The sequence below is a fragment of the Corvus hawaiiensis genome, chromosome 3 (assembly GCF_020740725.1).
Source record: "Corvus hawaiiensis isolate bCorHaw1 chromosome 3, bCorHaw1.pri.cur, whole genome shotgun sequence".
NCBI classification, from domain to species: Eukaryota; Metazoa; Chordata; class Aves; order Passeriformes; family Corvidae; genus Corvus; species Corvus hawaiiensis.
In genome coordinates, this window is record NC_063215.1 from 94,852,396 (window position 1) to 94,996,574 (window position 144,179).

General features: G+C 39.5%; 2 protein-coding genes across 5 annotated transcripts; both read left to right on the plus strand.

Annotated features, from left to right (window-relative positions):
- Positions 1-1,308: 1,308 nt before the first annotated feature.
- On the plus strand, positions 1,309-90,300 carry SYT14 (synaptotagmin 14). 4 transcript variants are annotated; one of them, XM_048297177.1, is made up of 9 exons: positions 1,309-1,406; positions 13,500-13,547; positions 28,187-28,351; positions 34,768-34,986; positions 59,998-60,266; positions 62,155-62,604; positions 76,185-76,374; positions 79,433-79,489; positions 80,626-90,300. In XM_048297177.1, the coding sequence occupies exons 1-9, from the start codon at positions 1,394-1,396 to the stop codon at positions 80,937-80,939; spliced, it is 1,725 nt and encodes a 574-aa protein (XP_048153134.1). In that variant the 5' UTR covers positions 1,309-1,393; the 3' UTR covers positions 80,940-90,300. The 4 variants fall into 4 exon arrangements, with proteins under 4 accessions (XP_048153134.1, XP_048153135.1, XP_048153136.1 ...); XM_048297178.1 differs by lacking the exon at positions 79,433-79,489; XM_048297179.1 differs by lacking the exon at positions 34,768-34,986.
- A 17,093-nt stretch (positions 90,301-107,393) lies between these two features.
- Positions 107,394-118,890, plus strand: SERTAD4 (SERTA domain containing 4). The gene is made up of 4 exons (XM_048298710.1): positions 107,394-107,478; positions 107,831-108,011; positions 108,434-108,549; positions 111,490-118,890. The coding sequence occupies exons 2-4, from the start codon at positions 107,846-107,848 to the stop codon at positions 112,249-112,251; spliced, it is 1,044 nt and encodes a 347-aa protein (XP_048154667.1). The 5' UTR covers positions 107,394-107,478; positions 107,831-107,845; the 3' UTR covers positions 112,252-118,890.
- Positions 118,891-144,179: the final 25,289 nt, after the last annotated feature.

The following is a 144,179-nucleotide window of genomic DNA, read 5'->3' on the forward strand; positions in this document are numbered from 1 at the left end:
TCCTACATCCTGTAAAAGATTACAATATGAAATCCATAATACAAGCAATCTGCTTGGCTATTTTCCCTCTTAGTAGCAGGAGCCATGCATGGTTTGGCTCAGATGTCCTTCTGGATCCTTGTGGTAAATGCTGCAGGGCGTTGCAAAACCCTGTCCTCTTTGCTCACTATGATGATCCTTTTGCCACTTCTGGCAGGCAAGGAAGAGATTGTAGAAGGATGTCCTGGCTGGGACAACAACTACAGAACTCTAGGGAAAGAGAGGCTGGTACAAGTGCAAGAGAGCTGAGGAAAAGGCATGGAAGGGAGAGGAAGAACCTGTGGCAGGCGGGACAGAGGAAGGAGTAGCAACAGAGGTTCCAACACCTCTTGACCTGCTCCAACAAGTCCCCAGCCTTCTTATGCTGGTGGCCCCAGAGCTGGATGTGGTATTCTAGATGTGTTCTCATGAGAGTGGAATAGAGCGGGAAAATCCATTTCCTTTATCTCCCAAGGACAGTTTCAGCATGGTATTTTAAAAGAAAGGGAAAAGAATCCTGGAAAAGACAATCTGTAGAGGCAGTACTAGAGTTGCCACAAGCAGTTTTGTGCAGTTATGGATGTAATTAGTTAATTTAATGAACCAAGCCGGTTTTATCATAAACCTGTGAGTGGCTGAGGTCACTTGGTCTGTTCAGCCTGGAGGAGACTGAGGGAAGACCTCATTGCAGTCTACAGTTCCCTCGTGAGGGGAAGAGGAGGGGCAGGCAGTGGTGTCTTCCTTGTGGTGCCCAGTGACAGGACCCGAGGGAGTAGCCTGAAGCTGTGTCAGGGGAGGTTTAGGTTGGTTATCAGGAAAAGGCTCTTCACCCGGAGGCTGGTTGGGCACTGGCACGGGTTCCCCAGAGCAGTGGTCACAGCACGAAGCCTGGCAGAGCTCAGAAAGCTTTTGGACAATGCTCTCAAGGCACATGGTTTGACTCTTGGTGTGTCTTGTGCAGGGCCAGGACTCGGACTCGATGATCCTTTTGGGTTCCTTCCAGCTCAGGGTATTTTGTGAAGCACGGCTTTGCTGACACTTCGTGCCCTCAGAGCTTTGGGTTTTATTTCAGCCACTCGCTTTGGGAAGGAAACGCAGGGAAGAGACCCGTGGAAAGCGGCGGAGCTTCCCTCGGCGAGCACCCTTCGCCCCCGGCCGTAGGACGCTGAGGGCTGCCGGCTGAGGGCTGCCCGCGGCGGGCGGGGCCGGGCGGGGCCGGGCGGCGGCGGCGGCGGGGGAGTGACGCGCCCCGGCCCCGCCCCGCTCCCCTCCCGCCCCGCCCCTCCCGCCGCTCCCGCCTGGCAGCCGCGGCGCCCGGCAGCGCCTCTCCTGCGTGCGCTCCCTCCGCTTGGTACGGCCCACCCCGCCGGGGATCATGGCGATTGATGGTAAGTAGGCCAATAACGGGCTCCTCTCTGTCGCCCCGAACCGCTCCCCTCCCCCAGCCCCCTCCTCTCCCTCTCCTCCCCCGGGCGCGGGGAGAGGGGCGGCTCCGGGGGGAGGGAGGGCTCCCACCGCGGCGGGAGGTGGGGGCGCACCGAAGCCGAGCGGGACCCCAGCCGAGGAGGGCGGCGGGGGAGCGCCTCCTCTGCTCCCCGTCCCCCTCGGCCCGGCTGCGGGGGCTACGGTGCAAGGGCTCTTTGATGACGGGGGAGAGGTGAGTGTGGTGCTCCCTCCTCCCGTCTCCGTGCCCAGGAGCCGGGCGGGGTAAATAAATCCCTGGCACGGTGGCCGGCATCCTTCCTCCTCCTCCTCCTCCTCCGCCGCCGCTTGCCCCGGGGATGCCGGGCGTGCGCCCGTGGGCGCCGCGGAGGGGACCCGAGGAGGACGGAGCCATCCATCCTCCCGTGCCGTGAGCCGCCCTTGCTCGGGACGGCGGGGAGGCGGAGGCGGGCGGCGCAGCCCCCCGGGCCGGGCTCTGCCGCCCCTGCCCGCCGCCGGGTCCCGGACCGCCGGGGCCCCCCGCACCCGGGCCGGGAGTGTCGGTGCCGGAGGTGCGCAGCCGTGCCCACCCTCGCCGCAGGGACTTTGCCAACTGCTCTAAAACTCGTTGTCACTCTCCTGGCCCCGGAGTCTCTGAAAACTGAGTCCCCAGGCGAGGGATGCTCCCTGCTCTCCGCCGGTTCCTGGGAGCTAACAGGCGGCACCGGAGCTGCTGTCCGCTGATCTTTCTAGTCATCACTTAGAAACAACAACAACAAAGGAGCGAGATGTACTAGACACTTGTTGGGTTTGTTTGGAGATGCTCATCTTCAAAGGCAGGGCTTCTGAGCTTTGCTTTGAAACCTCTCCTCTCGACTCTGCGAGTAATTTTACACCTCGTTAGAAAGCCTTTAAAAAAAAAAAACCAAACCAAACAGAACTTTATTTCTAGGCAGACAAGGACCTAAGGTATGCAGCTTGCTCGGCCGAGGTGTTTCTTTCTGAAAGCATCTGTTGTTATAACTTAAAGGATTTAGGAAAACAGTGTGTGTGTGTGTGGGAAACAAACTGTTCTGGTTTGCTTCGCATGTGGGATGCTTCTCTGCTGTCAGTTTCCCTGGATTAGTAATTCAGGCCTCTGTAAGGAGAAGTTGCACTGCTCAAGCAAAGCTGCGTGTTCACCCTGTCTTGGAAGCTGTGCACACCAGGAGTCTGGGCTGGCCAGCTTTGTGTTGGCTGGGTTCTTTTCTGCTGAAAAGTCCTCTTAATATTATCAAGAAGATAGCAAAAAATTCTGCTGGGGCTGGACATTTTACATAACTCAAGCTCAGAAAAAAAAATTATCCTTCAAAATCTGTCTCTGTTTTCATTTTAAGCAGCATTATCCCAGAAATCTGTGAGGATCTGTTAGATCTGAAAATATTCACAATATGCAAAATTCATGTGTAATATTTTCAGAGGATTTAGGGTATTACTTCTTAAAAGTTAAAGCAAATAGTCATGAATGAATAAAGCAATCTAGCCTTTGAAAAGAATGCAACACTTCTCATTATGGCCAGACTTCAGAAATAGCTCAACTGTCTGGTAGATGCTTATGTGAAATATCCAAAATCGGACTTCAGCTCTTGAGAAAATTGGGTGCACAGTTTACATTTAAATGTGAGGTGGGATTAAAAAAAATTCCAATCATTAAAGTGGTCTGCTAGGTTTTGATTTAGGGCTCTTCCTGAAGACAGCAAATGCAATGCATTTTTCTGCTGTAGCCTGTAGCAGACATGCCTCCTCTTTGTTTTCAACTGACTAGCTGATTGCTGTAGAGTTGTTGGTAGGTGTTACAATTTTTATTCCTTATCTTGATGATCTCTCCCTCCTGTTTGTGCAACAGTACCTTGCCTTGACTGTGCTTTTTAGCAGTATCGTGTTCTGGCCAGCAGTGTTTAAAGATATGAGTTTGATTGGATTGAATATAAGCTCTTGAAGGCAGCATCAAACCATGGATTTCTAGTCTAAACGGTCAAAATACAGAATTTTCATTGTGTCAAAGTAAATTTGTAAATGTATTTAAGTAAACAGAGAAAATACTTTGTTCAGTTTTAAGGACACTGCATTTGGCCAGATTTTTTTTTTTTTTTTTTTTTTTTTTTTAATTTTTTTTTTTGGGGTAGAGGCAGAGAAAATAAGCAAGATTGAGAACTTCCCTTTGAAGAATAAATATAAAATAGTTCAAAACTCCTTCAGGCAGGACATAGATGTGAAGAGTGCCTAAAACGAAAAAGAGCTCAAATTAATATAGAATCTGTTAGCTGCTTTTGGCTGTTTTTAAAAATCTGGAATGGAAAAGTACCATTTCCAGTGTCACTTTGTCAGCATACCAGCTTCCAGTGGTTCTAACACTAAAGCCCAAAGTTTTTGTAAAAGTGAGGCTTTTTGTATCAAGTGTTACAGAGAACCAGGGTGCCACTGGCCATGGCCAGTGACCCTTTTGGTCAATGTCAATGCTTTGTTATGCTCACTGACAGACGTTTAAAACACAAGTATTCTTCATGTGACCAGGTTCAAAGCTCTAATCCAGTGATTGCAGGAACTGTTACATCTTTTTTCTTTAGAAAGTTCATGTCATGTTAAAGCATGTTCTCTTTGTATTTCTTTATAAAGACACCAAGTTACGGTTTGCATAGGTCAGGCAATCTCAGATTTGTGAGGAAACAACAGAGAACAACTCTATTGGAAAAGTTCTGGCTTCAGTGCGTTTAAATAACTGTATTTGCAGTTCTTATTTCTGTGTAGTTATCTTCCAAAACACAATTAGTATTTACTAGGAGCTCTGTTTTATGATGCAAGGTTATTTATTGCTTAATATTTCCACTTTTTCATAGGGGAGGATTAATACGGAGAGTATCAGAATGGGGAGCTGTCAGATATGGTAGAGAGTAGGGGCCAAACTGAAAGCAGTCATAAAACCAGACTTGTGGGCAGTCTGAGATTAAAATCTTCCCATCTACTGGTGCCCAAGCCTGGGGTCTTGTTGCAGTTTGCTGGGAGGGGGGAAGAAAGTTGAGGAGTGACTTCTGAGAATCCATCAGCACCACTGTTCCTCATGGTGATGCCTTTTCCTGGTCTTAAAATCAAGAGGCATACACGGTTAGAAGGGGAAAAGGGATTTTACCTTGGTATTTATTCTTAAGGATCCTTAGGTGTACACGTCCAGGTCATATGCATCGAGATGTACCCCACCGAGTCTTTCCCTGTATCTCTGTGTCTCTCTTCTCCCGTGGGTCCCCCCCAACATTGGGTATAACATTATAGGCTTTACTAATTAGCATATCTATCAAAGATTCCCCAAGGAGAGGTTCAAGTGAGCCCCCCCTCCCCAAGGAGCCTTCCCCTGGATGGTTCTATCTTGGTTTACAGAATATGTTCTGGAGAGGACCTTGGGGTCTGGGGCACACTGATCCCTAGCTATGAAGCTTCTAAAATGTTTAGTCTCTTAGCTTAACAAACAAGTCTAAGAATGTAGGCAAAAAGCACTAGGAATACAGAAGCTGTAAAAAGGTATAACGGGTATAAAAGAAAAGGCAAAAATCTTCGTGGCATCAATGGCAGCATTAATTTCATTTCTCTATGCTACCTCTCCTCCTTTGAGCAATAGCAAAGTTTTAGTGCCTGCCTTAAGAGAGGAGAGGTCTGGGTGAGGAGCTAGCAATGGAAAACATGTTGCATTGCAGGGAGGGGGGCAAAGAAATGATAGAGGTCACAGATGGAATATTCTATAAACAAAGGCAGAACTATGTGTCTTGTATATCCTCATGAATCTACTTTTATCAGATTTTTGGGCCACACTTGAACATGCTGTAATCTAGCACAGGCTATACAAGTTTACATTTCTCAAGGATGGGAATACATCTGGAGATGAACCTTTTCAGACTGAGCTAAATCGTTGTGATTTTAAACTCTTTCATATGGTTTCCATTGTGAGGAGTTTAGTGCTAAGAAATGAGAATTAGTATTAAAGAGAGTAATGAGCTATACAGATAAAAGGAATCCAGTAGAGATGAAAGAATTACAGTGAGGTGTTGTCATCTAGTAAGTTACTGCTAGAGTAATGAGACTAATGAGTATGGCTTCCCCTGTTTTCCCCTTGTGTTCCTATCAGTTTAACACTTTGATGTCGAGGTCAAGGTCTTTGCCAAGTACGTACCTTTTTGATCATTTTGTTCCTGAGTGTCTGTGAAGTGTCCTGATCTCTCTGAGGTTTCTCAGAAGATTGTCCCCTTCTTTTTCCCCATCTTCCAGCTGTTTGGTTTGGAGCAGGCAGCTGCACCTATGTGTGCTGTGCAGGGGTTTATTGGCTGGTGGGCTGTCCTAGTGTTTGGTGGGGCCTGTGTTTGTGTTGTATTTGACTGCTGATTTTTATGAAACATTAAATTAGGTTCTTAAAACTTTCTGACAATTTTGTCTTAAATTAGCCAGAGTATTTGTAAACAATACAAGGATGAGGCAGGAAATGAACTGTTTAATTATATAACCCTCATTTCCTCGTGAAACAAAGACAAGAATTATGGAATGAACCTGCTTTTTGTTTATGGATACAAAAAGGGAGAGTATTTAGAACACTGCTTCATACAGGTCACATGAAAACTATGCCTAGTTGCACATTTCCAGAATCTAGAAAAGGAAACAACAGAGCAATGAGCTGCTTACAGAGCTTAAGTAGGAGTATCATGTGTAGTCTGTAGGTTGAATCTGGCCTGGGGAACAGTTTTATCTTGACTTCCCAGTTACCTGGGCTATTCAGGTGTCACTGCAGTGTGTACTAGAAGGGTGTAAGGTGACATGGAGATCCTCAAGTTAGTGCTGACTTGAAATGACATTAGTGCTTCTGAATCCAAGTTGGTGCAGCCAGGGCAGGGGTTGAGCAGCAGCATCAGTATTTAATGAAGCCTAAATATAAGAAGACATATTTTGTACTTAGGCCCACTTTTAAACACATTTGTCAAATGTGTGGTGGATCACATGTCACGGTATCATATTGGATCAGCCACACACGCAATTGGTTTAATGCTGTCTTATGCTTATTCAGTGTTTGTTGTGGAAACTGTTCAGTGAGTGTTGCATGGTATTGTCATTGTGAGGATGATTTCCTGCATTATTTGCTGATGACAGTGAAACCCTATGCCATAGGCAAAATCACCAATTTCTGGGTTGGATTTGTCTTACACCATCATGTCTGTAGTGTTGAATCTATTGAAATGAAGAAAGCTGGTAGGTCTCTTGTCTTTTAGATAACAAAGGGGGCTACCTCTTTTTAAAAACCCCACCTAACCTCTCATGTTTTACAGACTTCTTTTTGACAAGTTCTCCGTGGGCTGAGATGAAGCTATCATACTTAATATAAGAACAGTTGATGTGTTCAGAGTGAAATTTTTCTCAAGTTCTCTTAATTTTTATTGCTTAGCACTTTTGCAAATTGGAATTCTTGGTGTTCAAGATGAGCATGCAGGAAAGTAAACACACAGTCACTACCTGATTAAAAATGTTCGCTCATATTGCCATCAAAATACAGGGAACCTCTAAGAAAACAGAGTTTTGCTGTCTTCCAGGAACTTTCAACTGTTTTAACCATTAGGCCTTATTTTCTCTTTGACCTAATTCAGTTATACCTCTTCCAGCTTTTGTAGTGAATGATGCAAGGGTTTCACAGCTGATACTCTCAAATGTTTTCCTGAATATTGTCAGGTTTTGAACTGCGTAAGTCCGAGGGCCCATGTTGCATGTAAAAGTTGAAGTGGATTTCAAGTCAGCAATTAATCACTGAACCTCCTAATTTTTGTGCATTTCACTCTTGGAGATGGGAGGTGTTTCCTGATTACTGTGTAAATCTGTTTGTAGAGTAAGAAGGAGAAATTCTGGGAGAATTTTGAAAGTTAATTCAAAGACAGCAAATTAGTGTTGAGTTTGTGGACTAATAGGTCCCATTCTGCAGAGGAGAATAATCTTTGATGTGAAAAGGGGTAAATTCAGTATGACTGACACATCTTACAGGTACTTCTGTAGGCTGAAAGAAGCAGTTTTCCTACTAAGTGGAATCTTTTGCAATACAAATTCTTTGTAGTAATTTCCCTTTGTATCACAAACTTACTGCATTATCTGAAATATTTGATACTATTTCTATACTATAGATACTATAGATACTATTCTCCATAGATCATAGAGTCATTTTAAAAGAAGAAATGTTTTCCAGCTTACTTTCTCTTGTGAAACTTTGCTCTAGAGTAGTGATTAGTGGTGTTAATTAAAAACTGTAGGAATTTGCTAAGTCATACTAATTTTTTGTCCTTTTTTTGTTGTCAGCTTTTGTTGTTGACATTTCTGTTATTTCCTGAACATTTGATAGCATTGTACATTGCTTGGCAATGTGTGTTTAATCTTTTTGTCATTTTCAGTGAAGTTATTTTGTAGCTGCTGGTTTTCTTTCTATTTTTAGTAAAAAAAAAAAAAAAAAAATTATAGGTTTTAGGTCAGATTCAAACCGTTTATACTGGATGTTTCCATTGCTAGTTATATTTACTATATTTCTTCGTTTCCACTAGTAAGACTTATCTGAGGAAGTACTTGACTGAGAGCAAGGTGAAATAAAGAACTTAATAATATTTTTTTTAGTGCTAATTATATTTCAGTTGTCAGAAGTGTAGGGAAAGGGAAGTTTCTGGTCATTCTGGAAGCAGAGTTAGTATTATTTTCATGATGAGGGGAGAAGGTCCTAAATAACCTCTCTACTTTATGGCTTAGCTTAGAAAATCCATCTCTTTTTGGCTGCTTTCTGTCCACATAGATGCTTCCATTTATTCCAGTGTGGGTAGGATTGAGTGCAAAATTTGTTTGAGAAACAGAAATGGCTATGCTGTTCTTGATCAACTGTCACTGCTACTTCATTGATCAGTGTCATTGGTTCTGTCGATTACAAATATAATTAAAAAGAAAGTATTTCCCCTGAAAAAACGTACTAATGTTTGTCACTACTTTTATGGTTGGATAACAAAACCCAGAATATTCTTAGGACAGGTAGATGATGTATCCTTAGGGTAATAAATTACTAGATAGGGGTCTTTTTAAATGGTGCTAGTAAGGAATACAGTCTTTACAGTAGGAGTTTGTATTATAAAATCAGAACATAAATTTCTTACTTTTACTCTTGAAAACTTCTGGTCTTGGACATGTCTGCTGATAATTTAGTCTGATAGTTATTTCTCTTATTAGTGTGTTAGACAGTGAATAATTGTTCTATATTCACCTGTTTACATCCACCATCTGTTGGGTTTTTTTCAGGTCCAAGTGTCTTAGTCTATTAAGTCACCCCTCATAGAGAAACCTTTTGTGTTTTAACCACTTTCATTGGCTTTTTTTTTCTTTCTCTGTGTCTTCTGTGATTCTATTTTATTCTTGGAGGTTGTGGGATCAAGAGGAGACCAAAACGGCACAAAACGTAAAAGATGTAGACATATAAATAAGTATATAAAATAGCAAATATATCTTTTTAGCTTGCCTCTTTCCTTATAAATTCAGATGTTCTTTGCTTTTTAGTTTGCTTTTTGACTAGTTCTAAGCATTCAACTTTAAACATTTCCATTTCTACATATGCACTATTATCTGTAGACTAAACTTGTAAAAAAGGATGCTAAAGGAATGCAGAGGTGATTTTACACCATGGGCTAGGATGGGCTAATGATTGTATGTAACCTCTTCAGGGAAAAACACTGATGGCAGCTGTAGAGTTGCTGTTGCACGAAAGTCTTCAGCTTTGTTTATTTTCCATTACAGTTAGCTGTCTGATCATCTAAACCCACATTCTTCCTTGTATTCAGTTCATGGTGTGAGGCAGTTTTTACCCAGAAGTCTTTCATCATAGTTGTCTTTTAAAATAAATTTGTAGCATGTCGTATGAAACGCTTAGCATAAGAATGGGTTTCCTGAGTCTCTTGCATTCCTAGCAGAAGCAGTAGTGTTTCCTCATGCTTACACGTGGTAACATTAGCATTGTGTTAGGCTTTATCACTTGTATCCTATTTTATGTTTCTACATTGTAGCACCCTGTTCCTGCTACTCAACCTGCTCAGTGTTGTCGTTCTGCATTGGAATGTCGTGGGTTTGCCAAGGGAAAAAATAGTTGTCTATTGTTGAATAAAATGTTAAGAAAACGTTGGTTGAATGTGGTCCAAACTTATGAAAATGCTAATTAAAAAACAATTCTCAGCAGGAAAGTAATTTATCATGTAAAAAGTGCATCTGAAAAATTATACCCGCTGACAAAAGGCTTTTGTGATACAGTATAATGTTCTCCTGCAGCTACGAACATGGATTTGTTGATGAACTGAAGAATAATGGATTTTATACGCACCAGCCTAAGTTGCATCACATTTTTGCTGCTGGAACTGGGACTGTGTGCCATGTTTGTTGGTGGCTGAGTTTATGGATGATGCCAGGGAGGGAGTAGTTAATAAGCTGGAGGGAAGGGCTGCTACCTGCGTGCTCAGCAAGCTCAGAGTGGGCTGAAGGAACCTCAGAAACTTCCACAAGGACAGATGAAGTCCAAGCCCTGTGCTACCAACTGCAGGCAGGCTGGCCAGGAGTACCTCTGAACAAAAGCCCCTGAGGATCCTGGTGAACAGCAAGCTGAACACAGACCAGCCACGTGTCTGTGGCCTGTATCCAGCTGTGTGAATCCAGTATGAGAGGCTGACAAGCTGGGGAGACCTCAGAAGAGTGCCACTAAGCTGGGAGGGAACTTAGAGTACCTGGCACATTAGGAGAGGCTTAGGAAATACATTTGTGTAGTCTGGGGAGACCTGACCGGCACTTACAGCAGCTTTTCACTGTACAAGGGGGTCTGAGAGGTGGAGATGGGTTCTTAAGCTGCCCAGTGAAAGCATGTGTGGCAGTGGGTGGGAGCTACATCAAGGGGAGTCCTGGCTGGCTCTAAGGTTCTAGAAGTGCTCGCAGTGACAGGGGTGACACCTTCCCCTTGAGGACCACTGGTGCCCGGAGAGGTCTCGGAGTTGTGGTCGTTGCAGGATGTGGTTGGTTGAGGCTCGGAGGAACTTTCTGTAATGCTGGTCCTGTTCCTGCTCTGAAGTCTTTGAGAGCACCAGATGTCATTGATTCCCAACCTAAATCACTCTATGGTAATGCCTGTGCTATGTTTCCTAGACAATTGTTATCGGCATCTGGTGGTGAAGTTCCAGCTAAACTCCTACTACAGTAGAACTTTGAATTTTGAGTTGTACTAGTTTAGAAAGACACAAAATTTTCAGTTAATACAAAATTCAGCATTCATCTTCTTTGATGTACATGTTTTCATCTTTTTGCTGCCTTAGTCATCTTGGCAAATAGAGACTTCAGTTTTCTCAGTTTAGGACAAAACCTTTGTCCTAAACTGAGAAAATTAAACTTCGTCAGATGTTTCAGCTGCCTCTGGAAAACATCTGGCCATTCTGTTTGTGTTAAATGTTTGAGTGACTTAGATTTTTAGGACCACTAGGTGGTTCTTGCTCAAGAAAATGAAAATGGTTTGTTGAATGTGCAGTTCTAAAATTACTTGATCTTTCATTATTTTTCATTTTACTTCCATTGTCTGATATTATGAAAAGCTCTTTGTACCCAAGTGGGTTTGTTTCTGTTCTTAGATTACATTTTGGACAGAGTATGATGTAGTTTTGTATGCAAACTCACTTAAAACCTTAAAATCTTAAGTAGAAGATCATGTTCATAGTCAAGATGAAATGGAACTAATAATAATTTGTGTCTAAATCGAGCTTAAATTTTAATTAACCATAACATTGTGGTGAACTAACACTATACTATGATAAATTACCTAAAAATAGTATTTAAAGAATAACATTTAAATGTGTCATGCCTCTGAACCGTTGGGATTTATGGGCTAACCAACACAAACCCACTATTTTCAGATTGAAATGCCAAATTAATGGTTGGCATCTTGCTGTCATGCAAAATGTTTCCATATTTTCAATTTGGTTTCTTTCAGTAACTAGTTTATTAAAAGCTGAGAGAATTCTTGGGAGTTGGAAACATGGAAAAACTTGGGTTTATCTGTTAATCCATGAATAAAAGCAAGGTGTGAATAATGTATTAGTTCCACAGTTTTGAGGACCACAGGGGAAAAGAAGAATCTGTCCAGGTCAATTGAGGATAAAATTTCATGTCTTTCCAATAGAGTTGCTCTCTGTTGTTTCCTCACAAATATGAGATCTTTATTTTTAACTGTCTGGCATCTGTAATTTTTATTTTTTCTTCACTGCTGAATTTAAAACTAACAGGGGAAAAATTCTAGGGATGAGGCTTTCAGCCGCTCTTCTGGTTTGTCTTTTATACCCTGAAGATGATTGCAATGACTTTAAAGAAGATTGCAATCTTCCCCCTCTGTCTGGTTTTGGGGTTTGTTTGTTTGTTTTTAATGCCCTGTTATTTTAAAAGCGGATTATATTTTTAATTTAGTTTTCTTATGTTTTCCTTCCAAAATGCTTTCTGAATGAAAATGATTTTGCCCAGCTTCTAAAATGCACTGAAAAGAGGGAATTATATTGCTATTACAACTGGATTTTTTAAGGGTGATGACTCCACAAAACTCCTGGGATCCTCAGACTCACTGGTACTTGATTTCCCATTCAAGAGTATATTTGAAGCTTGTATTTCATATTTCTGAGTATGTTGACATAAAATGAAGATTCTTTTTACTTTCACAGACATTTAATTTTTTTTTAGAAGAGTTATGTTTTATTCCATTTATTTGATCCCTTTTATCCTTTCTCCCTCCAATATATGGATTTCCTACAGTTATTTCTTTAAAGTGTAAATTTAAGTAGAAATACAGATATTTTCTTAAAGCTTTACAGTACCATCTGGTAGTGTTACCAGTTAAGAGTTTTAAGTATTGTTTGATATCATTACATGCTGTATTGTATGTCATAATTAATTTATTATGGAATGCAGGAGAGTAATAAGTGCTATATAATGTATTTCCATATTTTTGAGATGGGAAGAATTTTGTTACCTAAAGCTTGTTTTAGTACGTTTTGAAGTGTTTGGAGCCCAGGAGTGAGTAATACATGCAAAATAGGTGTTTTGTGAGGCTTTGGAACCCTGTTTTGTATTTTCATGAGATTGCAGAGAACTGGGTATGAAAACCCAGGCAGCTCCCCTCAATTCTGTATTCACATCCATGCACTCCTTTGTTGTCAGTGGAAAAAGGCTGAGTGGGTTAGGGTGTACTTAAGAGAAGCCATAGCATGATGTAATTTGGAATTTTAAGGTTTGATCACGGGGCATATAATTCCAGAATATTTTTTAGTTTAGATATTATGTGTTAGTATTTTGTTTACGAGCAGTAATCCCAACATTAAAATGTAAACAAAAATGTAGTATTTCTAGCAACAATTTTATTATTCTCGAATAAATATCTATCTAATCATAATAAATAATAAATATCTAAAGTTCTATACAGCTGATTTTTTAAATTTAAAAAATATCTAAAGGAGAAATTCTAGGCAAACCAAGCCTTTGTTAATAGGGTTTTTTTTGTTGTGTTTGTTTGTTTGTTTTTGTTTTTGTTTTGTTTTTTTTTACCATGGTGGGTAATCATAATATTATTTTGGCATTCTTCATATTGCAAATATTTTTGATATTTTGACAATTCTTCTGTAGATAGCATTCTATAGGGTAGTTCCCTCCAAACAGGAAATTTTGTTTTATACGTGGGAAACATTGCTGTGGCTTCAGTTAAGGTGCTTGCTTTTGTAATTTTATCTGTATAAATTCAGTATAAAGCTCTTCAAACTGTACCACCATTAGCAATATTAAGCCAAAGGTACATTTATTGTTTTCTCCAAAGGATTTAATGTATAATTTGAAAATCTGTTGAGTCAATCTTCTGCATTTTTATTAAATGAAGGAATTTTGGAACTTTCTTTTACACTGTTTATAAACCTTATTAAGAAACAAAATCCATTTTATTTGTTACTGTTTTCTAATGATGTATTTCCTCACAGGTGGAGAACGAACTTGTGGTGTACATGAACTGATCTGCATTAGAAAAGGTAAGCAATGATTTGTGAAAGTGAACTCCTCAGCTTGTGAATAGTCCTGGTGAGAAATCTCCTGCCCAGTGTTATGATCTGACCTTTTGTGGATCTTAGTGTTGCATCTTTGTGTTGCAGAATCCTTTGATGCTGACAATGTCAATAGGAAAAAATAGTGAAATTATAAAATAAAACTTGATTTTTCACAAGAGGGAAAAACGTGTTCCTCCAATATTCACGAAGTTACATGGAATTTGTTAATGTTGTTCAGCTGTGATGGGTAACCACAAAACCTTTGATCTTTGCTTTATCCAATGAGACATTTTCTAGGATTATATAATTTTTAGTAGCAATAGAAAGTTGTGAGGATGTTTAAAAAAACTGATGTAATGAACAGGCAATCTCTGCCTCTGATTCCAGGTGAGATCCTAATGACTCAAACTTCTTTGAAAACAGCTGTAACAATAGTGAGACGAGCAACTGACAGAGCACAGAGCAGAACTGTGCTCCGGAGAGGGCTGGTACAGCTTAAAGCTGAGCTACAGTGGCTGAAGTTGGAGCTCGACAGAACAGCTCAGCTGTTTTAAAGACTGGATACAGTTCTGTTTTCTGTTCCTTTTGGCAGCCCTATGCTGCTTCCTCCAGCATTGCTGTTGAACCTCTGTCTTCTCATCTGAAAGTTAATAAAAACAAAATAGTTTCTTCAAGGATTAGTCCCTTGAATTGAGTCTTGGTTAGGTCAGAAGAGTCTCAGTGCTTTCAAAGGGAAGGAGTAGGAAAGTGCGGTGGGAGAGGAGTAAGGCTGCAAGACAGTTTTGACAACAACTTAGTGTTAGACTGGCTTAATAGTATTGTCAAACCACATCATACTCTGTGGGACGAAATTTTGTTTGTCTTCTTAGTTTCCATTGCATTCACTGAGACATTTTGGTAAAATCATTTGTGTTTATTGAAACATTTATTTAATATTGCCTAACCTCAGAATTAAGTCTACCAGTTAAGGTCGAAATAGCTTTATGATCACAAGTTATCTTTTTCAAATAGCTATTTAAAGAATTATTGAGTGTTGTATGTGGTTTGACAGTACCGTAATTAAGATTTTTTTCCACTTTTCTAAACTCTGAATCATTTAGATCTTCCTTTTTTTAAAATTCTTTCTCATTTTGGAGGGGAGGTGAATTTTTTCTTTTTATTTCTGTCTCTGTTTTTCCATTGATGGATAAGTTGGCACATACAGTGCTCTGTATTCCTTCTGTAATAGGTCCTGTTTATCTTTCTGAATTGTGAAACTCGTTGGAATTTCAGAAAGCCTTCTGATAAAGTTTCAAAAGCTGTTAATCTTGCTAATCCTTATTTATTTTAGGATGCTGTACTGATTTTAGGAAAAACAATTTTTCTGCATTCTTGGAGACAGTGCTGTATGGTTTTAATGTTAATTGCTGGGAAGTTAAATTGAAAATATGTTTTTGTTGTTTTGCTTTTAAGATTCTGTGTTATATTTGAGCATTGAATTCTGAACTCTGTTAGCCATTGATACAGTAAATTAAATAACAGTAGCGTGGAACCTGTGTTTTAGCTTTGGTGGTTATAAATTAGCCTAAGGGTAAGTGTGATTAAAAGAGAAATATCCTCTTAGTGCCGTTTATACTTGCATTATGTTGGGTTCCTTTTTAGTTCACGTAAGTTTCCATGTATAGTCTGACCTTGTGTGTCCCTATGTTACCGATAAATTTCTCCTTGTAGCGCATGGGTTTGGTTCATTCTTGTCTGTCTTCGCTCCCTACTCGATGTGTACCTTTAAAGCAGAAGATGCCTGCCATTGTACTGCAAATCTTCCAGTCATGTAGAGTTTTAGTTACTTTATCTAAGACTTTACATCATCTGATGCACATTCAAGATGCTTTTATTGTCTGACCAAGGCCAGGCTCCTAAGGATTATTTTATTTGCCAGTTGTCCAGCCCTGCTTGCTTGCCAGGATGAGAGTGCAGACTCGAGATCTCTACTGACATCCTCAGAATAGGAAGGCATTTCCAAGCTGAGAATTCCTGGCTGCCAGCAGTCTCGAGCTGGTCAAATCAGACCTTCCAGCTTTGTCCTTAATATCACTGAGTGCTCATGTCAAGCTTATACAGGATGGAGTGTCCCATCTCTTGGCTGTGCCCTGAAAGCCAAGCTGTTTTCTCATCTGTGAGCTCACTGCAGAAGTTGAAGGGACAGATTAAATGTTCACATTGACACATGGGTAATTCCCTGCAGTCTTGTCTGGTGCTGGGTAAGGTTGCAGAGTGCCCTTCTCCTTTTACTCTGGTGTCTGTGTGACTGTGGCACCAGGAGAGTACACTCCAGCACTCCTGGCATTCATCCACTCCCTCATTTACATCAAATATTGTCTGTGAAGCTTTGAGAACATGTGGTGTTTGACAAAATGGTTCTCTATTTGCTATTTGCCTGAAAGCCTCTCGTGCTTTCTGCCAGGGGTGGTGGGTAACTGTGACTGCCCTGTGACTGGAGTTGGAGTGCCCATGTGGAACCCCTGAAAGAAACATTAGTAGTAAAGAGCCTGCATTAAGTAAGTGGAGTTCTTCCAGTGTACACTTGTGCTTTGCTTGTCTGTCCAGCTTTCTTACAGTCCTTCCAAATACATGGTTGTTGAGAAGCAACTAACAGGATAAACAGCAATGTTCCATCTTGTTTTTCCTGTACTGAATAGGGAAAAGGGAAAAGTAAGCATGCAAGCAAGCATGTGTTTTCTATGAATAATACATGGGAAAACTTTCCGGTTTCAAGTGATGGAATGTAATTACAATTTATATGGGGATAATATGACTTGAAGGACAACTGTTGCTGGTGGTTAATTTTTCTTTCTAGTTAGCAAAGTAACACATTCTTAAATTGTCTTTTTGTTGCCTGTCCTTTCATTTTTTTGCTAGGAAAATAGGAACCTTGGAGCGTGAGATGATGACATGTGTAAAGGGACCAGAAAGGTCTTCAAAGCTATGTGTGACTACATCATTTAGCTCAAATAACATAATGAAAACTTCTTAGCTGTAGTTGAAGGCATAGCTGTAAAAGCAAAACTGAAGCCTTAAAAAGCAATTGTCTGCTCTAAGATTATTCAGCTGTAAAAATGAAAATAACTTGAAACCTCACTTTCCATGTTTTTTTAGGTTTTGTATTTCTCAGATTAGTTAAAACCATAGACTCAAAGGTTTGCAAGTACCGGTTATAATGTTCATTGAATAACTGAGATTATATCAGTTCTACTGGGAATGTGATCCCAATATGGTATCGATACAGGACTCAGATTTGCTACCCAAAGATGTAGCATTGTCTGGCACAGGCCTCCTCCCGTGTGACATTAATGTTGTTTCAGTTTTGTAGTTGCCCAAGAGAGATGGTGGTGGGTCCCCTCCTAGGCTGCACAAGAAGGATTGTGTTACTTTTATAGGGTTTTGTTATTTGATTTCCTTTTAACAGATTCATACATTTTTGAGAAGAATCTGCAAAGAGCTGATCAGGAGTTAGGAGACTGATAGGCTTTTCTGGAAAAGCTTTAAAACTAATTCTTACGTATTTTTAAAGAGGCTTCTTCTAAATGCATAAATATAGGGAGTGTGTGTCCTGAAAATGTGAGTATTTTGTGGCTGTTATATAACATCTAATAGCTAAAAAATACTGAACAAGTCACTTCCCAGCTATCAAAAAGAACTTTAAATATGTATGATCAGCTATTAGGGAAGCACTGAAATTTTTGTCTGCTATGTTTAACATAGTTAAGTAGTTGAACTGTTTGTGCAGTTTTATATTTACACATTGTTGAAATCTGGAAAAAAGGAAAAATAGATTCTTGCTTTTATTATAAATTAACTTCTTGTTTAGTTCTATTATTTAATGCAAGTTTGTGTACACACACTTATTCAGTGTCTGACAGTACAAATTGAAGGCCTGGCTAGGGAAAAAAGAGTCCTGCTTTGTTTTTGACAGCAGAAGGTGACAGGAGTTTTTCTGGAACTACTCAGCTAGCAGTTCGTGTTTTTGCTGGGTATCTTCCTAGTATCCAGCTGTTTTTGAGGGGGTCCAGAGATTTGTGTTAAGTTGTTCCTTTGGTTATTTGCTATGGACATAAAAGAACTCAGGGAACTTGAGGTCAGACTTGAAAAAAACGTATCTTTTTTAGCTGTGTAGTGCAGCTGCAAGTCTAACTTGGAATTAGCTGTTGTTAGATTTGGTAATGTTTTAATTAAGGCTGTTTCAGGTTCTGTTTGTACAAACAAGACAGATTTCTGATGAGTGTTTACGATATTGAGCTATAACTGAAGAAACTCCTCTTTAATATATTCTGCTGTGTATTCACTGTTTGACATGTAAGTGACATTAAAGGAGAAAATATATGGCCGTATTATTTTTAGGTCTCTTTCACCCAGCATTTTTCACTTGTTTATTTTTGAAGTAGTGCAAAGTGATACTTCCAACTCAGCAGTGTGTTTTGTGTTTAATTCATGGAAATGTAGATTGAGTATCCAAGTAAGGGCTGAGTTGCACTGATGTTTAAAAATTATTTTTAAGCCCTTTTTTTCTTTTGCAAGATGTTCCTTTCTTTCTATTGTTGTGGCAGTCTTGCAAACAAAGGAAATTATTCAGCAAACCGACTTTGTGACTAATAATGGAACAGAAGTGCTCTCTTTAATATGTAAAAGAGAATTTGCAAAAAGACAATGTCTTCATCTTACAATGAAAAATGTCATTGGTAATAATAATTTTGAAAAGATAAGAAGGTGTGAATTTTTGCTTTGTCAGAAGTATGTTTTAAGTAGAACTACTCCTCTTTAATGTTCTGGTCAGCTATCCTTATCCATTTGCATGTGTCTGAATGTTAAGCTGCCAACTACATTTAATCCAAATGGAAGAAAGTAACATTTATTTATTAGTTTCATTTTACAGTAGAAACATTATTATGTTGAAAGTCAACTGCATCTGATACTCAAGTTATCTTACACTATTTGTGATAGTCTACACTAAGTAACTGCCTCCGAAAAAGAAATAAAATAATTTTCCCCTTTCTCCCTGCTGTCATCCAGTTGGTAGAACTACTTGTTCTTCATCAGGATGCCACAGATGGTAGCAAACTTCTTTAAATTAGATAACCTGAAATGAATGTAAAATGCAAGTATATGTTGTTTCTATACTCATTTAGGGGTTCAGATTTGGGCAGTACAAAGTAAAGTGCACTTTCTCTTATTACAAAGAGGAATAAAAACTCCTCATTAGGAAAGTATAAACAATTAAAGCTATTTTTATAAAATATGAAGAACATAGTAATTAATACTTTTTTTTCAAGGCTTGACAAAATGTTGTATCCCGTGAATACTAAACTTCATAGACTTGGGAGATACTTAGAAGTATTTCTGCATGTTAAAAAAAGAAAAAAAAGTAATAATGTTAAGATTAACACCACCAGAATACATACTGAATTTTGCACTCTGTTGGAAAAGTAATCTGTATGTACACATTTTGGATTAGAGAAAATTTAATACAAAGTAAATACAAAGCTTACTGATGCCCACACAGAAATCAGAATATTATTTTTGTGTGTTCTCCTATGTTTGGAGTCTTCTGGAAAGCAGCAGCTACTGGGGAAAGTGCTCTTCTGGAAAGCAGCACTTAATTCCAACTATGGCAGTATCTTTTCTTTTGTGGCAAGTTTTGTGTAAGAACTTTGCTATATCCAAACCCTGGCCTTCACTCAAGTTCTCATGTTCATTTAATCATTTTTACCACGCAGTACTTTGCTGTATATCCTGGTTAATTGCTGTTGGATTACATGGATTGTCTCATGCTTTGTTGTTAATTGTAGTGTCTGATAGGGAAAAACGAGGTTTTAAAGTATTTTTTTTAACATAGATTATTTTTCTTTCTCTGTAGTGGAGAGCTACTTTGTAATGGGTATGAACTTTTAAACTGCAAGCCTCTAGACCCCTGTGGGTCTTTAATACCTTTGCTTTGGGAGGATTATTTGAGAATACCATTAAAAAAATTATAATCACTGCTGTTCTCTTACCCACTGTGTGGATAATAGTCATGTAATATGCTATGTAATTGCAACAGATTATTGGGATTTGGAGGTAATCAAGATGATTCCATGATCAGTGTCTATTCCAAGTGGCAAATGTGATGCTTCCTTTGCTGTTTCTTTTCAGAGATTTCTGTTGTGAGATACTACTTAATCAGAGATGAATTCCGTGTAAGAGAGAAAAGGCATTGAGGGACTGGTAAATCAGCAGGGATGGCAGGCTGACAACTTTTTCAGCACATAAGGATTTAGGAATTAAAAGATTTCTGTCAAAAGTTTAAATCTCCATCTCAGACTATGGCTTCAGTTATTCCTAAATTCTTTCTTAGATCAGTGGTTTTTTGGAACGAAGGGTCCTCTTTTTTCTGTAATTAAATTTATCACCAAAAGACAGTTTCAGCATCGTATTTTAAAAGAAAGGGAAGAGAATCCTGGAAAAGACAATCTGTAGAGGCAGTACGAGAGCTGCCACAAGTATTTTTCTTCAGTTATGTGTGTGGTTAGTTCACTTAATGAACCAAGCTGGTTTTATCATAAATTGTGAGTTTGAAGTGGCTGAGGTCACTTGGTCTGTCCAGCCTGGAGAAGAGGAGACTGAGGGGAGACCTCATTGCAGTCTGCAACTTCCTTGTGAGGGGAAGAGGAGGGGCAGGAACTGATCTCTTTTCTGTGGTGCCCAGTGACAGGACTCGAGGGAGTAGCCTGAAGCTGTGTCAGGGGAGGTTTAGGTTGGTTATCAGGAAAAGGCTCTTCACCCGGAGGCTGGTTGGGCACTGGCACGGATTCCCCAGAGCAGAGGTCACAGCACCAAGCCTGGCAGAGCTCAAGGAGCATTTGCACTTCCTTGGGATGGCGCTATGTGGGGCTAAGAACTGAACTTTGTTCCTTTTGGGTCCCTTCCAACTCAGGATATTCTATGGTTCTAGAATTCATTTTATGAAGTAAATGAACTCTATTTGATGTAAATATTTAGTCAAGTAATTTAATTGATCGTAATAAAATAAACTGAATTTTTAGATCAAAACACATTCTAGAATATCTTCCTGTGTGTAAGGATTGCTGGAATCTAGATGTTAAAATGTATTTTTCTTATTAGCCCCTGTAATTAGATATTAAGTAAACAAAGGGAAAAAGAAGTCCTGCTCTGTCTCTGTAGCAGGGCATATTATCCCTCAGCCAGGGGGAAGTGACATAAACTGAATGTTAAAAGAAATTGCTATTATTTCTGATAAATTTCCACTGGAATGGGAGTGACATTTGAGTTAGACCAGTGTAGCTTTCATGATAAACTAGTTTCAGTAAACTTTCCATGTAAACAAACGCATTTATTTTTTGCCTAAGATGACACTTTTTAGAAATTAATCCAGAAGTGGCATCATGTATCACTTCGGGTAATTTAAGTTTTGTGTTTTCCTCAGTATTTCTTTGAAAGGTCTATTTAAAGGGCATTGTTATTCCAAATAGAAAGTTAAATAAGCACTTTCATCCTTGTTTCATTCTATCAGTCTTAAAAAATTTCTGAGAGGTTCATGTTGCTGAAATTGTTAATAATTTTCTTATTTAGGAAATGCGATGCTCTTTTCAGTTTTGCATAGAAATTGAATTGAGTCGTCATTTCAAGTTCACGCTCATTTGAAATTGTGTCACTCAGGGTTATATCCTGGATGTGAATACTTAAAATGTTGAAGTACAGGTAGCTCATGTTGCAGGGGCTTGTAATTTGTACTGGAGATTGTGTAAACTTGCTGTAGAACAAAGTGCAAGATGCAGTGTCATTATTTTGTTGGTGCCTTACTAGCCAAGAGATGGGATGATCATGATTATCACGATTTATGACTTGAAAATCAACAAGGCATCAGTCTCAAAGGCCGTGAGTTAGTAACAAGTCGCCATAATGGAGAAAGTCACGAGTTTCAGAGTTACATCCTCATTTAAATCTTTCTGGTCCCATAAGCAATTAACATGAAACTTTGTTTTGACTCTGTAACCTATCACCTTTGATCCTTGTTACTGCATTGTGTCTGTTTCACAACCAATGGCTTTCTAGCTCACGTACACACATACACTTCTATTAGAACATCTAAATTCTTAACTTAAACTATAAAATCACATTACTATACTTAAAACCCTTCACCATATCACCTAATACATTTTCTTACTTACAACTATAGAAACCTAGGTTTATAATTCTTCTGCTTAAAGTATGTATAGCTTTGTCATTACATTAATCCAAGTTCTTTCCAGGGCTGTAAATTAAACTCATTAATGCCTGTGGAAGTTTCTGTTTTTCTGTTTCCCACAATGCAGGAGCAACAAATCCAGAGGAAGGAGCATCATAAAGCTGGCAGAGTAAAATGTATTTAGCATAGTATGCTGCCAGATGTAGCCATGAGTAGTGGGCCAAGGGAAGAAGTCTGTGCTGCATAAGGAAAGGCAAAATGCAAGTTCGAATTGGAGGGGGCAGCATCTTTGTACAGAAAAGTTTCAGTTTTAATGTAACATAAATGTAACTAAAAAATTAAAACCATTGATACATGAGATGTAATTGTATGTTTTAAGTTGAGCTGAAAGACTTCCTGGTGTCTGTTTTGGCAAAACATGGAAAAATAGGTAAATTTGTAGAAGGGAATTACGTAGTTCCAGTGTTTTATATGGCAGATAGAAGAAAGAATGAAACAGGAATCATAGGATAGATATTTGGAATTTTGTCTTTTGACGCGTTCAATAAAATGTTTAGGGTTGATTGTCTCTGATTTTTAGCAGCAACATCAGCTAGTCAATTTTTGTGGTACAGTTGCTTCTGTTTTTTATATGGGAAAGCATTCTAATAGTGATGCTGCCATATATAGTGTTTTGGGAAGCAGTGCAGGTAGTCAAGAACTTAATGTTTTAAGTCTTCTAAGGCACCAGTGGATTAACTATTACGCCCTGTAGGTGTAGCATTTTGTTTAGGTAAAAAAAGTTGCATTCACTTGTTGCTTCTTCAACTACTCCAGCAAATAGAAAGATACTAATTATGTACAAATTCACAGATTGCTGTGAAACGTTGTGTACTGAGTTTCCATTGTCAAAGAAAAGCTTTTTAGAAAGAGCACAAAATCTTAGGTAGCCTTCAAGTTCAGTTACTCACTTCTGGAGAAGAGACAATCCTATGTAATTAGTAAAAAAAAATTACATGTAAATTGACGCATATGAAAGTACAGTCCCTACTCCTGTTGAGTAATCAGTCAGACCAAAGTATTCACTTGTGAGCAGACGGAGGTGTGGAGGGATTCATTTGGTTTTTTCTGTTATGACATGAGTTGTCTGTGAGAAATAAATACATCCTGTTTGGAGAGAAATAATTCAAGCATGGAAAAAGGCAGTCAAGGCACAAATCTTGTTGTTTCGTTCAGTAACCTGCTCAGCTTTCTAAAAATATGCTAATTTCTTGTGCAAGTGGCAAAGTTGGAAAGAAGTGACAAGCAGCATTTGGCACTCAGATGAAAATGCTTTGAGCTGGACAGCTCAGATTATTTCCATAGAATATCAAGATGTACTGGTGTAAAAAATGAATAGCAGTAAATCATTCTTCTTCAGGACTAAATACAAACCAACAGTCCTGTATATTTAAAAGAATTTAAAGGGCTAAAATATCTTAGATCAAGTTGTAAAAAAACCCCAAAACCCCAAGTTATAAATAAAAATAAGCTTACATATTTAATTTCAAATGTTTTTTTGTGCTAGGATCCTAAAAATAATTGGCATTTTTCGGATCATGCCCCCTAGTTACTTAATTTGTGTACAGACAGCTAGTATTGCATTTGTAAATGAATAATTGAAACATCACTAAGATAACAGTGTGGCTTTGTACATTGCTAGCTAAGTGAGTAGTATGATGTAGAGTGTGAAAACTCAAAAAATAATCGACTGGGTATTAAATACAGCTGGGGCTAGATATATACTAAGATATTAAATGCCTTTCAATTGAAAGTAAAAAATGTTTCCTATTTTTAAAAGTTCTGAGGATTTTCTTTGTTTTGGTGATATTTATTTGAAGATGCCATTATTTTTTGGAGAGTTTGAAACATTTTTTGGAAATAAAAAATTATTTCATAACAGCGAAGTTATTATTTGAGAAAGAGGTGCTAATTTGATATTTAAGATGAAGAGATGGTAAGTTTTTGTGTTCTAATACTTTTGATTCTAGTGTTGATAACAACAAAATGGAATTAAAGTGATGTTAATGTAATATTTCTGTAATGACTTTGACTTTCTATGCCACTTCCATAGCCAGCAATTCAATTAGTCTTGGAAACTTTGTAGAAAGACATTTGGTTTTTTAGTATTTCTAAACCTGCCTTATATTATAATGAATTTCAAACATAAATTCAAAATTTTATTGTTGTTTTTCTTAAGAACCAAGAGTAATTATGAAGCTTATACAAGTAGGACATTTGAACCTAAAGTATGACTTTGAGAAAATACTGCTTTTTTTCTGGTTTCCGATAGTAGAAGAAACCACTGAGAACCTCTGGGAGTTTTTAAAATGCTTTCCATGGTACAGTTAATGCCCAGACAAATCAGAATTTGACAGTATGCTTTGAATCAAAATAATTTTGGTGGTGAAGGTGGCATAGATGCATTTTTTTATGCAAAAAAAGACCTTTTTTTTTTTTTCTGTCTGTGAAGTATACCTGCTTGACACTTCAGCTGTGAGAAACTAACTGAAGGATTAATGTGATGTATAAAACCTGTATTCATGGATGGGAATCTGTACACATTTCATGTGGAAAATTGAAGTGCATTTTTTTTCCCTGGCTTTATAATGGTAATACATTACAGGATTTCAGCTCGATAATTTACCTAATCTGTGAACAAGTATTCCAAGACTCTTTACATGAGTGCAAATTGATACAGAATTATAATTTTCAAGTCCTGTGTTCACACTGAATTACATAAATAATTAATTAGTCCTGCTGCGGCTAAAGTTTCATTCTTTTTGTAAGGTATCAGCCAATGTTTCTTTTTTCACTCCAGAAAAATGTCATCAGATACTGTGTTTCCATAGAGAACTATAAGGCTTTCAGACAGTGCCTTTTTTTAACTACTTAGTATCCGGGAAGTAGTGGAGAAAAAAACCCCAAAGTATTGTTTTCAAGTTCCTTTTAGGTTGTGGTTAACTTCCTTAAGCACATATTTTGACAGATCAAAGCAGTTTGGTGAACAATATAAGCATAAATAAAAACTTAAGAGTTGCAGTTTAAACCTACATCAAATGTGACATATGGGAAAGTGGTTTTCCCTGAAGATGTTGTACAATTAATCTATCCTGTTAAAAGGAGACTGTTACTGCCCTTTATTGAGATCATTCCATGACTGGAATTCAGTTAAATCTCCTGCTTAAAGCAGTCTGGACACTGAATTCAGGCAAAGTTGCTTAGGACAGCCTGCTCCAATAATAAAGCAATCATTCTCATAGTTCATTCGATGGTCCCATGAGCATTTATCTGCCTTCTGATCTGTCTTCTTTTTTGCCTTCTCATCACTTTCTGACTTGTTCTGTGGACCCCATATTGGTGTCACACCTTCTTCATATTTCACACTGGTTTCCTCCCTGATCATCATTAACCTGTGCCACCTTCTATGGCGCTCTCACTTCTGCTGGTCCCTGTGTTCTGGTGAATCACAGTTCCCTCTTGCTGCCTTTTCTGCCACTGCCTCTCTGTTTGATAGGTGTTACTGCTGGAAGTTATTGAAGAATGAAGATTTTCTGCTCTGGGCCCAGTCTCTAGTCTCATTTGGGTCAGGATAAATAATTCAGAGAAAATTTGGTGTTGTTCCAATAGCCCCAGACATTCTCAGTTATCCATATGCAGTGTTGGAAGGGGTGGGAGCATGACTCCTGCCAGCAGAACTTTGGGAGATTTCATCTGTTAAGCTTTGAGGTCAAAAATTAATATATATGAACTGAGGCTTTTGTCAAATCTCAGAGTATTCCTGTGTGTGGGAAGATTCCATGAAAATGGTAAATAGACACCTGGCAAACAACAAATGAATGCTTGACACATGCCGAAGTTCATGATAATTAAAATATTAATTTAAAAAAATTTAGCTGCTTTTCCTCTCTGTTCCAGAATAGAAATCCACTTTTCTCACCTTGTTACCCCTCTTGATGCGGCAGGATGTCTCATTTGAAGTTGTTGGCAAGTTGAAGTTGTTGGCAAGTTCCTTTTCATGGGAAAATTTTCAGGGGTGGTATAGGCAAAATGTTACATGATCTCTTCTGCTCAGAGGTAAGAAGGGAAGCAAAAATAATTGTCAGTTTTAGATAGGTCTGGATGTCCAGCTCAAAACAGAAGTGCAAATCTGTCCAATTTGTTTTTCATGGTGGAAGGCATGTTTCTTTGGATCTTTCTTTCTTTGTCAGATTTAAAAGACACCTGTGTAATAATTTAAGAACAGCACCACAGACACAAATGTTCCCTGCCATCCTGCAAAACGAACTGAGGAGGTTGTGGAACTACATGTGTTTCTCAGTCAGTACTTTTACATAGATGTATGTGCCCAGATTTACAAAGGGCATATGTCGAATAAGAGAATGATATCATTTGGAAGGCTCCTGGGAAAGTAATTTGCAGTTCAGTCCCTTGCTCAAAGCAGGGATAACATTGAAGTTGGATTCTATAACTGATCTAGGCAATCTGTTCCAGTGATAAACTCCTCTCATTCTGGATTTTTCCCGCCTCATCTCTACATTTTCTTGTAGTTATTTCGGACTCGTGCATCTTGTCCTTTTGTATTGCATCTCTGAGAATGCAGAGTCTGTTGCCAACTTTTCTTTAATCCCATTCCTTTTTACATAGTTAAAGATGTTACCATGCAGCATTATAGTCCTAAAGGGAAGTGCCAAGATCATGGCAATCAGAATTTGTAAATCTGATAAAACTTCATAAATCTTTATTAAATAGAAAAAAAATCAACCCCCAAAAATGGGATTTATGGTGTTGTGTATAGAGTCTTGCAAAGTCAGCAGGAAGAAAAGGATATGTGAAATCCCAGCTTTCATCCAGATGAATGCAGTCATGTTCAGCTTGGAAAGATGTGTTGTCTGTGTGCTGTGGCCACAAAATCTGCTCTTAGGTGCTACTCTGCCTGTTTAGAATGCAGGTTTGAGACATAACTGAACCTATAATGTTTCTTAATTATCAGTACACTAGTAATAAACTGGTTGACAGATTAATCTGTTACATATCACTAGGGATCACTTACAGTTCTGTAATGCTTTACATGGTTGCTAATTACATGTAGTTATTGAATTCTGTCACATTTTTGCCTATAAATTGCACCCAAATATTATTGAATTGCAGTTTTATAACCCTTCACTTTAACCTCCCACCCTACTTCACAACAAATTTGCAATTCGGTTGCAACTTTAACTTCTCACTTCAAGTTTTTTGGATGTAAACCGCATGGAGAGTCCACTGGGTTTCTTAAGGGGCTTCCCTCTGACATCCTGGCAGCCTTTATTAATGAAGCAGTTCAGCTTCATTATGGTCTGTGGTTGTCTCCACTCCTTTCAAAAGATCTGCCCTCTCTTGGTCTTTAACTGCCTTTGTAAGTTGTTACTTATTTCTCACATTTCTCGACTGTTGTTTTTGCTGCTCTTCTATATCCCTTTCTCTACCCAGTCTCCTTTCAAATAAACAAATAGACCCTTTAAATACTCTTTCCTCATTGCTTCAATTTGCTACATCCATTTGCAGATTTCATATATTTCTAAAACCTGCTCCTTCATAATCTTGGTCGTAAATGGTACAATTGATATTAGGTACTGAAGCACTTCAAAGATTCTACACCTGCCAAAGATCCCCAACACTGCCTTTCAGTTATCTGCTTAATAGCAATTACATATTTTTTATTTTACATACTCTCTAAGACATATCAGTCTACTTTGGCCTTTTTTCCCCTCTACCTGGTTTTAAGTGTGCTTTATCTCTATTCCACTTACCTCTTTCTTGGTTCATATGCAGGTGAACTTACATGCTGTTTCTCACTCTCTTTTTTGCTCTTCAAGTATCCTCTTGTCAGGGAGCAGCATGGGCCAGCTGGTCCCTGAGAGAAGAGGAGCCAGGTGCTGAACATAACAAGGTGGACAGGGCAAGGGCTCCGTCCCTCCTCAGCAGCATTGTCTCAGAGCTGGCCCTGAGCACAATTAGCCAAACCTCCAGAAGATGGGGTGCTCTTAGCTCCTTTCCAGTGCTCTGTCTCTCAGGTGTTCCATCTGAAATCATTGGTCTTGGCAGCTTCTGATAATTTCCCCATTTTTCTGCACAGACTGTCCAGTCCTCCGTCAGAGCCTCTTGCTCGCAGTCAGTCCCTCTCAGATTAGGACCAGATGCTTTTCTGTTCTTTGAAAAGATGATTAAGTGTTAACTCAGATTTAAATGGTGGGGTTTTAGTTATTTAAATGGTGGGGTTTTCATTATATTTTGCACATGTATTTGCATCTTTTGAGGTATTTATTAATGATCAATTCTGATAATATTACAACTTTCCAAACTTTTACAAGGTTCTTAAAAATGTGTTTCTTTCTGTTTCTTTTAGTATCTCCTGAAGCAATTGGATTCCTGTCTGCGGTTGGGGTGTTCATTATTCTCATGTTACTACTTTTCCTATATATTAATAAGAAGATGTGTTTTGAAAATGTTAGTGGTTTCCCAGATCTCGATTCAGGATACACTACAAGAAAGAATTCACAAGATAAACTTTGTAAGTATCTGACATACAGTGCACTAAACTTGATTATAAGAATGCAGATTTTTACGAGGATGTAGCAACACATCAAACGTTGGGTTTTCCTGTGACTGCAGTACTCAGAAAGGAGCAAATGTTTGTATCCACAAGCCACAGAAATTCAACAGCTATATAACCAAAGAGTTTGCATGGGGAGATACTTCTCTTGCCCTCTGAGAATACTCTTGACCTTATTTTAAACATTCCATAATTTTGTATAATTAAATCTTTTCGAGTAAATTTGTGGATGGGATTGTTACTCAGCCTGTTAAAATCCTTCACCATACTTTTGGAGAAGGTCTTGCTTTTATTCACCTGGAAAATAATTTTAAAGAGTAATTTTAGTGACATCTTGTATCTGACTAACACATTATTGAATATTTTTTAATACAACGAGGTCTTTAAGGATCATATGTAATGAAAGAACTTAGACCTTGAAAAAGATATTGAGGGTTGGTAAAACAACCTCTTCCTACTTTTGTGCTGTGAAAATTAAACAGGCTTTGTTATCTGACTTGAGAGAAAGAGACAGGCACCAGAGAACAGAATGTGAAATTGAAGAGTCCTTCTTCCCCTCTACCTCTTTAAAAGATGTAGCTAAATTTTTATTTTCAATTTTCTAGGAAGAAAAAAAACTTTTTCTCCCCAAAAATTGTCTGTTCTTAGCTTTCTTTTTTTGCTACAAAGCAAGTCTTGATGTTCTAAAATGTCTTCATGTAAAAGACAACAAATATTTTGGGGTGAAGAAGTCTCCATGATGTGTGTTGTGTTACGTTAAAAGCTTGTTTTCGCGTGACATGGATGAAAGGATATAATTTAAATGTCTCACAACTTCTTCTTTGCAGGTTAGAATAAAAAAAAAAATTCCACCTCACACAGTTGTCTTGTTTTTGAAAATAATGAATTTTATTATGGCTAGTTGATGCTGCATTTGATGAAAGACTATGATTTTGCTGGTTGATTGTGGCTTCACTTCAAGATATTTATTTAGCTGTTTTTTTATTATTTTCAATGCATATTGAATGAAAAGATGAAAGCTGCAACTTCCCCTTGTAAATGTATTGATTTTTGAGATAGCAAAGGCAAATAGCTCTGAAATTGAAGCTGGAGAATCAGAGATGATCAGTTTGTGAAACAGAGGACCACTCACTATTAAAAGCTGTTGCTGAATAGGCTGGACAAATGGCATTTTTTAGAAACCTTCACCAAAATCTGAACCTTCCCTCTGTGTCTTCCCTGGTGGACACGCTCAGCAGCGCTGTGGATGACCTGGCCAGTGTTGTTGGCGAGGTCGGCTACTCTGTAGCTGACTCAGTGACAGAGCAAGTAACAAGCATGATCAGTGGCCTGCGGGCAGAAGATGAGAGCTCCAAAACACAGAGTGATAAACCTGTAGAAGGCAGAGAGGAACACACACCGTCATTAAATCATTCTCAGGAAAGTAATATGAAAACAAAGAGAAGTGCTGCAGAACACAAAGAGACTCATAATTCTGATTTGTTAGATTTTGTAAGAAAAGGTACAAGTCAAGTTGGACTATCTGACCATGTCTCAAACAAAAACCAGTGCCAGTTAAGAGGCACAGATAATAATAATCCTGTCAGTGATACAGAAGTACCTCAGGATTTGAAGACTGTAGGAGGACCTTTTAAAAGGGAAGCAGTAGGGGGAAATGAGTGTTTTATAAATGGTAAGGATAGTAACCTGAAAAGTAACAAATTTACTGTGGAGCAATCTATTGAGGAGCAAGAGAATTGTCTATATGCAGTATCAGATAATTCTAAGAATCATGTGCATAAAAAAATCAAACCACAGTCACCTGGAGTTGATTTTAAAGATTCTGGTAAAGTGCACAGTATGAATGTTCCCCAAGATTTAGAAGCAAAACTTGTTGAAGTACAGAAGGAGAAATTATCAGGCTCCAGCTTGAAGAAGATGCACAATGACCGTCTTAATTGCCTTAATGAAATCAAAGAAAAGAAATCTGAAGCCTTCTTTGACAGAAAAGGAAAACCCACCTCGAAAGATGAAGGCAATGTGTCAACTACAATTGCGAATAAGGGTAAAAGGGAAAGCTCAAAGAAATTAGAAAGAGAGCTATATAGTAAGAAGACAGCAGGAAAAGGTGAGGAGTCTGTCAGCAAACTGCATTCTTCAGCCTTTCCTGAAACTTATGATATTTCCTACTTTTTTCAGCTAATTCGCACATTTAGTAACAGCGTTTCCTGTGAGTGAAAGTAGGCTTGTTTGTTTCAGTGCTTCATTTTCTAATTATGTTGATATTTCTTGGAAGTTAGTTACTTGCCAAAATATTACGTAAAGGAACTGATTAATAAATGCCTTTTCTAAGTTTACTCTTTCTCTATATGGTTTTTCTTGCCTTCTCTGCTTTGTGGTGTTTTTTTGCCTTTCAGTTTCTGCTGAAAACTATGAATTAATTAATTCTGGAAATTAATACTTGTTCTGTGAAAGTGATTTTTATTTTGTTTCTTTTAAAAGCATTGCATAAGATGTACTATGATGATAAAAGAAATAACTTCTTTTGCATTTACATTACAGTAGGTCTTCAGAATATTTCTGGGATATGTAAGATAATGATTTCAACACACAATGAGAAATGAGACACTCAAGGAGAAATGGCAATTAAGCGATTTTAAGTATAGAAAGAAGTGAAGGAGGCTTATCTTAAAGTTGTAGTCTTAAAAGAAAACCTGTGTGTTGTTGTTATGGATACTTTGTGTGCCGTCTTCGACATCTAATCTTAGTGTGATAAGGGAATTGCAATAACAGTTTGTGAGTAAGAAGTAAAACCTTGCAATTTTACATACTTTTGCAGGCTGCATAGTAAACTTCTAAAAAGCAACACGTGCTTTTCCAGAGGTGCTGATTCTGTAAAGAAATGAATGATTTCCTAATAGAAACACATTTTTTTCTTCAGTTGTGTGTGTTTTCCTTATCTGAAAATTTCAGTTATCTGCTTTGTTGAGTTTTGGTTTGGTTTTGTTTGGTTGTTTTTTTTTAATTGGAATTAGGAGTGTTTTCCATGTTTGTATGATAAACTATGATCTCATCTATTTCTTTCCATAATACTGTATTTGTAAGGTATATTCTCTCAAAAATGGCATTTAGGTCCCATAATAAGCAAATTAATAGCTTTCAATAGGTTAATAATTGCTCATGACCCATGTCAGCCAAATAAGGGAAAGGTTTTACTAAGAACATAAATTCTCTTTGGCAAGTTTCCAAATAAGGTACAAAATTCAAATGAGAAGTATCAAGCAAAAGACATAAAACCCTGAGATTTTTTTTTTTCCCTAATGTACAGGAAGCTATTTTTTCCCAAGAAGCTGAAACCAAGCATTGTAATTAAAAAAAAATATTTGCATGGATAGCTTATGTTTTAACTTCAAGGAGGTTTTTAAGTCCTCTGAAGAGGTCTTGCTTCATGACTTATAATAATGTGTAATGGTATACATGCTCTTTCTTTTATGATGGGAACTGGAAAAAAAATAAAAACTGCTATCACTGAGAACTTCTGAGTGCTTACAAAAGTCAGTGTATTATTAGAGACATAACTTTCAACTCTTCTTTCAAACATGTTGCTACATGTTTTATACTATTCCATTCTTTATGCAGGCTGATTAATGAACCTGAATTCATATTTGTGAATACATTTCTTGTAATGTTAAAGGGTGCACCTAATACTGATGTCTGGCACTGTATTTTAGGCCTGGTACGCTCTGCTTTAATTACAGCTGTGGAAATCTGTAGAAGTTTCCTATGTGGCAGGTTTCAACCTCTGGAGGGCCATATGAGATACAGAATTTTACTCTGTGTTCCAGCAAAGGAGACTCCTTTTTCTGGGCAGCCTCTTGCAGTGAATGTGTTAGCCAGAATATATCCTAGTTGGTGTGATATTTTCAATAAGTGATCAATGAAATTGAACTTGCTTTATAGCCATCCATAAATGGGAAGAACCATATCTGCTAGACTTGAATTAATAGCCTAGAGTTGAAAGATCTAGTTGCTCCTTAGCAGTCTTTTAAGGCACCATTTAACCTATAAATAATAAGTTGATGTACACATTGTGTGTAGAGCTGGTAGCCCCACATCCAGGTAAGGTTTTCTGACATTTTCCATTTCAAGACCTTATTATGAGTTTCCTAAATTGTGTGCCAAATTTGAAAGAATTGTGAGGAAATGAGGCATACTTTCTGTCTGAAATCCTATTGTTTGATTTTTTTTCCCCTAAGTTATAGTTTAAAATCTTTATCTGTTTCCAAAAATAGATTATGGGAAAAGCATGCTGGCTATTTGTGCAAAAAAATTAAGTAGACTTCACATCAGCTTTACAAAGATGCTGTGGCACCTTTGTGTATTGAAATATGTGCTCAAAATGTGGGAGAGCACTTCTCCCATATCAGAGATGCCCATGTTCTTCTATGAAAAAACACCTAAGTTTGACAAAGTTGGAAATTTCTGGAAAGTTTGCTTTTTGAAAAGACATGGTAAACACTTCTTATACTTTGCTTGTTAAATTCACTGACCATCCCATTTGCACTCATATGCTTCATTGTAGGGATTGAAGAACAGAGCAGGACTTCCTACCCTGCCTTTGATACTTATGGTTACTGAAGGACACTGGGAGTTTGAAGAGAAGAATTCAGAATAAACATATTCTATGTGACAGCAGAAATTTCCTGAGCAAATAGGACATGATGTACATGGTGGATTGGGATTTGAATTAGGATGGGTAACAGCTGTGGAGAGAACTGATAACCTCATGTGAAGGCGGAGAGACTAAGGGTCAAAGACCAAGGTTACATGAGTAGTTGGTTAAGTGCAAGTAAAGAGAATTTGGGGTAGAGAAAGAGAATAGAGGAAATCATCATAAGAGACCAAAATTGGGTGCTTGGAGCAAGAACTTGGAATATGGGGCTGGGAGGCAGGAACTTGGGATGGGATTCTACTTGTATAAATGTAACTTTCCAAAAGATTTCTTACCTAAACTTGCAGCAGAGGTTTTTCTGTATGAGTACCAGGGAGAAAAAGACCTCTATGGGGAGCAGTTCCTAAAAGTAGGAAGGCTGGACCTCTGTAGTACTAAGAGGCAAACACTTGACTGTAAAATAGCCTAGATGGCTGGCATACATTGAGTTAATTTAATTTTAACTGGCTGAATTTTGGGTAAGCTGAATCTGTCCTCTAGCAGGAATACCCAGCCAGAGGAGTGAGACTGACTGGGCATGAAGGCAGACACTAATGGGAGTGGAAATGCAGACCTAGAGCTGAGGGCATAAAAGCAGGGAGGGGAGAAGCAGTTGAGCGTGGCTGGATAGTGTGTTAGACAACATTCCCTCAGATTCAGGAGCTGAAAAAACAGCATTATGGGCATCTCAGAGCTCTGCTGGTAATGGAAATCAAGTGGCAAATCATACACCGTAGGCTTGCTCTTACAGTAGAGGTAATGCTGACTTCTTTTGAGTTTCCATGAACTCTTAATGCCTATTGAAGTCTGAGATCTACAGAACCTCTGCAAGGCATGGTAAATTTGGGCAGAATCCATTTGAACTTTGGAAAAAGGGAGGAGGAAATTTTCCCTTTACAGAAATAAAAATGCAGCTAGTCTTTGATTTGTGGGAGGAAGTCATGCTTGAGATGTAGTTGGAAAATGTTGGCCACAGGAGTGGGCACTACAGAACTGCTGCAAAAGAATTAACTAGGTAGACTTTTTTTCCTGTGTAATTTTTGCTGTTGCCAGATGTCTGCAGTAAAAATCTGCATTAATTCCAGTTATTGAACAAGGAGCTGTTTATTGTAAGTTAAATAAAATTGTGCATGCAAACATCTTTCACTAGCATTTTCTCATTTGTTATTGTGAGTTTAAGCACTACTGGCATAAATATCCTAAAGATGATTTTGTTGTAGGCTTCTTTTTGTAAATCAGTTTCATTTCTGTGCTATGCTACATGCTCACAGCAAAAATCAGCTGGGAATGTAGGATCAGGAGCTGCTTGCTTGATATGTTAGGTATCCAAATGTAGTATTGCAGCAGTGTTGGATTTACTTTACATAAATTATTTTAAGCATTTTCCTACTTAATGAAGGGTTTCAAGAATGTCTATGTGCCGCCTTACGTGTTGATCTGTTTTCTGTTGAAAAGTGTAAGAATGGTTTTTTGGGGCTTAATGATCTTTCAGGTCTTCCAGAAAATGAAAACAGCTCTCAGCAATTACAAAATCATAATGCTTGTAATTACAACAAGATATTTTAAAAACATTACAGAAATTTTAATTGAAATCGCTTAAATATCTTCAATGATAACCTCTTATGGTTATTTTCTTGTATTCTATTTTGAGCTGTAGTCGATTTGCTTTATTTTATTCAAACAGACAATTCTTATATGAGTAAAGACCAGCATGGTTCATCATCTGAGAGTGAAGATGAAGCACTGGGTAAATATCATGAGGCCTTGTCTAGAACCCAGAGTTCCAGGCTGCCAGTGGTGGATGGCAGACAGCAAAAAAACTATATATGGGAAACCAGACAAAAATATAGTCCCCTGTCTGCAGAATATGATGGATACAGTAGTGAAGCCTCAATAGATGAAGGTAAGAGTGATTTAAAAGCCTTCCTTTTATTCCAAATTTCAGAATTGTGTTCTGGATAAGTAAGTCCTAGACAAGAGCAGCTTGACTAGCAAATAGTCAATGTCTGCAAGAAATATCCAGACACCTCTTATATTAGTGCATGCTCAAAAACAAAACAAAACAAAACCCACACAATTGTATACAGTCTTCCAGAAATACTACAAATGATACAATATCTTGTTATATTAAGTTTAATTTAATTTTACCATTATTCATTTCATTTTTGGGGCAATTTAAACTGTTTTGATTTAGGAAGGAGACATGGCAACTCTTGTTGAATTTGTGGTATTATAAATAAAAAGAAGCCATGTTATTCCTTTATTGATAAGCTATTCTAACAGCAAAGTAAATGGAGTGGGTTATTGGCTACAGTGCATATGGTCATTGCAGTGTGCATTGCTGGAATGTTCTGTATCTTTTTTTCTCATGAAATGACAGAAAGAACTTATTACAAAGGTTAGATTAATGTGTTTTTCCATGGTGCTAAAAGTTGAATTTAAACAATGGATGTTTTCTTACATGCTATATATTTCTTGATTTTAAGTTGGGGTGACAGCTTGATGTAGAGGCTGAGAATTCTGCCGTCAATATTTTGTCAATATGCTTTTTGTATTTGAAAATAGCTGTGTCTATAGCCACGTTCAAGCATGAAAAGTGAGCTTCTGTGGAAGTTAGGTAAAAGTCAGATTTTGATACAGGTGCTGTGTTATAGTAAGGTATTTTTGGTCTCCTTTAGTATGTTAAAATGCAAAAGATTTTTAATGTTTGATGTTTTCTAATAAAAAGTGGATACATGTAATTTAAAAATGCTTCACCTTAAGTGTTCTATGCAGTCCAGACAGGCTTGTAAAAATTTACATTTTCTACAATTCGATATAATTAAATGATATAAAAGTCTGTCTGCTGTTGAAATTTGAAATTAGTACATGGTCACTCTTGATTCCAAGCTAAGACTTGAAGGACATGAAAGCCACAGTTAAAGTAAGTTGCAGAGTAAAAGGATTCTTTTTTGATGATCAGAAAATTCATTTCCTTTGCTGTTAAACTGTAGGGAGGCAGGGAGTCTGAGTTCCAGCAAATAGTGAAGGAGGTGCAGAGGTGAGGTCAGGTGGTAAGAACAGATCTTTGAACACTGTGATGGAGAAGGAATAGGAATAGTAAAAGTATGTTTGGTTTTAATATCTACTAAGATCTCTCAACAGAATTGGTGGGGGGAATATGAAAGATAAGATACTCAGGGTTTTTTATGGCTTGTGTTACTGTTGGGAAAGAATGATGATGTATATTAACAGGAGATGGAAAAATTATTAGGAAATAATACCAGATATAAATTACACAAGAACTATACTGGAAGATTCCTTTTAGGTATCTAGAATAATGTATTTCTCTCTCTTCAGACTACTGAGGCTAGTTGTTGAAATAGCCATAGTCATGTGACATTCCTCTTTATATTTTGTAATTGTTCAGAATTTTTAATCCAATCGAATTCATCTTCTCAGTGAAAAGTCCTGAGTTCATCTGAGCTTTTTACTTTGGCTCTATAAGATTTAAGCTTCAGAGGCATTGTGCTAGTCTGTACTCATTTTTTAAAAATTTTTGTTACTCTGTTCCTTATCATCGTCTTAAGTCATCAGAGTTTGTAGTCACCAGTTTTTATCCTGGGGAGTGATAGTTTCCAGTCTGGAAATCTATATCAGGATTCCAGTCTAAGACAAAAGAACCTTTTTGGCAAGTCCAAATACTGCATCTAAAAAGTTACAGTGGTTACCCCCTCCTTGTTTTATTTTATTCTTCTATTGCTAATGTCTGTCACCAGGTGCTATTCTTTTTCAATGCTCTCTCCATTCAGGAAGCAGGCTGGATATAAACCCCATTCTAAAATTTATTGTAATGAAGGAACATTCAGGGTTTGGAAGCAAAAAAACTTCTTAAACAAAAGCTATCAAAACATTCTAATTTAAAAACTTAAAATTTTTAACCACATACTTCTACTTGCACAAAAACTTTAATAATGTCAGTATTTTGCTTTTGCTACTGCTTATGAGAGTATTCTCTTCCCACATTTTACAAGGAATGGAGAATCAGCAGTGTTTTTTTTTTTTTTGACAGCCTGCAATCATTCTACAGCGTATGTTTGGTAAAATGCTTGCAGATTAGAGTGATGAGTTTGTCTCATTTTATTAATCCAATATTCTCAACAAAATTATGTTCACTACTATTAAAAAAAGTTTTGGACATGGCAACAGATTAACAACCTAACATTTCTCACTTCTCAGTGACCTGAAGGTGGCACACTGGAATAATTAGTGTTAGTAATTTTAAGTTCTTCCAAAATTACTTCAAAGAATCTTTGCACAATGGTAAAAATGTTTTAGGACAGAGGAAGAGACAGCACATGCCTTACCTGATGATCATTACAGAGGGAAAGCTGCCCAACATAGAACTTCAATGAAAAGAGGTGAAAACCTCATGAGGAAGGCCCACAGTCAGAAATAAATAAGACATTATTACTACCAAGCAGTTCATATTGATGCCTTAAGAGGCCTCCTAGACACAGAAACTAGACAGGAATAAAAGAATAAAATAGGTATTTATTTGAAAAGCCTTCAAAGGTACACCCTGGGAGCCAGAGGCTACTGCCAAAATGGACCCCAAGATGGATGGCAGGTCATGAGTTCTTCACACCTTTATAGGTTTGGTTCATTTGTATCGCAGGGTTAATTCTCCAATTAAAGCTTCAGTTTAATGATGTAATTCCCCTCAGCTTACCCTCCCTTAGAGGCTCTTTGGTTCATACTTTTGGGCCTAAGACAGTCTAGATGTCCTTGGAGAGCAGGCCTGGAGAGGCTTTGTCATGTCTACCTAGCATGAGAGAGCAGAAGTTAACAGGCTACAAGACACCTCAGAGTCACACACTAGACAGTACAGGATTTGAAAAATATAAAAGTTAAAACCTAAGGCATCAATATGTGTTCAGAGAAACGCTTCACTTAACAGATGACATTAAGAATCTCAGATTCCAAGGGGGAAGCATCAGCATTCCAGATGTTTCAGTGTGATTTTTAAAAATGGTAAGCTTTACTGTTCCTTAAACTTGGAAAAAGATCTGTGGAAGACTTGATGCCCTGAGAACACGGAAATTATTTGTTAAATACTTGGCTTTTATGGCTATTGAATTATTTTTATAAAATGCATAAAGACAGATGATAGAACTGTTTCTTGCCTCTTCTGTGGAACAAGCAGTGTGTATTTAAGTACATTGTTTAATATGAGAAAAAATTGTCAGTGCATTTGACTTTGTGTGCTTCTGTTTTCTCATATGTGCTTTATCATGTCTATTTCTAAGTGTAACATTTTGGCTGTACTTTCATTGTAAGGCACTGATCACTCCATATGTTGAGCATGTAACACTTGATAGTGTTAAAGTGAAGTGATGAGAGGACAGAATTAATTTTTGTCTCACCACTGATTTACTCCTGCTCGTTGCTGGTATAGCAGCCCCTGATCATCAAGAATAAGGACAAGGGGGGATGGTTTTAAAGAGATCTGAAAGATCTACTGAAAGTGAGTGGGTTTAGACTAGATATTAGGAAAAAATTCTTTTCTGTGAGGGTAGCAAGGCACTAGAACAGGTTCCCCAGAGAAGCTGTGGATGCCCCATCTCCGGCAGCGTTCCAGGCCAGGTTGGATGGAGCTCTGAGCAACCTGGTCTAGAGGAAGGTATCCCTCTCCAGGGCGGGGAGGTTGGAATGAGATAGTCTGTAAGATCCCTTCCAACACAAACCATTCCATGATTCCATGACTCTATGAATTCCATCAAAGATAGAGTAATACGAGTAACGGAAATGATATTTAATTTTCAGAAAATTTTGGATTTCTCTGCTGAATTTTCTCTTCAGCAGTTAATCTCTATCACATGTTCTATTTTGCAATAGTGAGCTGTGTGTTTTCAAAGGAGTCAATAAACAGTTTTACTGATAATGGTTTACTCTGAGCTTCCGTCTTCACTTTAAAATTCGTTTATTTAGATGTGTATGTACTTAACTCTGCACACACAAAATTTAACAAAGACAAAAATATAATCTTGTCTTTATTAACACACCCTGTATGTTTTGCTTGCCTTGCTAAAAACATGTATAATATTAATATGTTTGCATCATTCAGACCATCAAAATGTCTGAACATAGTATTTTAAGGTTTGTTTATTATCAATTCCATAATTAGTTTATTACATCCATTTTCTGGCTGCATGCCTCTAAAAGCATCATATTCTGAAGCCTGAAAAATTGTGTTGTATGTTTTCATATCATTCTTTTCTCCTCTAGATGGCCATATTAATCTTTCTTTTCAGCATATTTCTACAGAACTCGCATGGCATTTTGTATGTTTTTAATACTGAAATGAAGAAAGCTATATGCTCTGCAGGCTTTGTTGGTGTATTTTCATGATGGAATGTTCTAGTAGCACTTTAGGTAATGCTGTGCGATTTAGAGGTTTAAATTTTCATTCACATATACCTGCTTATGGCCAGTGTCTGACCTACTTCATATATTTGTATTGCACACTTGATACATTTAGATTTCTGTATGTTTTATGTGTGTGTATATATATATATATATGAAAATTAAATTACTACTGTGCTTGAATGCAAGTATTTCTACAGACTGTAAGCCATTGTAAATATATAACTTTTGCAGTGAGCTCCTCATGGACAGGCTTAATTCCAGAGTATCACTAAAGGAAAACCTAACTCAATAGAAAATCAAGTTGATGACAAATGTGATCATTAAAAGTAAAATGGTACAGAGGTTTACACCTGAAATTGTACACTCTTGCATAAGAGACCAAAAGTTTTCTATCAAAGAAAAGAGAAACCTGTGTAGCTACGGGATGTGTGGCTCAATCTCTGTGCTTAGGCCCAGAGTTTCGGGGCCAGCTCAAAGTTTGAAATCTTAATTTTGCCAAGAATATTATTTTTGTACTTTCTAATATTATCCAGTAAAGTATGGATACTTACTGAAGTGACCTCTTTTCCCTGTTTTCCTGACAAAACTTCCTTTTAGGTTTTTATAGTGTGTATCCTACTTCTTATATTATTTCCTACCATTTCAATATGTTGAATATGTAGTATTGACTTTATATGCTCCAACTATTTGTAGTATTTTGGAAGAGGGGATTAATATAGACTGTAATATTACACATCTATTTCAGAAAATAAAGAACAAAAAATAAGGGGAAAAAAAAGGCAAGCAAAAATAGCGCCATAAGATATTTCTGCTAACAAAGAGTTTATGAATTGAAATAGGGATCTAAATAAGGAAGTGTAAAAATGTTATGTTTAAAATTGAAATTAAAATTAAAATTTTATTTCATAATTGGAAATATTTTCTTTGTATTTCATAATTGGAAATAATTTTTAGTATCTGTATTGGGATCTTAAATGGACCATGCTTTCTTAATAATTTGAATTTCAAAAACCCACACAATATTATATTGAATTGGCCTCTTTGTTTCCTTTAGTGGCTGCTTCCTCAACTTTGAAAAGTCAAGCATTATACAGGCAAGTTGTTGTGTTTTTACTATCTCCATAAGCTCCACAGGCAATGTATTTTCTTTAAGGAAGCAGTCCCCTAAATTCCTAAAAATTGAAGTTTTTAAACTTAGAAATGTTGGAGTAAATATATTAAAATTACAGTTTTCCAGGCAGATGTCAAAAACTATGGATGGTTTTTTGCTTCTGAAATCAAGATCCTCTGAATACCCTGAGATGAGAAAGGTAGAAGAGGGGAAGAAAACAGTTTGGGATTTTTCATAGTTAATTTGTGATATGCTTAAAGCATGTCTTGCCCAAATTACTTCTTTAACAGCTGTGCTAAATTCCTGACTGGGAGCAAGCAAGGGGGATTGATCCCATTTTGAGGCAGTGTAAGTTGCATCATGAAGGGAAAAGGAGTAAGCTCACTTGCTTATTTAGCATACTTAGATGTACTTTATTTAGCTATAGTTTGCCAGTTCACTACAACCACAGGTTCCATCTCCAGCCTGTTTTAAAATCTTTTTCTAACTTCTCAGTTGGTAAAGCCCCCTGGCTGAAGACATGTTATTTCTGAGATTGGCCCAAGTGCCTTACATTTCACAAGGTTTTTTTGAAACATATGGAAGCACTAAAAGACTGCAGCGAGAAAACATAAGTTCTCTTAAATGAGAATCTGCTGCTCTAGCAGGCATATGCTACTGGATTTTATCCATCTTTTCCATATTGTGAAGGTAGAATATGGTTATTTTTGTAGTTTATCTTCTCCACTTCTATTCTTCTCTAGGCTTTCGGCACTTTATGTTGATGTGTCTGTGGACATATGTTTGCCTTGTTCCTCAGTGTCAATCTTTGCACGTGAAGGCGACTGTTCTTCTGGAATCTCTTGGATCTAATTCTTTATGCAGCTTTTTGCCTTTTCTTTCTCTCTTGTTAGTTTTCATGTCTCAGGAAAAGTCTCCTCACTGAATTACTTAACGTGTATATATAGAGATTTCCTCTCAGTATCTTTCCAACGTAAACACTAAAAGCTCTTTCACAAGCATCTCAGAACTGGTGTAGAGGTGAATCTCCCCAGTCTGTTTAAGCAACCTGACGAGTTTTCATTGGTAAATACATTCTGTGAAGCAGGATCCTACTTCTTCAGACTTACCAAGCTGAGGTGAAAGCCATTGGACAGGCTGAGAGAGGAAGAACGGAGCACTCAGTGAATTCCATGATAACCATATGTTTTGCAGTTTAGTTTCTATATTATTCCTTGCATGTAAGTAGATCTATTTTCAAGCCAAGTGTGAATGAAAACTTACTGGTTTGGAATTACAGAGTGAGGGCCTCTGTATGGCTGTATTGTGTTCAGCAAAATAAGGCTACAAAGTTCTCTCAAAATTGGTCTCTCTGTACATTTCAGATGCTAAGCATTACAGGCAAAAACGATGTCTGACATGGAAAAGAACTGTGTACTGGTATTCACACTGGAGGACTGAAAGCTCAGTTGAATATTCAATCATAACTAGTTATTTTTCTTCTTTTTCCTCTAATGTGTCTTAAAGAAATGAATAAATTCAATGAAAAGAGTATTTAGGAAGAAGGTGGCCACCTACTTTTTCCTGATGTGTCTTTATCAGATTACCTGTGAGATTCCTCTGGTATAACACCTATTGGAAGTAAATACTCTTTTTGTCCTGCAACTTTGGATAGGCTTAGGACTGCAAATAGTACATTCAAGGTACTTTGAAAGGGTCTTCACTGAAGTGATTTAAGACAAGTCTTAAGACACCTTCAGAGCAGTGTTCCTAAATGCTTCGGAGTGTATTTTGAAGGCTGAGTCATGTTGCAGCTGTGAATACTCCAATTCTCATACTCGTGTATCTTATCTGATAGTACTTGTGTACCATCAGTTGATGTTATTGATGTACTTTTTGGAGGTTTTGGGAGATTTTTTAGTTACAATATTTCTTTAATTGATCCATCTTCCTTATTCTTATTTTTCTATTATGTGGGCATCTATCCCTGACATTTTTTATTCTAGGAGTAATTAAAAATCTTCCTGTAGTACGGGAGAGAGCATTGATGCAATAGTAATGATACAAAGTTCTGATTCCTCATCATATGTGACTGCCTCCTCTGGTTAATTGAAATGAGTCTTCATTGGCTCCAAGCCCTTAAAAATCGGAGAATGACAGTGTCTTGTGATTTTGAAGCTTCTGGGGAGTGTGGCTGTTGAATCCATTGCTATATCAAGGGAATATTTAAGGATAGTTTAGTAAAAAAGATACTTTTGTAATTCAAGGACCTGAAGAACAGTGTCCAGAACTAACTTGATTTGCCATGCTTTCTACTTAGTGTCTGTATGCTGTAGGTTTGGGTTTTCTTGTGATTTTTCTTTAGTGAGGGTTTTGCTTGGGTTTTAGTGGGATTTTTTTGAGTTCCAAAGTAGCTTCCTAGTGCATTATGACAGACTTCTATTGTTCTTCTGTAATAGTGGAAGACAGTTCTGTTAAGTGCTTGAAATTATGATGTATGTTTCCACAAAATATACTCAGCTGAGCATTGCAGAGACAAAGGTGATTTAAAGATTAACTCTTGCTTTTTTATTCAGTTTTGCAGAATTCATATCTTTTTTTCCTTCCCAAGAAAGTGTAGCCCTTTGTCTTGTGAGAAGCTCCTGATAGAAAGGAACTTTTCATGTAAGTAATTGGGCTATGATCATGTTGAGGTTAGCTTCTTTACATGTATGAATAGCAGACATATATAGCAGTGCATAATGTTTACTAATTCTAGAGTCCTGGAATAGGCTGAATTTACAGATGGGGGTAGAAAGTACATGTGCAATTCAATATTACTCATGTAATTTTCTTAAGGAATATTGTGGAAGGGCCAAGACATAAACAGGGAATTTAAACGCAAAGGAGATCCATGTGTGAGTTGAAGCACAGTTTGGAGGCGAATGGATTTGCATTGAGGACTTGTGAGTTTAAAAGCCAGATAGATGATATCAAAGTTGTGCACAGACTTTTCAACCAAAGGAAACACATGAAAGTGCTTGATGGAATGAATTTGGGTAATTCTGAAATCATGGGTTTACCCTGTGATGAGCAGCAGAGATGCTGGAAAAAAAAAGTGCTGTTAAAGTATGCCTACCATCTACTGCTGAGAGAATAAATGTAGTAACAAAACTTGGAGTTAGGGATGATGACAGGATTTTCCACAGAAAAATTCTTTTTCCAGCTAGACCAACTCCAAAAAGGAGGAAAAACTGTCTTCCAGTGGGAAAGGGCTTTTTTTCCTGATCTGCACAAGTGAGCAAAGTAATCTCTCAAATTAGGTTTCTCCTGCCAGTATTTTGAAGTCTTTGAAGAAATACCCTTTCCATTGATGTGAAGACTTTGAAGAAAGTCACCCTTAGCAATGTGATATCTCTGAAGCGATGTAAATCATACATTAATGATAACAGGAAAGTTTTCATTTTATTGTAAACTTACTCTTTTCATAGCTCTCTCATCTATTTGAATCTGGAATTTACGAGAAGATCATTAACTTGGAAAAGTTCACAGACATATTTGTGACTGAAATAGTTCGTATTTAAAATAGATGCTCTACATTCACAAAATGTAGAACTGTTTTGTGATATAAACACAAGAGATAGTACTACATCAGCAGAAAAGATCATTTCCTTGATATAGCAACTGCTTTTGCTGATTCTGAGAGTTCATGGCTCTATCATGGAAGGAGTGACTAAGAAACAGGATTGAACAGTAGACTGGAATTCTCTGTGTAGACATTTTTAGGTACATTGGAGAAAAGAATTTTACCCAGTACTCTACTTACCTCCTAAGAGTAGTCATGCTACTTGATTCGTGCAGTGGAGCAGTTTAGGTAAATATGAGGACTAAAAACTGGAACAGCTTTCAGAGAATGGAACCATAGAATGTTTTGGGTTGGAAGGGACCTTAAAGATCATCTGGCTCCAAACCCCCACCACGGGCAAGGATTCCACCCACTAGATCAGGTTGCCTTAGGCCCCATCCAATCTGATCTTGAACTTTACCTAAGAACATTACAAAAGAATGGCTTATCAGTTCTTCCTCCATAACAGCTGTAGATAAATGGAGCATTCTTCTTACATTTAAAGGTTAAAATCAAAAGATTTTTAACTCTAGTCTGAGACTAAAGTTTGCCTCCCAGTTGTGCCTTTTCCCTGTAGGTCAAGGACAGGTTACCATTAGGACTGTTATTATTTTATTATGGAAATTCGGATTCTGGTCTTTTGAGAGAAGCTAGCAGACGTGCTTAACTGGGTATAAGATTTTCTGTGTGGTCACCTATGCCCAATTCAATTAAAGCTTCATCTTTATAAATAGGAAATCCTGCTGCATTCACCTTCTCACCACTTAATAGTTCAGCAGCATGTGTTTTATTGTATATATCTGTACAATTTCTTGAAAAAAAAAATACAAATGACCCAGCTCTCTGTTTTGACCTTTGGTTTCAGTCTTGTTGAACCATTCTAAATTTTGTCCTTAAAAGTATTTTGTGAAAGATTTTCAATTATGATGATTCCCTAATTGTTTTAATTTTTAAGGAAGTTTTATTACATTCCTTTGCAAATATATCAATTTGTCAGATAAAGGTTAAAAATTAGATACATTTTATTCATGTTAAAGTCACACCCAGCTTATTTAAAGGCAGCTTTGACTTAGAGTTGCAAGCCTGAGGATATTGATTTGAATTATGCATGACTGTCTGGTATGCAGTTCCATTAGCCTGCTAGATGGATAATGTAAACATGTTCAGAATTTTAAGTATCCTATATGAGCGGCAGGTTAAAAATAGAGCTGATAAGAGCATGTGTATCTGAAAAATCCAAATCTTGAAGAAGGAAACTACAAAAGGTTCATGTCTTCAAGAGGCTGACTTCAGGTGTGATTTTCTTTCCTTTGAAGCTGCTCAGCCCGAACAAATACAGCTGATGTGTGACTTGAACAGGTGACACGAGTGGTGTTGGCTGCTGCAAAGCATTGACATCTGTACCACAAAACACACTCGGAACCAAAGGGCCAGGACCAGCTCTGTGACTTTTGGCAAAAAAAGTGGGGTTGTATCTGTTCTGGTTTAAATTGGTCAAGGCTTAGACTAGGGATCAGGCTAATTTCTTCATATCTTCCTTGAAGATACGATTTGGGATGTTATTTGATTTTTCTCAAACTTTCTGTGGCTTTCTGTTCAAGGTTATATCTGATCAGTTGTTTGGTTATCCCTGTGTTTTAGCAGTCAGTAGTTTGGTAGTATAAATAATGACTTCTGAAACATTGTTTTTAAATCCTCAGCTCTGTGCTAGTAAGATTTAAAAACAGATAGTATCTTTTTAGAATTTTGTCCAAGTTCCTGTGAATTTTAATAGAAAAAAACCCTTACTACTATGGAATGAAAAGTACAATGTCATCTATGTTACATTTTTTATTATATCTGTATTATATATTATAAGAGTTATTATATTTCCAAGTGTTTCTGTTGCATCGGTAGCATTTGTGGCAATTTGATGAGTTGAATGAAAATCAGAAAAATACTATTGCAGCTATTTTCAACATCTGATGGATCCAAACCAGAATTTTGCATTAATGTCTAACTTTGCATTAATTTGTACCCACCTTCTCAAAATTATTTTGCTTGGAATCCTTAGTATTTGGCTTTGTTAAATGCTTTACATAATGCCAGAATGGAACTATTTTTAGATTATAAGAATGAGAGAGAATAATGATGTCTTTTCCTGGACTTTACAATGTTTGTTTACTTACATCTTACTATTAGCAATAATCCCATGAAAATCTGCAAGTAAATGTATGACTTAAAAGCTGTTCTTGATGATGAAGTTGATTATACTGCTCGGATATATTTTTTTCTTTTCCCCTCAACTCTTGGTTCACAAATTGTATATCCACACAAAATTTGGCCAGCAGATCATTTTTGGGTAGTACTGGTAAAATTTGAAAAGGTGCTTTGAGTTGATGGTCATTTTCCCTCAACTGAGGAACAGTTAATCTGTTAAGAGACGAGCATCTAATGCTCTCCTTCAGAGAAACTCATCACCCTGCTATTTGATAGTAGCTGTTATCTTGACTGTTTTCAGAGTGAAATTCCTTTTAGTGGCAATGAGAACCATTGCTCTCAATCATCTGCTTGTCCTGGTGCCATTTCTTTCCTATCAAGAGAAGGCACTTTAGAAGAAGAAAATCTTTTGAAATAGCAACAGTAGCTGTCATTAGTGTTAAAGGCAATCTGTTGGCCACAGAGGTCTAGGGAGCTACAGTGGCAATTTCCAGAGAACTTCAATATTTTGAAAAGGAAGAACTTTAGAGGGATGATAACAATGGTAGTTATTTCTTTAAAAAAGGACTACTTTGTGCTTTGATTCTCCTCAGAGAGGACTGGGGGAATCTCTTGTGTGTTTTTCTGCACAGTGAAGATAATCCAGGAGAACATGATACAGAGGAGAAATAATAGCATGTGTAACAGTGAATGTAATGGCCTGAGTACAGAGCCATTCTGTAAATATCTCTGCTGTTCCAGATGATCCTTTTTTTTGTAAGTGGTTCTGACATAAAACTTCAGAACTGTAGTATTTTGGTAGCACAGATAAGTTAGCATAAATGCCACAATGTAGCAGTCAATTTTGAGTTCCTTTTCCTTGTTCTCTAGCTTTCAATTACTTTAAAAGAAATTTTCAGAGGACAAAAAAAGAAGTGAGATTTAATTCTAGTTGAAAGTTCACAGTAAAAACATTATGTGGATTTTTTTTGTCCCCAAGAGGAAGTTTGAGAGAGTTAGAAGTTAAATTTAAAGGTTAGAAGAAATCCGGGTAAATATAAGTCTAGCCTACATTGAAACTGTTAGAAAAATGAAAATATTTAATATTTCTTTATTTCATATATATTTGTGGAAAACTTGCAGAATGATACTGTTATTTCGTAACACAAGCAAGGGTAAGAGTCTGGGATTCATGCATCAGTGTCTCTGGCTCAGATATTATACTTCAAAATCTCTGTATTTTAAAGCAGGGTTGAGCCTGTGGATATGAAGAAGTCAAGTATGTTTTTTTGTTGAGTGTTTTGTTGAAATACTTAGAGAAGTTTAGATAAATGAGGAAAAGAGGCAAGAGCAGCATTTGTCTACTCATTCTTCACTGTCTTTCTTGCTCTTAGTTGCTATCACGAGACTCATGTATGCAGTTGATGTCTTTCCAATGATTTAATGCATTGAAAGTTGGGAGACAGTTCTGAGTCTCTAACAAGTTCATACTACAATAATTTATTTTTCCTTCTGGTATTCCCCTTTACTTTTCACACATAAATTCAGATTATGCTATCAGCACTTGGTTTTTGAATACTGTGTAAATTTTGCTGTCTCAGTGAGAGTCTTTTGTTTTTAAGAAGAGGTCAGAATACAAAAACATAATGGGAAAAATCAGTTTAACTGCCCTCTTCTACGCTGAATTAGTACAAATTATTGCCAGCTTGTTGGAAAGCAATCTGCATTTGAAAATGTCCATAAGAAATTGGTATAAAGAGAGAGTTTAGGGGAGTTCTATTTACTCTAGTTTATGCATAATCTCAGAGTTGCATGCAATGTTTCTGCAACTCCTTTCAGAAATGCTCGTCGAGATTTGCCGTGTTTTACATCTTCTGTGGATATATTGATGTAGAAACACTTAAACTCTATTGACTCACAATAAACAGCAAACTCAGAATGATTCTGTGTACTCCCATTTCCATTTTAACACTGTTTCAGTGTTGATCAGATTTAATTAATTTATGTCTGTACCTTTTTTTGTTTTCCTTGAGCAAAAGTACTGGATTTCAGATAGAAAAGAACCCGCTTTTTTATTTCATTACAAATGGCAGTATATGGCATACTTTAATTTATTTTTTTTGAAGGGGGGAGAGGAAGACAAACTCTTGAAGGGGTTGGATATTCATCCTGTATAGATAGCTCAGATTCCTACTGTGCCAGTTTTCTGGTGTTCGATAAGGCACACAAAGCAGTTGTGGGAGAATGCATATCACTTGTATCCATGGTAACTCGAAAGATACTTTGGAACTCAAAAGGATGGAATAAGCCAGAGTAATAGGTCTCATTATAAGGGCAAAATACATAAAAGGTTCAGGCATATGCTTTTAATTAGTTGCCAAAAATAGCTGGAATCAGGGATGATGCAATGAAACAATAATTCTTGGTATTAGAAATGAGCAACACTTGAAATCTAAAGATGTGCTCAGATGAAAGGCTTTTATCTTACCATCTTATGGGTACTCAGTCCATGAATACTAATAGGTTTGCAATGGTTTCTTAATCATGCTTAGGACATGAGAGTGCACACTGATAAAAGCTCCTGCAAGTCTCATATGACTGTAAGTTTCTGAAGTTCCATAGTGATGTTAATTCTCATGGCTGTGATGCAGCTTCTTATGAATAGCATGTGCAAAGCATTCTCTCCTGTCTCACAAGGGCACTGCTGGAAAATAAATGTAATGTGTGCTTCTATGTAGGGATAACAAACAAATCGTTGAAAATGCAGATTAATTTGAGGTTAAAGATCCAGTATTTTTCAGAATAAATCACTTTAATTAATTTTAAATAGGAAGGTAAGCAATGGGGAAAAGTGTGAAAACTTGAATGGATGGACTAGAATTGAATACCAGAGAACAAAAATAGAGCAATGTTTGAAGGACAAGATATAGGATATTTGAATAACCATTTTAATAAAAATATTTTAATACAGTGAATAATTTTAAAGTTTTCTATTTGAACATCAGTGTTTGTAAGGAATCCATCTTGTATTGCAGTGCAATTCTCCACATTATTTCCTCTGTTGCTATAGAAACTAATTCTAGTGCAGCTGTGATCGCTTATCAAAATTCTAATGTTTCAATAACCATTTCTTATTTTGAGTTATTTAAATAGCCTTGTCTTACTTTGAATCAAACTGCACATTTCATCACTGCTGAATTGTTGACTGGTCAAAATGTTAATGTGAAGTGATGGCAAATGCTGTAGGGTTGTGGTTGGGGTTTTTTTTTTCTTTTTGCTATCTAAGCTATCATACTTATTGTTAAAGTTTGAATAACAGGCAAATTAAGGCTCTTTTCATTTGTTAAATTTTAAAGGTCAATATTTGCTGTCTAACATCGGCATTTTGTAATGCACATTACTTCTTCACTGTAATCTTAATTATATTTAATATTTCATAAACCTTAAATGGTTTCTGTTACTGGTACATGGCCATGGGGGTGTGTGTGTATGTATATATGTGTGTTTACATATATATCTGTGTGTGTGTAAACTATTTTTAGGATGCCTTTAACCTAAAAATATATGTCTTGACATGTTCATTTTGTTGAAATAAAAATTTCAATGACGCTACAGTAGGCTGTCACCAGTTAGCAAAGTATTCTGGATCTCTTTTGCTCTTGTATTATATGTTTCTTTGGGATTGGGTTCAGGGTTGTTTTTTTAGTGATGGTAGTGGTGGGGTTTTGGGGGTTTTTTTGTGTTTTTTTGGCTGGTTGGTGGTTTAGTTTGTTTGTTTCTAACAATGGAAGTGCTATGCTGGTAGGTGATATGTATTTAATGCAGGATGCAGCAACGTTCTGATTGTGAACTGTGTTAAACATCATTCTGCTGAATATGTTTTCAACTGTATTGCTAAGATCTAAAAACTTCACTCACCCCAAATTACTAGGAAGGGTGTGATGGTTATTGGCCTGAAGACATGTGTTGTACCCTTTCTGCTGCTGTAGCACAGCTACCGAAATGTTCCTGTAGTACTTTCAGGATAATCGCTGACTTTCTAATGAGTGTACACTAATTTCATGTAGAGTGAAATAAATAATTTTCAATTTTGAAATTATCATACAAACATTTTGCAGCTGTAGCTGTCAGACTTTGATTACTAATTAACTGCTGTGCACCACCTTTAAGTCTCTTATTCGGCAAGCAGCATCAAACAGTAATTTCAAATTAGGTATATAAATTTTTACTAGTATAAGAAAGGTCTATGAGAAAAAAATTTTGATGGATAGGCATATTTTCACTCTGTCCCAATGGCTAGTAGGTTTATTATTGTGAGTGTAAGACCATGACAACACAATTTTCCAGATAGTGTTTTGGGAAGTTCACTGTGTTGAGAATGACTGATCCCTGATTGTTCAGCTGTTGTTTGTTTGGGTGGATGACATGGAGGACCAGTTCCTCTCCTGCTCTTTACTGTGGGCTGAAGCATCAGGCTGTAGGTCTTAGGAGCCCTTTTGCAGCTTGGCCACAGGTTTCTCATCCTCATAAGCTCTTGCTTAGCTCTTATGGCTGGCGCTGTGGCTGAATGAAAATATCTTTACCAGCCAGACTCATACTCATTTAGTCTTGTCAAAATGCAGAAAATTACCTATTTTGTGAATTGTATGACAACTATGGAAACATAGCAACACCTACATCATACATTACTTGTAAGCCTAGTAAAGCAGCTCATCTGTGACAGTGGGAGGTCTCAGAAGCTCCTCAAAGAAGTGCAAGAAATTTACTTTTGAATAATTGTGTTTCTTTATGCCTGGAGAAACTTGTTTGAGGCCTTGCTGGAGTGAGCAGAACAGACTGACATGCTCCCTGCTGCTTAATCTGTGCCTTTTCTGTGAATTCTTAGCCCTCTTACTGGGTGTGTGAAGGAAAGATACCTTGGTTTCGAAGCATATCCATTTCCGGTGATTTCACAGTGTCTATTTTGCCTTTCTTTTTCTGGAGAGTTGGCTCTGTAAATGATACCAGAACCATTCCTAAGCGTACTTTCTACAGACACTAATATCTAAAAGGTTTTAAAGGAGTTCTTGACCATACATAGACAATTGTCTTCTGTTACTGACCTGTTAGGTGATCCTGCAAACTGAGATCATAGTAGATTTTTTTCTGGGTTCTTACCTGCTTTTTATTTGGTAAAGTTATGAGAGCTGTTTCAAAACAAAGCAAAACAAATCTGATTTTTCTAGAATGCTTTTTACAGAAATACTTTAATTACTGCAGGAAAGACAGTCCATTTCATTAGAGCAAGTCACGGAGCCAGTGTGTCAAGTAGAGAAGGAGAGAAAGTGCGTGAATAGATAAGAGAAATCAAGGTCCTTTGGAATTCTAGGATCTGAATAAATAATTACCACTGTCTTCCCACCTAAAGGAAAAATAACAATCTAAAATATAAATGTAAAAATAAATGCTTATTGTGGGAAGTGTCTTGCCTCTCCTGGAATGTAACTAGCTGTATTCTCTAGGTTGTGCAGATTTTCACCTACAAATATGGATATTCCCACCCATCAGACATCACTGATTTCTCTTTTATCTCTTTGCTCTGTTGACATTGCTTTTTTCTCAGATCTGAACTACTTTTTCGCATGTCATATTTTTTTTTTTTATTTTCCCGTTCCTCCACCTTTCTTCCTCTGTAATTTTTGCTTTATTTTACCTGTTTGTATTTTTTCATTCCTGCTTGCATCTTGTCTGTTCTTTCTCTCTTTGCCCTTTTTCTCATTTTCTGTACAGATCTACTAAACTTCTCTCCCTTTATTTCTTTTCTTTGTTCATTTGACAACAAACCTCTTTTTTTTTCTGAATCATTGCACTACTTTCTCCTTTTGCCTTTTTTCCTTATTCCCTGTACTTTTTTTCCTACCTGCATATTTTATTTTTTATTTTCTGTTCCTTCTCTTCCACTGCAAAGCTGATGGTATTGGAAAATTCTGTGGGGGCATATATATGGGAGTTTTTCATGTTGGTGGTGGTATTAATTTAAAGTGAATTTTAGATTAATAATAATGTAAAAGCTTGAAGTCTAAATAAATAAAAATTTAAAAACAAACAAAACCAAACCCCCAAAAACCAACAGAAGAGATGGCTAGAGTACTAGTCGTAAAATACTTGGTTTCTGTTTTTCTGTTCCACACTTCTCTGAAAGCTTTCTGTGATGAGGAGCACTTCTGAGGTAGATTCACAGCAATCTTTATTATCTCTTTTTTACCCTGTACTTCAGTTCTCTGTCTGTAAAATGCCAAATGTTAACTTCTACTATTATAATACTACTATTATCCACCATAATATATATTTCGCTTATATATATATTAACAGCTGTGAGATAGCCAAATTATGATCATATAGCTAGCTGAAGTAGATGGGCAGAAAATTTAACTTATGCCCTACTGAAATGTTTCATGCATAATCCTTGTAGTGCTGCTTTGTTAGTGGCTCACTCCAACAGAGCATCCTTTGCACTCAAAATTGCTGGGAAAATGAGGCAAAGGAATCAAGCTTTATGTTCCTATTCTGGAAGCAGTTCTTGATGAGAGTATCTTTCATGGTTTATTTTCACCAGTTAGGGTTAAGTAATAAATAGAAAGCTAAAATGGTTGGGAACTTGACACTTTTTTTTTTTTTTAATTGCAAAACACAGCTACCAGGGTAAAGGTGTTTTTAAGAAACCATGGAAATTACTGCATTTTAAGTTGCAGAAGGAATTCTCAATAAGGGAAGTATTTTTATTTTATTTAAAATAAAAGTATGGAGAAAAGAATGATGGAATTCTGATAGTTAAGTACTGTAAGTACTGTATATACTGCTGAATGGGTCTTGTTTATATCAGTAAATTAATTAAGATCTTAAAAGGGGTGTTTTGTATAGCTTAGAAAACTCTGGGTTTTTTTATTTTTGTCAAATGTAAAACCAAATGTGCCTGAAATGACCTGCAAAAACATTAAAATGCTCAAGAAAATGATCCACACAACACATCAATCTTGCTTTCTAATCATGCTTTGTTTCCTCATTTGAGACTGAACAGACTGAGAACAGGAGCATTACAGGGATATTAGCTGTGTGTTACCATACTTCACCGGGAATTGATTCTAGACCTCTATGGGATCTTTTTCACCTTTTCAGCACTTTGTTGCTGCTCAACTCCTGTGCTTAATACCACAGCTGTAGTAGAATTAAACTGGACTGGAATTTGAGCTTTAATTTAAGGTGGTAATTGTACTCAAAAGAAGTATAACCATGACAGGAAAATATTTCCTAAGCCCACATCCTGCTGCTGCTGTCTAGAGGTACAAGGGGGATGCTACTGTGCACACATTGGTGAAAAATGGGGGGGTCTCAGGGGCCTGGAATGGTTTACAGTGGGGGGGGAGTTTTCAAAGCTTTTAGCTGTTAAGCTCTGAATTTCCCTTAAGCATCCATAAACGCTGGTGAGAGAGCCGAATTTGGGAGAATTTTCGCAGAGATGATAAAAGGCATTTCCTTGTCACCAAGATACTCCTAAGATTTCAAAGCTGGTTGTCAATCACTCTCAGCAGGCAGGACTTCTAGCATATTTTAAAAGAGGGAAGGATAAGTAAAAGGAAGATCCTGTGAATGCATTTAACTTGTTACCTTTTTGGAAGTGATATTTTTCTAACAATTTTGGTAACTTGGAAAAAACAAACAGTGAGCAGAGGTGCATAGGGATACCTGTTTATTTATGAAGTTAGCCGACATAGTGATCTGAAAAGTAGTGTAAAGAAAGTTGGCTGCTTACAAAAACAGTAAAAGTGTAGCCAGCATCTAAATGGAACAGAAAATATAATTTTCTACCTGAATGGACATACTTAGAACATATGCTTTACCTAAGGAAATATAATTATGGAAGGGAAAACAAACAATTTCACTTCTTAAAGATCACAGCTTTCAAAAAGCTTTAGAGCTAGACAGAGTCTCAGAAAATAAGAGGTTTTAAATGTAAAAACAAAGTGTTCTGGAGCTTGATGCATTGATATTCACATCAATAAAAAATTAAAATATTGAACCATTAGGTTTAAGCATTATTTAGAGGTATTTTGGACTACTGAAAAGCAGAAATACAGAACCAGGTAGCAGAACTCCTTCTTATTCAAATTAATATCAATGCTGTATAAGGAACCAGAGAATGATACTTAAATTGAAAACAAATTAATTCAATAGATGGTAATGTATAATTTTCATTGAAAGACGACCAAAATATTTGGGAAGGAAACAAAAGAATGTCTTTGACAGCTAGTTCACGATAATGCTTTTAATAATGTATTTGTAGTTAAAATGTTATAAATGGGGCTAATTTTGGAAAGTGATTTTTTTTCACCAGTGCTGGGCTTTTCTGTATTGCTCTGTAAAACAGACCATAAATTCTTACAAATAAGAAGTGCTCTAGTAAGTGCAGAGAGCAAAGAGCAAATTTATTTTTTAGGGAAAAACACACACGCTGTAGTTCTACAGGCTCAAGATGTAAACAGATTCAGTAAAAAAAAAAAAATACTACGTGTGTTTCAGTTACTTCAGTTGGTCTTAGACCTTTTCCTGTGGAAGAAAAGTGAAGTTTTAAGGACTGGACATAAAGCTAATTCTATCATTTTGAATTACTATTATTTAAAACCAAAAGAGAACCTTTTCACTACATGAATGGCCAGTAGCATTAGCTTGAGAGGGTGAGGAAAATGCAGTGCTAAGAGCTTCATGTGAGCTCAGGTGTAAATGACAGCAACGCTGTTTTGATTTCCACAGGGCTGGGATTAAGCTCATACTGTATGGAATTTTCTAAATCTTAGGGAACAGAGTTGTCTTTTATTGGAAAGAAAAAACCCAATCAAACAGCTACAGTATTTTTTCTTGTTTACTGGTGAATTGCCTAATGTAGAAGGTAGTTCAACTGTGAATAGAAGTCTAAAATGTGGCAAATGCAAAAAGAAAGAATTTTTTTCTGTTGTCCATAATGACCCCTTACCACTCCTATATTTCTCTTTTTTCATTAGGCATGACTCATGCCATAATTCTTTTGGAAAAGAAATAGAGTAATGCCAAGATAATTTGTTGTTCTGTGAAATAATTTGGGTTTTGTCCTCACAAAAATGCATGTAAGCTTTTAATTTTAAAGGAAGGAGAGGCCTGAGGTTTCATTCAATATTTAATGTTTATATTTTATACTCCCTGTAATGTGGGGTAATTCAGTCAACATAATATTTTTGGATGGTAGAAAAGTTCAAACATGAAAATTCCATTTGGACTGTCTGTGCTGCCTATCAGAAATCTCTAAAGGTATTTAATCATTCAGAATAAAAAAGGTTTCTTTAATTTTTAAACATGTATTTCATTTTATGTTTTATTTAAATTGTCTTAACATTTACATAGAACCCCTTGAAGGCTTGAAAACTTGAAATTTACGTTTGATTAAAAAATAAATAATTATGTAGCAGTGTGAGCAGAGATATATTAGAGAAAGGTATTTCATTTGAGTATGAAGATACTCTTACAATTACAAAATGTGACTTGCAAAAATTACTGATTTATGTAGTGATTATTTATTTTAAAGTAACTGGAAGCCAGATTCCAATAGGGGTGTTGTGGTACTCTTGCCTCCCACAACAGTGTGAATTTTTGAAGAAGGTCTGTACATGAGAAACTCGAAGCTGCAGAAGTGTAGTTAATGATGGCTTATGAGACAGGGGAATGAAAGGCACAAGGGTAGTTTCTTTTTCCATGTTAAGAGATGGGTGTTCTTGGAATCACTCAGGAAATATGGGCTAAGGGAGGCTGGGTTGGTGCTGCTGCTGTGAACCTTTGGGAAAAATAATTACAATAGGAAAGTCTAAACACTGTAAACATGGAAGAGGACATCACCAGCTGCATGGTGCTATGTGCAGCCTAGCATGGTCCATGAGAGACCAGCACAGAGAGGAGAAATGAGCAGCATTGGAAGCAGCAAGTTCAAGTAGTAACTGAAAACCTTGAGCATTTCTTGTTATAAACTTCTGCATCTTTAAACTTTGATTCCACACAGCCAAATTACTGAAAATTTTCTGTATTTTCTCATAGTTATCAATTGTATGTTCCAGAAATGCTCAGTTTGGCCTAGTCTGCTATGTCACATTTAACTTGAGAGTCTCGTGAAGTTGATGGCAAGGCATGTATCATCCCCCTTTAACTTGCAATGTGTCCTACAAGGGCTTATGAAAACAGGTGAACCTTCATTGTTTAACAAACAGTACTAAAAAGAAGATATAAATATGCTTCTGACTTAAATGTGCTAGTGACAGTTCATATGCTGTAATTTCTGAGTGTACCAGCAAAATGCTAAGCTACTCATGTTTGTCAGGTATTTCACTTACGGTTTGGGTTTCTTTAGCTCTTAAGCAAGGTCCTTACTATCACCACTAAGTGAGTGTTTTCCCAGTTGGCTAAGGGAGGATGAAAACTTTCATTAAAGCAGTTAACGCTTTAAAAAGAGTTTATTCAAATCTTCCTATTGACACCAATACACTGTATTCTCAATTTATAATTTACCAAATACTTGTTACTAAACAAATTTAGTTTCACTCATATCATGAGAATGCCAAGTATTTTCGCATACTTTGGTGGAGAACTGAATGTGAGGCCTTTCTTTCTATTTGTCTTTCCTGTGTTATGACATTTTCTGGCTGGTAGGAACCTCAGACTAAACAGGATTTGATTTCTCTGTGATTGTAGCTTGCTTCCACTTTTGGGACATATGCTGGCTTGTTTTTCACCCTGTCTACTAGTCCGAGGTGATGTGGTCATTTAGTATGATTAATTTCATTTACAAATTAATTTACAGAAATTATTTTCTATGTGATTTGAAACTTGCATAGAAGCAATGCAATGATTTTAGTTTTTCATTGTAACCATTTGCTTGTAACTCTTTAGCAGATGTTTTTAGCCACATTCCGTGGTCTTTGGCAGGTGTTCTTTGGCTTTGTCACAGTACAGAAGTACGCATAGCTGTGGCTGAAATTTACACCTTAAATAAAAGGTACAAGGTATGTTACACACAGAGGTTTCATGTGTAAATTTGCACACACTTCAGATCATGCTTTCCTTTCAGCTCTGAATGTTTTTCTCCAATACAATCATATTGATAAGCCAGCAAGCAGTAACAGTGGCTTTGTATTTTAAGCTTTGATACATATGCAAAATTTTGTTGACAGATTGTCAAAGTTAGTTGCTACTTCTGAGTAATTTTTAAGGCAAATACCCAGGATCAGATATTTGATATTGCTGTATTCACTTCTGTCTGTGATATCATTTGGCTTTGATACCATTAGTCATTAGAATGTCTCAATGTAATTCAAATCTTCATGGTTTTCAAAGAGCCGTAACAAAAAAAAAAAAACCCCAAACATTTTATTGCATCATTTACTGTGGGGAGGGAGAAATGAAAATGAGATATTTTCACCTTGAGAATTAATTTGAAAACTTTGACATTTTTTTTATGTAGAGAAAGCTGTTCAAAACCAGTTTATATCTCTCTGGACAGAGATATCCCTAGATTTTTAATCCCAGATATTTGTTTTAAGAATTTACATGCAATTTCAGTTTGTTAAACTGAAATTTGAAAAATATGTAGTTAAAACCTGCCCCGGTGTTTTAGCTTTTTCTGAGATTTTTGAATCACAGCTGGTTAATAAGAATTTTGTCTTCACTTCTTCCACGCCTACATTAAAAGCACTTTTTCTGTCACACGGCTTGTACAGTTTTCTCATAGGGATATATAATGGGGTTCATCAAAGTGAAAAAAGTGAGTCACACCATCATTTATTTACTCATGTAAGACAATAATGGTGTTGACAGTTACCTGGACAGGCTTTCATTTCATTAGACTATGGAAAATCTGGGTGTTAAAAATTCGTAGCAGACTTGATGACAAGTGAACAGAAAGAAATTCAGTCAGGGCTGCATGGTGGTTACTGTCTCATTTAATGCTGTTTGTTGCCTTTTGGCAATAACGAGCAGAAATGGTGTTGCTCTGAATTTTCTAGAATATTTAATTACATAAATTATGACAAGGAAGTCCAGTTTTCATGGTATAGAGAGTCAAATTATATATATTTTTATTTTATTATTATTAAAATATCAGTTTAGATTCTAAAATCATGTCTATCTAGTTTCATGAGCACAAGTTATCTAATAGTCATAGGTAAGATTTTATGTTTATCTGCTAGACACATGACTACAATTCAAGTATAGGATTCCCTGCTGTCTGTTTTGCTTTCCAGCCCTGTGGGAGTGGAGTTTCAAGAATTAGTAGCGCTGGCTGACTAACAGCAGAAGACCTTTTCCAGGAGTGCTGGAACAGTATTTTGGAATCACTCTGAATGTTAGGCTGGCTCTCATCAGAGACAAGAAGGTTCCTGACAGTGGTTTCATCTTGTAGGAGTGTTTTAATTACTTGTTTGCTACAGTTCTTTCAGGAACTGTTGAAATAGAGAAGAGCCCTGCATTCCCCAGTTAATATTTTCTTTGACTAGCTTGTTTGGTAGATTTTTCTGTGAGTGAAATGGTATGTTTGACACCAGGAAATATTTTTGCTTTGAAATTTTTATGTGTAAGGTAATTCTTTATGTCAGGGGCATTGAAATCTTCATTAAAACCTCTACAGAAAATGTAAACAAAATATGAGACAGTTCTTTACCTGTCCTTTATATTCCTTTCATTTCAGCTGCTGCACACCTTGCTGTCTTTTCCCAATTCTGTTCAACTGTGTAATGCTGCATAGTAAAATATGAGATAAAGAATTGAAATGTAATTATTTTGAATTAACTTACTATGTCTTTAGCCATGCATCAGGTTTATTTTCTGAGGCGACGTATAACCACATTTGTATCTATCTATCTAGTGTGAAAAGCAAAGATGGTCAGCATCAAGTGTTCATCACAAGCACAAATTAGTCATGATCCTTTTTCCACTGTCTTTAGTGACTAGATGTAGTATGTAACTTCCAAACACTGCATACATACCCTTTAGCTGTCCATAACGAGTAATAAAGAATCTGAGACACTGCTTGACTTTTAAAATTCACTGGTGAGCAGAGTTCACTTGTGTGAAAGGCTGCCTTTATTAGTACCTTACTTGTCTTCTGAGTTTAATTTAGTATCTCCCTGGTGGGCAACTGCATGGGAGGTAATCAGCTTGATATAGTGGCTTTAGGGAGTGCATTTTGTTTCCATAATTGGCCTACATTCCATCTGCACAGAATCTGACTTAAGATATCCAAAGGTTTTTGCAAGGTAAGCATCACTGAAATTCAAGCCTAGAATTTTTGTCATATCATATCCGTGCTATATTTATTTACATGTGGTTTGCACAATCCATTCTGACTATACACTTAAAACTTTGCTTTTATCTGAATTTCTTTCATCTGAGAGATCACTCATTTCTGTTTTTTAACAATTTTTTTTTCAGTAGCATTTGTCATCTGATTTGAAATGTAAATTTAAAAAAAAGACATGCATAGATTTTTAAATTCTCTGTCCAGTCATTTAGATTTACATTTTCCACCGAACTGTTTGAACAGTAAATTATCAGAAAGTAAGTAAAGCATTTTTACTTATTCTCAGCAAACTGCATTCAGAGGATGAGAAGAACACCTCCGCTGGATGAACTGCAGCCGCCTCCGTACCAGGATGACAGTGGTTCTCCTCATCTTTCCTGTACGCCTTCTGAAGTTGGAGACAGCAAATGCGAATATTCCCAGTGTAGCAACAGTCCAAGATGTTCATATAAATGCCCAAGTGAGGGAAGCACAGGACATGAAATAGAAAGCTTTCATAACAAAGGATACGAGGAGGATGTTCCGAGTGATAGCACAGCGGTTCTTAGTCCAGAGGTAAATGAAAATAGTTGAGTGTGGTGAAGCACTTTTTTAATCTAAAGATCAGTGCACAGTTATATGGGCACTAATATTGCAGCTCGTTTCATTAAAAAAAAAAGAGTTTGTCAGAAAATACGACCATAGGATTTCAGATTGTTCAGATTGCTGTAGCTATCTTTATGGCACCTTAACTTTCCAACCAGCTCGCAGTGAGAGCGAATTATTATTTAAACCATTTTAAACCAGTCAGAAAATTTCATCACCCTATAAGGACTGCAGCCAAAATTCTTCCCCATGATTTTTCAGATAACCCAAATAAAAGAAAAGTTCTGTTAATGCTTTTTCAAACTGAACACTCCATAATGTAAAACAAGTTGTATGAAAAAAAGAAAAAGGAAAAAAAAAATTACAAAGATTTTTTTTTTCAGTTATTAATGTGGTATAGTGATTTGGGCCACTTAATTTTCCTATTTTCTTCTATAAACTCTAATGATATATATATATATATATATATTCTTTTTTTCTGTGAAGAAATCATCTTTTCTGACACATATTTCATTGAAATGTCTTTAACAACCAGTTACTGCACTGACATCTATGGGTAAGTCTAATTAGTGATGCCATGTGCAGAAGAGCCTCCTTTTGGTACAAATCTGTCTTTTGTTGCTACCTGAAGTTTTGAAGTGCGTGTTAGAGTTCAGTCCTGATGTTTCTGTCTTAGTAGACCTGCTGGTAAGTTGATGCTGTGTACCTGGGGTGTTGGTGCAAGATTTGGAAGGCCCAGCTGCGGGGTCTTCCCATTTTGTGTCACTCCAGTCATTAACGTAAGAATACTCAGTAAGAGCTGAGAATGCTGCCAACTTTTTTTATAGCCACTCGAAACTTCAGGAGTGAAGCCTTTAGAGGAATGCATTCCCACAGCTATGTGGCAGCCAGGTTAAAATAAGAATGTTTCTTAGCCCAAAAGGCTTTGTTTTGGCATCAGTTTGTTCACATGAACATTATCTTTGATAGTGTGAAGATAAACTTGAAATACCTTTATTTTACATACTTGGAATAATTTATTGTATGACCAGCAGGTTGACTGGTACTTATTAATGTTTTCTGTTTCAGTATCCCTATCAAACCAGCTGTTGTAACGTTATAGGTGATCAGTATTTTATCCAAAATTTGAAGTGACAGTAAAAAATCTGAATTTTAAGATTAAAACACAATATTAGTGGTTTACATAGAGTTCAGAAGATGAGTTCAAAACAGATGCATCTTCTACAGTTCCAGTAAAATTACATGAATAAAGCCATGATAGTGACGTCCTTGGCCGTAGCAAGGGGGTTGGAACTGAAAGATCTTTAAGGTCCCTTCCAAGCCAAACTGTTCTGTGATTCTATGCTTCTATGATAATTTTTGGCATATTCATATAACTCCTGTGGACTGCAACAGGAGCTGCATGTGCAAGTAAGTTTGTAATTTGTGTATTCTTTGCTGGCATCTCACTGTGCTCTCAATTGTTAGCTGTCTCTTCAAGCAATGTGATAGGTTAGCTTTAAAATATGTGTATGCTCACACTAAAATAAGGTGGTTTTATCTTGTAACAAATGTATATACTTTTTAACATGTGAGGCACAGAAGAAGAGATCATTACAGTTTAATTCAATCTGAGTTCAGACTGATTGGCTCCTGGATTTTGGTGGTATTGGCCAGGTAAAATCTTGATTTCATCTTGACTGCCAGTTAGCCATCTCCTTGGGCATTCAGTGCTTAATAACCTTGTTTATGAAATGAACAAAAAGATCATAGTGCCTTCATATTGTCTAGAGTAAGCCTTATATTTCCATGGTAGATTTAATAATAGAATACAATAAATAAATAAATAATTGCCTTTTTTTTTCTTCTTCTTCTTCAGGATATGTCAGCTCGAGGATCATCTTCACAGCTTCCTAAACCTTTTGATCCTGAGCCAGTAGCTAAATATGGCACACTGGATGTGACTTTTGACTATGACTCACAGGAACAGAAGCTTTTGGTGACAGTGACAGCTGTCACAGACATTCCAACATACAGCAGGACAGGTGGAAGCTCGTGGCAAGTACACCTAGTTCTTCTCCCTATAAAGAAGCAGAGAGCAAAAACCAGCATCCAGCGGGGACCGTGCCCTGTGTTCACAGAGACATTCAAATTTAATCACGTCGAGTCTGAGATGATTGGGAATTATGCAGTTCGCTTTCGACTGTACAGTGTACGGCGCATGAAAAAAGAGAGGATTGTGGGAGAAAAGATTTTTTACTTAACAAAATTGAATCTTCAAGGGAAGATGTCAGTGCCAGTGATACTGGAACCTTCTTACAGTCTGCCTGTGAGTATTAAATGAGGCAGAATAAGAATGCAGTGAGATACAGTGTCCTGAATTCTGTAAGAATAGTGTGTATATTTATAGAGTCATCACATCCACTCAGTTTTTTGAACAGTCATAGCACTGCGTTAGCACAATGATAATTTTCTTAGAGCTTCTGTAAGTGCATTCACTTTCCACCTGCAAAAGCTGCCCATATTTTTCCTTTTAATTGCTTAGAAATTTCCACTCCATAGATAGGGATATAGTGGTGAATGCACATATACATGCGTATAGATATGTATATGTATGTAATAGTATATTCTTTTCTTTACCACCTGCAGCACTTCAATTTAAAAACACACCAGAGTGAAAAACAAAAAGGAGCTATATTAGCAAATGCCCTCCATCTGTTGCAATTAAGTCTTGGTTGCAAATAGGTATTTTCCTTTAAAGAAAGAAAAAAAGATAGGAAAGAGGAATTTTGAGAGTATAAAACCATTTTTAATAACTTCACATTAGAACCTTAGAAATAATTGACTTCTGGTTCAGTCTGAAAGGAAAAGCAGTTGAAACTGAAAAGAATTTTTTCTGAAAAAGAACGACCTATCTGATGGACAAGATTTTATGTTCCCCCAAAATAATATTTTAAATAAAGCAAAGCAGCAGTAATTAGGGATAAACATAGGTACCATTATCTATAAGCACAGAAGATCACTAAACTGGCAGTGATCACCATCTTCTTTTTTGCTTTTATGAGAATTTAACTGTGCCTTTGTCCAGAAAGAGAATGTTTGTCATGCTGTGATCTGGGCATCCTAGACTAGGAGTATTGAGTGTTCCTTGCTTAAGAGTTGCGTGTGCAACTTTTGGGGGAAAAAATTTATGATTATCAAGGACATCCATATTTGGACATTGTATGTGTTTTATGGGCGTTTTTTTAAACAATCAATAAAAGAAAGAGGAGGAGAAGGGAAAGAAGGGAAAATATTTTTTTAGGTGAATCAAAGCAATTAATTTGTTCTGCGTTTTGGAAAAAGGTTTGGATCAATTTAAATGGCATTTCTGTTGAACATGAGTATTGCCAAAGACTCAAAATAAAAGTCTGTAGTATTATTTAATGACTAAAAATATATTTATTAGTAAAAGCTGAGGTTAAATCATGGATCTGATGGAGAATCAGCTCACAATAGACCAGATTTTTCACAGTTCCTTAAGAAGCACAAATCAGTCTAGTCTAAGGATGAAATGGTTCACCTCTCTAGAGCAAACTTTCTTAGCAAAGAGTTTGCTAGTTTCACAGTTTGGAAAAAAGCACCCCATGACAAAAAACATTGAATATTCTAAAGGTATGTGCTTAACTAATGTGTTTTCAGTAGGTTCATGTAAAATTTACCCAAGTCAGTGAAACAGGGCAGTGAAGGGGCCAGGCTTGTGATTAATTGGTGTATCTCATATGTGCACTGGTTATTTTTCAGTATTATTTTCTTGAGTTTTTGGGATAGGCAGAGTGAAAACAAGTTCCATGAGGCATCAAAGATGATAAGGTTGTTACTTATTTTCTGTTATGGTTGTGTCAGCATTTTTCACTCCTCAGTTTTTAGGGGTTGGAACAAGAATAAGGAGTATTGGTAGAAAGTGAAGGGATCTTCCAGAGTTTGTTGTTGTAACAGAATTGCCAGAAAGGATCCTTCTGACTCTTGATAGCTTGAATGAGGATCCATGGTCTTCTGGAACTACGCAAATCAGTTTTTAAACCTTTGGAAATTCATTCACTTCCGAGTTTATAGGTATTTTTATCTTATCATTTATAGCCAATATAATGTTTTTCAGTGAGCAGATTTATTACAGGATTTAACATGTATTTGTTTTGCAGGAGTGTTAAAATTAATTGTGTTTTTAGGATATATGACTGAAAGTGGGGGGCATCCTTGCGTTCTTGAGCTCAAGCCCTGGTTACTCAAAACAGCCAGCTCATCTTGATCACAAAATTGTGAATTTTCATCTGAAAACATCAGGTCGTTTTGTTTGCAACCTGAATTTCTTCATGGCCAAGTTGTTACCATTTGTTCTTGTGCCAGCATCGGCCTTGAGCTTAATTAGTTCCTACCCTTCTCAGGTGTTTGCCTCTGGGTATATTTATACACATTGATCGGATTCCTTTTCAACTGTCCTTTTGCTAGAATAAACCAACAATCTTTATGTACAACTAATCATAAATGTCAGGCAGGAGTTATTTAACAGGAGAAGGTAAGTGCTGTTTGAATTTGGAGATATCCAGTTGCTCAAGGATATTGGCAGTTATAAGATCCATGATGAGGCACATTGTACATTTGGAATTAAATTTGCCTTGTTCAGTTGCAGAGGGTTTTGTTGCTGAGAAGTATTTATATGTGACAGCTTTTTATGAAGAAATTTCTTGGACACATGACAGTTGTCCTATTTTTTCAACTGCTTCTCATTATATGGATTTTGTATATTAAATATACCTTCTGTCATTGAAACTTCCTAATCCATTGAAATATCTGTGCTAATCTCTTCTGCAGAAATGTATTTTATTTCCTTCTGTCTATGCCTGATATTATATTAATGTATTTTATTAATCATGTGCCTTCTGACTGTATAAGAACAGTTTGTATCCTGTGAACTTCAGTATTTTTTCAGTGATACCTTAAAGCTGTACACAAGGGAATCTGGCTAAAGGTAGATCAGCAAATTCAGTGCCTTTCAAACACAGTGACATGCTTACATGAGTGGGGCCTGCAAGTCTCTGGTTATTGTTAAAAAATGAACAAGTGCATGTTGTGGTGAGGACATGACACTAGTATGTTCCTTAAATAGGTTTCAAAGCTACACATGGCTTCAAATTTACAAATATATTCACAAAATACCATTTTCACCTAAGATTTCACCCTGTTTCTCTCTTTCCCACATTGTGTGTAATGTCTTGCATTAGTAGCTATTATCCCCACTCCCGTTGCCATTTGTCTTTAACAGTCCTGTGTTGCTGCAGTTCTCCCACGTAACAGGGAATTCCTCCCCAGCCCCCTTATTTATCACACGTTTCCTCCCAAGTTCAGTGTATGTTTGAATGAGGAGGAAGCAGTGAAACCAATATGAGTTGGGCAGAATGCAGTTGTCACTGTTATCTGAGACTGTGTCCCTTTCAGATTTAACAGAAATTGTCCATTGCATCAAATGTTTAATAGCAGAGGTGTGGTTTTAGCAAGTACATTGTGGTTTTGTGAGAGTATAGTTTGTGTAGGAAGATATTTGTTGATGCTTTCAGAGAAATTTTCACTTTAGTACAGCGGAAGACAAATTTTTCTTCTCCCATCTTGAAGTTTAGAAAAGCTGTTTATTTCTCTTCAGGAAATCCCTGTGGACCTGTTTTTAGTTACTCTTCTTTCTTCTCACCCACAGAAGTTTTCCTGACAGTGAAAAACAGCCTCCAGTATGCTGTGATTATAAAAACATATAAGCAGTTTATTGAGTGAAATCTGTTTGGAAAAGATCAAAGAAACACGCATAATCCACTTTACCATCCCATAGGTTGCTCTTTGGTGTAGAATAACAGCAATCAATCATGGTTTGTATTTTGTGATTGATTTGGGAAGCACCGTTTGAGTGACCAAAACATACCTCTTGCTGCTAAGCAAACCTAGTAATCATTCATTATGTATCATCAAATTGCAAGGTGTTTAGTGGGAAGAATTCCATTTATTTTTCTGTCTTTCTCTAGCATTCTCCATTTCTAGCACTTTGAACACCCAGTGTGATCCCCATAACAAAGAACAGATCATGTAGGCAATCATAGGTGTTTTAAAGATTATTTTGTACATCTTTACTATAAATATCCAGAGTGTCTGGATAATTATTTTAATTAGTTTTTTTGAGTGAAGGCATTTATGTATGCAGTGTATAAAGATGCTCACTCTTGCACACACACTTGCACTCTCTCCACTATAAGGACAATGGTTAATCATCTAGTGTGCACTGCTTTATGCACTGTGCTTAAGGCATTTATTTCATGTTGCCCTTTATGTGTGGCATATCTTCAGTATTCCTTGTAATGTTTAGCAGCTCATAAACTCCGCAGGAATAAAGGCTTTCAGAGTGGCATTTCTTTTTTGGGAATTCTTGCCCATTATAGAGTCAAGCTGTCAGGTTTTGTGCTAATTCTTAAAGTATAAGAGCCACTACTAGTGACTTTACTACTGTATTTTTATGGCATGATCTATCCAGGACTGTATTTGGAAGGCTAAATACTAAAACTCATATGTATAAACAGAGCTTTATTAAATACCAGTAGGATACTTTCAGCTGCTAATGAAAGAAATGACTAAGACTTGTCTAGGGAAGAAACAAAAAGACAAAATATTTTGTTCTTGGTATTTTAACTGGAATTCTACCTAAAATGAACAGTTCCTATGTGATGATGTATAAATGCTTTTGGTTAGCTTGTGTAAATTATGTCCATCAAAGTAAGGGGAAATTGTGTTTAAACCCTGAGCACATTTTATCTCAGGAATAACTTACTCAATTCATCTGAGTTAGTGGTAGTAATACACAGAAAATCAGAATTGATCCTTTGACACAGTAAGAAAGATGGTTCCTGCAGTTTCTTTGAAGAAAGTTATTAGGTGATTGTAAAATGGTGATAATGTTGGTGAGGCTACAGGAGAACTTGACAGTACCTGGCAAACAAAGCATTCTCTCTGTGTTTGGCTGCTCACATAACATTTCATGGCAGTATTGGCAAGCAGCAGCCCATTTCCTCTCGGTGCTGTGGCTAGGAGTGAAAAAATTGACTTTCAACTCCCTTGCTGATAAACAAATGGGAAGCAAGTTCCTACATGGGTAACCAGATCTGATACCGTAACCCTGAATGTAGGATATCGAGAGAATTTTTTGAAGTCAGCAATGTAAAGAATTTAATCTAGTTTTCAAAATCATCACGTGGTCACACACAGTAAAATAACAATTTAAAAACAGGTATGCTTTGCCTTTAATCAATGAGTTGCTTCAAAAAGTTACTTACTCACTTTGGTCCCTACAGTCTTTGATATTTGAAATAATGGAAGCTATGTTTCAGACATGATATTACTATTTTGAGTGTACAGTGATGCTTTTCAGTCTCTGAAGTGCCTCCAGTCAAATGACAGGCTGTGAATGACTGTTCTAGATTAACTCAAAGTAATCCTCTTGAGCACTACTCTTAGTCAGAAAAGCCAGTCCATCAGTGGCAAACATCTAGAATTCTATGTCTAGTTTTGAGCATCTTTAAAAAAATAAAATAGAGAAACTTTATCAATATGTAAAGCTAAAAAAGTGAGGTAACTGTGAGATTCTGAGACTATCATTCTCTGTAGTAAAAGTATGGTCTCCTCAACCTGGATTGTGATTTCTAAGAGCAGTAAGGAAAATAATCATACTGTAAATTTCCCAGAAGTGACTTTTTAGAAGTTAAAAGTAAAGATTATCAAGGTGTCCCTTGTATGAAATTTCCACTTTCAAAGACTATGAGCTGCTGCTTAAACCTTCCTCAAGCAACTCTTTCAGTGGAGGTACATTCTTTAACTTATCAATCCAAGTGAAATTTCTGTTTCCCTTAGAGATGCTGAATTTCCCAAATATTTTGTTTTCTTATAATTTTGACTCTTCTTGTTGCATGTATATGTACACACAAGTATCTTCTCACATTTGTTACTGTTCTTTCAAGAAAACTAGAAAAGGTAAAAACACAGAATCAGTTCTGTTTGCAGGTTTGAGCACCCTTCATCAAAAGCATGTGCACCATTTTCCTTCCATTTATTTCCGTTGAGGGAAGTCCTAATCAGAGATTTTGCACAAACAGATGAAGTCACCTAGTCTGCAAATTCATAACATACATGGTTGTGGAACTTTTGAATTAGTTTTTGATTTATTTACTGGATGATTCTTCTTATTGTTCTGGTGGGCTTTGCAGTATAACATAAATCTTCTTCACTAGCGTTCTTCATTTCTCAGACTTGAGGATCTTCAGGTAATCACTTCTTTTGTATATTCAAGCAGCCTGTATTTGGTATCAGATAAGCATTTCTGTTCATAAGGTGCCTTTAGCAAGGGATCCTTTTAGTAACAGTGTGTCAGCCTCTTGTCAGGTTTGCCCTTTGTATCATTTGACCTTGAGCTGAATCTTTCACAGCTCCCGTCTTTCTTTTGGGCTTAATCAGCTGTCAGATGGCCCCGGGAGAATCCAGCTTATCTGTTCCCTTTCTTTTTGGTGTGTAGGATAGCTCTAAGAACTGAAGCAGATCCCTTCGACTGGAAACACCTGGTGGTCCTCTGATCATGAGATTAAATGTGACCTGAGCAAATCAAAAGGGCACCACTAGCAATTGTTAATCACAAAGAGTTTACCTGACAAATACATTTTAAATGTACAGTTAATGGTATGGGTTTGTTCATTGTGAAAAATAATTGCATGTATGTTTATGCAATCAAATACTATTCCATAGATTGACTACTCATAAATTCTGCTTACTGTTTGATGGCTGAATCGTTCTCTTTTCCCAGATTGAAAGGGTATAATCAAGAGAAAAATGAAATTATTTACCATTGATCTCCCCAATGAGCATAGACCAAATCCAGCTGGACAGAGCATTGTCATTTAAAGAAGCCTGGTCTTGGAAGCTGTCCCACAGTAACATCTCCATGCTGTTACATATTTGACAGGGAGTAAAGAGAGGGGGAGGTGTGAGTGGATCCGGGTGGGAGCTGTTAGTGTAGCTTCATCAGGAATGCAGGTAAAATGTCTGCATTTTGTGTCAGATGTTCTTACCTAAATTGCTAACACAAATATCTAACAGCTTTTAGTGCTTGGATGTTTCTTTATGCTACCTGTCTTATCTCAGAAAACAGAATTCGATAGTAAAAAGCCTCTTGCCTCTTTTCCTCCCCTGGCCCATGGCTCTATAAAAAGCTGCTGGACTTCTGCAGTGTAAAAACACTACTTTTGCAAATGCTATAAATTCCTTTCTAGGTACTTTTCCAAATGCCTTCACTGCTGCTTGGGTTTGCTCTGCAAATTTCAAGCCTGTTACATCTGTGGAACCACGAGATGACCTTTTGTCATCTGCCAAAGGTGTAATTTCAATACAGACTAATAGAAGTTATAGAAAACTTAAAATGTTTCCCTTTCAGTAGAAAAGTAATGTTTTGTTCTGCAGAGCTGATAATTTAAAAAAATTTTAGGCACAAAGTACTAATAGCAAATTCTCATGGAACTGGAAACACAACACAGAAATCTCTCTGTGAACTTATTCAAAATCTTTCAGAAAAGTTGAGTTTTGATTTGCCATTATGAAGAATATGTAGATTTTATTTTGCTATTTTTATATTACTGTTAAACTATTGTGTCTTAAAATTTGAAGCCAAACCTTTCTTTATCAATACAGTATTCTTAATAGAAAGCCCACAAAGATTTGAATTTTTATTTAAACTAATTAATTTTACATTATTTTGAAATGGAAATTTGTGTACTGTCATAATGTATCTTAGGAGGTTTGTTAAATTAAAGCTGTGTATAGAACTTTTAAGGTTTTAGTCCTTTGAATCTAGTGAATCAAAGGATTTTTATTTGAGCTCAATTTTTCAGTGTTCCATCTGTGTGAAAACAATGTGGTTTTTAGGATTTTGTATCCAGAAGTTTTTTCTCTTGAGAGTAAAAAAATAGGGTAGAGCAGAAGCTTTTGATAAAAATGGGAATATTATCATTTCAGATAATCTGATTTTCAACTACATTAATAGTATTTTAATAATCAAAACAATCAATTTGATGTGAATACCATTCATGTTGAGTGGAATTATTTGCTAAAATCGGAATTTTTGACTAGGAAGGCCTGGTAATTTTTAAAGCTTGCCATTCTACCCAAAATAAATGTTTTCTTCCTAAGATCAAGTCGCATAATGGAAAGATTATTAGACTACTTAGTTTCATGTTTGTGATTTAAGTTGACTAAGTAATGCTGTAAAGTGTTAAGTACATGAATAAAAATGCGCATTATACTTAATTGGAACATGCTTCAAGGAAGCTATTAAGCAAAAAACCCCAAATAATTACCTGTCATAGATAATTGTGCTTTCCTAAACTTGAATCTTTGTGAGATGCTTAAAGCTATATGTTTCAATGTTGGCAAGTTCAGGTTATAAGCTTAAGGCAAAATACTGATAACTATGCGTTCTCTTAATTTCACCGTACAGGACAGCTGGCTTTAAATTTTGACATTCCTTATTATTTTACATCCCTCTGTTTTCAGGGCTGTGTTTGTCAGGTGGTTTAAGTTCTCTTTCCCAGGAATGATCTGGATATTTTTTAAACAGTGTTTTAGCTTTGAAACGTGTTTTTATAAAATAACTGGCGCTGAAGCCAGAATGAAGCACTAGTGAAGGACGTGGAGGCCCTAGGTTTGGTTTTCTCTCTTGAGCGCTGGTCTGGAGCCCTTGTGGGGCTTGGGTGCTCTCCTCACCTCAGCAAGCTCAGAGGGGAACAGGAGCTTAAGGGTTCAACACTGGGGTGGTGACTGAGAGAGATGAATGCTTTTATCTAAAAGCTGTTGGACACCTGGGTTGAGGGCCTTCCTTTGCCTACCAGGATTCGAATTTTTTTCCCTAACCTCTCAGTTGTATTGATCCAGAAGTAGAAAAAATAATGTGCAAAAAAGTTCTTTAAGGGATTAGTGGTATAACATTAACATTTAAAATTAGAGAGAGACATTTTGACAAGTAACATGCTGTGAATCAGATTTTTGTTGCTGAAGGATTGTCAGCAAGGTTTCATCTTTTCTGTGTGTATTTTGAAAAGCCAAAAGAATCAGATGCTCTTGTTTCGTAAGCCTACAGAGACATGATTTTAACCTGTGCATTGAGGAAAATGAACTTTTCACTGCCTTCAGAGCATGGCCACATTATTCCCTGTCATTAACTCCAGTTGGCTTAAGAGCAGAATTTATAAGCAGAACTTCAGGGTATAGAAAAAGAACAGTAGGAGATGAATATGTAAGTAGCAAATACCATGTTTCCATGGAATTGTGGGGAAGGAAGACAAATAAATACATTTTACATACATTACCATGGATGCAAGTAGATGATTATGTTGTAAGAGGTGAGGGAAAAACACTATTGAAAATGCCTCTCAAGTTTCCCATGATGCATTCTATGTGTATATGTCCATTGGCATGAGGGGAAAAAAAGAGTGTTCTTTTTTTGATTGCCAACTTTTGTACAATGGGAACATACAAAATACAAAGCCTGCTTAATGGGAATGTTTTTATTCTATATTTATTAAGAAGTAATGTTTCTTCACCAGATAATATATGCAAAAAAGTCATCAAGGACAATAGTTTGGAGAATTAGTAATTAAATTTTTGTAGGATATGACAGGTATTACTTTTACAATCCAGTGGAAAGCAGCAATTCTTGTGAGTGTTGATAAAATAAAATCAGACTAACTTTATTACAAAGTAGTATCCTGTGGTATATATGGGAAAGGTTTAGGTCCTTTGCACACAACTCTGTGTTAGAAAATTGAGAAGCTGAACATTTTTTATTTACTGCAATAAGACAGATATTTGAACCAAATATTTGGAATAGACTTCACCATTTCTTTTGCCGTGCTTACTGTTAATAATGTATTTATGGCTAAATTGACAAAAAAGGTTCAGGATTTAGTATTAATATTCTGGAGACAACCTCAAGAGATAGTTTCTTGCACTGTGGGCAGATCAGTACACTTTGACAGTTCATCTAAGTTCTTAAAAATCCACATACAAGGTTTTGTGACAATTCTTCCTGGGCTCTTCTGCTGCTTTACTGACCTTGAAAAGCCTTTGCTCTTATGGAACCTTAGTCCTTCTTTTCCTTGCTTGTTAAATTACACACAGTGTTTATAGAGGGTGAGCGGGAAGAGTTATGAAAATAAACTTACTTAGACATTATTTCAAACAAATAGTGACTTTTGCTCTGAATCTTAAGTTTCCCACAGGGAAGCAACAGTATCAAAGTGGGCTGCGAATAGCTTTACAGACAGATTGAATGCAGACTTGCATGGAGATGAAAAGCATCTGGTCACACTGTAATGTTGTCATTGGAGTTCCATCTATATTCATGTTGTAAAAATGAGCAATTTCAGTGTTAATCTTTTACAATTTGCCACTTGATTGTGGAGCTTATATTTTGAGCAGGTAAAAGTGTAACTTCTTGTCTGGCTTTTTTCATGATGAGTTTGTTAGTGCCCTTCTAGAATTCTGACTTGTGTAAACAGAAAAAAGCCCTCTAAACAGAAACTTTAACAAAGCTGTTATTTCCAGTTCTAGTGCAGCATATGACTTAGCACAAAGTCAGGTTATTTGCCCACAGATGTCATTATCATGGAATATCTTCCTTAAAACAATTAATGGATTTCCACAATGTGAACAATAAACTCTGTGCTGGAGAAAATACTTTAAGAAGATACCTAACAATAATCAGTATCTCTGCTTTTAACTTTGTCCTGCAATGGAAAGTCTTTCTTCAGTTGTTGATCTGAGCCCAGTTCATCTCAGCTGTCTCTTACCATCCCTGATTCTGCTTTCTTCTTCTCTTCCTCATAAAACTTTTCTGTTTTCTTTCAAAAGAAAATTGACAAAATGTAACCTTGCCCTCCCCTTTTCCTCTGGTCTTTTACATACTTGTCCCCAAATCCTCTGTTTTCTCCCTTATTATATCCACAGAAAGTACACTTTGGTTTATGTTGTTTAATCTTTTTTTACCCAGGAATATCATTCTGTCTTGTAATCTACTTCATTTTTCTTCTTAACATTTCACTTTCTTTTATATTAGGATTTTCCAGTTCATAACTGAAAAGCAGAGTATTTTTTTTTAATACATTTGGGTCAGCATGAAACAAAATGAATTGAAGTTGGGGATTTTTTAGAGTGAAAGGGAAAACAAAACACTACTTAGACTTTTCCTTCAGTGCATTTGAGTGCTTTATTTTAATGTCTTGTCTATGTCCCCACAGCATTTTGTAGGAAAGAGATTCATAAATTTATGATACAATAAAGATTAAACAACATTCTTTTTCCTCAAACCTGCAAAAATATTTTGGTTTAGAAAATATGTAGCAGAACATTTAAGCTAGACTCTCTCCCCGGGTTTTTATCTAGCTTACATCTACCAGTCCTTTCTGTGCACCACTTCTAAGGTACAGTCATTTACTTGCATTTCCATCCACTTAGAGTTCTGAAGCATCATCTTGGTCTTCTCAACCCACCATTCAGCTGGTGAGATACTTTTGCCTGGTCTTGACAAAGGCAGTCTTGTCCTTCTCCTATCCACTCAGGATTCTTCTGTGAAGGGATGGTATTTCTAGCCCATTTTGTAATACCACACATTGATTTTTCAGTTGTTTTCCTCCTCTATGATTCCACACAGAAGCTACTTGTCTTCCCTTTCCTGCTACTTCAGGACCCATTCCCGCTCAGTCGTCATTCATTTACTACTCGCTATTTCTAACAGGCTAAACCTTCTCTGATACCCATTGTAGTGAGTTTAACTCTGCCATAAACTGATTTCTAAGTCCCTTTTAGGACATCAGTAAACTGTACAAATAAATCCCAATTAGGAGAAGGTGCTATCATCACCTTCTCTCAGCATATCAAAGCCCTTTGAGGATTTGGGGCCACTGTTACTCAGCTGCCTGCTTTGTGTTACATCTTTTTTTGTGGGCTTGCAGCATGATCTCAGCCAAATTTGAGACCTAAGCTTTGAACAGTGTCAGGTGGACTGTGCTAAAATTTCTGGCTCAAGAAAATAATAAGGGGAATAAGGACCACAGGGATAATGTGTTACAATTTCAAAAGACCAGAAAACTTAAGTAATAGCTGCAGTTGTGACAGGCTGAGGCTTTCAAGTGTGCAGTGTATGCTGTGACTGCTGAATCAGATAATCTTTCTTTTAAACTTTCCATTTTGTTTCTTCTGTTGAAGTTAGGAATCAAAAGTTTCCTGTTCTATGAATGACAAGAATCAGAGAATGAATGTATACTTGTAATTAATTTTCAGCAATTAACAATTTGCAAGCAGTTTGAAATTTATTCTTGGCGTGGAATAAAGAGCTTTTGGAGAAATAACCAAAGATTTAAAATTCTGAATTTGCAGCTTGGGAGAGGGAAGTCAGAGAAATTTGTTGAGGTCCTTCTTCAGTATTAAGAATACATTTTCTAACAACAGTGAATGTTTATTAATGAGGAACTGGATTGCTACTTTAAACTGCAGCTAGACTTTTGGAAATGTTCTGTTGGAAAGAGCTAGTTAAATTGTCAATAAGAGGGATATTATTGTAGGTATCATGTCTTCTGTAATTTGAGATTCTGTAATGCATGTGGGCTTTATATGTCAGCTAAAGTTACTTGCTTATAATGTTAACATTTATCTTGAGGAGGATTTGTGCTATTTAGGTTTTAGGTCTGATCTTATGCCCATGTCAGCTGTTGCTGGAAATGATAGAGACATTTGGAATCTGGAAGAATCAGCTTCACAAAATCATCATGACTCCTTGAAAGAGTGATGTCAGGTTCCCAAATGAGTCAAGCCATATTGGAAAAATCTGTGGACCCAATTTACATTTTTTCTGAGAGAATCATAAAGAGATGTGCTGATAATTCAAAAGTCCCTTCTTGGCAACCAAACACATTGCCATTCCATTGGCTACATTCCATACAGTTTTTTGTTTTCTGTGGTACCATTCTTATGTGCCAGTGCAAGTGAAAATAGGAACAACCATGGTGTGATTAGCATGGCAGCATAAAGAAAGTATATTTTTTTTTCCTTTTTTTTATGGCCAATAATGAGGAGTTAAAATGATAAAAATTAGTATTAGAATCTCCCTTTAAAGATGTGATGTGGTGAGAATGCATGAGAGATCTGAATTTTTTGGAAGCTTTCAGGGTGGAAATTAAAGCATTGCTTCCTGAGCTTTGGATGACATTCTTCCTTTCCCACCCAAGACAAAGGGAGTATTGCAGTTCTGTATCCCTGGATCAATTAAATTCCTTGTAAGCTAATTTATTCTAGACAGAGCGCATTTTTCTAATTGCATGTGTTCTGTTATTTCGCTACTCATAAATTCAGTCTAGAGAATAACCTTTACAAAGGATGAATAAGAATTTTCTGCATTTTATTATCTTCAAGGTTCCACTGGTGTTTTCCATTTTTTGGAAAGTAAAAGATCCAAGGTTTAATGTTTTCCAGGATGCGGACAACTTATGTTACAGGTCTTACCTTAGCAATTGAAGTAAATGGGGACCATAAAGGCTGTTCTTCATCTTTTGCCATTATTTCTCCTTAATCAAGAAGCAGTAGAAGCACCTAAGAGTTGTTTGAATTTCAGACCGCTTTATTGTTACCTCTAACATGTGCAAATTAAGTATATATTAAGAATGTACATTTCTTACTGGGTGATTGAATGGAACTTCTGTCATTGTCACTAAGTTGCTTTCAGAATTTTCTATGCATTATTCTAAAAATTGATTTCCCAGTAACATCATTCCATAAGACACAGAGAACTTTTTATCTGTTTTATAGGGTTGTGACTCTCAAATGAGCATGTCAGAAGTGTCCTGCAGTGAAAGTACCTCCTCTTGTCAGTCTCTGGTACATGGCTCAGCTCCAGAAATCCTCATTGGCCTCCTTTATAATGCTACAACTGGAAGATTATCAGCAGAAGTGATAAAAGGCAGCCACTTCAAAAACTTGGCAGCGAACAGACCACCCAGTGAGTGAAAATCTTTTTTCATCCTAATGCTTCTCTACTGGTGGGGCTCTCGGTAGCAAGGACTTCAATCCTATCACTTAGTCTTACCCAGTCAAAATGAAATAGAGCAATCATCAACTAATCTGTTTCATGTTTTATATTTCTAGTCAGTTGGGAAATAGCAAAAATCTAAAATTCAAAATATTAATTGTAAGTTGACAAGCCTGTTTTAATTTTTCATGATGACTGACTAATAAATTACCTTTATCATAATGATTAATTGCTAAATTACTAATGCCTCACATCACAGGCCAAGAATAAAAAGTCAGTGTTTAAGGAGAAAGTACATGCCAGTTAATATTAATATAAACATTCTGAACAGTTATTGCTGTTCCTAGAGGGGTTGATACTGCAGTCTTTAATTGCTTATGTGCCTGTATATATGTGGTAATATATGTAACTTGGGAATGTCAGTGAAGACAAGGAGCAACCACTTGAGACCTTTGGCATATTTACTGTACAGGAGGAGTGTTCACCATCAGAAAGGACTTGAATTGTGTCTTCAAGCATTTGTTCAAAAATACATTTGTCTGAAATATTTGTGAACTTCATATACTTCTTATCTGGAGCCAGATGGAATGGAGAGAAAGTTATTGCTGTCTCTAGCTCTTTGACATAGCTAGAGAATGTTCAGTAACGAACTTCTTAAGAAAATTTTTTTATTGTTTTTTAAGATGGTGTGTCTGATTTACATAAGTGTTAATAAGAAATACCTACCTGTTCCTTTTGATTTTGTCTGGAGGCTCAGGTTTTAGCTACTCTATGTTTTTTAAGCCCCAGATTAGTATGGCACTAGCAGATTATCTGCTACTGGATTATGTATTAGGCTGCCAACATTTTGTAAGTGGTTTGCACATCTCACTTTGTCTTCAGAGTTTAGGAAGTAAGCCAGACTTGACACTGATGCTCTCTCCTCTTTCTCACTTCCTTGACCCACGTTTATTCTATTCATTACTTGGCTCACCTTACTCTGCTTTGCTTTCTCTGTAGTTTTCACACTGATGGAGCCAGACTTTGTTAACATGGCCAGAGAAGGAAGGTGATAAACAAATCTCTAATACTTTTATATGATTAGGCAGCTGCCCCAGAGTCACCTATTTGGAGACAAGGTGTAGAAAGAGATGGGGAAAGCCAAAGAGTTCCAAGGACACTGGGGTGTGGGAAGAAATGAAAGGGAGAGAAGAGACTATGTGTTCCCTTAAAGCAAAACCAGATGCTTATCTTTCTGAAATCTCAGAGAAACTCCGTTTTTATTTAATATTTAGAATATGCAAGTTAGGAGGGGTTCAGTACTTGTTTTGAAAACAGAGAGATTCATTCCCTAGTATGTTAATTGCCAAAATGTGCTCAGTGGGCCCCTGCTGCGTAGGGAACAGTTGTGTGTCTCTCTGGGGTCAAAAATCTGTTTCAGATTGCAAGAAAGGAGCCTAGAATATGGCATGTAGCTCTGTAATACCATGTTCTGTCTAACCTTTTTGGAGGGAAGGTCTTCCATGCTACCGTTTTTCCTCCCCTGTGAGGGATGGGGGAAGATTTGATATTCATAATAACAATAGTCCAGTTCTGTTTAGGCAAATGTGGGTTCAGAGTTCTGTTGTTTCTAGAAAGCTGGGAACTAATGGAGTTTCTGGGTCTGGTAAGACCATGCACAGAATATTATGGGATCCAGATTTCCCTTTTGGGCTGTTTTGTGCCATCCCCCTCCCCTCCCCCCAGCAGTGGTGGCACCTTCTTTTAAACTCCTGTCACTGCCATATCCTATCTCCCTGCTAAATACATCGTGGACATCTGCCAGCCTCAATCTGTGCCATCATTTGCACAAAATGAAAACTAAGGCTCATAGGGATGATGATGATGATGATGATGATGATGATGATGATGAAGAAGAAATGTCCTGGTCACATTTGTTGTTTGGACTATCAGCGGTCCAAAATCCTGAGAAGTGCTGCAAAGTACATGAGCAGTTCAGTTTTCATTCATGTATTGAGGAACTGTGATAGAAATGGAAGCAATTACTCTTTCCCACGTTTCTGTAGTCTAGGACTTGTGAACCTGTGAATTTTTGTGAAGTGCTTCTGCAGCAAATATGAACTGAATACTAAATTTCTACTTCTTGCCCTACATGCTCCTCTGCTGCATAGTTGTGTGTTACATAGTAACTAATTTAGCAATTGAGTACAGGCAAATAAGCCAAATCCTGCAGGCAGTGACAATGGATGTGTCTTCTTTGCTTCTCTGTGCGACAGTTAATATTTTGTCTGAGAAAAAGATGCTTCTCAATTTTCCTTAAAGTTTAGTTGAAACAAGGTGTCAGCTTTTGCCTATTAAATCAATGTGTGTGTATGCATGCACGCACACATTAAATCCATACAAATGTGGATTTTAACAAGCGAGATCTTTACATTCTGGAGACCCATCATTGAATTTCAGATATAAGTGTCCCTCAGCTGTTTTTAGAAATTGCATCAGAGTTATTCTCTTGCCGAAGTTCATAACTACTCAAGAACTGAAGTATTAAAGTCGAATATCAGTAACTATAAAAGCTAAGGGCAAAACCAGCTTGGTTTTCAGTTCAATGATTTTTCATTTTATTGCTTTTAATATATGAAGTTTAATTACTATGTGCAGTTTTTCTAAATATGCTGGAGTTAGCATGAAAAAGCATAAGGTTTGATAAGGATTTTTACCCAATCTGCTATAACTTAATCATTTGCATGATTCTTGCTATGGTGAGTGTAGTTTAAAACCCAGTGTCTGTTAGTCCTAAGATAACCTGTTATATAAGCAATGTAATTTTTGTTAAAGATTATACAAAAACTGCACGAAGTTTTCATTTCATTGAATTTTACCTAATGATCCTTTTGTTCAGTCCTTTTTCTGATCTGTGCTGCTAAGGTTTCATGTTCTTACACTCCAGTGAATAGTGTTTCCTCTTAAACTTTAACCTTTGATCCTCTCTCACCTAACTATTGACATCTGGTCATTATTTCTTTTACTGCTTTCCACCCCCTGTTGTCAGATGGACTGTTCTGTTGTCTAAAACACTTGATAGGTGGACAGGTTTATATAATCCGAGGTGAGTTCCTGTAGAAACTAATTGGATGTTGTCTTTTTCATGCAAAAGAAAACTTGCCAGCAGTAAAACATCCACGGCTGCCTACCATACCTGTTTATAAAAGTATATGTTTATTTTTTGTGGCACTCTAATGCAAAAGTTGCATTTATCTCTGATTATGGATGTTGGGGTTTCAGTGTACCTGCAAAATGAAAATACTTGATGTGTTTCTTTTAACAAGTTCCAATCTTTAATGTTGTCCATTAACATGAGTAAGACAGGAATAAAAATGAAATGTGAGATTGTTTTGTACAATTTTAAATTTCCTATAATTAGTTAACTTCATGAAATGCACATCCTTCTGCCGGAGCATGGTTTGGTGCTTTTGGTCCAATAAAAATAGAGCTTTAAAAATAAGGGTTTATACCCAAATGCTAACTTATAATGTGAGCTAACTACATTACTTGGATCAGCTTCTTAAGTGTATGCTTAAGAGCACCATACAAGCTACTTTTTGAACAATCATCTTGAATTATGCAAAAACTTGCTTTTCTTTAAACGTGCAGTAAGTGTATTCCTTCATGAATCTAGGAATTAAAAGGTTTTTTTTGTATTGCGTTAACTTCCATCTTTGAATGCACTTTGCTACGTTTTGGTTTTCAAAATAAATAAAACTGAAAAGCCCAAAATGAGAACCACATCCATGCAGAGATTATTCTTAAGCATTTTATCCTGGCTGTTTTGATATCATCGCTGCATATTGACATTGTATTTTTTTTCCTCTTCATTAATTGCCTTTATTCCACTTCAGTTACCCATATTCTTTGAAATTTCAGTGGTGTGCTTTACAGTGTTGTGGCTAGTTGGAGCTTGCTAAGTGTTAATGCAATGTAAGTCTGTTTAGACTAAACAAGGGGGTCAATGGAAGAGGATTATGAGGTATACCTTTAACTTAACCCATGTACATAGTCCTGGAGCTAGTTCATTTGCTAGTGTGTTTATAATATTTTGTTTACTTGTCATCTTTCCATGTGTCTAAACTCACCTGTGTTCAGCCAGCCTGGTATACACCATATCCTTGTTCCTTGTAAATACCTCGTTCTGCACATCTTTTGTTCCAAGGTATCTGACATTCCACAATGTGACTTCTTTTGTAGATACCTATGTTAAGCTAACACTGCTGAACTCGATGGGGCAGGAGATGTCCAAATGCAAAACTTCAATCCGCCGAGGGCAGCCGAACCCCGTGTACAAGGAAACCTTCGTTTTCCAGGTGGCACTGTTCCAGCTCTCGGACGTGACGCTCATCCTGTCTGTGTACAATAAGCGCAGCATGAAACGAAAAGAGATGATAGGGTGGATTTCCTTAGGTCTCAACAGCTCAGGAGAAGATGAACTCAATCACTGGACTGAAATGAAGGAATCTAAAGGACAGCAAGTCTGTAGATGGCATACTTTACTGGAATCGTAATGGATGGTGGAAAGTGCAGTCTAAGTGGTTCTAAGGGAGTTTGTTCTCCCGGGAAGATGATCATCCCTGGTCGCAATCAGCAGATGTGTTGTGGGAGTAAAAACTGGAAATTGAGGTCAACATTCCATCATAAAGGATGCACAACATGCAAAATGGTGGGATTTAATATAGAATCTTCACTTAGTGTCATGAACTTCCTTGGTGTCAGAGAAGCCTTGCTGTGCACAGATATGATAGCAGTATTCCCTTCCCCATCCACCTGATGCTGTATTTGTTTGGATTTGTTTTGTGGTTTTCAATTCAGAAACATTTTGTGCAAGGTTCTCCAAATTAATGTAAGCTCCTCCTTGTGTACCTTTTGTATTGCTTTAATACTGTAGCTTCTGACCTGCCTGCATTCAGATTAAAGGTCAATAGTTTGCACTTTGAGAAAAAGTTAATGGTCTGTAAAGCAAAAGCAAAAAAAAAAAACAACAAAACCACTGGTGAAAGAACACTTAATAATATAGCAAATAGAAATATACTGTTGTTTTGCACTGAGTTTCTTCCCAGGAGCTTAGTAAAGTAAGTTTTCATTTTTTGATATGCAGTTGGTTTGAAAAATACTAGCATTTGGGCATCAGGTGAACTTTGACATCAAACTAAAGTTTCTTCAATCTGTGACAGGAACGAGCTCTATATATGGCAAAAATTGGGTTTTTCCCTCTTGCCTGTACTTCTGCCTAATCCAAAGAGACCAGATCATCAGTTTGGTCCCTTCCAAAACTCCTTAGACAGGTTGTACTGTAAAACTATGTAACTTTCTGTTGAAAGCACTTCCTGTATTCATGTATTCCAATGTAGGAAGCTCTTAGAGCACGACTTTACTAAAATATATTTTCATTAAACAAATTGATACAGGTTTCTTTAAAATGTCAGCATTTGGAAATTAGGTTGAACGACAGTGAAGGAAGTGGCAGCAGTTGAACTACTCTGAATGAATGCAAAATACTATGGCTTTGCTTGAAACAGCTATCCATTCAGGCCTCTTGTGAGCTGTTTTAGGAATTACCGTATGCTGTCTGTTGGAAGTAGAGAGCAAACCAGGAGTTTTTACCTTTCTTCTTGGAGAACATCAGTAAGTTATTTTTCTAGTGATTTGCCAGCAATTGAATGAATGTTCACACACAAAATAGAAGTTTGCTTTGGTTATGTTCAGGCTGGGAAACACAGCTTTCTAAGGACACAGTTGAGAAGCTGCAGTATCACAAGAAGGTTTGCCATCAGATAAACACCACTAAAACTGGGGAAATATCAGTGCTTCTGAGATTCTTATTTGTCCCAAAGCCTTTAGCTGGACTCACACTAATTTATTGACTGCTGAATCTAATTCATATTACTGAAATTGTGCGTTACTGAGTAAACATATTTTTTTAAAAGCTTCCCAATTCAAATATTCTTTTCACCTGTAATTACAAGCTTTGTTTCTTTTTAATTGTTGCTGTATAGAAAGCAAGCAATTTCTTTTTTCTTATAAATGATGGTGATGTCTTACTAATATGAGACCTCACTGACTTTTAGCACTTGGTGGGTAGAAGAGTAAAGTGTTGGATTTTGTTTAGACAATTGGTGTTAGTCTAAAGCGTTCTCATTAGAACAGATTTGTTCCTCTTGAATTTCTTTATAATACCTTTGAACAATCCTGGCTTTGGGGTATACAGACAGTCAAGTACAGTGAGACTGGTGATGGTGAGTATGCTGTAATAAAGATATTTCACATGGTTCTCGAATTCTCACACTATTTAATTTCTTTAAGTCCTTTTTAAAGGATTTTGTAATTCTACATCTTGGTTTATTTGGTGTCTTTTGAGGGATTTATTTGCAGAGCCAGGTTTTCAGTTTTTGTTGATTTAAAGATTTAAACATTATTAGAGGCCTTTGGTTTGGTTTTTTTTTTCTCCTGATATTACGCTGCTGCTTCATTTACAGAAGCTTTGTTTACTAAATACAAACGATGCAAAAACTTTCTTTAAACATGAGCAGTCTTGCAGTAATACAATGCAGGTTGTCTCTCTCAGTCATTTTTGTTAGTCCAGTTTGTGAAATGTAATGTTGAGTGTAGAATTTAATCAACATTAATTTTATATGCGTAAGGAAAATGCTCAGATTTTCCCAATCCTTTATGCTTTCCATATAATAGAAGCAATGATGTAGAAGCTGTTGAAAAGCAGTTTTTCAGTGGATATGGAAGTGGTTTTATCTATTCTGTTTGTGGATACTTAGACGCTCTTTCCTAAAACTGAAAATTGTCTCTTGATGGTTGTCTCTTTGTACAGGTTTTGCTATTTAAAATAATGTACAATATTGAACAGCAAGAACTGAGTCAGGTAATTCCAGTGGAGAACGTACTTAACATCATCATTGAACAAGTGAAGAAGTCAGTTTGGAAGGTGCAGCAAATAACCTCTTACAGAACCAAACTAAACTAAACTGTCATGACTTGGATTCCTGTTTGTAGTTTGCATTGCTTCAGCTTTGCGTTTCAGCCTTTAGATTTCTAAGGCACTGAAATCTTAATTTAGACAGTAGAGATTTGTGGTACTCTGTGTTGGGCTCATTTGGGAAGAGGAATCTCTCTCTAGGACTTTTCCTGAAGTATCCAGGACCACTCTGTGCTTCACAGAAGGAGGATTGGTTTACTTGGATTTATACTGTACAAAGGCTAGGAACGGAATGTATAAAGAATGGAAATGAACATTTAATTTTGGGGCAGTAGAATATGGATTTGTCGTGCAAAACCAGTCACACCAATAATTGGATTTGCCTTGGGATTTTTGTGAGTTAATTATTGTACCAATAGCTGTCATGTTGGTTTTTTCTTCCTAGAACCCATTCTTATTATTTGATTTGTTTGTAAGTTTGTTTTTCTTATTGCTTATGCAAACCTATACTTTTGTATTTGAAATCTGCCTTCAGCTATTGTGGGTTTTTTAAACCCTACATAAGGGCTTGCACACGCAGTGTGGTTTTGTACATTCAGGTAGGTCTTAAGCACGGAACAGAATTGCTGAAGAACAAAGTATCAGTAACAAATTAGATGCACTTGTATTTTCCCCAGAGTTGGCTGTGGCTTTTTCATAGCTTTTTGTTGTTTGCCTTTGTTCAAAAGTACAGTAAGTACTTGAAAAAATGTATCAAATTAATTACTTTTCTGTGTGCCAGCAAACCATGTAGAGATTGCAGATCTTGAATTGAATCTGTTTCCTGTCAGTGTAGCCTTAAATAATTGTAGAACAGTGACTTTCTTACAGATTCTATTCTTGAAAGTATTGCATCCTTTCTGTAAGTGATCTGTTTGGTTTAGTGCTTAGAACATTTCATGTACGTCCTAATGTATTGTAAATGTGAAAAAGCTGGTCAGTTCCTTTCTGTTAAGGGCAAGGTTGTGAAGGGCGGGACAGCCAAGCACGAGGTCACTGCGCTGAAGGAGGAGAGGTTGTGCAGCGCCTGCAGGACATCGCTGTCTCCCACATCCGAGGAGGCAGGAAGGCAGCAGAGCCATCCTGCTGCTCCTGTTCAGCCAGGGGGCACGGGGAACGAGGGGAGCACTGGAAAGATGCAAAGCTCGGTCCTTGTGCTGCTGCCTCATGCTCAGGATGTGAGACATCCACGTTGTAGCTGCACTGTGAGGTCTGACTGCAAAGGCAGAAGCAAGGCAAGGTGTAAGCTTTGCTATGGAAGAAATACGACACGATTTCTAAACTAAATTGAAGTCCTCTAAGCTCATTAATAATTATATTGGGAAATTTTGGGAGTGAATGTATGTGCTTTTGTGGGAGCTGAACATTGTTATCAATTTAGAAAATACTTGAGCTGCAAACAGATTTTATGGCATTTACTGTGGGAAATATTTTTACCTGTAAATTTTTGCAATGACTTTTGATGGCAGATGCAGTGTCAGCATCAGTACCTTCCCATTTTCACACCTTTGGAGGAATTCTTTTGTTGTCTACAATCTGTGTTTGTGTTCTTAATTTATTCTCTTTTCTCCCCAATGACTCACTCCTGCAAGCTCCCCAGGGCCCTGAGAAGCTGCCTGTGGCAGTCACTGGACCTTAGAGATCAGGAACACTCTGCACTTTAAAGTACTGGTGCAAAGTTTCTGTGACCTGTCCAGCTCCCAAAGATTTCTGAAATGCAAACCAGAAGAAGAAAACTTTGAGGGAGACATTTTCATGCAGGAATTGAGTACAGATCATTCTTACACATCCCAGTTCTAACAACAAGTCTGGGGTAAGGTCAGGGAGTGAGGTGTGAGGGGAGGCCTTTTGGCCTGAGCTGTTCCAACCTGAAATTAACAACAGAGCACCTTTCACTGAACTCAGAGTTGTATTGAGCCCTCTACTTATCATACTTTTCTGGAGGAAAAAAAGCTGTCCTGTTTATAGCAGTCTTTAGAATGGTGGCTTGTCACTTGTAAGGCAGACTGACTTCCTCCTGAAGCTGAATTCTCAATAACTGAACATCCTTTTAATCTTTCCACTGATGTGCATGCCTGCCTGCCATTAATGTTAGTGAGAGGAGCCCATGGGCTTCAAGTGGAGAGCAGACCTCACCTTGGAAGAGTGAAGAGCAATGGGATTGGTACGTTAGAGAGGTGGTACAGCCTGGCACCTGCAACACAGTCAAATATGATTTCAATTATAAATGAAAGCAGAAAACCAAACATCTGGACACTGTCACAAACTTGTTATTTAATCATTATATCTTATTTTTGTTTCTTCTTTTCCTCAGCTTTTGAAATATTTTTAAAACATTTTTAAAACTTATTGTTAGAAATGTTCAAGTGGTCCCTAAACATCTTGATCATTTTAACTGGAACATTTAGCAGTGCTTATTGTTAGAAGGAGCCATCAAGAATGTTCTGTTTTTTGGTCTCTAACTCAACTGCTAGATTTTGTAGTACATCACAGCTGGATTTCACAGGATTTCAGACTACTTTGTTCTGATGGTAGTTCTTGAGGGAAAAGTCACAGGAGCATTTCCTTGTCAGCAAATCACCAACACCCATTGAAGAGATGTCATCTGAGAGCAAGGGCATTAAAATAAGGGATGACTTTGTACAGTAGCAGCAACAGTGACTCATATTCCACTCTTGGAACCTTGTGGCCCTTGGAGGGCCCTGCTCAGAGAAACTGTGACATGTGAGTTGTGGGAGTTCATGGATTCAGAGCAGCACTGCTCTCTGTGGACATTGTGTGGCTTCTAAACCAGTGTAATATACAGAGGGTAGATGGTTTTTTATTTGCCTTGGGTGAGTAGGGCAAGTGCCAACTGGCCTACAGTGACATGGATTAGTTTAGCCTTAAGAACTTATCACTGCCCCTCCTTAAATTCAAGCAGGGTTTCTTCCTTTCTGCAGCCTATGCAGGAATCTTATGCACCAGTATCTGCTTATATTATGTCTACCTGAATATGGCACAATTATTAGTGCTGGCAAGCTTAGTTCTTGTGTGGTGTGACTGTAGTAGTGGATGGGCCTGGTACATGCTGGATCAGGTTTTGCTGGATCAGGTTTTGCTGTTCAGGCTTATGCTGATCAATATAGAAACATGGTCCTTATGCAGAGGAATGTGCCGGGAGTTAGGGAAGTTGGTGGTACTGCTCCTGTAGGAATGAAGATCAGGAGACAGCCCTGCCCAGAAAAAGGGCAAGGCTGTCCTATAGCAAGAAGGATTAATTCATTTCCTTGGAAGCATCTGCTGGTTGAGCTGGCATAAAGGCCCTACTCAGGGGAGCAGAAGCAGTAATACCATACCACTGAAGGAATACCTCATGGACATTCAGGGATGTAATTAATGTCATCCTTTTCTCTCTTGTATCTGAGGACAAGAGTCTTGCCCATTGTATCAATATAATTTTTTTGCTGTGTTTTGCAAACCCCATGGACACTGATTGCATGCTGAGGGTCTAAAGTGGATTGCTTTTTAACTTTTGGTTCATTTCCAGGGTGTGAGTTTGAATGAATTTGCAGAATTAACTAGAAGAATTATCATAGCTTTGAGATGTGATCTAGGCCATAGTACAAGCAAGGAGCAGGGCTTTGAACCAGTTTTGATAGTCAATTTTGCAAATGGCTTATTATGACATTTTAAGAAAATTTCTAAGCAGTTGAATGTATTAGGGAATATTTACAAAAAGAGGAGATAGAGCAATGATCTTTTTTTACTATACAGCTAGGTTGCTGTCCTTTCCAGTAAACCACAAGGTTCATTAGTGCTCAGTACTGTTTCGTTTACGATAAATGTTTTTAATGTGATTTTCAGGACAAAGTGTAATTAGTGAAACCTTTTATTCAATTTTTCCCTTTATTTGCTTTTTTTAAGGAGAGATTTCTCCTTATATAGTATATATACTTTCTTACAGAGCTTTCTTACCTATTTTTGTATAAGATGATTTAACAATGTGAAATTAAATGCTCTATGAGCAAGCTATATCACTGTTAACGCAATCAAAAGTGCTAATATAATGACTAAGGGCCTGAACCTTCTGCCTTTTACTCAGGTCCTGGTTTAACCAGATGTTGTTCATGTTGTGTAGGACCTTTCCCTGTAAGCACTTCCATCTATTCCTGGGGATGTCTCAGGGAAAGGCACTATTAACGTGAATAACAGTGGTAAAACTGAGCCTCCTCTCCATTCTTAGTGGGACATCTGTCATGAGTAAAGGCTGCTGGCTCTGTCCCAAAGTATAGTTTTAGATTATAGTTCCCTTGATCTTCAGTGATTTTGAACTTGTTTTTCTGGTGACTATAAGCTAATAACTGATCTTAGTGAATACAAATATTGAACTGTGCTGTTACCAGCAAGATTATTAAAATGTGTTTCACATTTTAATTCATTCTTTCATTGGGATATCAGGAGTTGGATTTGTGAAGCATTCTATTGCGTAGAGATAGCACACATTCACCACATTTCTAGAAGGTATAAAATATACAGTATGTAGCATTTTCTTGCATACTTTTATACTGCCTGTACGCCACCGATGCATTCGGTGCCTTCCTTCTTTTGTATGAAACTTAATATGTAGAGAAACTGAAGTTATGGTGTGTAAGCAATGTCACTGCAACCGAAGAGATGTCTTAAACTGATTATTCCTAGTCCGGGAGGTTTCAAAGGGCAGTTCAGTTTAACACAATGCATTTCTTTGAATCTGAAGCTTTCCCCTTTCCTTCCTTGCCCCCACCCCACCCCCTGTCCAAGAAACTTCCTCATATGGCTGTTTATTCTTAATTGACTCCTGTGTCTGATGTAAGTCACATGGTGTTAACCAAAGAACCAAGTCTGTTTCTAATTATTTGGACAAATAATGTTTGGACTTGCAATTACTTAAAGACAAAAATGGTATGATGGATCTCTGTTAACAAATATAAAATAGGCTTCTGTAAATGTGACTCCCAGCTGAGAATTCCAAATACCTCTTTTCTGACTGGATGTGCATTGTTGTATCAGTAGCAAAGTGTTTGGATTGTGTTTCTTGGTGCATTTTGATCAAAATCCTATCACAAACAGAAATATCAGTCAGTCAGTGCTGTCAGATTAGCTTGGTTTACCATGTTATACCTATATCTGAAGTGTGCTACTTTGAGAACAGATTTCGCTTTCCTGTGTCTGAAGTCCTGATATAGTCCAATAAGTACCTGGTGTATGCTGGTCTCACAGGAACAAACAGACTGATGCTGCATTGTATGTACATTTCCTACCAGATTTCCTGCCAGTGTCCCTTCATGGTACAACTTCTGTAATATAACACAGTTTTCAACTACTGTTTCGACCTAAAATTCCTTAAATTTCAATGCATGTATAGCCTTAAACATCTAAGACACCAAGCACAGTTTTAATGGGAATAGGTTATATTTGCAAGTCCTGTTTGTCTCAAAAGTCATAGAATTATTTTTATATATCAGTCAAAGATTGTAGAAAATGGGTACATTGCAGTCATGTTATCAACCATGCTCCTAATTATATGCATTAAAAAAAAAAGGCGTTTTTGCTAAATGTTTTAGAAGTGAAGTATCAGTGCTCATTTCCTTTCTTGAATTTGTTTTTGTTTTCATATTTTCATTTCTGTACAGAACCTTGATGCCCTTAACTAATACCTGTGACTGAATTCACACTGATTTTCAGTATTCCTTGAGCTGCTTTTCTTTTCTGTTCCTTTTTTAAACTGAATAAGCAGTAATTAAAATTCCCCTAAAAATTTCCTTTTTTTTTTTTTTTTACATTTTGACAGTAACATAATTAGAGCAAATGACTGTTTGCAGCTGTTTATGCAGCTTATTAAAGCCTGAGAACTTTGTTTGAAACTGTCATTATAATCCAGATGAAGACATACATTTCATGGCATTTCAGTCCACATCAGGTGAACGCAGGAGCTCTGGCGATGAATGTGCAGATCTGCACATGGCGTGTCAGACTCTGAATCCCCAGAGGGATTTGTAATTAAATGTCGCATTGTATCTACAGTATCTCCAGTTATGTGTTGGCAGATACTTGTTGTTTTGTTTTCTTTCTTATTACCTAGCAAAAAACTACTTTTATCATTTTTGTGCTATTGTATATTAACCTTGAGGGTTTCCAGCGTGCAAGATCAGTGTAATGTTGTCAGTTCTCTTTCTGTAAAAAAGCCCTGGACTTCCAGCATACACATCCCATTCCTATTCTGGGGAGAGCCAGAATGCCACCAGCTGGTTTTAGTTATATTTACCTGTACAGCCCAGGTAACTTCAATCCCATGTTAGTTTGATTGAAACATGCTATAGTGTATCTTCAAACCACGGATCTGTCACAACATTAAAATAGTCATTTCGCATATCTGAAACTTTGCAGCTGTGAATTTGTATTTTGTTTACTCTATCTCTGTGAAATGTATTTTTGTCAGTTTGAGGACTTTGGATATTTCAAAGTATTTTCTGTATGTGAAATCAGCTTTTTGCATGTGAATTGAATTGCTGGAAATTATTTAAAAAAAAAAGGAAAAATCACTTTTAAAACCTGTTGTTGTCACTTTCCTTTGGAATTCATTACATCGTAAACAAAACCAGACTTCACTGTTCAGAAGATAGTAACGCTTGGTCAACCATTGGAACTGCTGTCTGCATTAAAGAAAAAATATTTTTTAATTTTGGCAAGGTAATCCTAGCCCTTACACACATTTTGGCTCTGTTTACAAATTTCCTAAGTTTCCCCAATTCCCTTTCTGTCTCCCAGTCTTTGTTGATGTCATGAACCTTCTGCTTAGAGAACTTAAAATTAACCAGTGTGACAATGTTCTAACAAATATGATGTGTATACTGGCAAATAAAGGCACACTCAGGTGATCATTCTGTTTGACTTTATACAGTTTTCTTCTGGGGTCCTCTGTGGTTCTCTTTGCTTCTTTGTCCCACATACATTTCTCAGAAAAGATCTCATCTAACATATTAATGCTTAACTTCTGCTTTCTAAGGAATAAGTAGGATGAAATAATTGAGGTTTGGTTTAAACATGAAGGAACACTTGCCATAAGTAACAATTATAATTTTACTGTAATCCAGCTTAGATCTTCTGTACTGTCCTCTGATGATTTCTGTGGTACCTGTTACAGAAAAGGCTTTCTGGACTTTCATGGGAGCTCAGCTTTAGGAGGTGTCTGAATATATGTGTGTTTTAATACCTACTAGTATGCATTAAAAATGAATTGTTGGAACAATTAAAGCATTTTTTCCTATCCTAAACGTGGGAACACTTAGTATAAAAAGCTTTTATTGTTTCTTCCCATTTCTGCAGATGAAAGGAGCATAGGCCAGTGACTTTTACCAGATGGAAGTGGAGAGAGGGGTGCATTTCTTTGCTGTATGATCCTGATCCTCTGGACCATCATCATCTGTGCAAATCCTAGGACTCCTGCAAATAAGATAGAATGGTAGTTGCTGCTGTTAAGGCTAGCATTTTCCAAAGGCTGTACACCTAAAAATAATGTGGCATTCCGTATGCAGACAGCTACATATTTGGTGTTTGAGAAACTTTGAACAGAGCACTTGTGACCATTTTGTTTAGAAGATGTCACAAGACATTTGGTATCCTTGTCTGTTAGAAAAAAGCAACCCAGGAATGTCTTTCTCCAGATTATGTTAGATTGTTGAAAGGTGATAATATGAAAAATACTTGATTTAAAAGAGGATTTGAGAAGCTGTGAAAACATGGCTTAAAAGAATTAGTGAAATAGAATCTGTAGACTGATGGTCACCAATTACAAACAGCCATTTTCTACACAAAGATCACAGAAAAAAAGAGTTACTACACAGCTTCAGCTGCATGTGTGGTACCTTGCACTCACCCATGTTTCATACAAGTATCTGAGCAGAATTATGTGTAATGCTCATAGTTGGTAGTTAGTTTATTGTGAAACAATAATTGCTTCAGACAGGTAGAGCCAAGTTACATCGCTTTTAGACAGATACTACTTTACCTGTCAGAGGCTGTCTCTGAGTAATTGTCTTCATGTGGCAAATTTCACATTAGATAGTATATAAAATCCTTTGGAAGCCGGTACTTACTTGGTTCTGAAGGTTCCTGTGGTCAAGGGCTATTTAGCATTTTTCCTGATGAAATTTGTGGGTTTTTTTCCTCTAGTATTTTTGTTTTTACAGTCCAACAGTGCAGTTCTGATTTAGTGTTCTATTCATATTAGACATTTAATTTTACTTGTAAATTAGCCCCCCCCCCAAATGAATGAGACCCTTGCTAAGGCATTTTGTTACCTGATAATCATTTTGAGTAGCTACACTTCAGCACAGGGACTCAAAAAACCAAATTTAGTGTTGTTTTGGCATAAGAATAGTAAGGATAGAAGGAAGAAAAAAATGCAGAAATGAAATAAACCCTTATCAAGCAACATCATGCAACAAATCAGCTGGGCTTTAGATAAATGATTTATTATTAAATTTAAAACCTAATAGGTTTGTATGTTCTGAGTGTAGTTTACACTGGTTTGTTTTCCACTTAATTAGAAGCCTTACATTTCATCTTATTAATAATGAAAATCCTCTTGTCAAATTGTGTAAGATCATGTTGAACTAATATGTATATTTTAGAGGCGGAATAAAATCTCCCCTTGTAGCCTTTCATATTATTTCATTGCATTATGCAAAAATTCTATTCTGCTTTTAATTTTGCTAGTGTGAAGTAAGAAAACTTCATCTTCCATTCCTGCCTGGGAAAGTCCTGATTTCAAGAACTATGATGAAAAGAGTTCAATCACCATGGCCCACTGTTTGCAATTAAAGGTTAACTGCAAACGGAAATTCAGAGTACCAGGCCAACTGAGCTTTACAAATGTAATGAATGTGGGTGTAAGAGATAACAGTGATCAAATCTAAAGTTGTATTCTGTGATATCAGTTCTTGTTGCAGTGGTTGAACAGTTCAGAAAAGGAGCAGGCTTAAACATGCCAAAGGAGACCAGATTTGTACTCCACTTGCTGTTAGAGTTAAGTACACATTTCCCATGATACCACAGCATTTTCATCTGCAGAGACCTGAAGTACCAATAGACTACAACGTCAGTCACACAAGCCTTTGCTAATTAATGCCTTCACTGGAAAATGTCTGGCATTCTTAGGAGATACAGAATGCAGAATTCATTCATATTTATATTTAAAAAAAAAATAGGCAGGAAAAGAAAAAGCCACATAATCAGCTGTTTGATAAAGCTCCAAATCAGTCAGCTAGGCTAAAGGTCATGAATATGTAGCTAGATCTTAGTAAGCCTCAGTGGCAAATCATCACACAGGCTTGCTGCAGTTTCCTGAGACTGTGTAAGACACTTGGGAGCACAAGCCAGGCCAGTAGGCTGAGAAATGGCATTAACCATTCAGCCTTCACCATCTGTCACTGTGCAGCCAAGCAGACGCTTCTGATGGAGCTGTTCTGCGTCTCCTCATTTCGGTTTTTAACTGAACTTCACACGGGGCTTGCCAGCGAATGCAAAGTACTGTCACCCACAGCACTGCCATCCTTCTTCTCTTTGCTAAAGTTCCCTTTTTCTTCCGCGTCATTGATATATCCAGGCAGTAAATGACCTGTCATACTCTTAAATTTATCAGTGAAACTGGTGCACATCTTTGAAAGATATTGTGAAATACTTTGTAAAGCATTACTATATAGAAATTACTTCCCATGGTATTATATCCAGAAGAACGCTTTTCTGCTTATGCTTAAACATGCCAAAGAGGTTTGCTGAATACCTTGGTCTTTCAGTAATGCTCACTATCAGCAAGAGTCACTGAAGGATCAGGATAAAACCTAAAAAGACTTTTTAAAAGTTTTCAGTGAGATCTGTTCCCCAATGTGACTGATCGGAACCTAAATGAGTGCCAGTGCAGGGAGGGGGGTGGAAGTGCACAGCTGGAGCTGAGCTGGCCTTCCCCAGCAATCCGTGCTTACCTCAGCTAAAATGACATGGAAATCACTACCTGAGGAAGCTGTTCTGAGCATGGAGGCATTTTACACTGCTGACTGTTGCCTGTTGGAATATAACCAAACACTTCTCATCTTATTTTGAAAAAAATCTTGTAAAAGTTATTGGAAGTGAAATCCATAGGTGCAGGCAGAACAGAAATGGATCTAAATACTTTTAGAACACCAGGGAGTTATTTTGATGGGACAGAAATCTCTACTTGTTTCTAGTACAATAATGCATCCTTTAAAAAAAATCAATTAGAAAATATATAGCAATGTCATATTTTAAAATTCTCTCCTTTTCATACAGTTGATGTTATTTTAGGGGTTCTCCTAAACCTCCAGCAGCATTCCCTTTTTTTCTTTTTTCCCCATCTTCCACCCACAGAATACTTGTCCCACAACAGGACCCCCTTCAAGGTCATAGGTTGCCCTGTTATCTGACACAAGAGCAGTAGGATTGCTGCTGCTGGTGCTTGGACCCTGGGGAGCCTTTTGGGAGGAAGGGTGGTTGTGTGTGACCATGTGGGAGCATCAGCACCACTAGGGAGCTGGGAGAGAGCAATTACTGAAGGTAATTCAGAAGCAGGTGTTTTCAGACAACCTGGAAGATCCAAGGATGCTGGTACCCAAACCACTGCGCATCTCACAGACCTGCTGCTCTGCTCCCTCCTTGGGTTTTCCATGGAAGAGGGTGATCCATCATTAGGCAAACCTTTCACTGCCAGAAATATTTCAAGGAATTGCTCTCTGAGTGCATATCCCACCCTCTCTAATTATGCAGAACATTTCACTGAAAGCTTTCTCAGAAGGCAGACTGTAAGATTGACTGCGTCAAGAGCCTGAAATACAGAATGCACTTAAACTGTTCGTTGTCATTCTGGACAAAGCAAATTAAGCATCCCCAGCAAATGCTGCCATCAAAAGAACAAAAGCTGTGAAGTGATCCAGTTAATTCATAGTCCATGTAACCACCGGATGACAAACAGTTCTGCCTTGTACCAAAAGTAGGAATGTTGTTGTTTATGCTGGGATGGATCTGAAAAACTGTTAACGCCTCGTGGTGGTCTGCAGTTAGGCCTTCAGCCTTCACTTGTGCCCACCAACTCCCTTTGGCAGTGGGTTTCTCAGCAAGTCTACTGCATGTGATCTTTTCTGGTTTGTTTTTATCGGTACAATGTGGAGTTGTGCTTTTCACTTTAATTAATTAACTAATTAATGTCCTTGTGCAACATTAACAAATACTAATTTTGGTATATAGTCCTGGGTCAGGTGAGTGTATTTATGTTCCTAACCTAACCCTGAAATCAGCCAGTCTGAAGATGAAGCCTAGAAAGCTCTTCGGAGTTCAAGCCACTGCTGCTCACCAGTTTAAGGGAGGAGACAAATCCATCAACCCTAATTTAATGGGAGAATTTTCAGGTAGACAGTAATTGAGTTGGAATTCGGCCAAAGCCTTGGGGTTAAAGAACCTACTGTTATGAAATGTGTTCGAGGATCTTTAATGAATACAAGCAATTGAGATCACGGTTTCTTCTCTTCTGCAAGGGGCAGCAGAAAATGCTGCTTTGCCTCCAGAAATAATTTGGTGCCTGTAATCAGGCTGGGGCATTGAAAAAAATATGCCACCTTCTGAAACACCAGAACCATTTTCTTAGCAAGGACGATCTCAGTGTGTTGACCTGTAGGAGGAGTAGCTGGACAACATATTTCAGTAATAACCCTCACATCAGTACTGGGAAATAACCACTAAGCAAGTAAAGGAATCCTTAACTAACTTGAATTGACTTACATTAGATTCAACTAAGTTGGGGGTTTCTTCCCTCTTTTTTTAGTCTCAAAAATCCTGCTGGTTTGCAGAATAATTTCAAACAAATTTATTAATCCCTTCAGCTAGGCTGGACGAGAAGAAGGTCTCCAGACTTGCTGCTTTCCATAAATAGATATTTCCATATCCGTAAGTTCTTCTGGATTTCTTACACATATTTATTTCTAAATATAGCTAATGGTTGGAAAAAGGAGCATGACTGGAAGAGTCCTTGGCAGCCTAAGCATGAGGGAAAATTGATGCCTTACAGATACTAGAATTGTTTGCCTTTGAAGCTCTTGGTGAAAAAAATTGTGGCAGCTAGCTGAAGCCCAAATGTAAGTTAATGTGTGCACAGAGGGGGTTGCATTTTTTTGTTTTAAACCACCTTTAGTGTGGGATACTTTATCGGCTGAATCATCGATCTCCCTTTAAAATCAACAGCCTTTAAAATGCATATGAAGGTATTTATTTCAGAGATTAAAAAATATGCAAGTCAAACTTTACATGGGTGCTTAAATCCTTCAATATGGGACTTGAAATGCAGTTGCATTATGCTGCCTTGCACCAGGACAGCCCCCCAGAGCAGCAGTGATTTTGTAATGCTACCTGTTAGAGCTAAATTCTTGCTAAACAAGCAAAATAATGGTTTATTTGTACCTTCTTTAAAAGTATGCATTTACTTTTGGTTTTAAGCTCATAGTGGGTGAGTAGCTCATAGCACACTGACAGAGAAGGACCTGATGTACCAAGTATCTCCAGGAACTCTGGAATTATTACAAGCTGCAACATTTACACCTGTGTGTGTGGAATGGCTCAGGTGGTACTGGGTGAATCATACTTAGGGCAACCAGTGCCCTGCTGCACAGTATAGTGGGCCTGAGAGTGAACCTCAATGCCAAAATCTGCGTTAAAATTAAATATATTTAACTTTGGACTTCTATTAAGGTAGTACTTCCTTTGTACAAGCATACTTTGAAACACAGTAGGTGTTCTGTATTAGCAGGATTAGATTTTGGAAGGTAAAATCAACTTTATTTAAAAACATACGCAGTATGTAAACTGAGTAAGTAACTCAGATTTAGTGCCCTGCCTGAGATTCCCTGCATTCCCCTAATGCTTTCCTCTCCAGTCTCTGTCCTTAGAAACAGATAGACATCAAAACCTGGGCAAGTGGTTAATTCCTTCAAGATGACATGGACTTGGAATCCAATGAGATTCTTCCTTTTATATTTGATTTTTGGTTTGGATTATTCCAGGATATTTATTCTTCTCTCTTGGAATAATTTTGCTTTTGGAATAATTTCAGACAACAAACATAGTACACAGTTTAACTTACTGTGACCCACTGGCTCCCAGAATAACTTTTACTGATTTATTTCTCAACTGTTGGCTATGCTCTGCTGTTTTTTAACTCCTTTTGTGCCCCTCAGATCTGGAATTGCTGCCGAGATATTTTTCTTGAGGCCTTTTATTTCTGATTTACTGTGTGCTTGTCTAAATAAAGGAATTGCTCTCATGGCTGTAAAGTAGTAGGAAGCTGCTGACGCTTTTTGAGAGCAGAACCACACACAGGAGACCCATATAATTTGCTTTGTAATTGAATGGTACATTTCTCAGCATCCAAATTTTTAGCTGTTGGGATTTCTCTTTTAAGATGATAAATCCTTCAGAAGTTGTGGTGCATTCCTATTAAAGACAACTAGGATGTATTTCCCAAGCTCATAACAATAAACTGCCCGAGCACAGAATTGCCAGAGAATCTCCCTTGGAGCTCTGCGTAATCCTCTGGTAACCTTGTGCAAACTTCTCCCGGGATGTAACAGAAACTTGGCACCTTCTTCTGGCTGTCCCCAAGTCGGAGCTGTGCCCTGCACTGTCGCTGTTAGCTTGTTTTTGTCTTTGGACTGATTGGATCTTTCCTCTGGAAGCCAGGTTGTGCCAGCTTTGTTCGAGCTGAGCGGCCCCACTGCGCTCAGTGGAACTATTCATGGAGCGAGGTGAGCTTGAGGAACTGCTCAATGGGAGCTGGGCTGGCACCGTCTGGCCCTTGGAAGCAGAGAGAGAGGGAAGTCTTTTCCTCCTTTTGTGAAAAGCAGAGAGCATGTAACTGAGAGGGATGGTGAGCAGGAATGTGTCAAGAAGAAGTAGACATGGGAAGGAAATGAATCTTTGATTCATTATCATGGAACAGCAGCTAAGCTGGAGCCAAAAAGTCCTTCAGAGATTTAACATGAGATCTAAATTTTATTTTAGAGTTCATATTGCAATTTCACTGCAATGACAAAAATGATTCAACTGAATAACTGAACTGAAGCTGATCATTATTCAGTTTTTCTTGTTGGTTTGATGGATGAACTGATATTGAAGTTTAAAAATCTCTCTCCTTTTAGCAAAAAAAGAGTCACTGTTCTGCTCCAGAGTGCACGCTTGAGAAGGACTGGATATACAGTGCCTTGACTGCTGCTTGCTGTAGATGTAGGTGAACATGGATATGGACACTGGAGTGAGTATCAATATACTGTACAAACCTTGAAAATATAAAGGAAAACACAACTGCTTCCCCATATCTTCTTTTTCTTTTTCCTGTTTTTTGTTTTGTTTTGTTTTAAACTTGGGGAGTATTGCATTTCATTGAAACCATGAGTATTGCTGCGCAGGTTTGTTTAAACCAAAGCAATTGCCTGTCCCTAGCCATTACTCATAGCAGTGAGAAAACTTCGCAGGACTTAGCTTAGGCAGCTCCCAGTCCCTGGAGCTCAGATATAGTCCAGGACACGCCATGTGGATAAACAAGAGGGTTGACACAGCTGTGCAGGAGCTGTGAGGAGGTTTTGGAGCAGGCAAGCAGGAACAGCCTTGGGTAATTGCCATTGCACCAGATCCTGCTCTGAAAATGCTGCCCCTCCCACACATAACACTGTCTTCCTTTCTGGACTTTGGAGACTGCTCAGCTCTGGGACAGAGGAAAGTAAATTCTCTTCAACAGTGCAGGGTCCAGCACTTGGTTTCCTGTGCTCCTTTCACCCGTGTAGAGCAGGGGGAATTTCCTGCAGGGAGCTGGGTTGCTCCAGCTGGAGCATACCCATGTGTTCCCCTTCTCCACACACACCTGGATCTGCACTTCCTGCCCAGAGCATGCACTGGAGACTCTGCCAGGACACCTGGTCCTTCCTGGTCCCTGGGAGTGTCATCCACATTGGACTGCATTGTCCTTATAAACAGTCCCTGCTCATGGCAGTAAAAGGACTCCTGAAAAATGAAGTGTTAACAAAGACCAACTGCGAGTGCTGGAGGAAGAACCTCCGGTGCGGATCAGAGGGCTGCAATTCCCAGCCTCCATGAGGACACACTCCTCAAAACAGTTCTCTAATTGAAAATTAATTCTCAGAACAACTTAAAGTTTTTTTAAGCTACTGCTCAAGTAAAAGGAATAATCACTTTCTGTAGCACCAGCTAAATAATTGAATGCAGATCTTAGTAGAATATTTTCCGTCCAAGGACAGTGGTTGCATAATTATTTCATATGATATAAATATTTAGAGATTACTTTTCCCTCAGCAATTAAATCAATAGATTGGACTTAAAATGAAAACTAATTTGAAAATGCTTGATTTTTTTTAAAAAAAGAAACTTAGTATTTTTGGTCTGCATTGTAAATTGAAACATAAACAAAGCCTGTTAAATTTTGATTAAATTGATCTTTTTTTTTTGCTTGTTCTTATAGGTCATAAAAGTGAAGTCTGAAAACAGGGACAGTGGCAAGGAGACTGAGAAATGAATGGGCAAAGTCATGTAAGTAAGTAAGAATTGACCCAAATGCTGAAATTCTAAAAAAAAAAAAAAAAAAAAAAAAAAAAAAATAAATAAATAAATAAATTCAGTCAAATATGAAGTTCTGCATCAAAATTTTATATGTTCTCTTAACACTGTAACTTGTGAGGCTACCCCAGAAAACCTTTCTCTGAGGAGATGTCACCAGAGCACAGGGGTGAATGACTAATCCATCCCTGCCAAAAGTGTCTCCTGCTGATTACAGGTCATGTGTGCTGCCTGGTTGCCTCATGAGCTACATTGTGCATAAAAAATGGATACTCAACTGCACTGGTATCATAATTTTATAATCTTTTCATTATTTAGACATTTCTCTTTTTCTAAGGCATTTTATGGGCATTGCAAGTATTTACTCTGGAATAAAAACATTTTAAAATATGCTTTTAAATCAACCCTCCCATGTCCCATAGCAAGGTGGGCTCTCTCCATTCTCTTTCCTTTCCAACTCCTCACTGCAGCCGTGCCACATTGTTGTGGCTGGGAGATTTTTATCCTGTAACTAAACTTATTGTGCCTAATCTTTACAAAATGGGTGAGAGTCATTCTTGGGAGGTGCTCCCTGCAGATGCCTCAACCCAGGCAGACAATCAGGGCTATTTTCCCTTGTCCAGGGAAAAACAGAACACAGAGGGGTAGAAGCAGTGGTGCCTGAGAAGGATTGGATCCTGGCCTGTCTCTTGTGGCTGTGGCTGCTCTGGCTGCTTCAGGAGGGTTCCGGAAAGCAGAAAAAGCTGAGCACAACAAAAGGCTGAGAAAGGGGTAGCCAAAGTGATTACAGTGTTTTTTGACTTGTGGATCTCTAAACGTTTTCTATCATGCGCTTGGCTTTATCCCTCTGCATTGCCTTCCCTGCAGCAGCTGCCACTTCCCAGCTGATCCCTCCTTTCTGTCACTAAAATGAGCAGCCTTGCAATGATGAATATTAAAATTCACCCACTAGCACTGCAGTGAGGTGGGGTCCGAGCAGCTCCTACCTCCCAGCCTGCTGTGCCACCCTGCCAGCAGATTCGGGAAGGCGACACCACACTGGTTTATCCTGGTTTCCTTCCCAACCCTGACAGCTGGTCATAACTGGTTGAGCAATGGCTGGAGTTCAGAACAATTCAAATGTCTCAGACAGTCTATATAAACATCGTTCCTTACTTAGAGGTCCTGTTGGAAGCTGTGTCTGTTGGACACTTAGTGAATTACAGGCTTTAGAAACTACCTGGCAATGCCTTGAACCAGACGCAAAACTTCCACTAATGCAACCTTTAGAGTCTTAAGTAGGTACTTGGCTGCCAGTTGCTTTCAGGCAGGCTGTAAAGGGACTTTCTGGAAAAAAAAAATCTGACTCTGGACCAGCATCACCATTTGTTTCATCTCGATTTGGAGTGGTTAAATAGGAATTTGCAAAGGAAATGAATGAGAGGACCAGCTTCTTTCATTTAATAGGCTTGTCTAAGTAGAACCAAGCAACAAAGGAATTCTGTGTAAGGTTTGCAATTTCTGTCGCTCTTGTCTAACCAGATTGAAATCATCAAAAACAAAACAAACAAACAAACCCCCCAAACCAACATGAGCGAGTGCAAGCGATTTAGAGTGTATGCATTACAAGTGATACAGAATATGCATTTATGATTCAAAATTTTAAACAGCTGAGAAATAAATATGCAAAGTAGATTGTTCTGTTTGCAGATGGTAATCCTGCCGCACTGATTTTGTTCAGCTGTCTGATTTTTCAATGTCTGCATTCCTGGTTCCTGGGATTCCTGATTAAGAAATAAAATATGAGTCACGGTGCATGGTTACCTTCTGCGCATCTGAAAGGCTAACTCAGTGACTGAAAACAGATTATTAGAGGCTGATCTTGCCGTGCTGAATTCGATGCAATGTCAGGGGATTGGGAAAAAAAAAATATCTTCTCTGCTCTGCCCTTCATTTTAGAGCTGTAGGATAAAGGCTCCTGCCAGTTCTTGTAGATCGGCTTGTAGGAGATCGTCTGCCCGGCCCTCTCTGCCGGGGGTCTCTGGGTGGGGACGGCCGGCGGGCAGCCTGCTGCTCGGCAAGGTGAGGCACATCCCTCTCCCTCCCTCTCCCGAGGATGACTCAGTCGGTTATTAAAGATTTCCAGCTTCCAGCTAAAATGGCATCAGCAGCGGTGCCCCAGAGGGAAGAAGGGGAGATGTGAGAAATGGGTTCTGTTCTTGTCTCCGAGTGCTAACACACACACACACACTCACACACACTCACACACACTCGCACACTCGCAGAGCTGATGTGGAGCTCATCTGGGAAAAGTTTATTTTGCAATAAGAGGGTTTAGTATTCTGCTAAAGGCTTTTGCGAGGACTGGATCCAATTTTCAGAGCCTGTTGCCAATATTTGTGAGTCATTTCCTTGGAATCCTACCTTTGGTGTTTATTTCCCTTAGAAGGAAACTTGTAAAAGAATAATAATAGCTCTCATTCTTCATGGAAAGTAGCACACAGCAAAGTGGGAGACAACTCGCTCTTTGTTCCAAAACACTTTTGTGTTTGTTTTGTTTACTTTCTTCAGCAGACAAAAAGTGAAGAGTGCAATATAATTAACTCCATAAACCATCTCATTTACGGTGCCAGTGACATGCATGTGCTGTGCACCGGAGTGAAAGTGAAGTGGGGAAGCGGTTTTAATTGGTACCTCTCTTCCAGAACGAGTGATGAGAACTGCCTGGTGATTTGGGAAGTCTCCTTATGTAACAGCAGGGCTTTGCTTTTTCTCAGCCCCGCCTGACTACCAGGACTCCTTTTTCTCTCTGACTTAAGTCCCAATAATAACACTGAGCACCTATTCAGCGCTAAAGCCCTCTCAAAGGTTAACTAATCAGAAATGCTGTCGGTTACAGTTTACAGCAAGAGCAGCACCTTTTGCCCTCAGGATACTGAAGCGTTTTGCAAACTAAACCCCCACTGAGCTAAGTGGATCCTGGACAGAGATTTTTATGTCGAGCAAGGCCACGCAGCCACCAGAGGGGTGGAGGCAGAGAGTGTATGAGACATTTTGGCTAAGTACACTGGAAAAAATATTTATGCTTACTGAAATGAATACCACGGGGCTTTATTGTTCTCCCAGACCAGGCAGGCAAAGCAGCCTTAGGGAGATGGCTGCAGTAAATAGGATGGCACCTTTTCTCATATCTGCCAGAGCCCTGTGGCAAAATAAATTGCAATTTTTCTTGCATTTTCATATATTTGCATAAATTCTGGGGCAAACTTTAACTGTTAGAGCCAGCATTCAAGAGCTCATTGCATATTGGCTGCCAGGAGTTCTGATAGGTGACATATACCTGCAAAGAAATAAGAGAGGAAACATCTTTTCTGTCAGAACAGAAGTTTTCTCTAGTTCTGCCTCATAGGAACCAGAAGCAGGAGAAAGCACAAGTGTTAAGAATCCAAAAGGAGATTTTCTTTTAAATCTTTTTTTTTCACTGAAACCCAGGGGACTCTGACATACTGGTCCAGAGTAACTCCATAAACTCTTTCTGGGAACAATTCAACTGAAAAGTATGTAAAGAAAAAAGTTAGCATGTGGGAATTAGAAGTTAAAGAAATATTTGCTCTGAATGCTGTTTTGAGAAAGAGACACTTAAACATCTGGAGTGGTATAATCTAAATTAGGGTGGAAGTTGAGTGAAGATACCTTTGAAAAACTTCCATGGAAGGGCTGTGTCTTGACACAGAAATCAATTCCTGACTTCAAGTTAATTCCTTTTCCACCAAACAGTAACTCCAGCTCTAGAAAAAGAGGAGGGGGAGAAAAAAAACAAAGCAAAAAAACCCCAAAACAACCCAGTGGATTCCTTGAAATTTCCTGAAGGAAGGGCCAAGAAATACAGAGAAAAACACTAGACTTGGCAGGTCTATAGTTTATCTATACCTCTGAAGGATGAAAAGCTGAATTGACCCTGTTGGCACACAGACCTGTTGTTCTACCAGTCTAGTTATTCCAGCCAGCTTTAACTGTTTCATTTCACCCTTGGATCCTGCTTCTCTTAGATGGTGTTATATACATCTCTGGCAGAGGTACAGCTGAAGAAACAGAAAATCATCGTTGCCTGGGGCCCACACCATCTTGCTGCACCTGTCCTCATTTTCCTCTTCCCCCTGCTGCCTCCCTGATGACTCTGGCTTGTGGTCACCATGTCCCTCACCACAGACCAGGCACTGCTCTGCACTGGCACAATGCAGTTCTCCTCAGCTATCTTATATCAATAAGAGAAGGAAGAATTCTCCCTGTCTGCTCCCAACCAGGAGCTGTCTCTTGGAAGTCCAATTTTCAATTTAAATCCATCACAGCCAATTCTAGAAACTTTTCCACTTCTTGCAGCCTTGCTGCTCAGCTTGCCTCCAGAGCCCTGAGTGCAGGGATTGTCTTTGATCCTTTGCTTTCATTTCCTGTGACTGGGCTGCCCCAGTGTGCTGCAATTAGGTGTCCCCAGTGTTTCCACTGCTTCATTCATAACATTACTCCAACTCCATGCATATCTATCCAAACAATGAACATTTTAATCAAAGCCCTCATTATCTCCCATCTCTGTTTGTGACTTCCTCCTCCTTGAACCTGTGACATAGCAGCCAGTTTGATCTATTTAAGCACAAGCTCCCAACATCCTCTTCCCTGTCCGCTGCTGTGGTCAGAGCCAAGCCACCTCCTGCCTGTCCTCCCTATTTGCCTCCATCTAGTCTTTTATTTTCCCATGTGAGGTTGTCACAGTTCTGCCATAGCTGTCATCACTCCACCATTGTCTCTACAGCATGGCTCTGCTCTCTTTGCCAGCAATGCTGGCTTCCTCATGCCTTTATCTGCTGCTCCCAGGGGAGCCTTTATGCCCTTTTCCATGATGCTCTTGTCCACAGGATGTCCTCCCTCCCTCAGCTAGGTTGGTGACACCAAACTTTGTTGCATCAACCATAAAGAGCAGATAGCCTACAATGAGGTTAGCCTGGAATAGTTTATAGGTGATACAGTCAGGGGGGCTGTTTTCAAGGGAGGTACATCAGTCTGGGTATGTGTTTGTGCCTTTCCCCTTCCTCTCGCCAGCTGTCATTGCTTCCTCAGACAGTGGGTCTGCACAGTGTGCAGTGGGATTCCTGATTGCTTCTGCATTGTAAATTTTCTAAAACGCCAGAAAGATAACAGCTACCAAAACGACAGCAATTTTGTTTTCTAAGCACTGCAACCCAGATGTTAACAATGGCATGGCACAGCTAAGAAACGCTCTTCTCTCCTCAAGTCATGTTGTTATGCAATGGAAAACGCTTCGTGCTATATGGTAAAGACTGAACCTGCTGCAGTACTTGGGTACAAACCCAGGGGTTAAATAAGGAATAGCCATCTTAAGTCTGTTCCCTTGTTTTTATTGGTCTTGGTGAGATTTGCAGGTTGATAATCATGGGCATTTTATATTTAAGTTTGAGTTTTTAGAGGCATTCTGGAACTGTATAAAAAGCCCCTTTCTCTGACATCACATCAGGCTTGTTATAATGTGAATGGCATCATTACAGTTCTCTCATTAACATCATAATGGCTCTGGAGGAATAGGGAGTGAAAACCCCAGCAAATGGAATAGCGTGGCAATGTATAGTAGTCTTACTGTGTGAAACTGCATACGGAAAAAGTTTGACATTTTAACCTTCAGGCTGCTGTAGATGCCTCAGGGTGTCCTCACACTGAATGCATTTGGCTGACAAAATGGAAAAATTGTGGTAGCCTAAGGATGGAGGGCTGGGTTCAATAAAAAACTGTGCCTGGCTTCCATGGCATTGAAGCCCACACAAGGCTCCCAAATGGATTTTTCAAAATTGAATCCAGCCCTAAGTGTCAACCTTTTCCTGTAATTTTGTATAGTAAATGTATTGTATGCTCAAATGTACATCTTTCATCCTTTATTTCCAGAGGTGCTAATGGAAATGTAACAATGTGTGTGCTGTTCTGCAAAGTCTCATTGAAACCAACGGGATTTTGGATGAAATCCCTCCATTGCATAAGATAATGTAATATAAATGGGTTGGGCTTACGGCTGGAGGACTATGAGATCTGGTTCTATTTCTGGTGCTGACACTGATTTGCTGTGGGACTTCTGGCAAGATACTCAGGAATGGATTTTGCCACCCTTACCGGGGAAAAACAGTAGGCTGGCTCTTCAGGCCAGAGGTCCTGTTTGTGGAGCTGGATCTGGCAGTGCTTCCTCAGTAAACACTGGCTTACAGTTCTGCCGTGTCCAACTCTACCTTCAAGGAGGCTGACTTTTCCCACGTGCTGGGTGCTTGCAGCTCTCTTCCCACTCACTTGCAGCAGCTGGAAATCAGTGCTTCTGAATATCCACGGGGAACAAATAGCACGCCCAGAGTCACGAGCCCTTTTAAAAGCCTGGTTCTCAGCTTCTGTATGCTGAAGCAATTCCTCTGCTACAAAATGGGATTTACTCTGTAGCTGAGAGCCACCTCTAAATCTTTGTAACACATGCTGAGACAGACAAGCTTTGTTTGGGGCTTTGGTTTTCTGGTGTTTGGGGTTTGTTTTCTCCCAGGGAAGATATATTATTTATGCCTTGTTTTTATACAGTTTGGAAACATGGAGGATGTGCATGGACAGTAGCTGTTTATGGAAGTGAACTGGCCTGTCTCTATTAATTTGGCATGTTGTAAATAGCAGAAGCAGTTCATTTACTTTCGTGGCTGTCCAGAGAACTCAGTTTTTCAAGATAAATTAGCAGCACTGTGCAGAAGGCATCCCAACACTTCCTTCCTTCCTTCCTGCATCTTTCTGCTTGAGCTTAGAAAGACCTATTTGTGATGAAATATGGTAAGAAAAAGATGCAGACTTGAAATCTCCGATTCTCATTAAAAAAAAAAATAAATTCACAAAGAGATGCTGAATTCATTATGAGCAAAGAAAGCCTGACTTCCAGAAGCAGCAGTGAGTTTCTTCCAACCTTTATTCTCTCAGGACAAACACTGAGTGTTGACATCTTGCCAGTGTGAGAAGATTGATGTGCCCCTGTGAATGATTCCTCCGTGTGGATTAATGAGAAGAGTCCATTGCTGCTTTCTAATGATGGTGTAAGCTTTTCAAACACAAAATATATTACTTTTTAGCTGGTTCTTGGGCCACTTCTTGGCCCTGCTGTTAGGTCAGCAGACTGACTCACTTGTTTTGACCACTCCTTCCACGTGTTGGTACTCAGCTGGTAAGAAAAGGTGTGGGGAATAAATAATATATACTGTCCATGTCAGGGATAACTTTCAACTGGCTTGTCCAGTGGCTTGCCATTCTCTGTGTCATTTCTTGGTCCAAGAAATGACAAGCAAGCAAGATGGCATTAAGGAGCTACTGCAAGAATATGACTGAGGGCTGTATGCAGTGCATTAGCAGCAAACTGGCTCTGAGGAAGGGATTTAGGCACCTGTCAGTCCGACTGCAGTGAGGCTGGTGGCCTTTACTGAGGCAAAGTGCTTGGGGATCTCAGCTGCCTGTCCCTTCAGCTCCCGTTTTTGCCCCGGTGAGGAGGCAGGGCAGATCCATGCACGCAGGCATCCAAGAAACAGACAGTGCACGCTGGAAGCCGTTTCTTAATAAAGTATCAGCCTTGTGCTAGGATTTAAGAAAACAACTGGCAGATGTGAACGATTTATTTTTCCTCCCTCTTCTGCTGCGGTTTATTTTTTCCTCTTGTTCGAGAGCGCTCAGCTGCTAACACAAACAATTGCTGAAATTCCACCTGCCCACCTGCAGCCCCTCCTTCCCGCCGCCTGCTCGGGCCGTCGTCTTCCTCCGGGAGGGCTGCGCCGAGGGGAAACTACATGCCGCTTTCTTAGAGAGAGGAGGAGGAAGGAGAGGGAGGGGCCGGGCCGTGTCTGGGCGCATTGTTCCGCGCTCCTCTGCCAAGAAGTAGGTGACTATGAACTCATCCCTCGCCCCTCGCAGAAAGTTTGCCGCCTTCCCCCCCTGCTCCCCTCTCCTCCCGCCCGCTGGCGTGGCAGGAGGTAGCTTGCAGCCCGGCGCTGGCCCCGGAGTCCCCGCTCCTGCTTAATATTCCGCCCGCTCCGCCGATGTTGTGCTTGGCTCCGATGGGACCGCAACTCACGGCGTGAAACCGGAGCCAATTTTCTGTCTTAGTCTCGCAGTGTTTTGACTGGAGGCAGATCCAGTTAAGTCCGATCGCGGCTAGTGGAAACAACTACCTAAGTCTCCGCTGTCTGTGTCGTTTGGGAGGGAAGAAAGAAGAAAGGAACGCGATCCCGGACTGCTGGGCGCGCTCTCTCTCTCTGTCTCTCACACACACACACGCACCGCAGACTCACGCACCCAGACAGGCAGACTCGCACCCCGCCGGTGCCGAGCGCGCCGTGCCACCGCCGCCGGGAGGAAATGGGAAGCCAGTGAGCAGATCCGTGCCGGTGTGTGAGCGCCGCCGGGGCCGGGAAGGGGCGGCGGGGGGAGCGGGAGCGCGGCCGGGGGGCGGCGGGAGCGGTCCGGGGGCGGCCTGGGGGCAGGGCGCACCAACTCCCGGTGCCGGGGACCTCGCGCCCTTTGTGGGAGAAGGCTCCCCTCTTTTCTCTGCCATAAGAAGCGGGGGGGGGGGGGGGGGGGAGGGAAACCCAAACGTGTGTCTATGTGAGATCGATAAGCGTATGTTTTTAATATACGTGTGCGCAGAGGTCTGGCTGCTGGGGGCCGCTGGGGGCGGAACGCGGCGGGGCGGGGGGCAGGTGAGTGCGGCAGGCGCTCACCGCGCTGCTTCGCTTCCAGGTGCCGGCGTCCGCGATGACCCTGGTGCTGCCCATGCAGCGGCTGGGCCGCCCCATCGCCGCCGAGGGAGCCGCCGACCTCGCCGCCTACCGCGCCCTCTGGGAGCCGCCCTGCTGCGGTCGCCCCGGCCCCGGCGGCCCGCCGGCCCCGGCCCCGGCGGCCCCCGGGCCCCCCGCCGCAGGTAGGCACCGCACCGCGCCGCGCCGCGCCGCTCCGCCGCGGGGGGACCGGGCGGCCTCCGCGGGGACCAGGGTCTGTCCGCGGAGCGGGGCGGGCGGAGGGCGGGGGTCTCCCGCGGGCGAGCGGGGCCGCAGGTGCGCGGGGGCCGCCGGGCGCCGTCGCGCTCGGCAGCGGCGGAGCGGCGCGGGGGGAAAGTTGTCCGGCAGCCGAGCACCCTGCGGCGGCCCCGGCTCCCCGCGCCGCCGCTCGCACCGGCCCCCGGGCCGTGCGCTAGTCAGGAGAAGGTTTATTTCTTCGCCGCGAATAGATGCGAAAATATGCGGCGGAGTTCTCCTGTAGCGCGAAGGGAAATGAAAAGTATTTTGTTTGGAGAACCTCCGGCAAACCGCATGTCATTTGTCATATCTGATTTATTACCCACAGGATCACATTACAGGGGAATTTCAAATCCTGTAACAACATCCAAGATCACATACTTTAAAAGGAAATATGTGGAAGAAGAGGATTTTCATCCACCACTCAGCAGCTGTGCACATAAAGTATGTTTTCTAATAGTCATTATTTTTACTCTGAGTTTCAGATGCTTAGTAACACTCGATTGACCCATTTCCAGAAGGCTCAAATACTCTGCTGAAATTAGGAGAATGATCCAGCTGTTTGCTCAGAAACAAACAGTTGTCACTTCTTCACATTTATTGTTGTATTGTCATCAATTGCAAAAGAAGCAAAGGCATTTCTGCATTTATAACAACTGTAAATGGAAATGCTGAGAATAACTTTTTTTTCAGATTATTTTGTTCTTAGCTAGTTCATGTCACGCTTACAGAAACAGCTCCATAGCAGCATTTGAACAGCAGAAAGGAAGAACATAAGTAAAAGATTTCCCACTCATATAAAACTTTTTTTCCAGGGGAGAAAATACTAAGAGGTTCCATATACCCCACACGGGTTACAGATGTTCTAAAAAACCAGAATGACTTGGAAAGCGAGTACAAGTTCCTTCAGTATTTAATCATGTTTATTAAAAAGCTAGTGCTCCCAAAGAACAGATTACTAAATGAAAGAATTTTTTTTTCAGTGAAAGTTGTCAGGGGAGAGATTAGAGCAAATGTTTCCCAGGCCAGTGAATACATAAATTGAAATCTGACTTTTTTTGTGACATTTTATGCTCCTCTTCATTAAGGGCTCAGTTCTGTAAGGAATTGAATGCCTGGGGTGAAGTGCTTAAGGGTAGCTCATGCCTTGAGATGCCATCCTTACCTCGTTGAATCCTACCTGGCCCATGGAGGTCCAGTGCTACCCATGTTCTCTTGGCAGTAGGGGAGGAATTTCTGTGGAGGGGAAGCAAGCAGTAATGCCAAGCTCAGTTCCCAAGGACCTTAGAGTAGCTGAAGGAATTTTCAGCTACAAATAGAGCTGTCTGGAAATAAGTACCGGGACGAGGAAGGTGAAAAACTGTCCCGCTGTTAATTTCAGAAGGTATCCAGTCTGCTGCCAGAGCAGTGAATAAACAGCATCAAGGGTGTTGAAAAATGTGCTCTGGTTTGTGAGCATGTCTCACACATGTCACATCACTCTCCCGATTTTCAGCCAGGTTTTTTTTTATTTTTACAAGATCGTTGGATTTTTTGTATCAGTGATTAATTTCCTTACAAAGAGGGGGAGGAGGAATAGTTATTTAGTCTTTTCTAACAGCAGTAAAAAGCAGTTGTAGAGGTATTGGTAAGCGAGACCCAGCCACCGTTTGGTGCTGTTGTTTGTAGAGGTGTATCATGTCAGAAATCCTGGGTCACCAATTTCTTCTGTTCAGCCCAAATACATTTTCTACTTTGCAGCACTGAGCTCTGGCGGAGAGAGGATGCCCACCAGGTTTCCTTGAATTTCTTACATGTTTATACCTCTGCCGCTCAGTAAAGAGTTATGTTCTGAGATTACTTGTCCCATGGAGGGTATGATGGTAGGGCCAGGAGCCTCTCTCCAGAGGGCTGCTGGCAAATGTGTAGAAGGAAGCCTTTGACAACTTGTTCCTACTGGTGTCCCTCCAGGACATATCTCCAGGAGAATCCCAGTTCAAGGTTTACTGGTTTGCTCCAGGCTTTTATGGCTTCACTGACTGTTGCTGCAGCAGGTATAAAGGACGCAAATGAACCTATATAATTTAAAATGAGTCATTTATTATAGAAAATTACTCTCTCTAACAAAGAGCTTCGGCTGTGAACTCATTGAAATTATGGCCAATTTTTGTTTTTATGAGGCACTGTGCTGCTTCTAAGCCTCGCAGACATGACCAGGCTGTGGAAAGAGCTAGAGGGCTGAGGAGAGCTGAATGGATGTGAAAAGCAGCTGTGCTTTAAGCTCTTTCAGTCCTCATAGCTACGACTTCCACTCTGCAAAAATGCTGTAACCATGTGGGAAAGGGAAGAATGATCAAGCCCCAGATGGGGGGATTTAGAGCAGTCTCTCTTTGTGCTGTGCTGCTCTCCTCCTACGCAAACCAAATTCTTGCTAAAAATGAAAATTAGTTAATAGTGCTTACAGTAGCGTGCGTTGCCCCCTCTCTTATTTTGGTTCCCAGGGTAGCGATTACAGTGCAGGATCTGGGGCCTCCCAGGGGCAGTAACCTGCTCGTGATGCCAGTGCTGAGAAAGGGAGTCCTGGAAGGACCATGGAAGGGAGAACAAATCTGTGGGCGTTGAGCCAGGATTTCTGCAAATCCCTGTCCTCTCTTCGTTTCCTGACCTTGTCCCTGCCTATCCGCGTTCCCACCGGTCCTGTAGAGCACAGGGCGTAGTATGCAGGCCAACAGCTGCTCTCCAGATGCTGGGATGCTTTGAGATGGGTTTCTCCCTGCCTCCCTCCCTGCATGCACTTCTGTGCACAAGGGCAGTGTAAGAGCCTGGCAAATGGAGACCTCCTCGCTGGAGGGCCTCTTCCAGTGGCAGCAGATGAAATGCTCCAACACTTGCTGTGTGAGGCGATGGCTGCTGGCTGCCTCTTGCAAACCTTGACACTGCAGGAAAGACCCTTGCTCGGCTTCAGAGATTTGTAGAAGCCCCACAGGGGATGATGGGATTGGGTCCATTTGCAACAAAAAGCCCCCCTAGCCATCACTGGAGCAAAACTGCACAACAATTTTATGTTCTAATCCCAAATGTAATTAAAGAGGCAGATGTGTGCATCTGGATTTCTCTCTCCCACCTTGGATTTATGCCCTGCAATTGCCTCTGTGGTGTAATGCTCAGCTACTTACCTCCTAAGCTCAGCTGCTTACCCCCTAAACATGGGGGAATGCTGTGAGCAAGAAAAAGCAGGTTCCCAGCTACATGGATGTGCAAAATGAAAAGCCAGTTTTAGATGCCTCAGAAAAAGAACAGAAAAGTAGTGACACAGAGGGAATACTTTGCTTCATTTCCTTCCTCCTTGTTTGGAACAAAACTGATTGCCTTCAGTTCCATATCTTGTGTTTTTTGCATTTTCAGACAATCTCCGTGTTTGAGGAGCGGGCCCATATTCTTTACATGTCTTTGGAAAAGCTGAAATTCATTGATGATCCCGAAGTCTACCTGCGAAGATCCGTCCTCATCAACAATCTCATGAAGAGAATCCATGGAGAGATCATCATGCAGAACAACTGGTGCTTCTCTGCCTGCTCCTTCAGTGGCACCTCCCCGCAAGAGTGGTTTGTGCCTCAGGACTGTCCATATAGAAAACGCCTTCGGATGGCAAAGGAGGAGTATGAGAAGCTCCACATGTGCTGCTTCTATCAAGAATGTGGCAGTCACTATTTAAATCTACCCTACTCTGTTAATGCTAGCACAGAAAGTAATTCCTCTTCTTCCTCCTCCTCCTCCTTTTCCTCCTCCTCCTCCCCTCCCATTTCTTTGCCAAGCTGTTCCCAGCAGGTGGATTATGAAGTTGGCAGTGCACCTTCTTACAGAAGTGATGACCAGATACCTGCTAATGAAATATTCATCACTAATGGCAGGTCTCACAGTAATCAGGAAAAGGCAAAATTTAATGACGAGAAAGGAGGTAATGAACCTGAGCGAGAGAGCATCGCCCTAAACTGTGAACCTGTAAGAGGCACCCATGCTCTTGAATGTAAAGGCAAATTTTATGACTATTTTGAGACTGGATGTAATGACAAGAGCAACATAAGTGAATCTTGGAAAAAATCCTTAAGGAAAAAGGAATCTTTACCAAGTAATAAAATCTGCTGCAACAAAGGAAGTAAAATATGAGGCATCTTTCTTGCTCTATTGAAGCATGCACAGCATGTTCTTTCTCTATCAAATTTTTATTTTGAATGGATTTTTTATAGTTTTCTACGAATGGTACAATCATGCCACAAACATGACGTGTAGACCTAAAAGACTGGAGAGCAGATTGCGTAAAGTGTTTCTGCCATCCGCATCAGCGGCTATTTATAAATGTGGAGACTTCAGAAAGAACATGGTTGCATTTCTGCTGAGCACTGTAGTCTGTGCAGCCATGGTGGAGCTTTCGTTGCTGAAAATGCCAATCAGCCAGATGGGGAAAACATATCGTTTTACATATCCCCGCCCCCAAGAAGTCTGCCATTAATTAAGAAGAACCTCCATTATGTTTACCAAGGAATTAGAAGTCTGGTAAACAAATTGATGCTACCAGCAAGGATGATAGGCTCCTTGTAACTCAGTATTCGTTCTGACAAAGGACTGTCTTCATGGATTGGGAATAAACCATCCTTACGTTTTGTACTGATACTCTTGAATTCCTGTATTCAGTGTCTTGTTCAACTGACAAAATAGGACATAGCATAAAGAAATAACCTGTTTATGGAATCTTAATCAGAATCAAACAAGCAGCTCAAGTACTTGCATGTTTTCACCTCGGCTGTAATAACTAATGAGGCTTGTTGTTACACAGGGCAGGTTTTTTTTTGGTGCCTTACTTTTTGTCTTAATTTTTGCCAGCGTGAAAATTAAGTATGAATCTGATACAGCAGGGATTTAACCTAAACAGAGATTAAAAAAGAAACCCACAGGGTGGATCAATATTATTAGAAACCTTTAACCTTTGAAGTACTGAGTTCCACTTCCTATTCAAACATCTCTGTTCTTCCTTTTTGATGCTCAATTGCTTTTTGATTTGCCATCCTTAGGAAGGGATTTAAGAAACAATAGAGAGATGTCTCTTGTAAACAAGCATTCGATGCTTGAGTGTTTCTATGGCAACTGTCTGTTGCTGGGGCTCTTTTTTTTCTTCTTCGTATAATGAAGTTCATGAACCAGTGGCATGTTTTATACTTTATTCTGTTTCACATAATTTCTCTCTTTTAGATCGCAAAAGCATGCGGGAGTTTTTTATGACTTTTGCTGTTGATTTAGAAAAAGACAAGAAGGCAAAAAGCACAATGTTAATTAATAATGTGGCGATAAACACAGTTTTATCTGAATGAATGTAAGGGGTTTAATTTTAAAAAAGAACATTTTGGAGAAATGAGCTGAGATTTCAGTGGCTGAGGACAACATTTCATCATCCCTAGGTAGATCAATTGCAAAAGTGTGCTGTGTAAAATGCCCAGAAGACACTAGCTGGGGTTGGACCAAGAGTGAGTCTTTGATCCACCAAATTAATTAGTTCCCACAGTCCCCATAACAACTGGCAGGATGTGCTCAGGAAAATAGCCACATCCAGCCCACAGCTGACTCATAAATAGCTGCCTGTTCCCACAGCACCTTGCACTCAAGTGACATCTCTGCTTGCTTCTTGCCCAAAGGGTGAAAGTCACCTGTGTGCTGGGGGAGCAGCCAGCTCGGTGCAAGGCAGGAGTGTCCCCAGGGGGACACAGCCCCAGGCTTGGCACTGACAGGTGCCAAAGGTCTGACACCTTTTGCTTTGGGTTTCATGGGTTCAGCTGGAGACCTCTAGGGCCATGGTTATTTTGGGTAGAAAAATACATTTGTAAACTGTACGGTCTTTCACAGAAAGCCCCGTGGTCACAGGAGAAAGCCTCCCCTGAGCCCAGGTGACCACAAACACAGCAGGATTTAAATCAGTGATAACCTTTATGAAGTCAGGTGAGTGTAAGCTGGTATGTTTGTAAGGGTTATCATTGTGAAGAATGACAAATAAAGAAAGTACAAGTCCCACCTGATTTCTCCAAGACAGAAGCTTTTTTATTATTAATAATAATAATAATATTAAATATAGATCTCATTCATACAGTGTATGAGTAGGATCATCATTTAGACATTTGTCCACAAGGACCAATTTTTTAAAAAACCTGATTTTTCTTGTGTTATATTCAGATAGTCTAGTAATGTCTGCTCTTTTCCAATATTTGATAAACGCTTGATGTTTTAAGCTTAAATATTAGATGCTTGTATACTAATGTGTTGTTGTAGTAAAGTGAAATTTCCTTGATATATATTTATTAAAAATGACCAAAATTCATTTTAATTTTATATCTCCAATGGCTACTGGGTCCTTTCCCCTATGTTCTCCTCCCTCACCCAAGAAAACACCATTTAATCAAACTGCTCCCTGCTCAAAAGGTTACACAGCTGTTGACTGTGCACCTCAGGCTGGGTCTGTGAGGGAGCTCAGCCTTGCCAGGGTTTTGGGAGCATTTAGGACAGTTTGAAGGTGCACTGAGAAGCAACAGATTCTCTGTAGACTTGCATGTACAGCAGGAAAACACCTGGCCAAATGCTGCCCAAACCACAAATCAGCTAACACTTTTGGGGGGGCTGAAAGCTTTTTGACCCTAAAGGGCTCCTTGGTGCTCCAGAACAAGCCTGCACACATAACCTGTTGCAGAGGCTTCTCAGTTGAATTTGCACAGGCTGAAGTGATGGATCAGCAGATCTTTGTCTACTCTAATGGTTTCTTTAGTTCCAGGGACATCTGGAAATTAACCTGTTACAGCTCTGGACAGTCTTATTGTCATCAGGGTCTGTAAGGGAGGAAATGCCATCTAATGAAAGTTGGCCTATGGATAAGTGGGGTTTTATGCCTTTCTCTGGACCTTGCCTCACAAAATAATAGCAATTACTGAAAGCAGATGTATTGGACTCAGGAGTCCACCGAGTTATCCTGTTAGCCTCAGAAGAGACAGAGGTATTCCACATTTAGAAAGGGAGGTGGAAACGCCCTTGTCCCATTGTCAGAAATGCAATAGACATTGATAGGATTTCCAGCCTGGGCTAGACTGAATGGACTTCCTGGTTTAAATTGGATTTGATTTATTGCATGTGAAGACTGTGAGTCTGATAGGCCTTTTCCTCACTGCACACTCCAGTGCTAAGGATATTTTGCTAGTATCAAAAATTTTCAAGAAATAGTTCTTTTACAAGATTATACTTATGCCTTTCATCCATACATCCCACACATAACTGCTAAATGAATGCTCCTGAACTTGATCCTGGCTTACCTGCCAGGAAGAACGGGACAGAAGAGCTTCTCTAGGAAGATTGTTTTTCTCTCTATCGTAAGACACTTTGCTCCTAGAGTGTAAGACTATAAAGTACTGTGCCTTTCAGCACATGCCAAACAGCAACAGAAAAGATGTTTCTGTTGTCACATCAATTTTGCTGTCACTAGGAACAGAAGTGTCATTTTATCTTCGGGATCCAGGTAATACATTTCCTTTGGAAATGCACAGTTCATTTGAGTTTAAAAAAACGTGTTTCTTTTTCAAAGCCCACGGCATAATATCATTGTGCTTCATATATACTCACTACTTTTGGTAAAATTTTGCTCTTTTTACTGTATTAGCTAATCTGTTGAAACAGCTTAACATGGTTACTTAAGCATCCTCAGCACTCAGACAGCCTCAGCTGGCAGTGATGTGCAGTGCCAGCAGAGCAGCTGGTTCCGCAGGGAAAACAGACACAGCCTGAGCTGAAGAAATGAAGTGCTTCTTTCAGTCCTGAAGGTGTTACGCCCCTAAGCAAAGCTATGGTAGAGACTTTTTTCATATTTCATCTTTCTGCATGCCCTCCATCCTCTTTTTACACCCCTCATCTACCATCTGTCCTTTTGTGTCCTACCATCGTGATGACCGTGACACGCTGCCAGGGTGCTGCAGTGGGTGCCACCACCCTTCAGGCTTGTGCAGGGGAAGCAGGGAGCTGGTTCAGAGCCACAGCATGAGCTAAAGGGGAACTTAAACAAAGTAACCAGGGTGCAGTGTATCTTGGCTGCTCTGTGGTCCCTCTGGAGGCTTGTGCCAGTTGTGACCCCCCACACCTAAATGACTTTTCCAGCTGCTGGTAGCTCACATTGCCACTACGGAGTGATCTGGTGATTAGAGAGCTATGACTGAAGCAGAGATGTGAAGGTGATTTCTAGCCTGCATTTGGCTTATGTCCTTACATTGCCTTCTTGAGCTAAAGACGTAGCCAGAGGTTGTAGCAAATGCAATGGCTGCTTATTCATGCCAGGATCCTTGACAAAAGAAGTATCTTAAGTTTTATCGCAAAAAAAACCCCAAAACCCAAACCAGTCAGTCACATCAGGGAAAGGTTTAGACCACTCTGAGGTAAAGGATTTCATCTTGTGTTGTATTCAGCAAATGTAACTCTAACATGGAGGCCTCCCAAAGGGACCTGACCTTTTACATGGTCCATCCCTTGCTTTGCAACCTCTAAGACAGGGGCTGCCCTCACTTTCTGGAGGTCACCATTTGGGCTCCTCAGTACTGGTATGAGCTTTTCCACAGCTGCACAAAGCACCCCAGAGGCTTTTCCTGGCAGGGTGTGCAGAGCCTGCTAAAATATAGTAGCCAGGGAAGCATTGCAAAGGATCCTGCTGGAAATGTTAGGAGATGCAAATCTTCCACAAGGCATCCCATATAACAGCCAAGCCGCTCAGTCACGACTACTTGGAATACACAGTAATTTCCTGTGTTTTTTCAGTCTCACTTAAACTTCTCTGACAGATGGGGAAAGATGACTAAACCAAGGGAGTTTACAAAAGTTCGTCTTGTGGTGTTTGCAAACTGTCTCTGTGAGGTCCATTTTCTCTAATGTAAACACAGCCGTGGCTGGGTGCCGAGTGCCTTTGCAGCAGCTAATCCTGCTCAGCTTAAGGCTGCTAAGACGAGGAGTACCCGGCCAGCTGGTCCGCTCAGGGGGTTGAACATGAACCAGCCCTGGGCCTGAGGGGTGTTAGGAGGAGACCTTCACTTTCTGGGCTTTACACAGCATGAAGCAAAGCACCTGTGGCTCTAAGACCAGACCAAATTTACTATGCCGGGTGAGAGGCTTTTCAAGGGGCCTTGGGGTCAGGTGTGGAAGGTTAGATAAAACTCCAGGGCAGTAATCATGTGAAAGCAATTGCTTTTGGGGCTGTAGTTGGCCTGTTGCTCTCTAGTCTTGAATTCACTGCCAGGATAGGATTACATCCCAGGGAAAGTGGATTTCAGTTCTTTGGGTTTGCAGAAGTGGTGCAGAGTATGCAAAGCTTTTTCACCAGCTACAGCTGAAAGGCCAGGTAGGCAAATGTTTTAACTTTTATTGCTTAAGTTCCCCTTGCTGAGGAATGCAGGGAGTGTGAGCAGGAGCCACAGATGGGTGGTCTGTATACATTCAGAAGTATGCATGAGCAGAAAGCCCCAAACTCCAACAAAAACCCAAAGCAGAGAGATACTGAATTTGAAAAGTAACTCATTTTCTGTGGCTAGTAATTCTTCTCAATTAATCCAGCATCATTCTCCAGTTTACTGTGGAGAGCATTTATTCTGTCATACTGGGACTGCAGCAGGACAATAAATAGTCTGTCTGCTCAAGGTCAGTCCATTTACTACTACCTCCTGCAGTGGTGCTTTCCCTGTGGAATAGCCCACCAGGCTCATCTTTCTGTATGGTGGTCTGTGTCTGCCTCCTGAAACAACTGGAGGCTCAGGTCCTTGCAGAAGAGGATGAGGGACTGTCAGTAGCTGGTGGTCTTGTCTCCTCCATGATACTGGCCTGTAGCTGTCACAGTTGCACTCAGCAAGCTCAGAGGGACACCACAACATCCCTTCTAGCACCGCCTCACTGCCTTACGTTTCTAATACAGTATTTTCCCTTGAGAGCTATGACTGGTGTCTCTAGCAGTTTGCTGGCTGATATTTCAGAGATTTTTGCAGCTGGGTGATGGGCAATGAGACCCTTAGCTGGCGTGAGATGATCACGTGCCATTGATTTTTGGGGAAATTGTGCCTAGTCCTATAAAACCTGACGACCCACACCTTTGGTTATTGCTGGTTTTGTCTTTTCCCTTTGCCTCATTTTCTTAATCAGAATAAGTTTTGAAAGACAATCCCTCTCTTCCACCCCACATTGTGTGGGACTGGCTAGTCTGTATTTACCTCTTTTAGTCAGGAAAAAGCTCTGCCAGTGGGAGTTGAAGTTGAGCAGTAGATTGTTTTCAAATCCAGTTTTATTATCCAACTCCAAAATGGTTTGTGTCTCTCGGTCTATGTGTAAAATCTGTGCTCTATTCCTTCGCAAATGCTAAAAGCCCTTGTAATTATTTTCCCCCCTCCATCCATTGCTTTTTCAGGGCAAAATCCTCTGTACTTTGATCTGTGAATAGGTCCCACTGACAAGACTCATCATCCTCTTAGTGATATGGCTGCCATGGGGCCATTTATTCCTTTGAGTGCAGTAGTGTGGGTTTGGCTTAAAATGCAGTTGTCCTTTATCTTTCTTAAAAAACATCAGACAGGGAACATAAATCTAAGTGTTGCTACATTCTAAGTGTAATGTACTTTCAACATTGTTTTCTTCAAACTTGTCTTCGTGAGTCTCAACAAGTATGGCCAAAGCCACCTGCATTTCCCAATTTCTGTTAATATTGTAATTATAATTACCGTGAAAATAAAATTTGACTAATTTTTGAATCTTGAACTGCCTACATTTTACCTGTGGAGGCTTAATATTCATTATTCTTTCTTTGACCCCTTCCTCGGTGTAACAGATTGGTTTCTCGTTTACTGGCAGACTAACTGGCATGATGACAAATCTCATTTTGTCTTTGCTGTGAAAAGTAAGGCACATAGTGTTACTGCAATCCTGTACCTCCACTGAAAGATTGCTCCAATACTGAAACTTTAAAATAACCTGTATAGGCATCACAGGCACGAAGAAAATTTTAAAGTACGAGTAGGGCATAAGATACTGTCAGATCATTTTCTGCATGCAGGCTGAGACAAGGATTTTCATTGTATGAATTTATCCACCCATTGGAAGCGCCTGTTTGCTAATACTGAGACTTAAAGATGATAGTGTAATGCCAGCTTTTGAGGCATTTCACTAGTGACCATTATAAATAAGGCATTCAGCTAATAAGCTTGCCCTCCATTCCCAGTGATCCTGTGAACTTCTCAAGCTGCTGGTGGACCCCAGTAGTACCCTTCCAGCTGCCAAAGCTCCTTTTCCCCTTTGAATATTTCCATGTGCTATCAGTGAGATATATTTCTAGGCTCTAGAAACACAGGGACACGACAAGCTGTCTTTTAACTGAATATCATCATAAATAATGGAAAGGCAACCAGGCTGATGACTTTATTCTTTTAATTGTGAATATAGGAAACCTTTTTCTTAAAAACTACAGTTATTTGGGATCTTAATTTCAATTTAAATAATGTAACCCCAGAATTTTCTGGCTTTCATGAATCTGACACTCATGCACTAAAAATCCTTCATGATCACACAGCCCTACCCTGGTGGGTGCCAAAATCAGAACCTCGGCGGAGCCTCTGAGGTTTCACTGGATATTTTCCCACACTGCCTTATTTTTCCCCTTTGCACAGAAGTGCTGAGAAGATGCATGTGGAGGGGGATGGTACCTGAGAGAAAAATGTAAATCATAGCAACCTGACTGTCAAGAGGGTATCACTTTTTATTTCCTAGCTCATGTTCCCAGCAACAGCAGAGCTGCAATATTAAATTGTTTTGTTTTACCTCTTGGTTTACTGGTGCCAGAATAGTTGCAGCCCCTCGAGCACAGAGGTAAGGGGACCTTGCAGCTGAAAGCTTGCCCGGAGGTTTTGTTCCCCTTTGATAGGTCGGGCTGGCTCTCATTGCAGGAGCAGCTGGGAAGAAATAATTAGCATAACAAAGAGCTATATTACAGTATTGCATTGTGCATTTGGAGCCTTCACATACCTTCACACGTTCGGTTACAGGCTAAATAAACCTGAATTCCGGGTAGAAATGGAAAAACACAAACTGAAAAAGAACTCAGCCTTTAAAGTGAAAAAAAATTTGAGTACTCTAACTGCAGATGTACAACCCCTCAATGTTTTGGGCATAGCCGTGCTGCAAGTGCCAGTGGCTGTCCATGGGGCTGTTTGGAATGCGTGGCCAAGGAGAGCCGTTCTTCCCGGCTGGTGGCGGGGGGGGTCGGGGGGAAGGTCCTGAGAGGGATGCAGGGCGAGTTCTTCCTGGCATACAGGAGCTGATGGACTACAGGAGAGGTGGTGAGGACCCAGGCAGCCCAGCAGCTGCTTTCTGCCCCTCCCAGCCCAGAGGTGGTGGGTTACCAAGGAGAATGTTGGGGGTGCAAGTACTTCTTGTTTTGCTCTGTTTTTATTGTCGGCAAACAGCAAAGCTGTGCTGTGGGAACGTTGGCGATTTGTACGGATTTAGTTGCACAAGAGGTTACAAACCCTGCAGAAAGCGCCTTTACCTATCCAGGTGCCTCCCCTGGGAGCTCCCAGGTGTTGTGCCCTCTTCTCTTGCCTTGTTCGCAGCAAACCTGTCCCACGTGTCTATTCCTGCCCCACGGCAGAAGCTAGATGGAGCCTGCTATGGGCTGTGGCGTTTGCAAAACCTGTGGTCCCTTCCCCGGCTCATGTGAAACAAACTTACACCACCATGCCTGCCCAGCTGCCCACTCAATGCCGCATATTTTTCTCCTCCCTTTTCCCCCCCATTTTGTCTGTGTTTTTGCTGAGGAAAATTACCCATCCTGGGAGTTAGAGGAAATGCAGAGAATGGAGTTAAAGAAGCAAAAATTTCCCAGGGAAGGTTTTTCAGAGCTGATCCTCCCCTGGGTCCAATGTCTGTCTTATGTGCCTCCAGCATGCAGCTGCACCATGCTGTCAGAAAGAGGGATTTAAAATCTAACCTTGTATGTAACTCTTTCTCTTGCTTCCTCGGATTGAGACTCCCTTGCAGGGCAGGAGTGTAAATCCCAGTTTAGGAGGGTGGCTCTGTCAGCCCTGCAGGCAGCCTGTATTGCAGCAGGGAGCTGAAAGCTCCATCATCTGTAGTGGTGGTGATTTCTGTAAAACCTGAATGTACTTTGCCCAGATATTTGTATCTTTGCCCAGATATATGCATTTGGAATGACTCATCAAGCAAGGAGATGCAAATTGAGCAAAGGCCCTGGAAGATCCTAGTGTTCTGTCCTGGTTGTGCATGAGATAGAGAGGCTGCTGTGCCTTTAACTGAGATAACTTGAGGGAAGAGCCAGAGGTAGGCTTTAAGGAAGGACAAGACCAGAGCATTGCAATAGCACTTGATGGTTCTTAAATGTCTGTAGAAGTTTAGGAAGCAAAAACTTTCAGTTACTAAGGTCACAATGTTGTTCAGGCTTTGTACTTCTGATAGTGATAATAAAATTTATCAGAGAAACAAATTTGTCAAAACTAATGAGATTTTTTACATTTAAAACACACTGACATTGTGTTGTGCTTTCTTTCACAAGTAATGTCTAAAATAAGAGTTGTAGTTGAAAGAGATTTGTGAGAAAAAATTACACAGATCTATTCTTTTGTTTACTTTGTGCACTTGACAGCCCTGAACACAGTCAGGTTCTCCGCTTTGCCTGTACAGTCTGTCAGTCAGTTTTCTGACATTTGTTTGAGCCTTTACATAGCAGCAAAGACAGAACTGGTTCTTATAAGGAAAATATGTCCATGGAAACACAAAGGGTGCTGATGGATTCAGCAGTAGGGAGTATCACTGGGTGATGCTTTACATTCATCCATTTCAGGGGAAAAAAATTAAGCAGACTGTTGATTTTGGGGGGTTTTGGGGGGGTCGTGGGTTTTTTGTTGTTGTTTTGTTGGTTTTTTTACAGCAGAGACTGCTTCTTTGCAGTCTGAGAGCATAAAACACCACACTGATGAAATTTTAAAAAGCAAGAGTTGAAAAAGCAAGAATCTCAACTAAGCTCCTGGCAGGTCTGGGAGTGTGGGAGTCCACAGGGCTTTAGTCCTGTCCTCACAGTGTACAGCCACACATTCTGGGACAGTCTTCTTTGTCTCACATGTGAAAAATCTTTTTCCTAGGCTCTGCAATGGTAGTTACTCTGAGTCTGGTAGAGGCACCTCCGGTCTGTTTTCTCTCAGCCTGTTTCTAGCACTTCAGAAACTCTGTTGTTCCTTTCTATAACAACCATGCAGCTTCATCAGCTGCATCCATCTACAGTGCCCATTTCCTACAGCTCACATTACTTAGATGGAAAAACAGGCTCTATGACTTCTCTTATCCTAACTTCACTCTTTCTTAAGAAATGTGGTCAATTTAAGCAAAGCATGTCAGACTGAGCAGAGGAGGGGCATGTACATCTCCAGTGATACCAGTAACCTGGGCAGACCCTTTGGGCAAGGCTTGTAAGAGGAGATCTGCTGGGCCACATACCATACCAGGACACCCATGCAGTTATTTCCTCCTCCTCACAGAGATTAACTGAAGAAACAGAAATTGAGCAGGATTGGAAAGTTTTTGAGGTCAGTGAGAGCAGTTGGCTGCAGTGCTATAAACCCTTGATGCTTGCCAGACCCACTGTACTTCCTTCAGGCCAGTATTGCAGAGGTCTGTAAGGCGTGAAAATCCTTCCTTGAGAAACAGGGGATTAGAAAAACCAGAGAGTTTGTGTACTTTTTGGTAGGTATATCTGTGTGCATCTTCTCACACCTCCAAGGCTTGGCAAATATTTGGAACTGTTTGGTGAATGCCAAGCCTGTACATTATGAAGGACCTCTGTGCCCAGCCCCACGTGTGGCTAAGTGGTCTTCTCTGACTGTCCATTTGCCCTGGAATCTGACTTGCTTGAGACATGAAGATTCTGCTTTAAAGATCTGCTCATGTTTGAATGAGACTTATTGGGGAAGAAACAGCTGCCTTATAGCTCTCATATGGTAGTCTGGAGAAGAGCTGCAGTTTTGCTAAAGCTCCCAGAAGTGCAGCTACACAGCATTCAAAGCTGACTGCTCTGACAGGAAGATGCATCTTTGGCACAGCCCCTCTGCTGCAGGTGACACCATGCATCAGCCCTCTTGCCCCTGTTCTGCTCATCCTAAACTCACTCTGGTGCTCAGAGGCTGTTAAGGGGCATCTCCCGTGCCTTTGAACCTGGGAAATGGAAGTGATTTGTGGCGTCTGAACTACGACCTGAACACTTTTTCTTTTTTTTTTTGCTTTGCATCAACGCTACTTTGACTCAAATTCTTTCAGACTCTACATCATTGGACAAGAACTGCTGCCAGACCCTCTGCTTTGAAGCAGAAGAGAAACAACTCCATAATTTTCTTAGCCAGTGCCAGAATATGGAGGAAGTCTGCCACAGTGCATGCCCTGATCCTGCTTTGGGGGAATCACTTAGAGCTGTTCCTGTTTTGACAGAACTCATTTACCTCTCCCTAACTGCTGTAATCTCTTAAGAGTGCAATTCAGGTTGTTAATGAGAGTACCTTCATAAAGAATTTCCATATGCAAATTCCCAGTCTGAACTTCACTACAACAAAGTCTGTGTTGCTGGAATATATTCATCTGCACCCACAATTATTGTCTTTTATTCTCTGTGCACCATACCCTCTGCTCCCTGCTCCGAGCTGCTTTCCGCAGGCTGGAAGTTGTGAGCGTGAGTCTAATTTCACCCTTCAGTAAGCAGGGAATTCAGAAAATTTAGAAGTGCTGGGATCAACACCAGGCACTCACATCTGTGATGGTTTTCGGAGTTAAAGCTGTACGTGTAGCTGCTACACTGTCATTTGCTCTGAGTGGGAACCTGAAACCTCTTCGAAGCCACCTGCCTGCAGGCAGTGGGAGGCTCTGTTTGGTGTGCCGGAGGGAGGCTGGGTGTAGCTTGTTGGAGGACATGCACATGTGTGTACTCATTCTGTGCTGGGCTGTTTCCTGGAGCCCTGGCCTTGTTCTGTCTTGTCTCTGGGCTCCTTAACATGAGGGTCATTAGGACTGTTCACTCTGGCATTTGTTCCACATCCTTCTCTGTATTAGACAATGTCTACCTTGTAATGTTTGATACTGATCCAGCAGAAAAATCTTCCATTAACATGACTTCAAGAGAGGAACGTATTTTTCCCGGCCTTGGTCTGCTGGAGTTAATGGTGGTGTGCTGCTTTGTACATTATGACCAAATCAAACTTCCTTTCATCGGCACCAGCTGCGGAGCTTTATGCCTAAACCCGGCATGCAGAGTAAAAAACCCGGGGATCAAAGTCAGAGCAGGAACTGGCCAGAAGTCATCATGCAGTCTCAGGTTGAGTCTGCACCTATCTCCTGCTGTACTAAGCTGTCAAAGACGATTATCTCAAGAAAGCCTTTCTTGTATCTTTATATCTCATTAATTGGTGGGTCTTGATCTCAGTCATGCTGGCACCTTCGGAGCAGGAAATGACATGAGGAGTCCAACAGCAGAAATTCAATGTCATCTCTCAAAGAAAGACTAGATTGGTTTAATGAAGGTTGGAGAGGGCATAGCATACATGGAAGTGTGCTATTTAGTCTCTGCTGATCTTGATCTCTGGAAATGAAAACAGAAAACCAGATGTGAATTTATGAAGTGACATAAGGGCAGAAAACAGAAACACAAAGGCAGCAGTGGGAAAGAGGACTATTTAAGATGGCTCTTGGCTATAGAATGGAGCAAGATGAAATTAATGAAATATCAGCAAGATCTGCTTAAGTGTGGAACAGCCTCCAGAAAAAACCTGGGAGAGCCTTTACTTGAGCCACTCAACTAGCCTGAACAAGGTGCTGGAAGAGAGGCACTATAGCAAAGAACTCTGCAGCTGCCATAGGGCTGCAATGATCTAATAGTTCTTTTCCATCTTTAATCTCTGTGATCCTATCATTAATCATCACATATTCATTGTGAAATCTCTGCTCAGACCATTTGTTAAGCCTCTATCTAACTAGTGAAAATTTATGCTCTCTAGAAGAGGACAAATATAGGAGTTTTCATCCAAAATTACACCAGCCAGTGGCTTTGGAGCCATAATTTTGCAGGCAGAAATTTGGATCTAGGTCCAAATTTTGTGTCTCTGCAATGGGCAGATTGGAAACACAACTTCTTTGTTTCTGCCTTGTGCCACTGTAGTAGGTGCTGCCAAGAAATATGGATAGTGAATCAGAGATGGGTGCTTTTTCAGACCAGTGACAGTGACTAGCAATTGCAAAGAGCTTTGGGCTTTTGAATGTAAGGATGTGAATGGAGGCTGTTTTTCCCTTACATCTTTTCTCCATCATTTCAAAGGTAGAGGTTGGGTCTTGGGTGCAATGAAGACAGGGGTGGCGAGAAGAGAGTTCAGACCATTTGGAGCTACAGGAAATGCTGCCTCTGATTTGTGACCTGCAAAGCATTGAGGAGGCAGGGGCAGCTGTGAGTCAGGAATTTGGTTTTGTCACTCTGAAAGACGATTATGGATCTGTAAGCAACCCTACTATGTAGGCTTGCACAGCAATTACTTCTGCAATTTCTTCTGGAATTATCTACATCACCCTGCTGGTTGTAAACTTTTAGAATATCCCAGAAATAAGAGTGAGCTGTGGGCTGATGTGTTCCCAAGCAATGAACTCTCAGATGAGCTGTGCCCTGTTGCTCTTCCTCAGCTGTGGAGCAGGTGCAAAGCAAAGCAAATAGCACTGGTGTTCCTCCTAATCAAAGGCTCATTGCTGGATGTGCCTGTAAGTTGGAGAATGTGGTGATGGCAAAAGAGCTGCCAGCAGTGGACTGAAAGGACACAGAGGGGGAAAAGAAGTCTACTGGGTCACAGAATTGTGTCATGAATTGAAATATATTTCTCTGAAATTTGCTGCCTTCCTTCTCTGACTTCAGTCATGGAGAAGTAACTTCTCATCAGAGTTTCTATTTCCCTCCTTTATTTCACCACCAGCTTCACATCACTCTTCCTTTGGTTTTCTTTAACCTGATCTTCTCCCTGGTAGTGCTTCTCCATATGAATGGACTGGTCCTTATGCAGCCACAGTAGCAAAGAGGCCTGCCCTGCTCTTAACAAAACTTTCTGAACGTTTTTATTAATAATTCCCTTTTCCTTGAAACATTACCAGAGGGTCCTGACAAACAAATTGGGTAACTCTGACTTCCCTTGCAAACTTAGTGTTCCATGTTCACAACATGCAGGACAGATAAAAGAAGCCAGGTTTTTGCATAAAAGTTACTTTGTGATACTTTGTGCTCCCCACAGTGGATATGACCGGATACGGTTCAAAAATGTACTAATGTCTTGATAATTTTTTCATCCAGATTATGCACATTAGTAACATGAGCAGTTCCTGGGTATGAATAGATGAGCTTCTCATGGGATTTTTCACTGTGTCAAGCATGGGAAGCTGGAGGAACAGGAAGGAAGCAGTTTTGCTTGTAAAGACTGTGATTTTGAGTTCAGACAGTTTTGTTTTCACCCAGAAGCTTAATGAACTGAAGTTTTCAAGTGAGTTTTGCATGTGGGTTCATTTTCTTCCCAATGTTGCTCTTTGGGTGCAAAAGGGAGGCCAGGGGGAGTTGAGGTAGCTGTGTTTCGAGACACAGTGCCATGTTGATAATACTGTCCATGTTCCCCAGCCCTGACTCATTGCTGGTGGCTCCAATAGGAAGAACAAGCAGTTGGTTATCCACAGACTGCTTCAGGAGATGTATTGCATATCATTCTACAGCTTCTGCAGATCATCTGATAAAAGGCTAGAAAGCAACTCCGCAAAAATAGAAGAAAGCAAAAAAAAAAAAAGGAAGTGCTTTGCCTTACCGAGCCTCAATCATAGCCCAGAACACTTGGTGGAGAGGTCAGATGACCCATAAAAACCCTCACAATTCAGGTATGCTTGGGAATAGACTAAACTGAGATCAGCAATAAAACAGCTTTTATACAAGTTGGGAGTATGCTGTAACATGCCAGGGTATTTTGCTAGTAGTGCCTTTTGGGGCTGTGTTGTGGCAAGTTACATTTTGCACGGGCTATGTCCAGAGATGATCTTCCTTTGGTGTTTCTTCTTTTCCATTAATAAATTTTCTGCTGCATTCAGCCACAGAGCAGAGGCAGATTGTGTGCTTGCCTGGCATTCTTAAGCGGTGGAATTGGCAGTCAGGCTAAAGGAGTCCTAGGTAGAAAGGGCAGAGGAGTGCATTAGTGTAGTAGTGCTGCATCTGCCAACAGATACACTGGTTAGAAAAAGTTGTGAGCTAAAAGCAATATTTTGTACTATTTTGTCCCCAATTTTATTATACAATCTTTCCAATTATACTGTGTCTTACTGGTCTATGCCATTGCTGTTTTCTTTCATAATCCTTCTCTTCAGTGGACATTTCCTGGAATGCTTCAGGAAATATCTTGTCTTATTTAAGAAGGTTGTTTCTGGGTAGGAGGCAGAGATAGCCTTCCCCCTGCCAACCAACTAACTTCCAAACCCACAAATTCAACCTCATGATGAGCACATGCTGAAGTGGGGCTCTGTGTCCAGAGCAATCCTCTGATAATGGCCCAATTCATCAGGAAGCAGCATGAGCACCAGGTCCAGGCTGCAGTGTCAGGGTAACTCTGCTCTCTTCTTGTCCTTGCTCTCTCCTGTCTCTCCTGCTGTTGGTCCAGTGTATGATTGTGGTGGGTTGACCATGGCCAGCTGCCCATCCAGCCATCCTCTTGCTCCCCCTCCTCAACAGGTCAGAGGGAGGAAATAAGATGAGGAAAAGCTCATGGGTCAAGATAAAAACAGGCTATCACTTACCAGTTACTGTTACAGGCATAGCAGACTTGACATGGGGACAATTAATTGATAATCTGTTAAAATGGATTGGATAGTGAGGGGAAAAAAATAAGACAAAACAGCACCTTCTCCCCATCATTTTTCACAGGCACAGCTTCACTCCCAACTTCTCTGCCTCTTTCCCTCTCCCCATCAGGTGGTGCAGGGGGTGGGAAATGAGAATTGTGGTCAGTCTGGAACAGTTCCTCTCACACACACATTCTTCCTCATGCTGCTCCCTTGCTCTGGTGTGGGTCCTCTCCACGGCCTGCAGTGCCGCATAGATGTCTCCACAGAGGAATCTCTGCTTCGGCACCTGCAGCACCTCTTTCTCAGAGCTGGGTGTCTGCAGGGCACCTTACAATTTTCCTCACACACTTTCCCTGAGGTGCCACCATCTTGTCTGTGGAGTTCAGCTGTACCCTGGGATGGGTCCACTGGAAGGAGAGGGATGTTTGAGGGGGACCTTTGTCAACTGTGTGCATGGCCAGGGGCAGAAATCTTTGTCCCCCAGAAGTCACAACTTGTCACCAAGTCAGACCCTCGCTGGCTTCTCCTGGTCAGTTTTTGCCCATGCTGTTGTACCCCAGGGTACCCCACAATCAGTGGGGATTTCTCAGAGGTGAGAGGAGGGAAAGCAGGCTGTTTTCCCCCCTGGGTGAAAAAAAAATGCAGGAAAATGAAGCTCTTGAACAGAAGTATTTCAGGGGAAGGCAGGGAGGAGGCATGTGTGGCTGGAGGAAGGCTGGGACTGAGGCAGTTTGGATTTCCTGAAGCTGTGGGATGTGGGAAGCACTGTGGGTGACAGACTTGGACGGGGGTGAGGAAACGGCCCAGCACGGGGTAGGCACCGGCCCAGGAGGAAGAGTGTCGGCCCCGCTGCGGGAAGGGGCCCTCCCCAGCCACGGGCAAGGTGTGTCCCAGCTCCCAGAGACGGCGAGGCTGGCACCGAGCCGTGCTGGCTTTGCAGGGCTGGGCCCGCCATTCCCGCACAGCAGGGCTCGGCCTTCCCGCCTGTTTGAGCCCGCGGCTCCCAGGCTCCTGCCAGAGCCAGTGCCCACACCTGGGCAGTGCTGCTATCCCACCCGCAGCGGCGGAAAGCACCAAATACCTGTTCACCAGCATGTCTTCTGACTGTGTTTTCCATAAGAAACGCAGAGCTTTAGCGTTTTTCCTTCCAAATTAGCCATTCATCAAGACGGCTGCAGTTGAACATGGTTTAAAGTAACACGTTAACTTGGGCTGCTGTTGAAGTTTTGCAGATGGTTGCGTTTTGTAACAGATACCAACATGAACCAAACTTGGATCCAAATACCTCCCAGCTTTTAGATCTGGATCCTTTATGTTCAGAACACTTCTACTTAATCATTAGTAAACTAGAATATTAAAAATGGCATCAAAGTGTGGCCACGAGCTAGAGGTTTTGTCAGAGTGGTTTCACCTTGGCAGTTTCAGAGCCAAAGCTTTGCATAAAGGAGAAATTCTAGGGTAAATGTAAATAACACATGTCTGGAGGATTAGCTGCCTCTTGTCCAGAAATGCCACACCTTGTAATTAAAGAAGAGGCTGTTAGTATACGACATAGGAATGCAGAGGGTGTGGACCATCTCAGATTTACAGGCTATCAAGTTTATGAAAGAGACTAAATACTGTTTAGTGTTACAAAGGTGGTAAGACCTTTGTTCAGCATTGCCCCAAAAACCTGGCAAGCCTCTGATGGGAAAACACTTTGCAAGTAAGATCTTGCTAGAAAAAACATCTGTAGGAAAAATGCAGTGGGGAAACTCCAGCAGCTTCTGAAATGACTGCTTTTCTTCACACACTGCAACAGGATAATGATGTATAGGCTGAATGTCAATGTGTGTGTGCAAGTTGCCTACTGTGAACTGGAAAGTTTGACTGAGTATTTTAATTTAACTTTACAAGTATCCATTAAAATAAAAGTACGTGAGTGAATTTCAGTGCCAAAATAAGTGCAAGAGAAGCATTTCAGTATGTGAAAAACAGTATCTGTGATGTAGATCTGAATGTAAGCACAGGGCTGAGGAAATAATTTTGGTCTTGTCCTTTGCAGTGAGTTGCTATACCTCAGGATATTTATAGCTTTGTAGAATAATGAATATTAACACTTGTCATGTCACATCCAAAGTGTCATGTTAAAAAAGGGATTTGAACTCTAGAGATTAATGCAGTGAAAATTATGACAACACTTGGTTCAATGAAAGAAAGCCTTTGAGTTAACCATAAAAGGCTCAAAATGGAAAAGGTTTTTTTCCCCCTCCCAAGACCACCATGGTGACTCTCTGCTTCCCACCTTTGTGTCCACATCTCAGATCTGGGTAAGGCTCCAACACTCTTCTACAGGTCAGTTGTAACATCTGTTATTAAATCTGGTGAGTGTTACCACAGGTTTGGTACTCATGAACGGGCTAGAGAAGAGAATCAAATGCATTAATAGGGTACGAGGAAATAATCAGGGACCTTTGGTTGCACAGCTGTGTTCACAAGAAGTTTTCATCATGTCTTCTGCAATGAAAGCAAACTGAAGAGACTTGATTGCCCGACTTTTCTGCCTGATGATTATGCTGTCTTTTTCATTCTTGCATAGGCAAAAGTTTCACTTTTCTGAAAGAATCACAGAACTCCCCTTCTCTAAAGGCAATTAGACTTTAAATGGGATAAAGAAACATTAGCTGCAGTGCTCTGAGTGAAGGGGGAAGCAGCTGATTCAGATATCTAGAGACTGGAGGGCATCATTATAATTCAAAACTTGACCTTCAGTTGGATGGTGTTTCCCTAGTCCCACTAGGACTGGATTTGGTGGTGTCATTACAGACACACCATTGTGAGACCAGATTTTGCCCAGCTGCTACACGGGCACAAAGAGCTGAGAAAGCTGCAGGGAGCCTCTTCGTTGTGTGTTCCTGGACAGCGGCCAACCTACCATCAAAGGTTGCTCATTCCTTGAAAAAGCACAGGGCTTGCTCCATCCCCCAGCAATGCCACGACTGAAAGGTGTTCCAAGAGAGTTGGAAAGGGTATTTCCAGTGCCCCAGTTTGTGGGCTGGAAAGGGTTTTCAAGGTGGGCTGCTGGAAAGGGAAGTCTGCAGTGACACAGAAGATAAGCAGTGCCTGAATGGGAGGGGGTGTAGAAAACCATCTCTCAGGGACGAGCTGTAAGGCATGACAGAGTTTTTAATGATTGAGCTGTCATCAAATGTCTAGTAATCTTTAGTAGTGTGTTTCCGTATGCCTTTAATTTTTGCATGCATTTGCAAAAACTCCCCAAACTCATCCATAAGCTGGTCTGCCTCTGACCAGCACAATTTTTTGTGTGTCTGTGTAAGTTTGCAGCAAATACACTCTAATTCTTATGTAAAAATTCCATGGGAAAATCCAGGAATGACTGCATAACTGATTTGGTATGGCACTGGGCTTTAATTGTTTTCAGATTTCAGTTTTCAAGGCCAAGAAACCAGAACCCTAAATAATGTTTCATTTCTGTCCCTCTGCAAACTGAGTCTCTGTGAAATGCACAACTGTAGCTCTCAGCACTGTATATAGAAAAGCACTTCCAGTGTCCTGCAGATGTCTGCTCAGTAGCTTCCATATGGCAAATTACTTGTTGTTGGACCAGACTCTGCTCATGCTTGTGCAATTCTGTTGCAGTTGGCGAGGAGGTAACGCAATCACAGCTCGATCTGGCCCATTGGGTCAAATAAACTCTCTGCATACTTGAGTGGGGGTTTCAAGTTGTATAATGTTGCTGGAATAATTTCCATCCCTCGCTCATGCTGATGCAGCTCTGCCTTCCAGAGCAATTGAAAGGCTTACGGGTTCGGTAATAGGTTAAGGGTTTTCTGCCACCTGGGTGCTGGGCAAGGGTGGAAACTCTTGGATATTCCTGGTGCAGGAGAAGCCTTTATTGGCCCAGTGCAATAAGCTAGTGGTCTTAGTGAGGCAAAGGACGAGATAATTATAGAAACAAAGTCTTCCTCCAGAAACTGTTCTCCCTGTCAAAGCTGAAATATTTTGGCAGGGGCAGCTTCCTCAGTGTCTCTCAAACTCTGTATTTTTCGTGGCTTAAGAGAACACTGCTTTCACTCGGGCTTTTGAGCCACCTAACTCCATTCTGTTTTCTATTTATAATATTTTCCATGTTGTTTTTTTTTGTGAGACTTCTGTGTGTATGTCTGAAATGAAGACCAAAATTTGAGTTTAGACTCTGCAACCCAGTCTTGCCAGTACTGGCAGTACTGGTGTCTGCAAAGCCTGGCTCCATGCCCACTTGGTTTCATGCTGGTGGCACTAAGATTTGAGGAGGATATATTTTGTGATGGTGCTGAGTGATGGCTGGAAATTGTTTCTTACATTCAAAACCTCATTTTGAGATATTTTTGATGTAAATGTGCTGGATTCAGGTGAGTTGTACCTGCCTTGTTCAGGTCAGGCCCAATCTAACAAATTCACCTGAAAGTCTACCTGAGGATACCCCGAGTTTTAAAGATCCTTCATATTTAACCAAAAACTTTTCAGCAAATTAAAGTTTTGTCCATTTAGAAAAGATGAATTTGACCTAAAGTTTTTAGATAGAGACTGCAGTTAAAGAAGAGTTCAAGCAAGGTATTAGGGCACTGGATAGATAAGGCAGAAATACAGTGATCCTAAGTTGTCCACTTTTGCAATACAGGCAGTGGGTACATATAAATAAGAAGATTTTTTTCTTTTGGCTACCTTGTTTTGGTTTGCAATTTGCAAATTGTATTTGTAGCTCAGCTAATTTGGAAATGGCAGGAAACTCCAGTCTAGTGATGAAGGGACACTTACCATCTGCAGTCTAGCAGTACTTGCCAACTATATGTTTGGGACACAGCAGTCTAGGCAACAGTGGTATCATCTGACCCTAATATATCTCTTTCTCAGTTTATGGTGTTGTAAGCATCTCAACAGAGTAACTCTCAAACATGGCACATTTTGAAACAAGTAAATTATAGCACTAATCTAATGCCTGATTTTGTTTTTCTGACCTACTTAATTAAAAAAGCATCTAAAAATGGAAATGCTGTTTAACTTAATGCGAAGACAGAACTAGCTTTTTTTCCTCCCAACATCTGTGTCCAGAAAGGAAGAAAAATCCTGTTTTGACTGGCCTTCCTCCACTAGTATTTTTTTTTATTTTTTTTTTTTATTTCTTGTCTAAAGCAAAGTAAGTTACATAAACATTCCACCTCTTTCCATAAATTGGCTGCAGTTTCTGAACAATAGAGTTACTGTGAAGAGAAGAAAACCACAGACACACCCCACAACTGCTGGTCACACAGCCAAAGAGAACTAAAGACGCATTCTTTGAAAGTACCAAAAAGGAAATCCATGGTCTTAAGGCAAGACCTTTTATGTTATGTTTGGAAATGTTTCTCATTTCTCTCTTTCTTCCCCCACCCCCGCTTCTGCTTTAGCTTTCTTAGTTCAACATGTTGGAGGGAGTGAAATGGCTCTAGACAGAACTTTATTCTTTGTCAAGATGTGTTGATAGTATTTGTCAGTAGTCACTAACCTGAGAAGGGATAGTGAAAGAAAACTGAAAAGTGGGATTTTAGAAAGAGGAAAGAAAACATGTTACTAATAATGCCTTTGAGGCTTCCTCAGTATAAAAAAAAATACTTCACTTGCAAGAAGAGAGAGGCTAAGACAGAAATCTCTGTTTAAAGCTGGTAGTTCTCAGTTGTAAAAGTAATAATTCTCTTCAGAGAACAATAACTCTGTAGAAACATTTGTCTGCCTCTCTGAAGTATCTCAACACGCTTTCCAAATGGGAATTCACCCCCATCATAGCCTGTGTTCCCCAGCTGGGCAAGCCAAAGCACTGGGAGGTTAGATGGCCCTGTGAGAGTCACGCTACAGCAATAAATACACCCTGAATTACTCCCCTCTGCTGTATACACCAGCCTGTGCAGCCTTCTAAACACAGAATACCAAGTGGTTTGGCACTGTCTGTTGATATTCCCTCTTGGAGGCTCTGGGATTATGATCTCAACGAAGGCAAAGTTGCTGCTGATCTTAGTGGGAGTTAAGCAAGCGTAAAGTCAGCAGAATCCCGCAGGCACCAGGAATGCGCAACAAAGCGGTGCCTATAAATCAGCGGCAAGGTGTCCGCTGGCCCCCTGCTCGCTGGTGTGTGCTGGGGATACAGCGGCAGCCCCGCTCGCAGCTGTGACACCCAGATGCTCCGCAGCCTGCGAGAGGGCACGGCGGCGTTGGCCGGCTCGCCTTGGCGGCAGCTTCCGCTCCAGCCTGCCCCTGGCAGCCCCAGCCGGGCTCCAGCAGCTGCCCCGCTCTCCCGAGGGCTGCCAGGGCTCCCGCCTGCCCGCCAGCCCTGCCATCGCAGCCCTCCCCAGCGGCGGCACTTCCCCTTGTGCCCCCATCCCTCGCTCCAGAGCCAGCCAGGAGCAGCAGTCAAATTATCTGCAAGCTGTGTGCCTGCGTTTCTGAGTGCATCTCTGTGTTATCCAGCATGTTTTGTGCAGGAAAGCAGCAGAAGTGAGCAAATCCTATACCGTGTAAGGAAGAAAACAAAATAGCAGCTCTTCTGCCACTGAGACATTTCAACAGGATTGGGCCCCCTAAAATACACAGTGTATATAAGCTGCTTCCAGGCCTCCAGTTTAAGACAGAACACAAACAAAGGAGGAGAAAAAATGTGGAATTATAATCCCTTGCATGCTATTAAACTCAGATATATACAGAAGCTAACTGGTTTTAGACCCTGCAGTGCCTGGTAGCTGCAGTACTCAGCATGTGGACTGAAAAAGGTTAATTTTTTCCTTTTGCCTGCCAAATAATTTCTCTGCTCCACCCTTGGTGTCCAACTTTCCAATCCCTGAGTCAGTGTCTGAAGTCAAAACAACCAGCTGGGCCTCACTGAACCTTTCACTGTGGGAAAGCTCAGCTCAAAATGGCTGCATTGTTTCTCTGTAATCTTATCTTGACTGTTTAATATCCTCATCAATTCACAGAATTTTCAGGATTGTGTTTTGGCCCTATGGGAAATGCTGACCTAGATGATGTAAAGTTTTTTGCTCTTATAAGAGAAAATATTATGAAAAAGTAAACTCTCCATTTACTATCTCTGTTGATATAATTTACCTACCACTTTGAGCAGAAAGCTGCAGGACTGTGCTACATACACTTTTTTTTCAAAATAATTCCTTAAACAGAATCTGATAACCTGCTAAGATGAAAGAAATGACACTGGAAATGTACCTGTTATAAAGAATATGCCATAGGACATCTGCTAACTAAAAATAGTTTGTCCCAAGATTTTCAAACCCCCTTACAAAATTACTCATGGGCAAAACATGCAGTATCTATTACTGTCCAATGATCCTTATATAGGCCAAAAAAAAAAAGAAGAAAAAAATGTGATTAAGACTAATTCTACAAGACACAGAAAAAATGTGAGAACAAGAAGAAACATACTAATTTGGGGGATGCTGTTATGTTTTAGCAACTCTTCCAAAATTTTCAGTATTGAGGTACAGCAAACAAAGGCCACATTTGAAAGAAGACACACGAGGATCACCAAATGGAAGGAAATGTAGCACTTCAATATGAGTGGTGTGTTACATTTTGAAGGCTGGGAGTAAAGCTCTGGGAGTATTTGCTGTGTGTTGGGCAAACAGGCGTTCCTCCCACTGAAGAGCCAATTTTTGTGGTGCTAGCTAGTCTCACGGGTGCACTTGTTGAAGCAGGTGTCAAGGCAGGTCTTGTGGGCTTACCTCAGCTTTGGCAAGGAAAACTTGAGGAGAATCCTGTTAGTACAGTTTTATTCTCAGCTGTGAGCTGAAGGCCAGAAATCCTTCCTTTGGTGGTGAGGTTTCTTGCAGTTAGTTGCATGGTGAGGACCTGTTTCTGTACCTGTTGTACAAATTGCTCATGTCTACTGGGGATGGCAGTGGTCAGGCATGCTGGAAAGCCAAACCAAGACTTTTCACAGCTCGGGTTGAGAGTGTGCAAAGCCCTTAGGGTTTTGTTGCTCTAAGCTATCTGATTTCCTCATTAAGAACTTGATGTTAATGCAGTAGCTGTGATGATTGACTTATGATGATGTAGGAAAATCACTTTCTGGAGCAAGTCTGAAAAGCTCTGGTGCTTCTCAGTCATTACAGATGGGTGAGTACTGCTGGAGAGTAAGTCTTAGAGAAGACAGCTGTAGCCTTCTGCTGCTGGACCTAGATCCCCAGTCTATGCCAGTTCCCATCCTGTTTCATAGTCTTACTCCTGTGTAGGGTCATTTTTCATTGATAAGCACTTTTTGTCTATGGGACACGTACGCCTCCTGCTTTTAACTCGTATTTAACAGTGCACACTTGTAATCTAGCCTTGGGGATAGGAACTCAGGTCTTGAGGTATCTGATGGCCGAGTATTGTTTTGTGTGCTCAACTTGGAGAATTAGGCTATAAGCATCATTGATGCATAATGCATGTACTTATGTATGTAAGTTAGGTTCCTACTGTTAAAGGTGTGTCTGTGAAAGAGCTGGTCCTCCCATTTAGGGTTTTTCCCCGCCTTAGGGAAAGGAGCCCATTTTAGAAAACATAGTTATCAGGATATGTCCAGTTCAAGTTTTCACTATTACTTACTGTACGTGAAAAATTATCCCTGACTCATTCCTTTGCAATTCAATGTTTGCACAGCTCTGTTCCCCAATGCTTCTGAGGGGATCCCTCCTTACCAGCCACAAATTCAAAAGATCAATTGTGTTACAATTGCATAGAAAAAGAATGTTGCAATTTCGACCACAGCAAATTATACCAAAAGATGTGTTGCTGATCTATACAAAGAATGTCAAAGCCCTTCCACAGCTATTTGCTTTGGCGTTATCCATGGCACTGTCCTTGGGCACTGCGTGAGGAACATGCCGGCGCCATACAGGCGATACTTGGGTTTTTGGCTTTCTTAGAAGCAGTCTGCCAGACGGATCCCAGCGATTGTGCAACTGAGAATTCAAACAGATTAGACATGTGTTTTTAAGTGAAATTGGAAGTGAGGAGATCAGTGAAGACAGATGCTGCATTATGCATAAAAATCTGCAACTTTGTTACATTTGAGTTTCACATGACAGTAGGTCCTCACAGTGATCTTAATACAGGACAACTTTCCCTTCTATTCACTTTTCCTACTTTTCCTGGTCTTTGTACTGCAATAGCCCTGAGCCTTCTTACTATCCAAATCCAAACAGGTCTCAGACCTCAATTCATACAAGGCTTCACATCCATAACAAGGCTTTATCTGTTAGTGTAATTCTTAAATCTAAGTAGCTCACCGTAAAAATTACAGCAACAGGTAAACCTTTAGAACTTGCCTGCAGGCACAGCTGACAAAAAGTCACAGCTCAAGGGCATGTTCCACCCTGCAGATATGTGAGGTAACTGGGCACTCTGATAGTATTAGGAAAGACATTGCGTGGGGACCTAAGGGTTATCATAGTACTGAAAGATATACTTGAGACCATTGCTACCAGTCAAGGCAGATTTGTTTGTATTGCTTTGCACCTTCTCATTTCTAAAAAACACCCATCTTTGCTAGTGCAAAGTTGCAGCCTGGTATAGAAATATTCACATAGGCATAGGCAAACATCCCTATCTTTTCAAGAAGTGCTGTATTTGTGACAGGCTGTGGCCCAGTCTTGAATAGCTACCTGAACTCCTGATATTAAAGCTGCAAGAGATGCAGTGCTAAATTTTTAAGCTAAATTATGCACAAATGTCCTTATATAGTTTATGATTCCATTAAAACTTTACTCCATTTCCTTGTTAGTTGAACCAGGCAAGTTTGTGATGCCCTCAGCTGTAGTATAATCTGCTTGTATTCCTCACTGTATTCATTTCTCTCACAAGTGTGTTATTTTCATTCGAGAGAGTTTATACTTTTACTTATTTAGCTTTAGCCAGAAGTGTCAGCTCTTTCTACTTGAAGTCCCCAGTCATGCACTTCCACTGTTTTTCCTCAGACCAAAACATAAGCTTTGTAAACCTTACCACCTTCTACAGCAACAAAAACATGCTGTATTTTCCAGTAAAATGTCTCAGGTGCCAAGCACAATCCAACTGGCAGTCTGAAGAAACCGTCTCCCAAAAAGGTTGGTGAATGTGTGCAAACATGAGCTGTTTTTCTAAAGGCACTTGCCAGAGCCCTTCTGACACACCAAGCTTAGAAAAATATTTGGCATCAAGCCCTTCTACCAGAATTTCTCCTTTTGCAGGCAGTGGAAAATGCCTTCTTTTCATGTATTCAGATCTTCTGGGTCAATGCATAAGCAAAGCTTTCTATCTTTAGTTCAGCAATGGCTGTCAAACACACCCACTCTTTCAGCTTTTACTCACGATACCATTTCTTGTGTAGTTGGACCATTTCAGTTCCACAATTCTTCCTTAAAAGGATATTTCCTAGGGCAGGAGCTGTAGGGTGGATGAGTTCTTTTGGCTTTTTTCTTTACCCTGGGGGAAGTGTGGTCTCCTGCATCTCCAGCTTGCTACTCCTCCTGTGACAAGGAACTTACAGCATTCCATAACATAGATTATATACCGCTGCATAAAAAAAAATACATGCCTTGTACTTTAAACATGTTCAAAGACTGGGAATGAGGATTTCTGAAAGCCAAGCAGATGTGAAGACTCAGGGAGATGAGAGAAGAATTGAACTAAGGTTACTTTTTATGCCACTAAGCTATCACAACAATCTGACTGTATTCATGGATGTCTCTGTTTCTTCCCATCTGGCTTGCAGGTCTTCCTGTAGACTTCCTGAATGTCATCAGTTACCTGTTATACACTATATCCCACCAAGTGGGCTTTCCTTGTATTGCAAAATGTGAATTTATGAAGTAAGCATTGTACAAATTCTGAAGCAGGTCATGGTATGTCCACAGTAAGCTGGTAAATAGGGCAATAGAGCAAGCCGAGCCTATATGAAGGCTTCTCCAACTATGCTTTCCAGACATACCTGCCACAAAATTCTGAATTATAACTGAATATCTCTTGGGTTTATGACTCTCTCATGAAAAACAGTGTTGGTCTCTATAAGAAGCCATTGACCCAGCATGTAGACTTTCAGATTAGACTGACCAGATAAAACCCAAATAATACTTGTGACTTTTCAGTAGTTTCAGCTCTTGCTGCTCACATTTAAGTCATTACAGAAGTCATGATGAAAAACCCCAAAGGTTTATTTCTGCAGAACCAGGGCGCAAGATCAATAGTCTTTTACTGCTAAAATATTTATGCAAAGCAATACCTTTCTAGCATCTGATCGCTGTTTTTTCCCTATAATATTCTTATGCTGGCAGAAACTGATGACCAAGAAATGCAAAGAAAAAAATAAATTGGGGATTAAGTTCCAAAGAACAATTAAACAAGCTGTTTATAACTCAAGCTACTCTGTAGTTATTGTAAATCATATATGGCCATATATCCTGCAGGCACTGGGGGCAGTGTGATTCCGTTTCACTTAACAGATCCTGAATATTGACAACATCTCTAGGGTCAAGTGATCCTGCAAATATTTAATCAAAATCCTTGATGTTGTAATTGTCCATCTACTACATACATACATTGAGGTCCAAAGGCTTTGCTGTATCATTACCCAATTAACCAGACCAATGACATTTTTCTGTACAGAAGGGAAATCTTCATACCTAGTCAGACCTGCTAATAAATCTCCCTAGTCAATTAGGCTCTAAAGGATCAATTTTTAAATTTTTTTTTCTTAAATTTGAATTGCCAAAGTTGCCCAGTCCTCCAATGCTCAACTCAAGACTAGATGGAGGCCAGGTCTAATAACATATGTTATGTTCCTCCACCATAATGAGTTACTACACAGGCAGGCAGTGACATAGTCTAATGTAGGCAAATCCTGGATGAGCTCCTGTTCCATGAACCTAATTTCTGGGTAGCAGCAAAAATAATTACTCAAAGTCAGAGTTATTGCTATGTGGCCTGAGTGATAGTAAACTAATAAAAAGTGGGATGTCGGCTTCTTTCTTCCTTTTGCTTGGGGCTGATAATGAAGTGCAAAATATCTTCCTGAAAGGTCTTTTCATAGCTGTATAGAACCATAAGAGATTGTGAGATATGGTCCTTCCTGGTTTACATCTGCCTACAATTTCTAGCAGCTGTTTGTCTGATTTGTCCCTCAAAACCTATAATTGCACAGACTCCTTTGGTAACCTCTGCCAGTACTAAACTATCCCTTTAGCACTGCCTGCTCCCTGATGCCCTGAAACAGGTTTGGCTCTTCAATTTGTTTGCTCTGCAGACATAGCAGGACACTGGTGACTCATCTTAAAGCATGCAGATAATACGTGCTTTTCAAGGAAGAACATGCTTGGATGAACAATCTGTAAAACTGATGTTTCTTCCTTTTTCAATTAAACTGTTTGGCAAAAACAGGTATTAGCTTTGCTTTCCTGTTAAAAAAACTGTTTAGGAACTCTGTGGGAACTGGTCCCACCCAGCTTGCAACCCAGCTGCTTGTCAATGACTGTAAGTTATCCATGGGCCAGCTTTTTTTTCACGTCCCTGCAACTGTCCTCCCTTGTGTGCTTGTGCTGTGTTGCACACAGGTTGCAGCCAAGCTGCTTTGTCCCTTTCATGTACCTGGGCTCAGTGCCCATGAACTCTGCCTGGCTGTGGGGCCAGCTGTGCTCTCCTAAGGGTCTGCAGATCTTGGATAGATATGGACAGGATAGTCCTCTCAGGCAAAAAAAAAAAAAAAAAAAAAATTCCTTGTGATTCTTAACAGAAACATAAAATAGAGCATAACAGAAATAAAGAGAAGCTCTTCTGTGTGCCTGCCATTTTGTCTGGTAGAAAACAGAGACTGCCTGTTTCACACAGCTTGGTTGGAGCCTTTGTTTCTCATCTGTTTCCCATAGTAGCTCCCTGTCAACTACCAGATCTTTAAAAAGAAAGTCACTTTTGTCCCTCTGTTTCAGTTTCAGCGGCCTTTGTTGTGCCCTGAGTGTGGAAATGTGGATTTTTGGCTTGAAACTGGAAACGGAAAAAAAAAAAAAAAAAAAGCAACAACCAAAACACCAAAAAAACCAAAAGAGCAACCCAAAAACTTTTCCAGAAATTAAACAACCACAACTAAAGGATGTCTGGGATTTTTTATATAGTCTTTATACATGGACTGTTATGTGACCACGCTTCACAATGATTTTATGTTAGTAAGCTTACTTCTTTTTATATGGAAGGGAGACCCAAAACTCTCAGTAGGCTAAAATTCACTTAGATATTTTGTCACAACTGGCTTAAGTAAAATTCAAGTTCCTGCAAAATACCATTTTCCCTGGGGAGTTCTCTCTGTCAATGGCAGTTAATAAGTAATAGACAAAACAAGTGCTTCCAATAAGGTTGCTTGTGGATTCTCTCCACAGGCAATGTGAAATACAATGGGCTTGGGATTTTTGTGTTAATTCCTCTTAGAATAAGCACGATAAAACTGTGGCCCACTTATCAAAGCAGGAATTTCCCTCAGTGCAAATACACTTCCAGTCATCTCCCAGACAAACTGAAAGCCACAGGGGAGAGAGAGCAGTGTAGTTGATGGGCAGCACATGGCCTCCTTTGCCCACCACAGCCAGTGTGTAGGGATGGCCCAGGGTGAAGGTGCCCCTTGGCACACAGCAGAGTCACCCCCTATGCCACGGCTGGGGCTTTGCAGTGGCCTTTTGATTACATCTATTGCAGCTTGATGCAAGGGGTGGTGCACAGAGATGTGTATCTGCATCTCCCACGCTTGCAGCACTTTCAGTGCTGCGGCAGAGGGTGAGGGGGCACACTGGACTGCTTGGAAAAAAGAGACATTTGGTACAAAATGGAGAGAATCTGGGCAAAGGGACTGTCTCCTGTGAAAATGAGTAGTGTAATGAGAGATGAGGGAGTCACTTTTACTGAACAAGCAGCTGGGACAAGGGTGTGATGAAAGAGACTAAATCCAAACCAGAGGCTTGTCTGGGAATCTTTGATCCTCCTCAGAGATCTAGTCTGTTTTCTCTGCAGACCCAAGTACCAAAGAGCTTTGTGTAAATAAAGAGCCGTCTCCATTTTTCTGGGCATCAGGAGACTGTACAGTATTTGCAGGGAGAGAAACCACTAAAAACATTGATGATAGTGTGTGGTTTTTTAATTTGGTTTGTCCCAGTGGGGTTGCAGTTTCCATTGTTATGTGCTGCATTTAGCGTTTGTGATCTATGGCAGTTGTACAGTTTCACTCCAGCAGAGTTTTATTCAAATATGAGATGATACTTTATGGATGTTTGAAATCCTAGAAGTATTTTTCCCTATATCTTAGGTTGACATTGCCGTGCAAATGCTTTTCCTCTCTCTTCATGAACATCCTGATGATGCGGTATGATAGCATGTTCTGGTAATAGACTGGAATACTAAAACCACTTCCTTCTTTCCTTCTTTCCTTCTTTCCTTCTTTCCTTCTTTCCTTCTTTCCTTCTTTCCTTCTTTCCTTCTTTCCTTCTTTCCTTCTTTCCTTCTTTCCTTCTTTCCTTCTTTCCTTCTTTCCTTCTTTCCTTCTTTCCTTCTTTCCTTCTTTCCTTCTTTCCTTCTTTCCGTCCTTCCAGGCATTTATCTAATAATATAATCCGTTATTGGATGACATTCCCTTCAGTCAAGCTACATTTTTACCTTTCTAAATTTAAAGCTTGGTCAGTGAGCACAGTCTCTGGTAGGAATCCATCAGTCAACAAGTTTGTTAAAGGTGTGATGCTATCAGCAATTCAGTTTCATGATTTTCCCTGTGCTGTAGTACTGTACAAGGAAAGCAAAGTAGCAGGGGAAAGTGTGTATGTTAGGAAGGATAAGAGTAGAGAAGAAAGCTTCCTCATTCTCAAACAAATGGGAATTTCTTCTCATAACATGGGATTACAGTGGATTTACAACCAGGACATTGAGTTTTACAAAGTTGGTGTATCAAGGCTTTTCCTCCCCATTGTCTGCTGGCGAGTGACATTTGCCTACTCTGTTTCAGATGAGAGGCTGAAAGCTGGTGTAGGACTTTGCTTGCCAAAGCTTGTAAAGTGACAGTGACTGCAAGGCTGAGGGTTAAAGAAGGGGACCATATGCACACTCTTTTTGTACTGTGTAAGGAGAGGCTCTGTTGGGAGAGCAGAGACCTGGGAGGCACAGCACATGCAGGCAGGATCCTGCTCCTAGCTTCATACTGCTGTGTTTGGGGATGTACCTATACTATGGGGCCTCATATTAAAGCTCTGGCTGTTTATATTTATGTGGCACAGCGCTGAGGTACTCATCTAGCATCATCCATAAGGTAAAGGGGGCTTGAGAGCACCCATTCTGACTAGAATTTATGGTGAGATCTTCATCAAGTCTGCACAAGGAGATCCCTGCACTTTTCTGTTCTTTGATTCCCAGGAGAGAATAGTGCTTTATATCCCACTGCTTAACTCTGGAAAGTTACATTAAATGGACACTACAAAATCAAAAGACAAAATGACATTATTGCTAAGCTGTGCCTTTAATTTCAAAGCTGCATGCTGTGGCAGATTGTGATTGCGCTTTTGTCCAACAACTTAGATTTAGGAGGCTAAATAGTGGGTATGTGTCCAGGGGAGCAAGGAGCTAGAGGTCAATGGCATTGATGTCACATTCACTTTGCCTCTGTAAGAGAATTAATTAGGCTTCACACAGGCAGAAAAGTGAAGGGTTGAAATGGTGAATGAAACCAGAATGAAAGGCAACACATTTTGCATATTTACTCATGTTTGCTGCAAATCTGATTGAGTAAAAGGCCACATTCTCTCCCCTTTGAACCTGAGAATGGCTTAGGGACTCAGAGCAGAGATTTGTCTATTCCAGTGTCTCATTCATGGTATGGGCTAATAGCAGAGCCCTGGGTAAAATGTTTAAATACTAGAGAAGCATATAATCTTGTTTCTCTCAGTATACCCTCCCAGTTTCTGGCAGTATGAAGCTGGGGTTTTTTTCAGCCAAAGATTGTGTCCTCATCTCCATGCTTTTTTTTTTTTTTTTTTTTTACAAGTTTTGCAGGGCTCAAAGTCACTTCATTCAAAGAGCTGTCTTTGCTCTTGAGGATGGGACACAAAAAGGCTGTAGAAATACAAAATGACCAGTTCACCATGAGCTGGTAC

What these genes read in the sequence shown, in the direction of transcription:
- SYT14 (XM_048297176.1), top strand. Translation starts at nt 29,558, where the DNA reads ATGGCATTTTTTAGAAACCTTCACCAAAATCTGAACCTTCCCTCTGTG. An exon ending in AACCTTCTTACAGTCTGCCT is followed by an intron (nt 62,605 to 76,184) that starts GTGAGTATTAAA and finishes TCTGTTTTATAG; the next exon opens with GGTTGTGACTCTCAAATGAG. An exon ending in GGCAGCGAACAGACCACCCA is followed by an intron (nt 76,375 to 79,432) that starts GTGAGTGAAAAT and finishes CCCTGTTGTCAG; the next exon opens with ATGGACTGTTCTGTTGTCTA.
- SERTAD4 (XM_048298710.1), top strand. Translation starts at nt 107,846, where the DNA reads ATGACCCTGGTGCTGCCCATGCAGCGGCTGGGCCGCCCCATCGCCGCC. An exon ending in CCCCGGGCCCCCCGCCGCAG is followed by an intron (nt 108,012 to 108,433) that starts GTAGGCACCGCA and finishes TATTACCCACAG; the next exon opens with GATCACATTACAGGGGAATT. An exon ending in TCAGCAGCTGTGCACATAAA is followed by an intron (nt 108,550 to 111,489) that starts GTATGTTTTCTA and finishes TTGCATTTTCAG; the next exon opens with ACAATCTCCGTGTTTGAGGA.